This window comes from Centroberyx affinis, unplaced genomic scaffold (assembly GCF_046629955.1).
Source record: "Centroberyx affinis isolate AG114_WGS23_722 - 3 ecotype Tasmania unplaced genomic scaffold, CSIRO-AGI_Caff_v1 ptg002062l_1, whole genome shotgun sequence".
Classification (NCBI taxonomy): domain Eukaryota; kingdom Metazoa; phylum Chordata; class Actinopteri; order Beryciformes; family Berycidae; genus Centroberyx; species Centroberyx affinis.
Genome location: NW_027280393.1, coordinates 22,969 through 159,763, shown reverse-complemented (window position 1 = coordinate 159,763; position 136,795 = coordinate 22,969). Strand labels below are relative to the sequence as shown.

General features: G+C 42.0%; 6 protein-coding genes across 7 annotated transcripts in view; 3 read left to right on the top strand and 3 right to left on the bottom strand.

Moving 5' to 3' along the window:
• The first annotated feature begins 30,656 nt into the window (after positions 1-30,656).
• On the top strand, positions 30,657-41,677 carry adrb3a (adrenoceptor beta 3a). The gene is made up of 2 exons (XM_071531306.1): positions 30,657-32,650; positions 40,677-41,677. Exons 1-2 carry the CDS (start codon positions 31,314-31,316, stop codon positions 40,702-40,704), a joined length of 1,365 nt encoding a protein of 454 aa, XP_071387407.1. The 5' UTR covers positions 30,657-31,313; the 3' UTR covers positions 40,705-41,677.
• Positions 41,678-44,899: 3,222 nt separating this feature from the next.
• got1l1 (glutamic-oxaloacetic transaminase 1 like 1) lies at positions 44,900-52,816 on the top strand. The gene is made up of 8 exons (XM_071531310.1): positions 44,900-45,074; positions 46,524-46,705; positions 46,963-47,086; positions 48,188-48,405; positions 48,526-48,676; positions 51,392-51,557; positions 51,935-52,077; positions 52,677-52,816. Exons 1-8 carry the CDS (start codon positions 44,900-44,902, stop codon positions 52,814-52,816), a joined length of 1,299 nt encoding a protein of 432 aa, XP_071387411.1.
• A 6,749-nt stretch (positions 52,817-59,565) lies between these two features.
• Positions 59,566-70,533, top strand: prlhr2a (prolactin releasing hormone receptor 2a). The gene is made up of 3 exons (XM_071531311.1): positions 59,566-59,637; positions 67,628-68,105; positions 69,897-70,533. The coding sequence occupies exons 2-3, from the start codon at positions 67,648-67,650 to the stop codon at positions 70,531-70,533; spliced, it is 1,095 nt and encodes a 364-aa protein (XP_071387412.1). The 5' UTR covers positions 59,566-59,637; positions 67,628-67,647.
• Positions 70,534-73,573: 3,040 nt separating this feature from the next.
• Positions 73,574-88,432, bottom strand: rab11fip1a (RAB11 family interacting protein 1 (class I) a). 2 transcript variants are annotated; one of them, XM_071531301.1, is made up of 6 exons: positions 87,703-88,432; positions 81,561-81,997; positions 80,426-81,410; positions 76,541-78,472; positions 75,991-76,096; positions 73,574-75,443 (listed from the first exon to the last, which is right to left on the bottom strand). In XM_071531301.1, exons 1-6 carry the CDS (start codon positions 88,050-88,052, stop codon positions 75,240-75,242), a joined length of 4,014 nt encoding a protein of 1,337 aa, XP_071387402.1. In that variant the 5' UTR covers positions 88,053-88,432; the 3' UTR covers positions 73,574-75,239. The 2 variants fall into 2 exon arrangements, with proteins under 2 accessions (XP_071387402.1, XP_071387403.1); XM_071531302.1 differs by lacking the exon at positions 76,541-78,472.
• A 2,159-nt stretch (positions 88,433-90,591) lies between these two features.
• On the bottom strand, positions 90,592-128,054 carry adgra2 (adhesion G protein-coupled receptor A2). Its single transcript, XM_071531298.1, is given in 19 exon segments — positions 90,592-92,733; positions 92,889-92,978; positions 93,774-93,922; positions 94,014-94,137; positions 94,282-94,409; positions 94,510-94,718; positions 95,527-95,716; positions 95,902-96,108; positions 96,386-96,547; positions 96,634-96,783; positions 96,872-97,070; positions 97,147-97,320; positions 97,541-97,754; positions 98,164-98,327; positions 99,036-99,107; positions 99,212-99,283; positions 100,404-100,475; positions 110,578-110,649; positions 127,753-128,054. Coding segments are annotated over 19 exon segments (4,173 nt in total). The 3' UTR covers positions 90,592-91,310.
• Positions 128,055-133,709: 5,655 nt separating this feature from the next.
• The window catches only part of pdlim2 (PDZ and LIM domain 2 (mystique)), a gene marked incomplete at its 5' end in the record, with an annotated part of 24,925 nt that continues 21,839 nt past the window's right edge, over positions 133,710-136,795 (bottom strand). The window contains 2 exons of the mRNA XM_071531300.1: positions 133,710-134,990; positions 135,692-135,803. Coding sequence (XP_071387401.1) covers positions 134,798-134,990; positions 135,692-135,803 — 305 coding nt within the window. The remainder of the gene's footprint in view (positions 134,991-135,691; positions 135,804-136,795) is intronic.

The following is a 136,795-nucleotide window of genomic DNA, read 5'->3' as shown; positions in this document are numbered from 1 at the left end:
GACAGGAACAGTGACAGAATGAAGGAGCTGAGGTAGCCTACCACTATTTACAGGTAAGACCTGATCAGTGTACACTATGTCTTGTCTTTCAGTATTGCATTGTGTAAATACCTACTTCCAGAATATATCAAGGCAAATGAAACCCTGCACATTTTGTATATGTGGATTCAACTGAACCAGAGTCAGAAGACTTTGCACAAACATCATTGGTCATCGAGACACAAGAGATGTGCCAGGGGTGTAATATAACAACGTGTGCTGCAGTATTAGAAAATGATACACTTTCCCACACACCCATCATTGGGCCTTCTTGCCTCCTTGGAGGAACTTTACAGCAATCTCATTCCTGAGAATGAGAGGGAGTTGGCAATGGCCGACTTACCAAATGATGTGGTAGTTTGGGACAATGTCAGCTTTCACCACTCTGCTCCTGTAAGGGAGTGATTTGCTACCCACTGACAATGATTTCAATGGAGTTCCTCCCGCTGTATTCCCCTTCCTCAATCCAATTTTCTTCTCAGCATGGAGGTGGAAGGTTTATGATCATCTGCCTCACAATTAGATGTCTTTCCCACATCTTGCAAGGACGTGACAGCAGATGCATGCAGGGGAGGGTGGAGGCTGGCAAGATGGGGTTTTCCCTCATTGTATTGCAGGGGACAAAATCATTTGTGATGTGGATGAAATGTTGTGGCCAAACAGAGAGGAGAGACTGGGTGGCCAATGAGATGCCAGAGCAAAGTTTCTTTTGAGTATTTTCTTTAGTGTGGATCATCTGCCTTTGACATACTGCATTCACTCATATAGCAACATTGTTATCCCCAATGTTACCTTTGTTTTGCTTTATAAGCTTGCATTTGTTTCATATTCTCCTGAAAGTATTGGGAAACCTGTGAAGAAACATTTTTGTTGAATTTATTTTGCTGATTGCAGTGAGTAGATGTTATTATGGCCAGGCAGGAAAACTTTTAACTAATGGTCACAGTGGCCGGTGAACTCTCATGTTTACCAGCCATTTTCACTATATATTTTATAGCGAAATAGGATTTTAGAATAGATTAGAACCCTCTGAAGGTGGTGGCTGGAACAGTAGATAAATAAATCAGTCAATCTACTATCTTTTCCAATGTTTTTTTCTCTGTGTTCTCTGTTCCTACCCTGTCCTCTGTCCTCTGTCCTAAGACCAGCTGACAAAGTGCCCTTTCAATTCATTCAAATTCTCTCTTGGGACGCTGTGAAAAGAGGTGATCATCTTCATCAAATGAAGTTAAGGCGTTCTCTCTGTCTGACTACAAACTGTCTTTTCTCTTTCCTTTCCTTTCCTTTCCTTTCCTTTCCTCCTTTCCTTTCCTACTACACCAGGTGGCTGTGTCTGACATCATTTCCTAATAATGGATAATAATTATGGATTTTATAAGGTAGGAAGAGGTTAAATTCTTCTCTCTCTTTCCTTCACTCAGACTGACTCATATCGTTGTTTGTGATCACTGCAGACTAAATGAGTTAGGAATATTACATTTTAACTGCGACCTCACTGGAATGCGATATACAACTTTATTTCCACACGAGGTCGCAAATCACTGTTGACCTCAATTGACATTATCACACAAAAACACAGTATAAACACTGAAATACATAAAGGCAGAAGGAATCAAGGCTTTCGTCAAGATGGAAAACTTTCCCGTCACCTTCTTGTTTGAATCATTATATACTCAGGTCTCTTTTCCCAGTTTGTTACAGGTCTCTTCATGGCATCTGTAATAGGTTTCTCCATTTTCTTGCCTGGTTTACTGCTCTAGCCCGCTGACTCTGTTTGTCTCCCAGTTAGGAGGGGAAACCAAAGAAGTCTTGGACGATATAGTGAGAATTTAGGAAGAAAAGTCTGCCAATTTTTTTCTTTTGCTGTTGCACCAATACTCTAACTTTCCAGGAATAATTTGCTTTTATTTATTAGATGAAGCCTTTCATAATTTCTGAGTAAATTACAGTCTGAGAAATGAATCTGAGGTCTAGTTGGCTGCATCTGTATGCTAATGTGAGTTTCTCCTGCAGGGGGCACTGTTTCATCATTAAACCACTGTCCTCATGAGCTGTGTTTGTGCCTTATTTTGCAGAACCCTTTGAAGCTTGATCCAAGGGCAATACTTCCCAGCTTCAATACCTTTTTAGACCAGGGAGATGTACCTATAGGGGGTGTCATGTGTAGAGGTTGTGCCATATTTGACATATGAGTTATATTGCTCTTAATGGATGTGTTGATCTCATACAAATTATTTATCAAGATTGACAGAGTTAGCATTCCACAAGAACTACTTTCCTCATTGATTCACAGTTTCCTGATTGCTGCCCATAGTGATTGCAGTACTCATGATTGATCAGGCAGCAAGCACTTGTAAAGCTTTACTGTTCTAATCCAGACTAAATGGTTTACATACTTATTGCATTATGAAACAGTTAAAGAAACATGGCTGTTGATGGACATTTTAGGCAAAGATAACGCTCTCATTCCTCGCTTTGATGATGTATATGCTGGATTATTTATATAAAGAGCGCAGGACATTTATTCTACCACAGCTAATGCCTCGGAATCTTTGTATCCACACTTTCAAGCATGATGTAACTCGTGCTGATAAAATAATTGAGGCATTAAGCTATTTGAGCTGCGACATTGTTAGTGTTCTGCTGATAAATGACAAAGTTCTAGTGGCATTCTTTCCACTGTGTTTACTATATGCTAGATCTCTGTTGACCCAAAAGTAAGAGGTAAACATACTTTGTTCTCATTTTGTGTGGTCCCCCTGAGAACCAAAACAATTGGTTTCAGGATTTGGACAGTGTGAAAAAGCAGGGTCAAAGAAGCAGACATTAGACAGTCAGATCCTTCACTTTGAAAACTTTGAAACTATTTTCTTATATGAAACATTTTTTGTATATGGCCTTGTGGATTTGTGCCATATTGATAAACCTCTGACATCAAAGAGATCCAAAATATCCCAATAGTGGATTTTTCTTGTGTATGATTCCTTAAATGATTCAACACACAATAACGTTTTCTTGATACCCAGAGATCATACTGACACAGTAATAGTATTCATGTGTTTGCTTTGCCTTATTCCATTACTGTATTTGAAAATAACTGAAACAAAAACATAAGGATTCATTTTACGCCTTTTACCTCATTGCTTCCAGAAACCTCCCTGATGAAATTAATTAAAAGATAGAGAAATTATTCAATGCTATTATACCTTGTGAACAAATATTGGAAAGTTTGGTTGAAATGGATATTTAAGCTCCTGCATACTAAAAAAGGAAACATCTACCACCAGTGACATAGCCTGACCTTTGTGTTTCCTAGATGCTGCATTAGGTAGCAGCTTTCATCAAGATGGCCTTTTTCACACTGAAAGAAATGACCTTTCATTATCTCACTTTTGTTGTTTGGGTAATGTCATATATTGTCTATTGTCTAACTTTCCAACTGTAACAACTGGGTGTCACAGCTAATTGTTATGATGTATTTACTGTAGGATGGGAATTTAATTAAAACCCAAGGGCTCAGGCAATATATACATATATTACATGATTTTATAATAATATAATGATTTTTATATATTATATTTTCACCATTGTGTATAACTGCAGCATTGCATTACACAAGAGAAATGTGGCTGAATGAAGGTGCAGACAATAGTCATGTGTCCATTCTCAGATAATCACAGACATTTCACAGACACTCCAACCAGCATCAAAGTTTTGATTAGATACTACATCAAGCTTGCTGAAAATAGACTGCAGCAGAGTAGTCAAGTAGAGATGTACTGTATATTTCCCCAGTCAAAGCAGCTGGACCAGTCCTGGATGGTAGTTTATTTTTAAAAAGCAAATCTCACACCATCGTTAGAAGGTGGACTGTCAGATTCCTTCCTATCCTGTGGTTTGTTTTGGCGCTCGCTGATATTTTAGAGCAACAGATTATTAGACTTCTGGAGTAAGGGGGAGACAGAGTGTGCCCACTCTGGAGAGCTGGAGTGCCCTCTCCCTCTGCAGTAGCACATCTGGATCTCATCCCCCTGTAAGGCGAAGCCAATCAGCACATACCTGAGCAAACACTCTTGACTTTCTTGGGATTCAGCAACAGAGAGGTTCAAGCCTTAATTATCACAGCCATTTGTCAGAAGCTAATGATTTCCACAGGTACGGTCCAAACTCTGGCATTCCAGTGAAAATAGAAAGATTCTGCACTCTGGAAATGGACCAGGCACATTTTGATAGAAATTTGGCTATCCGAAGCACGCGGACACTGTGCAGTAAAGTGTGTTCTGAGTATCAAAGGGAACATTTCAAAGGGATGAGATGATCACTTGCTTGATACTGTAGCCTGTCCCAGGACATGACTCATATCACAGACTTGTTTTTTGAGCACCCCCACACCCTCTATCCTCCATCCCACCCACACATTTGCCCCAACTACCTATCAATAACGCAAGGGAAGGGGAGGCAGGAGTATTTATTCATGGTAGGGTCCGTCTCCACATCCTCCAGCATCGTGGATCACAGCCAGCATGTGGATGTGGATGCAGATGCCCTTACCTGTGTGTTGGAATCCCTCTGACTGAGATTTCTGCCACCTTTCCTCCTCTGTGGACTTCCCGCCTTTTTTCCACCCTTGTTGCGCTGAACACATTTTAGAGAAGAGAAAACATAGAAAGCAACAGAGCAGAAAATTGAATGCAGATTTCCTTTTTGTATTCTACGATTGGCCATGATGCATAAGCTTCCTGTAATGCCTCATCGCCACCATCGCCAGCCAACACAAGCTCATTCCTCTCTCATTCCCCTCGCTGTTCGAGCGCTAATTCCAAAGAAATGATAAATTTGAACACTGGGGATTTGTGACCAATTTTCAACTGATTTTCTTCGCAAGTATATTTTGGCCCTGATGCAAAGTGACAACAAGGTGCAAAAAATATAGACTATAAATAATACATATGACATCAAGCATATGTTGTGCAATGAGAAAGAACTGACCTGTTCTCCACCACACAATTATGAGCTCTTAATAATTATGGATATGGTTTCAGGTGAAAGTCTAACTTTTGCATGGAGGAATGCGCAAAAATATTTAATATCAAGACCATTTAATATCCCAGAATGTTTTGAGTAGCATTAACATAGCATTAACATAACTCCTGAAAAATGCCCTCTAGGACCCTCTAAGGATGATCTACAACAGGCCGACAATAAGTAAAGCAGAGATAGCAACAGGTTGCACACACTCCATAACCAATACTCTCTCCTACCATAGATCTGGACACTGTAGAGATGTTCCCTCTCAGCCAGTGATGTCCAGTCCTGTGCCATGGAAGAGTCTGCAGGTTTTCATTCCAGCCAAACACCAGGAGATTTCAGTGATTGGCACAACTTCAACCAGAGAAGAGGAACTAATCAGTGAAATCAGCTGCTGTAGTGTTTGGTTGGAAGGAAAACCTGCAGACTCTTCCATGGCACAAGACTGGACACCACTGGCTGAGAGGGAACACTGACACTTAGGGGGAAACCTAGAGTCTCCAATCCATATGTGTACTGTAAAGCGGGGTAACCGCTGAGCTACTGAGTGTGTGTGTGTGTGTGTGCGAGAGTATAAAAGACCATCCCTGCGGCTCAGTATCGAATGTCCCTGTAATGTTTGTGGCAGCGGGACGTGCTGCTTGTCACAGGACTGCGGTGACAGAGAGCTATTCTGTCAGCCACAGACAATGCAGCAGCAGCTTTTGGATTAGGCTGCTGATTGCAGTGGCAGGTGTACTGAGCAGGGGCGGACGGTGCTGACGGCCTCGGTGACAAACAGCAGACCTCCCCGGGACACTATCTGATGGAACTTGTGGCACGGCAGGTGCTGCAACAATATGTCATTTTTTTTAACTTACAATCAAAGCCTTGGCCTTTTGGATGTTCTCCCTGTGTTCATGTGGATTAAGCAGATAATAAATAAACAATTGCTTTATTACGACAGAAACAAATGCCATGATTTTTATCGAATGTCAAAAGTTTGGACATATGCATTTTTCTTTATTTTTACTATTTTTCACATTTTAGAATAATAGTAAAGACATAAAAACTATGACATAACACAAATGGAATTATGCATATATATATATGTGTGCGTATGTCCATATGCCTATATATATATATATATATATATATATATATATATATATGTATATTAATTTAGAAGTAGCCATCCTTTGCCTTGATGGAAAAGCAATGGCTTTGGAAAGAACTTCATACATAGGCATCATTTTCACTATTTTTATTTGTCTAAACAAATTTCAAGCATTTAAGCATAAGCCTTTAGATCAAAATGGCTTTAAGATAATGAAAAACATTTGACTGGTCGTGTAGAATCTGTACATAATATAATAATTACACAGCAGTTATTATTGTCTTGGCTTATCACACATAACTTCTTTCATCTGGCTTTAGGACAGCGTGAAAAGGGTTCACGCCACTAAATGTGTAAGGGTCTCCTCTCCTCATTAGCATCTCTTATCAGCCCACCCAGCCAACACTAATCAGCACAGATCAGTCACGGCAGGAAGAGTGAGGGAAGAAGGGAAGAGGGGAAGGGTAAACTTCCTGTGGAATGTGCCTCTTAAAGGGTGGGGTGCTTCTCATGGACGGAAGAGGGGAGCGTTATACCCTATAGCATTATAAATGACAATATGCAAAGTCAGAATACTGTCCTGTGTCTGTAATGGAAGAGACAATTATTTAATATCATGGCTTCTTCAGGACTGAGAAAATAATCTTGTGATTTCTAAGTCTTACATTGATGGTGAACCAGAATATAGCCAACTCTTTTGAAACACTGACAAAGAGTCACCAGTGGACAGCTGATTCATTTTATTTCAATTTATCATGCATGTAAAACAGCTGATGAAAGTAATCGGGTCATCACTGGACAGGATTTACGGGATAATCCAGATTCACCTGTAACTTTCCACATCAGTCCATCTCCCCTCCACACAATCACAGCTGGCTACCTACTGGAGCTGCCGATCGGTATCAATCCTGGCTCAAACTGCGAAGCCCTTTTTAGTCTTTGTTAGGTCGCAATCACAAATCCAGATAACAAATACTTTCTACTCAGTCAACATCGTGAGGGTTCAAATCTTTGTCCCATTTGAACGCAGCCCCATTAGAAAATGTCCAAATTTGGCGATAGCCACGAGGCTGATGGAGGTGTGCACCTGATTCTGAGTGTCCTGGAATAAGAATGGGGACATTCCTCAATGTGATTTCTTATTTTGTCTTGGTAGAACACTCTATTTTTCAGCATGCATACCTCCACATGTTTTCACTGACACTCAACCTTTACGTAACTGGCCCGGGCATGAAGTCACCATCTGTGTTCTGGTTTTTTTCTGTCTCTCATTAATGATTACAGCAAAGTTACCTCTTCAAATTTGTCACCATGGACCTATTGTACAAAATGAAAAACATGAGCCTGACCTGACCTAAATCCACCACAATAGGTTTCATAAAGATCAACAACAGTGAAAGATTTGGTAAAATACTGGTAAAACCAGCATCATCGCTTTGCAACCTCAAACAAGATTTCAGAAGAAATCCAGAGCAGAAAACAACTGACCAACGTGTGTGCATCTCTGACTTGTTTGTCACTGGTTTGGGTTACATTTGAAATATATTTTGATCAAGGATAATCGCTCAGCATTGATTTTTCTTCTTTGTTTTGTTGTTTGATGTCAGATCAGAGGGGATGATTTGACAAAACACAGTGAAACTTCTGACTATCTGTGTGATAATAGATCTTCTCAAAGCTGCCTGAGATGACCCAGAGATCACGGTCCCTCTGGGATCAGGGTCAGAGCAAAGGCCTTTTCAGTGTGTATTAATACACACACCTGTCAGTCTCTGCATTCATAAGGAATTTACTGCAGTGAAGCTATTGAACGTGGCTTCATGGCATACTTATTAATATTGGGTGTACAGTGTGTGTGTGTGTGTGTGTAGTACTGTTAGGAATTTGAAATGCAAAATGCCATATGCCACATATAAAAAAACAAATTACTGTCGGTTGTGAATGGTTCCGCACTGGTTACGACTTCATTGTTTTTGGGAGTAAAATTAGCACTTTGACAATTCTTTTAGCTATAGTTTGAATTTTCCTGATTAAATTTCCTTGTTTTTGCCCTCAATCCCTGAGGGTGCAGAGCATCTGAGTTTAAATCAGACAAGCAATTCTAAGAATTCCTTACAGAGGATGCCAGTAAATATTTTTCTTATGATGATGACAGAAAACAGAAAAGTCCCACAGCAATGGTAAATAGTTCGGGAGGTGCCTTTGATAGCTTAATGCTCAGATGGAATTGTTTTGGAGAGGAAAGTTCCCACTGTATTTAGACGCCATATAGACGAGAATAAAGCTGCTTGTTCCCCAGAGTGACTGATACAGATACCCCGACTACTTTCATCCCACCTCCTGGCACAACACACTGCATTCATCGAATGTACCCCAGCCCCTGGTGGACTGTAATACTGCACTAATGAGTGGGCAGTGGAGACCTTGGACCTGACCTGAGGCTCCCTCTGGGCCACTGAGCAGTAGTTACAACAGTAATTTGGACATGATGGCCTGACACCGCCACATGGATGGCTTCATTTCTTCCATATGTGACATGCCTGGTATGGGAAATGAGATGTCACACAGAGTCGTCTCTGTAGATTGTTAACTGCAGGAGTGGAAGATATTCTGCAAACTGTTTAAGTTTCTATCAGAATAAATTGCAGCCCAAAAGTAACTGCAGCAGATTTTGGCAGAGATACAAACTAAAATGTTTGTATCATGAGAACTTCTGTAGAGATAATTAAAAATCAGAACCACTCTCCTAAAAGACTCCTTTTGGAATTCAGTGAAAAATGTTATAGGAGTAGTTCCATGACAAATGTAAACCAATTTATATCTATTTTATTTTTGAAGCAGTGCTTTAAGATGCCACTGGACAGTCCATTAGGACTGTAGAGTCCTGTAATATGATTTTGAGTTACATAACTTTTCATACAATCCAAAAAAGACTGTGAAAATCCTGTAGGATATCGCTCTGAATTGTCGAATAGGATCCTCAAAATGAAAACTTAAAGTGAAATTTCACATTTTTTAAGTTACATTTTTAAGGACTGACTGTATGAAAGATTCTAATCGGCCTCTGTAGTTTTTAAGATAAGATAAAATAAGATAAGATAAGATAAGACAAGATAAGATACCACTTTATTAATCCCCGTGGCGAAATTTGGGTGCCACAGCAGCAACTGGCAGAACAGTACCAGGGAAAAATAAGTACAGAAGATAATAAAGAGACGAGGTAATAAGATAAAAAATAAAGGTAATGTACATAATATAAAACTATGGAGACAGTGCAAAATGCAAATCATTTTTGTAGCCCTTTATGCAGGATTTTCTTATAGGAATAGAAAGTCATGAATCTATATGTGACTAAGTCATCTATTGACCTTACATTTACAGAAGGGGCTCAGTCTCATGTAAAGCCAAATTTCTGAAGAGGGTATTGTCCAGGCAAAATAGGCCAGAAACAGTGTAGGCTAATGCACATGTACAGTTTGATGCAAGTTTGATTGCAAAAATTGTACTGATCAGCCATGGCAACCATTTTTCTTCCCTCCATCTGGAAATGGGTTTTCCTCCAGATCTGCTGAACTGACCATGGCTCCAGTGTTCAGGGCATCAAAATGAACATAACAATATTGGTGCTTTTATGCAAATCTGACCAATTTATGTAAATTGAACCTGGACTAGCACAGAGCTTGAATATTTTTCAGCTGCTGCTAAAGCTTGTGAAGGTCGTGGGATGGATGCAACTTTCATCAATGAACCTCGACTGTGTACGTGCGGACTGGAACGCCTGCATTCATGCTTGGCTGCGGGGGAATACATCGACAAACATGAGACAAATAACCAGTCACTGTAAAATGAGATGGGTGGTGTGAATTGAACCAGGCATTAAGGGGGTTGTCATACGCATCAGCAATGTTCCTCCTGCCTGACATCTCATTCACAGCTCCAAAATAACACACAGGCCTCTGGCAGCCAGAGAACTCCGGGTTGAAATAACAAACGGAACAGCAGGAGGATAATGCTTTCTCCCTCTGATTCTGCTTCAGAGGCTGACCTTTTCATACCAGATCATTAGTGATCAAAAAAACCCTTTTTATCTCACCGCACTCTATGGTGGCAGAATTTAAATATAACATTTACATGGTTTAGCTTTCATTTTTAGAGAATGGTTAATTATCTAAAATAACACTGCTTCCAATAGCAATTCGAAAACTATTTTTTCAATGACTTCAAGAAAGGTTTTCATTATTCATTATTCCATAACTAGATGATGAAATTGAATACAATTTCTGTGATAACTTTTGTGTGGTGTGATTTGCTTTATTTCTTTTGTTCTTTTTTTGTTCTTGAAAATGCGTTTTGACTTTTCACTTTGATTCCTTTGTGGCTTTCAACTTTTGATGTTTCTTTTGTTTTCCTTGACCCCAAGAAAAGTTCACCACAGTGAGTTTTAAGTGTTTTTGAATCTTGAATACATATATGTGTTTGATCTAATGGATATGAATTAATATTAGACAAAGTTGGGCCACATGCTGGCTATAAACCTTTCTTCATTTTGCAACTGAAAGGCAGCAGATAAACTATGAAGCATTCAGTGTCCTCCACAAAATGAGTACCTTTAATTTCATTACTACTTAATTTATCAGAAACATTGTCTATCTTACCTCAAAAAAAGTCACAGGCTAATTCAATTGTCCACTTTTTAGAGGAACTGATTCACTGCAATGAAAGTTATTCTTCCAAAGGACCTATGTAACGTACTTCAGCCAACTAATTGTTTGAATTTACAATCTGTTGTTTTGATATTATGAGAGCTGCATTAGCTAAGAACACCTTATAAACCATTCTACTACTCAACAACACAAGTTATAGATCAAACTGAGATTACATGATGTAGTGTTAAAATAGATTCATAAAACTGGCTTGTGATGAATAAGAAACTAGTTTTCATACAGTTGTAATTTCTTGCCCAGTTGGCTGTAGCAGATTATAATCCACTTGATTTGGAAATTATTGTTATGACGACCAAGAATGAATGTGAAAAAAGACATTTGCAATGTTATATTACAGCAGACATGGCTAATGATGTAAACAATGTATTATTACAAAAATATGAATATATTAAGCATGGGGTGGCATGGTGGCTCCACATCCTTTTTTTCCTCTGGGTGATCCAGTTTCCTCCCACAGCCCAAAGACATACAGGTCAGGTGGACTGGAGACTCTAAAATGCCCCTAGGTGTGAATGCAGCCTGAAGCTTTCTACATCCCCATCGCTCTGAATAGGAATAAGTGGGTATGAAAAATCAGTGACATTTGAATTTTACAATACTGTAGCTCATTTTTACACCCTGCAACACCTTCTCACTACAAAACATCACACATGCATCCACTCACTGATTCAACTGATTTCTCACACTCTATCCTTATTCCCTTTGTGTATCAAACTTTTGTTAAATAAATTATTGATTGTGCTCTCTCAGTCGGTGTTTGCCTCCCTTTGTTACCACCTGCTGAGCCAGGGTTGTAACAATATTAATAAAATGTTTATGTGATGTAATGTTTATGGAGTTTGCTCACTGCATCCACAGTAATTGACAAAAATATGTAATACCTGTTAGTCATTCAATCATGGAATTATGTTAAATAGTTTGCATGGGATACTGTAGTACTTGTGTTGATTCATTCACTGAACACGTTGCTGTACGTCATGCTAAAAACAGTATGTTCATTCATTTATTCATTCAAGCTATTCACACTTTGCTCTCAATGAAGATTTCTGGATCTTTGGATCTTGAACCCTATCTCTTAAATCCCATCAGAGAGAGACACATTAAGTGTCCATTAACAAAGATTTTTTTTTCCTCAACCACTTTAGAGGATACACTCACTTAAAAAAAAATAAAAAATCACACTTGGCTAGACCGTAATGCCTCATCATGGTGTCAAAGTTGGCTGTTGAATCAGACTCAATGCTGTTATATTCCTCAGAGGAAACACAGGAGAGGTGGTGACTTGTCTGGAGGTTTGCAGAGCCACTGATTGATCGCTTACTAAAACAAGCAATTGGCTGTGTCCAAATGGCTTTTGTTATTGTGGATATTACTGGGGAAGCTATTATCTCAACCTTTGGCTCCATTGTGAACCTGAGTCTCAGAGCCAGTGTTTGTCTCCGTGTTTTTGAGGCCATTTTCGTCACTGAGCTCTTTATTTCCAGGGGAGAGAGATAAGGCTGATTCGGAGGAAATATAGAAGAGTAGACACTGGCTTTGGCAGAGAGAGGTGAGAAATGACTGGAGGGATTTTATTTGTCTCTACCCAATTCAATAAATCTTTGACTCAAACTATTAACGAATATTTGATGGAGAGATGTGTTTGTTTCCTTTAGAAGTCAACAAACTTCTTCAAACCAAACCGCATGGAAGCAATTTCCTCATGTTTTTCCTCAGCTGTGGTGGATGGTTGCAACCCATGGATTATAAACCATAGCACCAGATAGGGAGGGTGAAGTGGTGACAATTTGAAATAACCCCGCTTCCAATAGATCATTGGGTCTAGACAGCATCAGGCAGGATTTAATGAAGTATGAGATTGGGCTGAGTGCCCAAACCTCTAAGCCCTAGTGGTAGAGGCGCCCAAAAGTTATTCACCTCACCTCAGAAGGAACATCTCACTTCAGCCCACTCTATCTGCTGGCCTCCGACCTGAATGATCACAGCACACATCATCAGATCGTAAATGTTAGTCTCCAGCCTGAAAGGAAACATCTGTTGCATTCAGCTGTTAAAAGTGTGAAGCACATGGTCAGCATCGCATTTTCCAAGCTACTGTGCTTGACAACGGCACCTATGGATGTACGGGACCACAATGTAGCGTCCTCATGGCAACTGCCCCAACGTGGCTTATCATTAACCAGTTCTAAAATGCTTCAAATATGTGACCGCCATTTCCCAACCTAATCAGTAATGTCTAAATGTGTCCTGTAATCATGCCAATTATCATGAGGGAAGTGATGGCTGCTGGGACCGGCTTGCACAGTGGCAGAGTGCCAGTATGCCCTCGCTGATAGCTCTGTGGTGAACTCACATCCATTAATGTGACGTAAGTTCTCAGCTTCTCTGTTGAGATTGGATCACAATAACCTATAATTATAGATCCACCAGGGCAATAAATTCTATGTTTGAATACATTACTCTGATGCATGTAGACACTCAGAATAAAAAGCGCTAATTGGCGCCTTTGGAAGTGAAGCCTTTGAAGAAACCTTAAAAATGAACTGGAATGAAAAATGTCTTTTTTGCCTTTTTAGCTCATTCTAACTATCATCATACCATACACCTGTTTGACAATTTAAGACAAAAAATGACAAAACAGTGATCAAAGTCTCTTGGTGACTTCACTGTGTACCAGGATGCGTAAATAAAAACTCCAAACCAATAAAACCATCACAGATTTTTGAACAATCCCCCCCCTCTGCCCCGCCCATCAAATAAAACTGCCTTTCTCCATAGCTGATATCCCATTGGTTTACACTTTTAAATGATCCTTCCCTGCATTATGTCCTGCCCCAGTATCCTGTTTCAACAGGAAATACATCACATTAAAGGATAAGGCTGGTGTTTTTTAATGCATTGCTTAGCATCAACAAATCCTATGAAAATAACAAAATCAACAATGCGTTTGCTCTACTCCGGTTACTTTCTGACTTCCCACGTACAGTTTTTAAGCCGTCAACCCAGAAGTCATTGGCTCCAATTGTAAGCTAAAAACCTTGAAATACAGCTCACAAAGACATAGTTTCAATTTTAAAAATTGCTAAATGTTACCACGAAAAGTCAAGCTATTGTAGTTATTACCAAATCAAATTCAAATGGGAACAAATTCTTCATTACACCGGGGACTATTTTCGGTGCTATGGAACTACTTTCCTGAGATCGCTAACGTCTTTACAGCCGGCTTATTAAGCTGTTTGAGGAAAAAGTCGGCTGGCCCGGTGCATCATGATGATGAAATATGCTGCCAGAGCAGTGGCATGGCTCTCTGACGTGTTCTTAATTGTTTTTTTAATACAATGGAGTTCTATGGCAGCTGGGACATGGCTTCATTGGGCACCGGCTACATGGACGAGACTTGTTGGCAAAACAAAATCATTGCTGATTTTATTATTTTCATAGGATTTGTTGACGGTAAGCAATGCATTAAAAAACTCCGGCCTTATCCTTTAAGGAAGCAAGAGGCTCAGTGTCTCCTCAGTTTGATGAGCTGTTTCAACAATACATTTTTTTATGATTAGTACTGTAGGTCTCCTATTGCATGATATCCATAACAAAATCTATATGTATACAACATTAAGACCTTTGATGTAATCTCTCAGATAATGAGTAAGCTATTTCAGGACAAAAAGGGAAAACATTTTTTGCAATCTCTTCTCTCCCTCTCAAAAAGGGGGATTTTCAAATGTGAAAAAGGACCGTACTGCCTTTTGATATAAATAGTTTTTATTGCATTGGGTCACCACAACAATTACTTTGGAGAGAGAGAGATAAATGGCTAGATACCTTGGTAGATATATATAATAGATAGATAGATAGATAGATAGATAGATAGATAGAGAGAGAGAGAGAGAGAGAGAGAGAAAGAGAGAGTTGTGCCATGCCAGCTGAAAGCCAGAGAGCTGTCAGAGAGCAGTGTGCCTCAGCTGGAGTCCTGAACACAAACACAGTCTGTAAATGGCTGTTATGGTTTTACAGTCAAGACTGGGATATAAAAGTGGAGAGAAGATTATCCATGACAACACAATTGCTCTCACAGCTACAGTAATGCAAGGCTGTCATAACTCCTCACATTATGGCACGAGCCGAACCTGCTGCGCTGCGTTTCAAATTGTATAACACAGTATTTGAGCATAGTCAATGCATATAGGCTTCTGTACACATGAATAAGTAATAAAAGTAATAACTTGACATAAATCACATCTAGTAGCAGAAGAAATGGGAGATAACTAATTTTATATTATTTATTGCAACATCTTTGAAGAGCCATACTGCAGTACCTGCCTGAACATATATACAGCTGTCATCTAATCTAATGCAGAGAAATGACCCGTTCTGCATTTGCAAGCAGTGCATTAACGCAGAGACCTATTAATTAATTCAACAACTGTCCCATTCCTTAACGCTGATGCGGTAAATAAGTAAATAAGTAGAGTTGAACTGGACTCAACTGTGGCTGTGCTGTGGCATTGGGGCGACCCAGGGGACAGCCATGTAAAGACCAGCTCCGGGGCCTGAGAACAGGACTGGAATGTCACTGCACCGATTCACAAGCAATGCACATTGCCACAGCTGGGATGAAAATAAACCCCAGAGACATCATAAATAAATATATAGGTTTAAGCAAGGATCTCTTGTTTTCCTGTTTAGAAAATATACCTTACGTCTCCAGGGAACGGGTCTTTGAAGAATGCAGCAGTGCTGAGGATTCCCATTGGTCCAAGCTGAGTTCCCACAAACTGCTATTGGCCTCGGCTTCGTATGGGTGGGTGGGTCTGTGTGTGTGTGTGTGTGTGATTAATCATGCTGGCGTAAAGAAACCCAGACCTTTCCAAGTTCACAATGGTCTCATGTACCCCCACCCCTCGCCCCCACCACCTTCACCCCATACCCACCCCAAGTCCTCATTTCCCATTGTCTCCTCCAGTAAAAACAGCCTGCGTTATCTCCTGGATTGCTGATAATGCCGGTGGAATAAATGCGGCACTGTTTGTTCAGCCATTATGGACAAAATTCACCAGAAAAGCCTCTGTACATTACAGGCACTATCTGACTGAAACTTGTTACACAAGTCTAAAAACAGAGCTTGGTCTCCTAGAAGCCATGTAGGCCAGCTGCGGCGATGCTGCCCCCTGCCCTCAAACCACAGTTTGTTGATCACCGACAGCAGCGTTTCATCATATTTTTGAAGTTGCGTAACTCATTGACTGATAAGCATGCAGCCCATGGTAACTAATCAGTGAATAGATTACAAATATTGACTTTGCATTCATTTTTCCCTTCAAACAGACAGCCAGACTGCAGGTGGATGTAGCGTTCAAGGCGAGAAGGTGAGAGGTGAGATGCAGGTATATCTGATTTGGAGTGAAAGCCCAGAGGAATCTGATGATCTGATGCTGTAGTCCTGCTGGGTTTACAGAGGGCGCCTGACTCGAGCAGCATACCATCCCACAGACCCAGGTCACTCCCTAAAGCCCAGGAGAGATGACACTATACAGCAGTTTACTACTGGGGAGGAGCAAGCGGCTTGTTCTCAGACCACACACAAGCAGCTGCTCACTACAGCGGATAAGCAGCGTCTGCCGCCTCGATCAAACACATGCTATTTCTGCTCACTACAACAAGGCTTATAAGACACAGGCTCCTATTACAGTAGCTATAGTTAACATCCCTATCCTGCTTTACACTGGAATTTCATTCATTCATCAATTACGCTGATGTCATCTAACAAGCTGGCTCAATGTATAGAAAGCCACGGGCCTGCGTTCATGTTTTTTTTGTAGAATCAATCACCGTATTGTATGTGTGTCTTGGTATCCTGTCAGCTGTGTGGAGGCTGCTCATTGTTGGACTTAGGGTGTGGGGTTCCTGTTGCAGAGAGGGGAGCAGAGCTATAGGACTGTGTGTTGAGGGACCGCTGGGAAAGAAGACTGGCCGCTAGACAGCTTAGCAGTTGTCTCACGTCAGCCTCACTGACTCACACCCACTCACCTACTCTCTTACCAGGATGGCTGGCCTAGAAAAGTCAAACAAACATGACGAACGCGATACACATAAAAGCAGTCCATCACGTCGCCTTAATGCAGCTTTCATGCATGTTGAAATACAGTTTTTGAGGTGGCTGCGGTGGTAGGCTTTGGGGTCAAAGTGTGGTCAGCTGCAATCGCGCCATCTGGGCTCTACCTGCTGCGGGACTCACAGATGGAAGCCGAGTTTACACAGCACACACGGCCACAGCATTCATTCAACAGGCCGACGTGGAGTGCTGGAAATTTCCTTTGTGCCACGATCGCACTGAGGGTTAAAAAAAGCTCAGTGAGGAAACCTGATTCGCTGTGGTCTGGAGATTCTCAATGACAAGTCTGAGAGTATACACCTGTTATGAATTAACACATAGCTTGATACACTGTGCGTTCGTGTAGCGGTATAATCTTAACGATTAGGAATGCAGAAATAGTGACTTTGTATGAGCTGACTTTGACCATGGAACCTGACAAAGAAACTCTGGACTGAGTATATTATACTTTTTCTACTCTCATTTTGTCCCTTTTGCCTAAAAAAAAAAGAAAAGGGAAAAAAAGACAGCTCTGTTTTGTAACATGGGTGGCATGTGATATGAGATGGAGACAACATGCAATCTACGGTGAGATCAAATGTGTCACACACCTACTGAAGAATGTGAAAAATGCAGCTGTCATCAGACAGTGGGCTGACAGTGAAGTCGGAGGCAGCCTGACTGATGTTCAGCCTTGACCTGATGATGCAGACTCATATGGCTGATTGGCCTGGTGCTGATGTAGATGGGAATCATCTCATCTCTCACAGCCAGCTAGTTAACCAGCCAGAACACACAGCATGTGCCAATCCCACTCCTTGTTACCAAAATGATAAAACACCAAACAGGAGGCGGCTGGCCCCCGCTGTGCTCAGTAACACTCACCCTGCCTCTCCAGCATCATAATGGCTTTGGCCTAAGCCTAGACCTGTCCTACCTGGCAGCAGGATGGATGTGATCCACTCACCATGCAGGGGGAGGATAGGGGAATGCTGGAGGGAACCAAACAAACAGCTTCCCAGGAGACTCTAAACCGAGTAGGAAGCATGATTTTGTTCTCAGATAAAAGAGGAATCCAATTAGAAGACACTCTGTGGGACATCGGGAAAGAGCGATAAAGCAAAGAGCAGAGAGCACCACAATTTGACAAGAATTGAAATAACAAGTGCCAAGTTAAATCTACATTAAAAATAGAAAACTGTCCTTAAACTCATTTGACTTTATAGCTATAAATTACCAGTGAACTTGCAGACTCAACATTGGGAGAAAATAGAATGAGGTAACACTAATCCTATTCAGAGACTCGTGAAAGAAAAGCTCAGTTGGTTTCCCATGGCTTATTGTAGATATGGGCATTAGTTCTCTTCATGGGTGTCCTAAAAAGACATGAGAGATCACTGAAGCGTATCTAATGAACTTTTTATTTGTGGTGTTAACTCCAGCTGTGCTCATCTCTTCACAGTGCACTCTCACAAGACCTTGTATAGATTAGTGTGTAGGCTTTATCATCCATCCTATTAAGGCTAAGTGGCTCATGACAATGGACAGGATAATCAGATAACTTAACTTGATTTAAACTACTGACCCTACCTACCTCTGCCCCTTTCTGGGAAGGACTTCTGTGTGGAATCACACAATCGCAGACCAATATCAAGATTAGTCCCTCAACTCCAGCAGCCTCTCAACCCGCCTCTTCGTCCACATGTCTGGATCCTGACTTGGAAAACTGGCTACCGTTTCAACAAAGCATGGAAAAATGGTCTATGGACAAATATTTGTTTTCACTTTGGCCGCTTGCATCCTTCATTTCTCTGCCCCCACACAGAAATATCACCTTGCACACTGGGGGGCCATCATTGTAAAATGGATTGTGAAGATGACATTTTGCACAACAGGCACTTACACATACAAAGATGGGTGTGAGTATTTGCACGCACGCATGCACACACACACATGCAGAGTTCACAAATATACGTGAACAAAAATTCTGTGCATGGGTGCACACCTAACCATGGCCTGTTGCTCAGCTTAATCTTTGACTAGAGGGTACAGCAGGATGATAGATGAGCCTGCATGCTCAGGACTCAGTGGCAGGAGCTACACTGTGTATGAACAACACCAAACCTACAGTAAAATTCCACATGTTGAACTCTTCATCATTATTCCATGAATGTGCACCGTGAGGCCAAGCTACGGTGAGCGAGACATGGGAAAGCACCAAATTCAATCTCAAGTTTCAGGTAGCAATTCACTTCAACTCCAGTGAGTTGTTCAAACTCTTTTCACATCCCATGAATAGCACTAATTAGGTTCCTGAGCCTTCTCTCCTGTCCCTTGAAGGCCGAGTTTGCAACCAAAACAATTTGCTCATGGCATGCAGGAAAAACAATAACAAAAACAGTAAATCGGCCAAAACAGGACAAGGCTCAAATCACAGGAATGGGAAATTGCTGGAGGCATAAACATGGAAATGAAAGAATTTCATTCTTACCACAGTCCTATTTTTGTAGCACAAGAGAAATAGATCATTTTTAATATAATACTGCTGACCAGCCCGATAAGTATAAGATACACAGAAAGAGTCCGAGAACCAGAAAAAGCAATTGCTCCCATATCTCAGTAAATAACTTCCCCTTGGCTCTAGACCACTCATTTAGCTTGGCTCTGCTATTTGGCATCATTAAAATCTGCATATAAGGGGACAATTCTACTCGTGACCCCAGGTCTAATCTGTCATCTCAGGGCTGCAGCAGCAATGGGAAGCAGAGACATGTGCAGCAGATGGACTGAGGGACAGGGAAACACACACACAAAGGATTTAGCTGTGAGAGGTGAGAGGTGATAAATAGGTGGGCACAAAATTATACCTGCACTCTGTATGAGCACTATGTATCTTATTTAGACACATTATTGTGGCACATGCCTAAAATTCCTTTGGGTTGTCATTTATAAAGATCGCTGCTTGGTGCACATTATAAGTTCACTCAGTATCTCACACTAACAGCTGATCCATTTCTGAGCAGCTGAGAAATACACAAGCCAAGCAAACTGAGGTAATCTTGCCCACCTGACTGTATTGTCTGCTGCTGTAATTAGAGCGGCAATCAAAGTCTCGATGACACGTAATTCCATTACTACTCTGCTACCGTCGCTGTCCTAGACCGTAATCAACACTGTGTAATCCTGGTTCCATTTCCCACTTCTCTAGCCTGTCACTGACCTTGCTGACACTGCCTGCATCAAACCAACTGGACTGAATGGACAGTGAGGCGAATAAATAAGATGAACAAATCCCCCCCACCCCCCGTAAATCTGTGTGGTGGATTTTGAATGAGAAAGGATGTGGATATCAACACAGATGTGAAATATGAAATGCAACCACCTGACTCTCCTCCATATTGTATGTTATTGCTTTATTGAGGTATCTGATGGAGAGGAGAGCTGTTCCATGTTGAGCAGAGAGCCTCTTTATGCCATGCCACTAAAGCATGGCAGCATTTACTGTGACTATTCTGGCTCAGCGGCGAGCCCAGTATACTCTAATGGCTCATGGATAGCAGGACGTGCTTCTCCTGCCCTGTTGTTTTTTTTCCCCACATAATGAGGATTGGTTTCCCCTGTGCAATGAGATGTCCTGTTTGCATTTTTGGGCTGGTACTCTGACTGCTGGCCTCGCTGCAAAGGCAGAACCAAACACAGGGACTGGCTGTTCTATTTTAGAAGTCAGAGGAACAGGTCTAAGCTCGTTGTTGGCCTACATATACCATTAGCAATGTGAGCAATGTTCCAAAGCAAAAGGAAGCCGGCTGCAGAGATGCTATCACGGGCTGCACGCTCATGTTTTCACGCCACTTCTGGCCCTCTCCCGTCTAAACCTGGAGCCTAAACCCTCTTGCCTATCTTCTCCTTGAAGCTTATCCGTCATCCACCCTCCTGACAATTTTGCATTCTGACATTCTCCTCCATTCTCTGTCTCCTTTCTGCTCTCTCTGTCTCCCCAGTGCAACTCAAGCATAAACTGGCCAGGCAAGATTCTTGTGAACATGCAGGTAAACAAGCCATGTTGAATCAGAAAGCAGTGCTGAGGTGTGTCTTTCTGTTCTAATCTTAGTCCGACTGGTATTGAGATGAGCATGTCAAGGGAGTTGCGTGCAGCACAAGTATTTAGGAACAAAGGAAGGCAGATGCCTGCTGCCCCCTTCTCCCGTTATCTCTAAAGCCCCCTGGGATCACCAGCAGGGCAACAGAGACTGACACCAGGCTTTCCCAGCGAGCAACACAGACCTTGGTTTTATTTTATGAAGTATAGTCCAAATATAGTCATAATGCTACAGTATGTTGTTCTTCTGAATGAGGGATCATTCAGTAGTAGGTTACACAATCCAGTTCCCCTTCCTCTACATTTCCTATGCTCAGCTTTATCTCCAATCAGCATGTTAAGCCTTCTTACAATATGCATTGCATGGCGCCAGGGGCTGGGACTTCTCTTTAGACATGCAAAGAGCAGAATCTCTTTGAGAGACACCGGGAGACACTGGAAACAGGGAGAAGTGGTCTATTAGTCTGTTAGTGTGTTTCCCCTCTTTTTGTCTTAGGATAATGCACTACATGGAAACGTTATACATGAATAAATATGATGCTCAAAGAATTTCTGACATACAAAGACGATACACTTTCTTGTTAAAAGATTTCACTCTAGGAGGTACAAAGAACGATATTGTGTGAGCTTTAAAATATATCCAATATCCAAAAACTGCATGAAAACACCCCAACACCTGAGGCCATGTTGACATGGTGCCATGTTGTTAGGTTCTCAGCAAAGCCGGTAATAATGGGATCTGCAGTAAGCTAGTGTTATTTGATGGGGCAGTGATAGACCGAGGGTAAGAGCAATTAGAGTTGAAAAGTACAGGCCATAAAAGGATATGTAAAGGGCCTGCAAATAAAAAAGTAAAGGCAAACAAAAGAAACAACAAACAAAAAAAGGAAAAATGCGCATTATGATAGAATGCTGAGCAAATTCCACGATCTATACTGTAGATTCTGCAGCTGCTTTGGGCTCAATGCAAGGCATCCCACCAGCATGTTCCTACTCTCAGGAGACTAGTCTATAGGGCCCGCTGTGCCACTCCTGTAATATTTCTCCAATTAAACTGTGATGTGCCTGTGCATTTCATGGGTGTTGGAGATGGAATACATCACTGTAAATGCTGGCATCCCCATGATGTCAGGAGAAAGGCATCGACGCACAGCGTTCAGTTGGCTCTTTATCATGACTGAGCCAGAAATGTTGGTGGTGTCTCAGTCCAGGCCTGATAGTTAACCAATACGCAGCCAGAGATAAGAGTCCTCACAGCCCCCGCCGCTCCTCTGGGGACTGCTAATCTAGCATAAGAATATGCTGAACAACATTGACACCTACACATGTACCTAAATATCCCTTTTTCCATGGACACTGAGAAATAGAGAGAGAGAGAGGACATATTTGTCCTCCACCCACCCACCTGGTCCTATCTGCCTCTCCATCTCCAAGCCAGTTCCTTCCTGAATGCCCTCTTGCCCTGCTTCTTTTGTTTTTGTACATGGTCTCATACCACTCCAGGGAGGGGCAATGCATTTGATAATTTCTTGTAAAACTTGCTTAGTGTCAACGGGTTTGCCCTCTGAGTGATGTTTACATGTGTATGGTGTGTGCTACTGTTGGCATGGCATACCTTCAGTGAGTCTGTGTGTGTGTGTGTTTGTAAGATGAATATAAATAATGGAATGCAGCACATAGGTTTCAGGGTTAGCGCAAGTGTTAAGGGGAGTAGGAGTTCAGCGTAGGAGTTCAGGGTTAGAAGTTAAAGAATTAATATAAGTCAGAATAACGTTATCACGATTTGAGCACAACAAGGATGTGTCCTTGTGTGTGTGTATGTGACATCTGGCCCAAGTGTACAATATGTAAAGCTATTTATTGTATCTGTATTATCAGGTGAGTCACCACATAACAATCATAATGAAGAATGTCCAGGTCACTTGAGGCGCCTCACATGATCCTTGGCCTCGCCAGATGAACTGCAGCTTTATGAAAAACAGCATTTTGGAAGAATTATTCAGAAAGCTTTCCTTCTGACCCTAAAATACAATTATTATAAATGACTTGGTCTGTAATTAGGCCACTTAACATGGGTGGTGGGGTGCAAGGCGAGCTACAATGCCCCGCCTTAAAACTCTGTGTCCAGTGCACTGTGCACACAAATACACATGACAAGCCGGTGGAAACATTTGGTTACTGCAGCATGACGACTGCGGACGCAGGCCAGTCAAAAGGGGTTCTGTGAGCCCGAATAAAGGGTGTTTGTGTTCCTGTTGCAAAAAAACATCTTAAGGCTGATTGACGGGCGTCCCACATCTTAATTATTAGAAGATGGAATTAGGCCAGCCAGAGAAAATGGGTGGTACACCTAGTTTATGAAGCTCAGGCCTCGGTCTCAATCCAGTGGACTGTGATGTGCAGCAAGGCCCAAACTGTTCTCTTTTGATGACGCTGGGCTTTGACATTAGTCTGGAAAATTAGTGTCTATATCTTTCCTTCTTTCACTATGACTGTACAACAGATATTTTATGGCGGAGCACGCCAACATGTCACACTAGGTAATGTCTGCGTAGTGTCTAATTCTTCACTAATGTTTAGATGTCAGAGCAGGAGAGTCTGTGGCTGCTGCGGCTACAAAAGCAGTTGCTCGCAACATTATAAACAGCCTTGAATATACAAACCTGGTATAATAAACAGAACAAGGCACAATTTAACTGGTGGCAGTGTATCGCAATATGAAAGCTGTCGTATCTGAAGCTTGCAATCGCTGGATGGATAAGAATGGACAGCAAACAAGGCAATTCCAGAAACTACTTATATCTTGACATCTTGAACATGGTGTTCACAGTGTAGAATCTGTTCAAACCTGTCTTGGATTCACAAACAATTGCTCTGCATGGGTCTTATCATTTTACAGCTAATACCAAGCTATAGCAAGAGCGGTGGTGTTTAAGAGTTTTAAAGACCATTTAATGAACAGGCAATCTAGGCGCTTAATTTTACCCTTATCTATCAGAATCAGTATTTTTTTATGAGGTTCTTTACAGCCCACTATGTCACCAACGTTGATTTTATCACTTTCTAGGTAAGTTAAGATGAAACTGTATTGATCCCCATGGGGGAAATTAGGTGGTTGCAGCAGCAAAAGTAATGGGATTCAACATGGAAAAAGACAAATAGAATATAAGTACACAAATAGAGTACAAAATAAGCAAATAAGCAATAAATCCAGTACAAATACAAAAAAAAAATTAACACATAGAATAGAATGTAAACAACTATGGGGTTCTAGAAGTGTATGCTGGTGTCAATTTAAACACGTTATGTAGACTATAGTGCTTGAAAATATGGGGGAGGAGTATGAATTATTAACATATATGGATTGGATTACAATTACAATTGCTACTGCATACTTAGTTGTTACATACAGACATTAGTAGCAGTCACAACTGCTTAAATAAGGATTACTAAATTATAAATATGCTATATGTATAAATGCAAGATTAATAAATAACAGATTTTCCAAACAAATCAACAACAATCCAAGTTCATAAGATGTCTGTTGTTATTCTGGAGTTTACTCCCCCATATTTGACCAGCATGTATGTGTCATTGTTGTGCCTCTATCTGACCTTTCTATGCTCAATTAACAGTGGCTGCTGTTTTGTCTCACATTCCTCTTTCATACTGACAAGATTGTCATCGCTCCAGTCGTCAAGATTTCCCCCTATGGTAAATCTTTGTTTGTCTGGTATGTTTGCCTGACAGAGTTATTACTGGTGGGTCTCACCTGGATGCACACTGCCATCCATAATCCAGTAGGATCATAGGTGGTATTCAGCCATTACGATGATTAATGTCGACTAAACTCCCACTGACTGCAGAGGGCCAACATGGTGCTGACACCGGCTCTAGTCATCTAACCCAGGGGACCAAACGATGAGCTGAACCAGAACCACCGCTGCCACAAAGTGTCTCCCTTCTCTCTCTGTCTGCCTCTCTCTCTGGCGCCAGCACCCTGCCCTCCTGCCTTCCTCACTGTGACACTGATCTTGAAGATGAGCAGAGGCAAACTGATTCTCTTAAGAAGATCTAGAGCCAGTGTCAACCTTTAACCCTAACTTGCCTCATGCGAAACTCATGACAAAGCTTGTGACTTTATGGATTTTTTTTATTTATGTTGTGTATTCTAACGGCCAAAGCGAACAGGCTTGTAGACTTGTGATCTCCCAGCCACCTGAATATGCTTCAAGTTAAGGGTTAAAGTGAAAGGCAGGTCACATTTAATTGTTTCATTGTTTACCAAATAGAAACACCCACATGCTTGTCCTAAATAGTGTGTGACAATGCTTTGCTTTAGAAACTAGCAGAACGAGATACTCTTTTTTTCTATAAAACCAAAATAACTGGCCCCTTGGCTGTAGTATGTGTACTGTTTTGGGCACAAGGTAACTCTTGTTCATTACAAGCTGTGAACTTATCCTACATGGTTACTCCCAAAGAAAACACCAGCAAGGCTTCCTATGTGTTGAAGAATGGAGATTTAATTAACAGGTTGCCTAAAGGAGAGGTGCTATGGAGGAGGATTTCCCTTAGTTCATTGCAACTTGATTGACAACTTCATAGGTCATCAAGTTGAGCTGTCTGCCCTCACACACACACACGTCTGTAAATTGTAATACGTGCATGCATGCAGAAATCATCACAAACAATACATTTCTGACTGAGCAGCCTATGCAACTGGTTTAGAAAAAGGAACCACACATAAGCATGATCACTTGTCTGGGATCTAGAAAATGTGCCAAATAAAAAAAATGAACAATAGGATATAAGAACATGAGTGAAAACATCTTTAGGGTGTTTTTCAGAATGAAATACTTAAGATAGCCCCATAAATAGCCTGATGATGTTGGAGCCGGACTTCTCCCCTGTGCAGAGGGGGACCGAGGACATTGGTGCGCCCCTGCAGTGTTGCAGCCTCCAGAAACCCCAGCATGTGGTTCCACTCAGAGCGTAATGAGTGTGATTTCCCCACGACATGATAGTTGTGGAACGGCGAACAGCTCGGTCTCCGAAGCAGCCGCCTCTCGCCTCCACACATGATCTCATACCACATCTACTGGCAGAGGAGCTGCTTGTGGGCTTCATCCCCCACAGGATGCACACAGAGGAGAAGACTTTCTCTGCTCATCTGTTTTTAGGTCAGGTGGAATCATTCCCAGGATTCATTTTCTTCAAATTCTTCATATATATTACTATGTATATTCTATTCTGAAATAATCTCAAAAACTGTATATAATTTAACCAACTGATGCAGAAATTGTGTTGTAGATATACAGTACAAATTGCAAGCTCATGTGTAATCTGTTTTTATGACTGTGATATGACATACAGTAGAGCTGTCCTGAGCGCTGCAGGGTCTGAAGTTGTGTTTTGCACTTGCAGACACTCCCTCCCCCTCCCTCCGCTCTTGATTAGCTTCTCCAGCTAATGGAGAGTTTCCTGTGTAAAAGAAAAAATGCCATCAGACAAACTCACAGAAGGCATTTGTAAACCTCGGATGTACAGAAAAGTCACAACAACAAGAATGAAAAGAATGGCTTATATCTTCTATACAATCATTAGATCATGTCAGCTGTATTTTGATCAAAAATCCTTAATGTAGTAGAGCTCCAGTGTGTGTGGGAACATGGATATAAAACTGACTGTGCAGTCGCTGTTGGACCGAAGCTGGAGCCCTTCATAAATGGAATAGCTTGACCCCTTTTGTATTGCTTATTCATATTCATACCTCTGGCTCCTGTTCCACTTTTGTTTGACAGGACGAAGACATTAAACTTCCCTCTAGTCTGCTCCTTGAGAAGCAATGGTAGGCACTTCAGCAGATCCAAACAACATCTTGAAAGGTCACTCAATTCAAAAAATCCACATAATGTGTTAAACAAATGGCCTAAGATCAGTATTGGTGAACATCTGATGTCGCCAAGATTTCTGCCCTAAGGCTTTCTCTATTGGCAATGAGTGGGAGAGTTATTGTGTGGACTTTTCCAAGCATGGGAGTGTTGGCTCTCGCCAGATGGATTGCGTTGTGAATTGAAATGTAAGCTTGTAAACTCCAGATGGCTAACAGAGTTCAGGCCATTGCTATATGCCGTACTCAGACAGAGGAATACCAGTAGTTTTTCGAATACAAGCTGATTGGATCACATCATCGTTGAGGTTTCCATGGCGAGGAAAGGAAACATTCCCAGGGTACATGCAGGGAGTGAGCGTGTAATAAACAGGCCCTCTAAAGCTTGTGACCGCTCCGATGACTTACAGCCTGCCATCCTGAACTGAGCAGGTTCTGCAGCGCTCCGCAGTCTGTAAATCAGGTTTTCTTTCTATGAAGAATGGATGTGCGCTCAAATCTCTCTCCGGAGATATGGCTCACTCCACAAAAGGCTGGTAACAGGTAACAGTGACACAAACATTTCAGTGACGCATTGCGTATTGTTGGTGGGAGCGTAATGAAAGTGTATTGAAAGACCATGTTAGTCTGAAGGATTTGCTCATGATGCTGCTGATGGTTTGGAGGACAGACTTAACACATTCAGCCCTTTTGGCTAAATTACATAATATATAAAACCATAGACTATTGTTCATCAACTACGTAAGTGCAGTAGTCTTGTCAGTCCAGTGCAGTGCATGTAGAAAGTTGTATAAATATGTAATATAAATCATATCTCAATAGGGGTTTGCCTTGCACAGCGCACTAATGTTCCAAACAGTCCTTCCGCTGTAACGGTGAGAAAGCTGCCGAGGCTGATTCCACTATCAACAGCTCAGCTTGTGCCAGTCGCCATGCTTGACTAGACTAGGACCGGCTCCAGATTCACCAATGGCATCTTCTCACGCAAAGACAAATGAGCAGCTGTCAAGCTTGTCAGCTCCACAGTGGCGACCCTCGTCTAACGCCGTCAGATGGGGCCTCTTGGTCATCAAGTCTAAAAAAAATTCAGTGTTTTGCTTTTGTCCACTTTTCCGTCTCTGAATGCTCTCCCAACTTCACCACTTCCTCTCATATGAGCGACAAAAGAGATCCATTAAAACCTAAAAGGGGGGAAAAGGGGAAGAGGGACATCAAAAGGTCCAGTGCATACAAATATATATATCACGATGACAAAGAAAAGTACATGTTCTAAATACAATTTGATTAAACGTCTCTTAGGTTCTCTCTCACAATCATTTGTTTCAGAGGTGACATTTATTGGTAACAAATAAGTACAGATGCAGACAGCCAGCTTTCCACCTACACACAAGAACACCATGTGCTGTTCAGTGAAAAGAAGAAAGAAAGAAAAATAGAGAGACAGTGTCTTGCTGTAATGCTCAGTGTCTCCAAAGTAGATCATCTGTCGTGATGCATTTAATAACCCAGGTATCATGCTACGCTCTGAATACAATCCCCATTGGAAAATCCATAAAGAACTTCATATTACAGATACCACATACCTAGTCATCTTTCTGAGCAATGATGCCACTCAGCTGATCTCATGTTTGATATCATTTGGTAAAGTTTTCCTAAAAGTTTTTGGTGTGATAAAACAATGATGTGCTGGCAAAATACGGGGAAACATAAGTCTACAGTATGTGAACGTGTCAAATGACAAGTAGTGAAATGAAGAAACCACCTCACTTTGTAGCTATCAATCAATCAAAAATCACCATTCAGGATGAATAGTCTGTAAAAACTGCCTCATTACCAACAAATTAATTCTTATCTCTCTATGTATTCATTTGGATATCCTGTAATTAACTCAATGAATGACAAGTGAAAAAAACCAAAACACTTGGTAAGAGCGCTCAGAGCTGCTGTTGTAGAGCTGACCAAAGAAGGAACTCCTCGATGACAAGTCGTACACTCGCAGCGCAGCACTCCTTCAGATGTCTGAAGTGAATAGCATGGAAGGCATTTGCTTGATTGTTCTTCCTCAATGCACTGGCTCGAGTTGCAGCGAGATAGCAATCTATTATTTTCTTTTAGTGCTTTGAGTACTAAGTCACAGGGAGGGCACTGATTTCCTGTTCTCTGCAGTTGGGGGTGTCTCGTCCCTTATGGTCTGCGAAGTTAAAAATAATAATAATAATAATAAAACTTTATTTGTATAGCACCTTTCATACATAAAATGCAGCTCAAAGTGCTTTACATTCGAAGCACTAAAACAAAAATGAATAAATATGGCAAGAACAAATGAATACAACAGCATCAATGAAAATAAATTGAAACCAATTAGTAGAAATAAAATAAATAAAATAAATAAAATAAAAACTTGTGTAGGGGATAAAACACAAGATAAAAATGAGTTAGCTAAAAGCCTCCCAGTAAAGGTAAGTTTTAAGCTCTTTTTTAAAAAATGTCCACAGAGCTTGCCTGTTTGATATACTTGGGCAGGGCGTTCCACAATTTTGATGCATAGTTCAGCTAAAACAGGAGTGATGCTCTCTCTTCTTGGTCTTAGTTAAAAGTCTAGCGGCAGAATTCTGTATGAGTTCCAATTTCTTTATAGACATTTTTGGGAGACTAGTAAATAGTGCATTGCAGTAGTCTAATCTACTAGTGATAAAAGCATGAATTAGTTTCTCAGCATCCTGTTGTGTTAAAAATGGCCATACTTTGGCAACGTTTCTCAGGTGGAAGAAAGCTGTCTGGGTCACTTTACTAATACGGGGTTTAAAACTTAAATCTGAATCTAAAACGACACCTAGACTTTTAACTTGTGATTTGGTCTGGTGAGCCAGGCTCCCGGGCTTACTAAAAAATTGTGACCACAAATTGTGTTACAAATAAACCTTGAGAAACACTTCCAGGACAGGAGACTACTTGCTAAATGTGACAACAATGTGCTTTCCTGGATTACAGTATTAAATTAGAGATAATGAGCTGTAACCAAACTTAACAACTGGAATAGCAACATGGCAATATGAACCATTTTTAAACCTAAATTAAGTTTTATTTTCATTTTGAAATGTAATATAACAAAAGAGCCCATTATTTTTGCTTTTATTGCAAAGGCACAATGCATTCAAATCAATGAAAAAATTATGTCAATCCCTTGGAAGTGTCTGTCTGAGACATTCTGGGCTGTGGTTGCATCATTTTATGACCAGAATAGGAGCCAGTAGGGAAAAAGTCATGGGTCATAGTCTCACAGAGACAAGTCATGGGTTAACAAGCTGCATAGTTCATTGTGTAATAAGACATCAGTGAGACTAAAGAGGGAAGGGCTGACGGTCATCACCTTACAGTAAACTTATTAGTAAACAATGTTCAAAAGTTCAGTGTTAGTGTGTGTGTTGCAAAGATCATTTAGAAGTTTTGCTTTGAGGGATTTTGCACACATGCCTGGGTGGCCTGAGAATAAGCTGAATAGCTCAATTATGTGTATGTATGTGTGTGTGTGTGTGTGTGTTTGCATGTGTGTGGCAGTATTAGGGTACTGATCCCTGTATGGCTTCGGCACACAGGCACACTTCACGGCTCCTCCCCTCTGCCTTCAGCCAGGGTGATTAGAGCCAATACAAGCTGGGGCGACCTGCACTCAGGCTAGAGAGAGAGAGAGAGAGAGGGAGAGAGAGAGAGAGTGAGAGTGAGAGAGAGAGAGCAAAAGAAGGAGTGGGCAGCCACTCTGGTGCACTCTGGTGGTTCTTGCAACAGTGTCACTGTTGCTTGATCTCCAACAGCCCAACAGTGGCATCGCTACCACACAAGATTCAGCGTAAAAACTGCTAACTACTCTAATCCCAGTGGACATATTCTAATGGACCAGGCTGGGTTTTCTTTCCAAAAACTTTTTTCACGCAATCATTTGGACATTTTTCTTGGATTTATGAAACTGACTGCAACTCCATGAGCCAATATTGTTTTTCCAAGCATTTTGGACACTTTTGGATACACATCTTTGGAAACCATGTTGCTGTTGTATACATCAGAAGAGCCTCTCACATGCCTTTCTTGGTCTTTGGGATCAAGGAAAGGGCACCCAATCAACCATTGATGGTATTTGAATGCTGCCAAGCAAGGTGTAAAATGTAAGCAGTACCTGTAACACACAGTGAATGAGAGAGTATTCTACAGAAACTTTTTGAGCTTTTGAGTTTGAGCGAATTTAAGATGCCTGTAAGAAACGTAGATTCTTTTGTTCTGTCAACTTTGCCATGTAAAAACACATCTTTGACTTGAGTTGAACATAGCTGTGTCCTCTGGTGAACATGGACTACAACTTGAGCGCCGCAGCGTCCTACGTGGTCAACACCACCACCATGACCCCGAACAGAACGGGACCCTACCACCCTGCCGCGGGACCCTGGAGTCTCATCATACTGGTCATCATCATTCTGACCATCGTAGTGGGCAACCTGCTTGTCATCATAGCCATAGCGCGCACCTCGCAGCTACAGACAATGACCAACATCTTCATCATGTCTCTGGCCTGTGCAGACCTGATCATGGGGACGCTGGTGGTGCCTCTGGGTGCCACCATAGTGGTGACGGGCAACTGGCAGCTCAGCGACACGTTCTGCGAGCTCTGGACTTCCGTGGACGTCCTCTGCGTGACGGCGAGCATCGAGACGCTCTGCGTGATAGCAGTGGACCGCTACATAGCCATCACAAGGCCGTTCCGACACAAGGTCCTGCTCAACAAGTGGCGTGCCAGGCTAATAGTCTGTTTGGTGTGGATTGTATCTGCCCTGATTTCTTTTGTACCAATTATGAACCAGGACTGGCGCGCAGAGGACGACCCGGGGGCGATGGAGTGCTACAAGGACCCTGCGTGCTGCGACTTTGTGACAAACAGGACCTTTGCCATTATATCTTCCGTAGTGTCTTTTTACATCCCTTTGCTCATAATGATATTCGTTTACGCCAGAGTCTTTCTAATAGCGACGCGGCAGGTACAGCTCATAGATAAGAATCGCATGCGCTTCCAGGGCGAGTGTCCGACGACGCAGGTGCAGCTCGGCCACCACGTCAACAACATCCTGCCGTCGGCATGCGCGGGCTCTAGCAGCTGCAGCAGCGCCGTGCGGAGAAAGAGCGCCAAGCGAAGGCCGTCGCGGCTGATGGTCGTCAAAGAGCACAAGGCCCTGAAGACGTTAGGCATCATCATGGGCACCTTCACTCTGTGCTGGCTGCCGTTCTTCGTCGCCAACATCATCAACGTGTTTAACAGAGACGTTCCCCCAGTGGAGATCTTCCGTCTGTTAAACTGGCTGGGCTACATCAACTCTGGCCTCAATCCCATCATCTATTGCAGGAGTCCCGAGTTTCGCACCGCTTTCAAGAACCTGCTGGGCTGCCCCTGGCTGTCCACCACGGGACTCAACACTTTCTATAAAGAGCTACGGACTCGCTGCTCCTGCTTCCTGTGGCAGGCTGAGTCTGGCACAGCGGGCTCTTTCCAGAAGTCTCCCACCAGCAGGACTGAGGGCAACGAGAGCCTGGCCAGCAGTCAGGGCAGCAACAAAAGTGAGGAGCGTTCCCCAGGCCCTCCCCAGTCCAACGGCAGCACACAGTTCAGTGACTTCTCAGAACCAGAAACCGAATTGTAAGTTCCTTTGCCTTACCTCATTTTTCCATACAGTTTCTTTAATTATTCCTCAACTGATGCTCACTTATCATAATAACTGTTTTGATGAATTTCCAGTCTGGCATTACATTATGTCATTTAGAAGATGCTTTTGTCCAAAGCGACTTACACAAAACACATTTTGTCAATAGTAGTCTATCTGTAGTAGTATATCACAGTCTTCATCAGCTAAGCCTTCAATCGGAATAAGTAGCATTAGTTAAACACCTCTAACTCTATAAAATGTGATTGAAATATTCATTACTTCTATATTCAATATTAAACATTCTATTAGAAAGAAACAACTATTAGAAAGAAACATTGGTAAAATCACAATGCCAAAGACATTTAACTGGTAATCATACAACAGTGGATGTAGTGAACAACAAAAATAGTTGATGTCTATCTACCTGCTAGAATGGCAACATCATGATCCATAGTACAGTATTGATATGCATTGCAGCCATATCACATTATTTCTTTTATTATTCGTTCTTTATTATGAAATATTACAAATCAAATATTACTTTTACTTACTCCTTAAAGAAAAAAAATCTGATTCTACAAATGTTACTTATTCCTATTGAAAAGGCTTAGCTGATGAAGACTGTGATACACAGTTGGTTTCACTACTGTTGGCAAAATGCACTTGTAAGTTGCTTTGGACAAAAGCGTCTGCTAAATGACATTATGTAATGTAATTACTTCATGAAATCTCTGCGCATCTTAGTTTTAAGAAACTCGTAGCCTTTTCACCAAATCACTATGAAAGTTAACAGAGAGTGAGCATGTCTGGGAGTCTGTGTCCAAGGCCTCTGATTTCATTTTATACATATATACCGTATATATATATATACTGTCAAATCAATTATGGGGATGACTTCCTGTGACTGATTATCAAACTAGTGATGCAGGAGAACAAGAGTTCATGCATGTGTGTATCGCTACTGTGTGTGTGTGTGTGTGTGTGATTGTGTGTACGTGCGTGCGCGTTTGTGTGTTATAAAGTATACACTGAACTAGAAAGATCTGAAGGAGGGAAATTTGTATGCTTGCAACTGGTTGAAAAATAATGGTTAAAAACAAAATGATGAGAAAGAATAACGAAAGAGCCGTTACACATGTACGACTTCGGCAAATTGTGCAACAATGTCAATATCTCATAGGGAGCCTCTCATTGTCTGGGCCATAGAAAGTTTCAAAAATGCTTAAAATGCTATCAAGTTGTCTTTAATTATGAGCGCCATAAACTAAACATAAACATAGCAAATCTGCGGGTTAAAGATCGTATCAATTGTCCATTCAATTGATATCAGTCTCCAAAAAGTCAGGTTTTACCCTCAACGCCCAAGTCTATTTTACAAAGCATCATCAATCATCAATCATTATAAAGATTTTATATAAGTGTACAAGATTAATTGGAAATTACATTGAAAATAAAACCAACAACAGAGGGATTTCTGCATGGCTTGGTTGAACAGTGACGGGCTAGTTCAAACAGAATATTTGGAGCAGGTGCAATGGAAAAAATTTATAAATCATGTCAATATAAAATATTTTTAATAGTTATACCAGCATGTGAGTGTTTTAAAGTTAGAATGAAATTACTAGCTCAAGATTTTTGGGGCCCATAGACTCCCATTTTCTGACAGACAAAACTTCCAAAACTAAAAAGTATAGATAAATGAATGAATGAATGAAATATATAGATCAATAAAAATAAAATAACGTTGCATGTTATTTGTAAAATATATAGAGACTACATTGCTAATTGGCACCTTTAAAGATGCCAGTGATAGTTTTTGGAGATACTGGATCACAGATAAAATTTTCAAAATTCCTTGGGTTTGATAGAAAGCTGTTGTTCTGCAGCTTACTCTGCATATGTACACTGAATAAACGAAAGGGATCCATATTTGGATATGTTCTGAATACATCAGTGTGCCGCTGTCCATGATTAAAATAGATTGAGCAGAACAAAGTAGAAAAACAAATAATTTCTGAAACATTGGCTGCTGTTGGAATATTAGAAAATTACAAAGCTATATTTGAAACTTAATCTTTGGATTTCCATGAAATGATTCAATAAACATAAGGTAATTCATTTGAGACTGTACCTATATCTGTTACAAATTACTAACAGATGTGTGTAGATTTCTCATAACCTCAAGAAATGAGGCACAGTCACTGATACTGTGTGTGGAGTGGGCAATATGTGTTTTAGCACACTAAAACTAACAATAATAATAACATTCATCATTTTATTTCAGATCTTGTGGTAAACTGTGGTAAATAAATGTAGCCTTTTTTCTCAATGTGATTATTGGGAATCTGAAAAAGCAGCATCCCACAATGATAATGCAGACTGTAAACATGGCATTGTCAGACCGTTAGCCCTTAACAGGCCGATTCAGAGAACTGCATGGCACTTTTAACAGACCTTTCCAAGTATTAGTGTGGTTTGAGAGGTTTCTGCCCGTCACAGGGCCTCACTACGCCGTATCCAACACCCCCTGCAGCTGATAAATCTTTATCACTTAGGCACAAGACTTTCCCCTGAACTGGAGAGGCTGTTTACAAGACTAACAGCCAATACGAACACCCGTGTTAACACGGTTCAGCTGCAGTCGGACTACTGAACACTTGATTCCTTACTCTTCTAATAGAGATGAACCACAACAAACTGACAGCAGTCCTGCCACAGAAATGCAAGAAGATGTAGTTATGATTATGAGTTACAGCACCGGAACAAAAGGTTGAATAAAAGAGGGTGTAACATCTACTGGTACTAACTACTAACAGGTGGATTTTAGTAAGTCCTTAGGAAACCTATACAGTAAAATTGGCTGACCTTGGCCTTGTCATGTGAATTGTCCCCAGGTGACCCAGCTTTATAGTAAGGATGCGTCATTTAAATATTTACTCTGCATCTTTTATATGATTTTTTCCCCCTCTGCATGCTGTCCTCTCTGTGGAATTTTACAGATGTAATCAAAGGGGCAGTAATGTGGGAGACGTTTAGGAGCAAAAGTCTTCCTTAAAAGGAGCCCGGTGTGTTCTGTAGTCGATCACCCCCGAGGGGCAGGCTCAGCCGACTCACACTGCGCTTTGAGCAGGATTACAAAAATGCGAGGGAGATCAGCGGTTCAAGCAGGACTCCGACGGGGCCGTGGCTCCAAGAGAGGGTCAATGAAGATGTACGACAAAGCGCTGCCCATTAGCTTCCAGACGGAGTGCGACTTGGCTGTGCTGGATGTGACTGGCTGGTGAACCGGTTGATCATCACATAAAAACACCATTATGCCTTTCTAGGTGTCTGCCAGAGACCATGTACGCCTCAGTCATCCCTGTCACCTTTCTATATGTATTCTATTATCTAAAAAGCAATTCAGCTCCATGTCTCTCTTCCCCCAGGGGGAACATGCAGTAGCGGTAACAGAGTTAGGTAAGTCAGGGGGTGACGCCTCCCTGTCCCAGGTTGGTGGTCAGGATCGATTAGAAAGTGAGGTAAGACCATTGAGATGAATGATTACTCGGGGAGAGCGGCTAAGTCAGAGGCGCTGCACAGATTGGCCATTATCAACACATGCTTTGTATTCATGGAAATACATGGAGGCATATCACTGCTGCCCACATCAACATCCACAGCCGCGCTTGGTTTCTGTCACGTATGCACCATGTTATATGAGTAGGATTTTTCGTGGATTTGCCCAGTTTTGCTCATGATCATAGATGGATTCTCTTGATCACAAATTATGACGTTCATAATGAACAAACTGGGAGTAGAGACAAATTAGTTCTGCAGTCCCCAATGTGATTTTTTTCACAGAATTTATAAAACCGCAGCTGTGTTCCTCAGCTTTGTCACGTATGTTGCTGTAAACTGAGACAGGCTGCTACCGCATTAGTTGTAATCAGCGTAATGGAAGTATCAAAGATAAGACTTTCATGTGCATGTTTCATAAGCATATGGTGTGTTTTGTGTTAGGCATGGAGGGAGTTTGTTAAGGAAACTTTATATGTGATTGAGAACACTAACACCAAGCTAATCTTATCTCCACAGACAGCTGAGTGCTTTATGTTCCTGTGTGTTGCTCAATCAAACGGAATGAAGTTTAGGATATTGCTGAGAAATAGATGGTTGAGCTGTACAAGAAAAATAATATTATACTGCATTAATACAGGAAGGTTTTGGCTTTGCCTTTGTTCCTGGTGCTAACAAGTTATGGACCAAACTGCAACCTGAATCCTACTAGAATGTAGAATAGAGGTGTGTTTCATGTGAAGAGTCTCTCTCAATACACTTGACAGCAGGAAACAGAGGAGCAGATATTTCTATAGAGCCAGTACTATATAGGTAGTGTGCCGCATTCTACTATAGCTGGGTTTATGCATTACAATGACAGCATAGATATGATGTTCAGTAGGAGACACACACCCTGAAAAAGTTTACTGTGTTGGAAAAAATGTCCCTTGAAAAGTGGAAAAAACAACAACAAAACCAAAACAAAGAAACAGCATCTTGCCCTAGCCATCAAAAGCATTCTAATATACAGTAACAATAATTTTCCTATTTCTTTGTTTTCATCTTAGAGAAACTAAAGAAGCACAAATATTCAAGGGTTACCACCTGAAACGCAGTCACTTGTGACACAACATTAAGAAATCACAATAAATATTCAGTTCAGATTTAGCTCTCGAGGAAAAACACGTCTGATGTGTCACAACAAGCAACTTAGGCGCTCGCTGTGCTCTAGTGCTGAGGATGGATTAAGAGGTTAATCCCTCTGAACTCGGATAATATCTCACCGATATTTCACAAGAAAATCTGCTCATGGAGAAACATGACATTTTGTTATATTCTCTTGCAGTTTGTTATATTTCTCTTGCAGTGTGGTGTGTTATATGAGAAAGAATAGAGATTCCATTCAGCAGACAGAGCGAGAGAGAGAGAAATGATGGAAAATGTCTACTTGAAACCAATCCTAATACTTACTGACTCACTAAAGTCGCCATAACCGGATCATTACTCCAAATAACTGTGTAAATATTTTAGACACATTAGTTGACAACACCACTGTGCTCAACTAGCAATAGTGATACATGACAACTGAGTAATGCTTCAAAACCAAATACTGTGAAGACCACCAAGGTGAAAGACGTGAAAAAACATAATCCATGGCTCTAGAAAGTCTAACCTGGGCGTATGATTAGTCCTCATTCATTGTTAAATGAATCGAAAAGGACATTGTGTTTATAATGCAAGCAAGTCTGTTTATAATCCAAGCAATTCTGTTTTACAAGAACAGTCAGTCAAATTGTATCATTATGCCATTGCAAAATATATAATCCCATTTCCCACACATGCTGCATTCTCCATTTTATTAGTCACGGCACACTTTGTTATGAAGTGTCAGTGTGGAAATACAGCATATAGTACGAAATACAATGTGAGAAATGTGAACAGAAGGTTTCAACACGCATTTTGCTTGTAATGTCTGAATATAGCGGCCATGTAAGGCCATGTGTGAAACAGGAATCTGAATTGGTGACAGATGATTGCTGCAGAATTCAGCGGCCTGTGATTGACAAGCTTCTTCCTTCAGTGGTCAGCTAGGGTAAATCACCAAGAGGAAACCACACATACTGAAATGTGTGGCAGTTTATAGCTCCATGTGATTCTGAAGCTGCCAAAATACCGGTCTAATAAGTTAAAGCACTGCAGTGAGCATATCATTAGGCACACATTAGGCATCCTGATGTTTTGATGCCATTTTAGAAGGGGCCTTTGTACTAGTTCTCTCTTCCTGTGCTGTGAATCATGTCATCCTCAGCTTTTCTCTGCGGTAGAATGGTGCCAATGACTGAGCTCCGCACAGCAACTTCCAGTGCCTTTACCTAGCTTATAAGGAGATCAGATCTGAGAGGGTATGAAGTGAGAACCAGGATAAAAAGCAGGATGGTAATGACATGTGGGAAATCTCCAACACTCCCTTTCAAAGGCTGGCTGATATCAGATCCAACCGTACAGCACCGAGGTCTTTAAATGGAGGGCTCCGGGAGTTGAGCAAACACTTCAGTGTGGGACAAATCCAAATCGTTAAGATTTCCACAGATAAAAAAGCACTAAACCATAACTTTATTTTCTTTTTTCCGCCTCATTAAAACAGCAGCCAAAATCAATACAGTTTGTGAAAGAAACAGGACTGAAGTTTTCAGTCACTGTACAACACTGTACAACAATAGCAAATGGACAATCTGAAATAATATCATCATGCTAATAGCATCCTTTGATTCATTATAATAATTTTAATGAAAAAGCATTTTCATTTTTGCATCTCAGAGGTATTGGTAACATTTAGCTATTGTATAGAAGTTGTTTATATAATGAAGAAATATCTCTAATTTTCAGCTCCAAATATAGCAATTCATTCTATTAATCTCCATGGTATGAAGTTTCTGTAGGTTTTCTGTAGATGTTCTGCAACAAAGTTGTAGAGCGGTAGATACAGTTTGATTAGGGCCTTTTGATGTCTATGATGGTGTGGCACGGCAACAGCCCTGGGTAAAGTTAAAGCTAGTTTAAATGTTCAAATGGCCTTATACTTTGAAATCCATTCTCATAAGCAAAGTCTTCTAGAACTAAATTTTGTCACTGATTCTATAAAAAGTCCTCATTTCATTTAAAGTTAAAGTTACAGTTCTATTTTGACTTAATCCTTTGCTCTGACCAGACATTCAGTGAACTCTATGTACATTTTATTTATGTTTACCTCAACAACCTGAACAAAAACAAAAAAAGACAAATCACTGAAATTATACTGACTATAATATTTTGTCTTTGCAATCACAGACCTCAGTGCATAGTACCATCACCCTCTGACAGGTATGGAGACAGAAAACACACATGGCTCAGATGATGGATGGATTTTCCTGCCTTTGCAGAGCTTAACTCCATTCACTTGGATGGAGACTTCAAAAAATGTTTAAGCTATGTCTGAGGTTTATGGTTTGATGTAATCCAACTATACTCAAGTGTGCCTGTGAGATTCAAGAGGCAACAAAACGTATAACAGAATACTATTCTGGGGATCATTTTCCCTTTAAATTTGCATGACTGAAATAAATCAAAGGCTCCGCTGGTTCCATCATTCTTCGTTAAAAGGGTTAGAATTGGCTAATTCGTCCAAATAGTGGGAGTTGTGGTGAAGGCACGTTGCAATTTGTTCCCTGCATATTTCTTCCATACGCATCCATATTTCTGTAAAGCTTAACAATGGCTGTGGATAGTTTATGTCTTCCTGTGGCGACACGTACAGTTGAGGTGATAGCATCAGAATTCCTGCCTTCTTGGAAAAAAGAAAAAAAGGAGGACGGATGAGAGAAACCTTGCAGGACAGCATAACTTTCTGTGATTGGTAAGGAAAAAGAGGTGAAGTGAGTCAGCGAAGATATCACTGTATTCCAGCTGGAAACGCACGTACAACTAACCTGTAAATCAACTGACTACGCTTGTTGTCATGAAACACGCTTATCTGATAGAAACTGAAATGCCTCAAAGGGTGTGACCAGGACAGACCAACAACTCATGCAGCAACATAAAAAACACATTCTCGTCCGACAACAGTTTGCCAGGGTCACATCTCACAGGGTCGCATGCCAAGTCTAATGCACCACGAGCTTCCTGATCAGACAGCTAGTTGGCCTCAGTGTGGGATGCTTCACTTATAAAGCAATAAGGCTGGAAAAACACCATATGTTCAGAATTTCATGGAGAAATAGGATGGAAAAAAGCAAATGCCAGTGACATGATCGCATATGATTGCTGAATCATTTCACGGCTATTTTTTTTTTACCCCTTCTAACTTTTAAAATAGAGACAAAATGAACATTATATTCAACATTCCCTCTCTAGATACCACCTCACCTACTCTATTTTCTATTATTACGAAGAGCTTTTATTTCAGCAGGAACCATAAATGCTAACGTGTCCTTTTGTGCTCAGTTTCACACTGCAGGAAAACGACGGATGAGGAAAGTAAAATGTCAACGGTACCGAAGCGAACAACGCACTCCAACAGTCGCTGACATTCCTGCAAAGGCTGCGACCGAACAGCGGGGAGGACAACCGGCAGGAACGTCAGAAACCTGATGAAGGAGGCTGAGCGAGGCCGGCTGCAATGAGCGGGATAACTGGACTGACTGTAGGGAGGAAGCTAGTTTGGGGGAACGCTGTGATTGTGTCGACATCCCATACAGCCATGAAATGGTGGCGTGGGAGATTGCAACTCAGCGCTTGACTGACATCATGTCGACACGAATGCTGAACCTCTCTGTGCCACCGGCATACTGTTCACAGCAGAAATACACTCTCTGTTCCTGAACAAGAAAAAATACTTCTGCAAATTTTGAATGCATTCCAGCAAACCTTTGGGCACAATGTGTGTGCCCTTTGGTTTAAAAATGAGAACCAGAACTAATCATGTATCTAGTAAATTATCTATTTATGATAGACTGAATCTATAATACAATACAAAAGTTGTTAATTTAATACATAATTCTACCAAGGCTGTCTACACTGTCCAGTCGAGGAACTGCAGATATTTAATTAACTTTCATGGCACAAACACTTTCAGTGTAATGTCAATTCAATCAAAGGGCTCTGCATTAAAATGTTCAGGTTCGGCGTCTGTTTTCAGCCTTAATCTCTCTGTTTGGAGCCTGGAATTTGTATCTGTACATTAGCTGTCTCACTTCAACCCCCTAGATTATGTAACGATAACACCATCTGTTGCACTGACAAATAAAATAATCTAAAACTGTGTAAAAACAATCCATGCGTGTTCTGCGTGCAAAGTCGTCATTCCCATTCATTGATGCGTAATTTCTCATAACACTAAGCGATGTACAGCTATTACTGCTGTTATGACACTAATTGTACCTTAATAGGTCAAGGGACATTTCTAAATAAGTTCATTTTTCTAATGTTATTTTAACACACACACACACACACACACCGTACTCCCACTCCCACATCCCACCCTCGCTGCTAGCTTTGCTACTGTTTGAGGAGAAGTTATGTGATGTTGTAAGAGGGATTTACAAGATTAACATGTATTCAAAGTGAATCTGGAAAAAAATCCTTGATAAATAAACTACACGGAGAATGTGATCTATTTGAAAATAAGCTGTGACCAGTGGGTGACCTCTGCCAGGCACGCTGTGTGGCTTTTGAAATATCATGCTGCAGAAAGCCACAACAACTTGGCATGGAAACAATTATCCTGCCTTCAGTTCAGATAGATTATTATCAGGTGATTCTTGTTCCAATTTTCTACAAGCAGTAGAAGAGTAGAGTGGGGGGTAAAACCTTGTCAATCTTGATCAACTTAAAAAATAAAGAGGGAAGAAAAGTCACCCAAGGTAGCACGATGGGGACAGTTTGATAATGTATAAACGCAGGAAACAGAAAAATGCTCCCAAATGAGAAAATGTTTTAATTAATCAAAGAACTTGGCTGGTCATAATGGCTGATCGCATGTGCAAAACACTAGATTGGAAATTTGCAGTATTCTATTAAAGCTGAGTTTGCAGTCGAGTCATGTGCAAACAGCTGGTCGGGAGCCAGTGTCGCAGCACATTTCTCTTCAGTATAACAGTTATGATATTCTCAACAAACACGGGGCACGAGAAAACAAAAAAATATGTCCTTTGGCATAAAACTCAGACTTTGCGGCTGGGCAGTCTCGGATCCCTTAAATCAAGTAGAATCAACAGCTACCTAATTAGATAAAGGATCATGAATTTAACCTGGTAACCTGGTCTCTCTCGCTCACTCTCTCTCTCTCTCTCTCTCTCACTCTCTCTCTCTTGCTCTCTCTCTTGCGCTCTAAGACAGAAATGCCCCCAAAAAAAAAAAAAATGGATCCTTTAATAATTAATCCTTTAACATTAATAATGCCTTCAGGATATGAGGCTTCTCTCTCGATGACCACTGGCCTTGGAATCAACAGCAGCTTGATTACAGGAAAAATCCACCATAAAACAGCTGTTGGTGATGTACCTTGCATTCCTGGGTCCTTTTTGTTTGTTTGGTAGTGTATTTTTCACACAGACGATGTGATGTCATATGGGCATATTTTCAGTGCAGCTTCAATGGAGAAAATATTTCAGCGATCTAAAACATCAACAGTAAACATCAGGTTTTGGTGTCAGTCCCTCAGAATCAAAGAGCGAAGGCTTCTTTCCTGACTCACCATTTTGCACCAACGTCCAACAACCATACAGGGAGAAATCCATCGCACATCAGTCAGAGAGACCAATTTCTCTACCAACAGCAGCATCAATAGACCAGAATGCAATGCAGCCACAAGACATGCTGCGTTTTGAGTAAGGGGCACAATACTTATTCTCAACTGGAAAACCTCTCAATCCGCTTTCACTATCGTTATCACTATTTTTTACTTACACATAAAACCCACAGCCAAAGGTCAGGCACATTCTCTGGCAGGTTGTGGAAAGGCATTTCGGGAAATGTAGGAAATCACAAACTGATTTAGAAATGGACGAGGCAGGTTGAGGGAAAGTGGGAACAACAAAAACGTAAATTACAACACTTCATCACAAAATAACTCTTGGAATGCACTTAACATCACAGATTGATGATACATGACAGAGAATCTGAAGGAGGGGATTTTCCTTTCAGATCAAGTAGGCCTAAACAAAAATAAACAGGGATTCATCAAAGGCTGGCTTCGTGAGCAATAGCTTGTAACTTCCAACATCATGTGTTCAGGTTCAGCTCATAACGGTTGGTGGTCCCAAACACATGATTCATCGCTAATAATGGCACTGAGATAAAACAGTATACAAGAAGGCAGATAGGCCTCCTTCTTAAATTACCCCAGCTAATTGACAAGACTAACTGCCTGAGTTGGCCAGCTACTGCCATCTAGTGCAGCAATTTGTAATTACTGGCTTCATAAAACCTAATATAGAGCGTATATACAGCTGTTCTCTGCCATATAATAGGTTTTAGCTGCAAGGTTTTTCTTTGATTTTGAGGTTCAGTAACAGTCAGCTGCAATGCTACTCATACCCATCCCAATAGATGACAACCCTTCAGTCACCTGCTTCAGAATATTGGGTTGACTGAAGGTGTTTTGTCGGATTTAGCTATAATTTGAAGATCATTACACTGCATACTCTGTACACTGTATATAAAAAAGGATTGTTATTTTTAACACATCTGTTTGTCTTCTTTGGGACAACACATAGCCTATGTGTTACTTTTCAAAACAACATAGTTAATGACAATACATTTTATTTTTTTTTTGAACATGTTGTGTTGAAAAGTAACACAAATGTGTGTTGTCCCAAAGAAGACACACATGTTAAAAATGACACATCCTGTTTAAGAGTGGATTTATCTTCTTCACCAGTATATGACTGAGTTTGTGTGCTTTGGTGTGAAGACACATGTAGTCTATTTTGATGCACTGAATGCATCATCTGAAGCAAATTATAGATGGCTGAGGAATAAGAGCTAATCAAGGCTCATAGTCATATCACTCATATAATTGCATAATTAAGGGGTAAGCTTAAGTTCCACTCTCAAAACGCTGAGGATCTAAGTTTCATGGAAAGGTCTATATTCTCTGTAGAGATGTAGAAGCAGTAGATATTGCAAAAGCAGGCAATCCTCCACCTCTCACCTCTAGCTCGGCTCACGTTTTGATTTTACATTGAGTTCCACCCACCACACTAGCCTTTTAGAAATTAAGTGAAAATGAATCAACCCTTCCTGTAGCCAAACAAGTCTTCCCTGGCTGCTTGTTTCGACCTTAATGACTAATTTAAGGAAGCTAACACAGCAGTAGAAGAACACATTTTCCTCTTTCAGAGAGAGCGTTTTTTGGTACAGTCTCTCGTCACTGTGGATACTCTGTCTGAAGCAATAATACACCAGGGGCTTGGATTGCTATAGGGTGCCTAACACAACTGATAACAACTGATCTTCTTTCATTTCCCAACAGGCTATTTGATTATAGCTCACTGTGATGCCAAAGGTAAACTGATCAGACCCGCAAATTAGGCTGACATTGATAAAGTCATCCATCACAAACTGTTGCCAGGTTACAGTATCCAAATACGTGCTGTAGCTTAGCAACCATCCCCAAACAAAAGCCTTGCAGCTTGCTGGACAGATCTGGCATGATAAGGTTCAAGATGAGCCAACCCGGCGACAACAGTGACGCAGAAGGGGTCAACCAAAGTGTAGACCCAGGAAGTCATCTCTCCGTCTTTATCAATACTCACACTGCGGCGGTGAATGCTGAAACAAAGCTGTTTTCTGCCTACGAGAAAGACGCTCACGCCAGCAAAGTTTACCTGGCGGGGAAAGGTGAGTCAGCTCATCCGCGCGCTGGTCCATGACGTCATTTCTTGGAGCTCCATCCCGGAAACGAGCGGTCAGGAAAGTGTTGGTACCATTCCCCGTCAACTCAGTTTGTTTTCACTTATTTTCAGTTTCAATGAAATGTATAATATGATAAAAGTGTTATGATTGATATAGCATTCTCTGTTGTCAGACAGCCAGCTGCATGACTTGGTCACAACATGCTAACATAATGGAATAGGCAATGTTGCGTAGTTGTGAAGTAAAAGATTATGTGAGTCTCCTTCATGCAGGCAATTTTGAAAATGCCAAGAGTTGCTGTGCACGTTTCTGTACTACAAATACAAAAACTCTCATGAGAAAATATACGGTTAGGCTACATCAATTATGCAACAGCTTCCGTTAGCCGGTTAGCCAGTTAGCAGACAATGTGGATTTTTGTTTTCAAAAATAATAAAATAACAGCACAATATATGACAGAGGACAAGACAAAGATATAATATTTATTGTTGGAATGCAGAAAATGTTATGACAGCTTCAATAGCAAGAGACAGAAAATGTAAAATTTGACTTTGATGTTAAGGGGAGGCTCATATACACTCACTGAGCACTTCATTACCTTACTAATACTGGGTAGGTATCAGCTTTCAGCTCACTGTCAACCGTCTACCAAAATGACATCTGCCTCAAGGTTGGACGTGTTGCATTCTGAGATGCTTTTCTGCTCTCCACAGTTGTAAAGAGGTTATCTGAGTTACTGTCGCCTTTCTGTCAGCTCCAACCAGTCTGGCCATTCTCCTCTGACCTCTCTCATCAACAAGGTGTTTCCGTCCGCAGAACTGCCGCTCACTGGATTTTTTTTTGTTTTTCGCACCATTCTGTGTAAACCTAGAGACTGTTGTGCGTGAAAATCCCAGGAGATCAGCAGTTTCAGAAATCACCATCATCATCATCACCATCATCACACCAGCCCGTCTGGCACCAACAACCACGCCACGGTCAAAGTCACTGAGGTCAAATTTTTTCCCCATTCTGATGTTTGATGTGAACATGAACTGAAGCTGCTGACCTGTACCTGCATGATCTTATGCATTGCACTGCTGCCACATGATTGGCTGAATGGATAATTGCATGAATAAGCAGGTGTAGCCTACAGGTGTTCCTGATACAGTGCTCGGTGAGTGTATAATGCTAGCCGGCGAAATTGGCAAAATTCTGTCTGGAAACCTTGCCCACATGAAGTCAAAGTGCAGTACAGAATGCTTTCAGACCGGCTTTTAATCGAACGACTTGGCTATAATGGGGCTGTTATAACGCCTGCCTACCTCTTCTTTCCAGTCGTGTCCTTTCTCTTTGTCTCTACTTCACCTTAATTTCTTGATAATGGTCTTTCACTGTTCATGTTTTGCTGGATGAACATACTGTGTAATCTCTTGATTTTTCTTTTTTTCATAGAATATCTCAGTGAGCAAGGTCAGACTTTTGTGCTGCCTCTTGTTGGAAAACTCAAGCAACAGATAAGCGCCGATCCTACTCTTTGTCCAGAGTATCCGTCTTCCCTCGGCCTGACAGAATTCACCAGGAGAGCCATGGAGTTTGCTTTGGGGAAGAACTCGCCTGCTATTGTGGAGAACAGGGTAATCTTAACTGAACAGAAGGGTATATAACTGATAAGAGCTGACATATACGTATTTACACCATGGTTTGCACACAGACACTTAAAGATGAAACAGTCTATAGCTAATCTTCCCCAATTGACGCTGTCATTCTCAGAAGCAGTGTGCAGGGAAACCTATAATTGGTCAGTCTTGTGTATACAGCCAGCAACAAACTCATATCAAATCAATAGGAGATCAGTGCTTCTGAACTCTTGGTATTGCCTGCCTTGCTGCAGGTACTGGGTGTCCAGACTGTTGGTTGCACTGGTGCTGTGCGTCTGGGGGCTGAGCTCTTGAGACACTGGTATGATGTCAGTGCTGCTTGGTGTGGGCCGGTCTATCTTTCTTCCCCTTGTGACGGTAAGTCAAACCTCACTGCCTACTGACAGCATTTGAAGATACTGTACAACCAGCAATTTATTTGACTTCAATAATTTGGTGCATAACTTATGTTTATGTGTTCTTGTTTGGCATGTTGATGGAAAAAATGTTTTTGGAACTTTACTAACCCGTTGAAAATAAATTAGATGACATTTTAATGATTCCTGTGGGGCAATTGGACCATTGCAGCAGCAAATAGTACTAGGACGCATCAAAGAAGAACAGGATTTAAAATAATAGTATATACACATATGCCACCAAGTAGAAATGCATGAATAAGAATGTGCAAAAAAGTGTGGATTCCAGCAACAACAGGTGTGCAAAACAGCAGCAGTAGTCTCCGTAGCAGCAGAACTTACTGTGAAATAAACACAATGTGAGATTCATGTGTTATGAAAAAAGAAGAATTATACAAATGATGAAAATATCAACATGTGCGCAGCATATAACAGTGAGAGGAATATGAGAGTATGAGAAGGACAATATGTCAGATTACAGCATATAGACAGGTTGGACAGGTGTGCAAAAATGTGCTGGTATTCGTATGAACAGATCAACAGGGGCATACATACGTACAAGTCAAGGCATGTAAACATGCACTGAGAGAACTTGCAGATATAGTCTCTTCACTTTACAGATAGAGATAATATGTACAGATTTTCATATGGAGGAACTGTATGTACAGGCAAAGCATGTCCAGGAATGTAGAGAATGTACAGAAACCTGACAATGTGCAAGAAACATCTAAGCAAAGTTCTTTACAGACATAAATAATATGTGTAGACCTGCTCATTTAGGAACCCTATGTACAGAAAAGATGACAATGTGCATTGCATGTTGCAAATGCAAACGTATTTTTACTATTTTACAGAATACAGTTTTAAAAACACTTCTAAGTGAAACAATAGTCTTGTAATGAATCATGAATGAATGAATGAAAAGACGGTGGTGGTATGACAGTATTTCAACAGAGGATGTCACACTGCAGTCACAGTTTGGGGCTTACAGTGGTGTTGATGCAGAAGAGTTCATCCTGCTTTAGGTATCTATCGTAATCACTTGGCGTGATCCTTCCTGCAGATTCGCTGGCTCCTATCTTCCAGGCAGCAGGGATCCAAGACATCCGTTCGTATTATTACTGGGATGCCAAGCAGCGAGGCATTTGTTTGGAGAAGCTCCTGGAGGAGCTGGAGACGGCTCCGGAGCAGAGTGTCGTCGTTCTGTCTGCTTCTGCCCACTGTCCAACTGGAGCAGACCTCTCACAGAAGGACTGGGCGCTGATCACACAGCTCATGATGGTAACTGGCATATGCATCTGTGCTCTCTAAGATGAAGAAGAAGGATATCATTTTTATCAGGCTAGTTCTTCACTGCCCTCTGATCGTCATCCTTTCAATTTCTCCCCACTGTTTCAACAGAGGCGCAGGCTGTTCCCTTTCTTCCTGTTGCCTGCACAGGGGCTCTGCTGTGGGGATCTGGAGCGGGACGCCTGGCCCGTGCAGCACTGTGCGTCGCTGGGGATGGAGCTCTTCTGCGCTCAGTCTTTCTCCCACTGCTTTGGATTGTACGGTGAGAATGTGATGTTTAAGGGGGAATACACTCTTAGAAGTCAGGGTTCCAAAAGAGTTCGTTGTGGAGGGGCAAGGATCTACCGAGAACCTTTTCCCGCAAGGGTTCTTTGTTTGACAGATCTTTTGGTTCTTTTGGAGGGTGCAAGAAGACAAGATCGACAGCAAAAAATTAAATCCCAGTGATTTTCTACTCTATGGTCTGTTGACTTGATTTTGAGAGCAACCTTTAAATGTCAACACCAGGCATTTTTCAGTAATCCAAGAACAAGGCAATTACTTAGGGACATTTGCACCTTCTGACACATGTGAATTTCTACCACTTAATGGAAAATATGTGTTTTTATACAAAACAGCAGAAGTTAATTTATTTGCAGCATTTAAAATACTGATCTTCAACAGGTACTGAACTCTGACTCTTAAAGGTGAAAATGCTGTGCTCTTGCCAACTTAGCCGCAGTGACCAACTGAAGGTGGTGTAGTGGGTGCAGTGTTTTGGGCTTCAGCAAGGGCTAGGGGTAGACAGAATACAAAATAATTCCCTAAATAGAAAATCACTGACTTAAACTTGCACACTTACCAAGTGAGATTAGTAGCATTACATTTTCATGTGAAGTTTTATCCATGAAGAAAGTCACATTTTGGATTTGATTCTAGTTTTACATCACGCTGGACTACCACTATGTGCTGCTGTACATATCAATCTAAACTGTTGGCTGAGTTTTAAAGTAACAAAGACGTGTTTATATACATTATACACAATTATACAGGATTCACCTCTAGATAGCTATAAGAGAAACTCCTATAGGATACATCATGCCAGAGGGATCAGGAACACTACAGCTCACAACACGCAGGTTATGATGGTTTAAAAGACATTTGCTTTATCCACTACACTGCCTGCCTGGCTGATGGTTTGAAGCATGTAAGAGCAACATTTTGGTCAACACATTTCCTCTTCCACCAAGTAGGTGTGACCAATTGGAGGAAAATTTTGATCACCTGTTGTATGTTTGAGTAGCATTACAGCCAGAAACTAGATCTCCAAAAGGAGGAAATCACAAGAAGAACAAGGTGAGCTCAATCACACATCCCACTTCAAGCTTGAGTCTAGCAAAATAATTGTGTTGAAAGAACTATTTATTACTGTTTACTTAATATAATTTATATAACCTAATAATTTACTTAAATATGTGTTTCTTGTTTTGTTTTTTTGGTAGAAATTAGCTGTGTCAGGATCTTTGAGTCTATTCTGCTGTTACTGTACACATTATTTTACTTTTCACATTATGTCACTTGGAGGCCTCAATATGCAGCCGCTAATCTTCTTTTTCTCTCCTTCTTTGCCACTACAGCAGACTGTATGAAGTCCCCTGAGGAGAATCTGATGTGACCGTTAGCTTGCTGCTTTAGCTGCTGCTGTGCTTATTTAGTGAGGAGAGTCAGAAGTTTCCAAAAGATCTACAGAGCTGCTCTGATGCAGTTGGCTCATATTCAGAGAATCTCTCCACCTGCTTTGTCATTGCTCAGAGTTCATAATGAAACAGATGTCTCAATAAAACTGATTTTTACTGTATTATCGGTACTTGTTACATAGATTATGTAAAACCAGAAAATATGAAAGGGATAGATAGAACCCCATATAAAGGTCCAAAAGGAATATAGGTAGAACCCCTTGGAAGGGTTCCAAGAGGAACTTTGAGAATATAAAAGGGATCTTGCTGAAATCTCCATGAAAGGTTCCAAACGGAACTTTGGAATAAACGGGTTCTGTGCATAGGTATAACCCCAAAACAGGCAAGGGTTCTGTAACGAACATCGCAGGATGGTTCTTGTTAGAACCTCAAGAGCATGAGAGGGTTCTTTGCTGAACCCTTCTTAGAGGGTTCCAGATGGAACCACCAGCTGTGCATTCTAAGTAGAACCATTTAGTAAGTGTTCTAGAATCCCTCTGAGGGGGTTCACTCAAAAAGCGCTCCACCTAGAGTCAAAACTGGTTTTCCTCTGAGCACAAGTCAAGTGGTTCTAGCTAGCTCTATTGTCTCTAAGAGTGTGTCATTCAGTTAAACGATTCCTGTGTTATGTGACCCTGCATGAAGAGTCACATGTGAAAATGAACGTATTTCTTCAATATAGGAGCCAGAGAACAGATTAGAAAGACTCTATTCTGATAACAATGTACTGGCTCTACCGTTGAAAGAAAATACAGCCAGTGAATCTGAACTCAATTTTCTGTTCTGCACACTCTGTTACTGCCGCATAGAGTAGCCTACAAGAGCAACCTGAAAGCAGAATCAGTCTTTTTTCTTGTTGATTCGATTTGATCTTGTTTTTTATCAATATGAGTGGGCATATTGTTTTTCTCAACTTATTTTTAAACCCAGATGAGGGGTATTCACAGCTGTGACATCCGCTGTGAATAGAAAATGCATGCTTATATCTTCAGACATTCGTCATTGGTAATGTCATAGTCACCTTTTCCATTACATTTCAATTTTATTTTCTCAGGAGTTGTATATTGGCATCATATATTCTCTTATCCAGACTGAACTGAGATTGAATTTGAATTTAATTCTGAAATTCAAAAGTGTTCCCCTTTAACTTACCTTTCACTTTGTCACTTTGACTCTAGATTCATAAGACAAAGTGTAATATTACATCACTATTACTGTAACTGTTCCTTACATTGGCCTCATCTTTTCCTCCCGTCCTGCAGGTGAGGGTGTGGGACACCTGCTGTGTGTCTTAAAGCAGAACTCCGTCCTGTTGGCTGTGCAGTCTCAAGCTGAGAAACTGGTCAGAGCACTGTGGGCCCAGCCATCTGTAAGAGGAGCACGTGTTGTTGCCACAGTGCTCAGTAACCCTGCCCACCTGGTTGAGTGGTGAGTCACACGCAACTTGAAGGTATTCACAGAATGTGGCCTTGGCTGCCACACCAATTTCACATCTCCTTTCTGTGCCAGTCTGTCTCAGTATGTTCAACCTCAGGGCAAAGTCTGACGCCGTGCTTATGACCCAGCCCCCAAAAATGATAAAGCTGAAGAGTTTTCTTGTCAAATTACATATCCACCAGTAGAAAAAAAAATACACCTACTGTCACTAAAGGATTAGTAGCACACAATTAAAACATTTATTTGTACTTTTAAAGGATAATGGGTAGCTAAGTCCTTGGTTGACACAATGACAACTTTGTCAAACGCTTTTGCTGAGTGGATCCTATGGATTTTGGAGGTATTGAATAATCAACTGTATCTCCCAGGCAGGAGGGAGTTAAGCGCATTGTGGAGAGGTGCATGCTGATCAGAGAAAGGTTGAGAGAAAGGTTGAGGCTTCTGGGATCTCCGGGATGCTGGGACCACCTGACTCAGCAAGGTGGATTGTACTGTTGCACAGGTCTGAACGGTGAGGAGCAAACAGATTATACCATGTTCCACTTTCACCATCAAATGACCTCTAGGATGTAGTGAAGTTCACTAATGATCTGGAGCAGGCAAAACAACAAGTGAACAAGCATCTGAAAAGAACAAGACAGAATATGCTTTTATCTTTAATTACAGGATTTTTCAGCCCTTGCTTTCTTTCACTCAATTGCGCAATCCTTTGAAATAGATGATTGGCATTTACATGTGTGGGCACATGTAAATTCGTCATTTTCAATTGAGTCTGCCGTCTTTCAGGCCTTGCATGAATGAGATATGCAATTATTGCAACTCATGCAAAAATTACATAGCACATTATGAGATATGGTCGGCTTTTCATGTCTGTTGTACTCCTCTAGGCTTGTAACTTGGTTGTTCAACTTATCAGTGTTCACAGAGAGAATATTCATTATTGATGTGTCATCAAAAGGATTTTTTTTTTTACAGAACCTTTTCAGAAACATAAATTCACATTCAGCACAAGCAAACAACTGTGACTATTCTATCTTTTCTTTTAAATCTAGAGACGTATTATTTTACCATCTGACAACAATTGCTTTTGTGTTTTTCCTTCTGCTGCAGGTCAGCAGGTAGAGTTTCTGTCAAAGAGGAGACACGTCTATCTGCTTCCTAATGGCTGTCTAAATGTGAGTGCAATCAACAGCCGTAACCTGGACTACGTAGCTGAGTCCATCCATCTGGCTCTGACCGCTCCACTCTGATCCTTGTTGGCTGTAATCAACATGTGAAAGCAGCTCTACAAGGTTTCTTCAGCTTGACTGAACCACATTAAGCAAGGACCCTTCATATGTCACATTAATCCGCTTGTTTGCGCATTTAAAATTTACTGTAATTACTATCGCAATTGAAACTACAGCTAGGGAACATTCTAAAAAAATTCCTACAGAGCAAAAGGTGAGCATGAGTACTAACTGAACTGCCACAGCCTTTTCTATAATCACAGAGGTTTAATCATAACTTATGTGACAGAGACCAGGGAGCTCTCTCTCCTTTGAAACAACAAAGTTTAAGAATATGGAATAAAGAACATTTGAAATAGTGTTAACGTGTTTGGTATACAAAATTGAATATACAGTATATTAATCATGATAGATAAAATATGCATATACACACCAGATGAAATATTAGAAAACCGTTAATCATCATGCTCTTCATTTTCTTCTCCCGTATCTGCTTCTGTCTGGAAATTAAAAGGTGAGATGTTGTTTAGATGCAATTTTAGAGGAGTGAAGGTAAAGAGTAGATGAGCATAAGTCTGATTAATGTTGTGAGTGGGTGTGAGTCATTTGAGATTAAATGGGCTCATAAATATATTGTTCTCTTTCAAACCACTGTCAGCTGCATAAGATATATTTAAAAAAAAAAAAAAAAAAAAAGGTCTGCATGAGGGAGAATATGAAAGACATTGGTCTTTTCATAATGCCAGAATAGCAAGGCCATTACATTATATTACATTATATTACATTTTGTTAGGTTTGTGTTAATGTAGAACTGGACTATTCTTTGGTCTGATCTCTTTATGTCGCTATCTACATTTTTTCACTATATCACTAATCACTACACTCAAATCTTGCTAATCTTTACCTCTTCAGAATGCAAGTTGCTCAGAATTGCACATTTGCATGTCTGAAATACATTTAAATACAGGGAAGAAGCTTATTCAAAAATGCAATATGCCGCATGATTGTAGAAAACCTTGCACCCCATTTTGCCATTGAAATGTTTTCAATTGAATTTCTACATTTCAGTTCTAATGATGACTCCTCAATGGCACTTATTGATTTTGCTTTTGATTTTTCTAGACATGATTGGTTGCGATAGTTCTGTTATAAGCAGTTTTCCTTACACCAGTGTGTCAGCCACAAGACACTAACAAACAAGGAGTACTCCTCTGGGTCTACCAACACTGTTGTGACAATGACTGAGATAGGACCAGTTATTTCCTCTATTATTTCCTCACCTGCTGTATTCACCCCTTCATCATGTGCCGGGTCTCTAGAACATTTCTGCTGTGTTGTCTTTCAGTTTCTTCTCTCTCCTCTATATAGATGTGTATGTAACATGTGAATTTAGTAAAAGCCAAGGAGGAACAGTATCTTTGTACGGCCGTATAATTTGTCTGTTGTTACAGACGACACACAGCTGACATGCAGACACCATCACTCACCACCGCTATCTAGTATGAGGTGAATGAAGAGGTTAAAAACAGCCTGAGGCAAACCTTTAGAAGTGATAAGCCTCAGGCAAGCACACATCTGTTGCTGACCAGAAGCAGAAAGGATGTGCTCCAGCTCCATGAATTCCTCCTAGTCGCCATGAACATCACCCACATGTATAAAGCTCAGATATATGAGCTTGGAGAAGGGTGTTGTGTACACAGCAGATCCCAGCTGCTATTATAAGACAACTGGGTTTACTGAATCAATAACCTTAACTACAGTATTGTTACACCTGCTCATTCATCTTGAAAGTGACTCAGATGCACTCAAACAAGGTCTGCTTATTTAACAAGCTTGACGCACTTGTTTGATAGTTATAGTTCATGCCCTTCTCTTGAGTATCATGGTATCAAATTGATCTTTTGTCTAAAATTAAATTAAAGGAAGACTGGGAGGGGCTCATGGCTGCTATTGAAATCCGAAGTGGCAAAAACTCAGCACCAGAAGCAAAAATCACATCATTTTTAATTTAAATCAAATTCATATCTAACATAATTTCAGATCTCATTATCTGGAGGCTGTATGTTTACGTGTTGCACACACCAATGCTTCCGCTTTGGGGGAACAGGTAGAATTTCATTTGTATTGGTTTCATTGGAGAGTTTTCACATGGTCTAAATAATGTTTTTAGAGGCATTTCACTTCCACTCCAGCAAGAAACATTTCCAGATGATCTGAATTTACTATACAGCCAAATACTGTTTTCCTACAGACGTCAGTGAGTAATACTCGTCCATTCTCCTCTGTCTTGTCTATGTGGCAGTAATGGAGCAATAGGAAAATTAGCATTCTTTTCTAAATTGCTGAATAACATGCCTTTCTGAAGACATAAGGTTTTCGTCCAGCTAACGGGATATCCTTCACACCCCCCCTTTCATGTTCAAGAGTTGCCACTATTGTCACTGTATAATACACCGTTGTTCAATTCTGAGAAACCGGTTGCAAAAAGATATTTAATGGAAGCACTGGGCTCACTCTTTTCATTTCAGTGACACTGGGTGAACAATGAGGATAATCAACATCTACCACCACACAGAGTCTGAGCCATTAGCAAGCTGTCTGGAGCCCTTTGCTTTGCATCACTGAGTGTGTTTACATGCACACTGTCACAGATACTAGCTCATGTTGCGGGTTTCATGTTCTTATTTGGGATAAGTTGTTTATATGCATCTTCATATTCAAAGTGCAGTTATCCCTGCATACACGAATAAACTGAATTTTCTAAATACAAATATTACCATGGAAACAGAACTAACACGGACTGCAAAAACCAACAGTAAATGGGGGGGAAAGGTGTTTACTTGCCTCCAGGCTAGTATCGGCATATCCCAGCAATCATATTCAGGTTTCAATCAACATTGGCCTTCGGCTGAATGAAATAATCGAGTATCCCGAATAATATTTGAATATACTGTAAACCCATAGGAAAGATCTGTTGCTTACCATCATCTTTTCCTTGTCTCTGCGTGGAGAAATATAGTATATATCAATTGTATTAATTTAGGATCAATGATATCTGAACTGTCTTCTCCCAAATCTCCCCAATGAATATATTAGCATTCATTGTAAGAAAGTGCTCAACACAAATAAGAAAAGCATGATGTTTCATTTGCAGATGGCTACACTCACAGATTGCTGATATATTTCGGAGATGTCTCTCCTTACTGACCCATTAGAGACTTAACCGTCATCCTACCAAATGGGGTATCCACAGACCCTAGAGGTATACGTTTTGTCATATCTCACAGGTGGTTTATTCTATCATTCCAATTTTTCATGACTTTGTCAATCAATTTGTTCCTAATGACTTCATATCATTGTTTTCTGTTTCTGTTTTAATTAGTGCTTTTTAAAAAATACCAATGTATTGGGGTCCTGGATCCCAGTCAAAAGCACCCAATTCCACCTATGCAGTTTTAATAGATGGAACTATTTATTGAGTTCATGTTTGCCATGGGTCCTAATTTAAAGTATCACACACTATCAGGGGGGGTAGGGGCACTCTGTCAGTCATTTTGAAGGAGACAGACACAGATGTGCTCTGTTGACGATCCTAAATACTGCTCTTCCTAAGGTAAGATGATGTTCAAAGTCAGAAATACAATACATAATTTAATTAACTGTAACTTTCCTAAAATAATAATAATCTGGGTTTTTTTTCAGATGACATTAAATACATAACTAATAATGTTTTGAGAAGAAATAAGTTAACATTTTGTTTTGATAGTTGTTTCTTACAGTAGTTTATTCTTGGGGTCCCCAGGGACCCCAGTCAGTAGTCCTGGTATGTTAAATATGTTGGTAGGATGAGGGTTAAAAGAGAATGAACGCATGAATGCAAGACATGTGAGAAACAAAATGAAAGAGATTGTTTATCAGGAGCAGAATTTCAGAAGTTTGAGAAAATGGTCAAAATCTCACACTGATTTTAAATGATCTATGTAAAGTAAATTAAAGGAATGGGAGATCTTATTTGGGAGATTGCTTTCCTCTGGGAATGCGCATGTAAACACATTTTAGTGTTTCCAAAAAAAAAGTATATTCTGAAACCGTGTAGATTTATGCATCCTGTCAAAATTAAAACTTAAAGTGGTTTTCTGTTCCAACACCCAGGATTAGGACTTGAAGATCCTTCTTTGAAAATCAGATTGGGTGGTGCATGGGCAGTATGAGCCAATCAGTTATTTCAGCTCCATCTGTCGCTCTATACAACAACAAAAGAACACTGTTTTCTGTGCTGGCCATCTCATCCACTTTGACAGAGTAATCACTTGCCAGATAGCGGCCTAAATAATTGTTCATTGAACTTTGTCGCGTCTAAGCAGATCTCTTGATTGTCACAGCAAGATGCCTATTGAGGCAGTCGATTTAGGCTACATTGGGTACTGCTGAGAGGACACAGAACAGCCTTTCATTACCACAGGAGTAAATTGTCTCACTTGTTTATCAGCTGGCCTGGGTTTCTTGCGCAGTTAGACTCAATATGGGTGGGCTGCAGACAATGATCAATAACTAGCCGTAACTCATTTTGAGGGGACAAACGCTATTACCTCCAACAAAAGGAGCCTACAATATCACCCAAACAATTACTGCTGTGTCTAAATATTCCCTGGCAACATGATAATTCATTTTAAGTGCAGGAGGAATAACAGGGGATTTATTTGACCCCAATCCTACTCTGTAATTATGATAATTAAGGAAGAATAGCACTACACTTGCAGACGTCATTCTACTAAACTATGAATAGCCGTAATTATCAGTGAGACTATTCACTGAGTCACAAGAGTCCCTTGAAATTTATTGATATGACATGACATCACGCTTTGCTAATGAAGCTATATTAAGGTTCTACATTGAATTAAGTTATTTTGTCATGTTACCAAAGCCTTATTAAGTCCATGCAATAAAACATTGCCTTTTGGTAGGTTTGTTATCAGTATCTCGCACATAAGATAGAGAGGCAGAGCTAGATTTGCTTAGATATTTACATACATATTCATCTGTCTAGTGGCCTAAACATAAGTCTGTAGGGCTGCTGGTTTGTGCTGATAACTGTGAACTGGGCAACCAAAGATGTTTTAGCAATTTCACTGACATATTTTTACAGTGTTGCTCTGTAGCAGTTCAAAGGCTAAACACTAGATTGCAAAGCATCAGGGGGTATTCTGTCCTACATTTCATATTCAGTTTTGGTCTTGACCTGCAGAGGCTGACCCCGGAGGTCAGTGGATCTATCAGGGGAAAACAACTGTGCTTGAAAAAGATTTCATAACACTCCAAGCTGCATGTGAGATAACAGGAAAAACACCTTTTCTTGGAAGATATCAAAGCTCGTCTTCCATGGCATACTCACTTATGGTGACACTTCCCGATTCCTATCTGTGTGAGCGTGGAGAAAATAAATTATTTAAGTCAGTGGGGGTACAAGAGTTGCATACAATACAAGTTTTTGAAATTCATGGTTTTATATCAAGGTAGATAGGATAGTGTAATATATCCCCTCTTCATTGATCTTTTTATTACAGCTGCAGGCACATGCAAAACTTTGCTTCAAACAAAGTCATACAGCAGAAGTCATTTGAAGATCAGAATAATCCACCAATGCATAACAACTCACATAAGGAGCACATAAGTTCGGGGAGCTTGATAGTACACAGAACAATATTATGTTCTGTATGGACACACAAAGGAACTTTGATCTGGTCCTTGCTGCAGCTTAGTGGGGATGACAAAAACAAAAAATACCTAACAATATATGAATATCAAATACCTAATAAGGAGCAGGGTCACGCTTGTCTTCAGAACAGCTTCAGTCTGCATGGCGGTCTGAACTGTGTGTAGTGGATATTGGAGCTCTCTTCATGAAGGAAAGTCTCCATTTCTTTGAGAGACAAAGGAGGTGGAAATCTACTTTGCCCTCTGCGCTCCACAACTATAAAGGTTCAATGGTGTTTAGATTTGGTGACTGCAGGGCATGGAAGGCGTTTGGCAGTGTGTATGGGGGCAGGTGACTTGGTCCTGTAAAACGGCCTCATATTCCTTGACCGTTATGTTACAGTGGAGAGCAATTATGAGACCTGATGACTCCCACAAGATGGCTGCCCATACCATCAAAGATCCACCATTTATAACATTTCATAACAGGCATAGTGGGCTGAAGGCATTATTCGTCTCTCTTATATACTAAATAATGTGTTCTGTTTACACCAGGTTATGCCTCTTTGTGCATTGGCCATGCATACAAGTGGTTTCCACATGGCAGTCCTTCTCTCTCAGAAGGTCAGGACATATAGTTTGTGTTGGGTCTGTGTCGCAGATGTGTCCATTCAGTTCTGTGGTCATTTTCTAGGCCATCGCTTTGTGGTGTTTCTGTTAAGTGTCTGTCTGTCGCTATCGGTGAGGTTCGACACAGTTCCTTTCTGTCTGTGCTTGGTATATGTTGTGTCACAATTCTCAGGACTCTTCCCCCTAGAACATTACATCATTTTGCAGTTTTTCTGACCAATGCACTTGTAACCCGCAAACCACGTATTTGGCCTGTTTGGAACTCTGTCATTTGCTTTTCATATAAAAGTGATGATTGTCAGACCTCTTTTAAACCTGGCTCATACTGCTAATTGGCATTCAATTTAATATGACTTGCCCGTGTAGCTGCCTTTGGAATTGTGATTTAGTTACTTCAAAGTTAAAATCCCTTTTCGTGTTGTGTTTCTTTTCTCCACACGCTGTAGATGAAAGTGTTGAGGACCAAGGGGCAATCAGCATCAACATTCCCAGATTCAGTGAAAAGCGCCCAGCTACTGGTAAAGCCAATCTGCAATATTCTAGCATTGAGCCAATAAGGATAAATAGACCCATGCTGGGTTGTCCCTTTTCTGTTTGTTTGATGTACCTTATTTGTCTGTGGTTCTCAGGTGAACTCCAGCCCAAGTAGTTTACTGCATTCCCTTTGAACTACATTATACAACTGGTGGTGATGGTGCACAGAGAACAATGGATGCATTTGGTCTTTGCTCAAATAATTGATCTGTTTGCTTGTAAATCGAGTAAATTAGAGCAATAGAGCAAAAACAAATTTTTTTCAACAGCCGAGTAGTTTGGCAATAGACAAATTAGGCCTATAATGTCAAACATCTAGACTACACACTGCTAGAATTCATGGTCCTATGAATGTGGGAACACACAATACAGAGCCCTTGCATGCCCTGCAATTTGTAAACATTTTATACAGGCAGACCGGAACGGAAGACAGGGAAACAGACGTAATGATGTATATGTTTGTGTCCCTAAAAAAAAAAAAAAAAAAAACTTTAGCTGTTTCTGATCTAAAGCTGATGGTTGAAAGCTTGCTCAGTATTCACACTGATGAATACACAGCAAGTCATCCGATAAAGCTATGAAACGTCAAAACAAATGACCAAAACAGTAATGATAAAAATAGAGCAAAAGGCACAGTTACATTTTAATTGTTACCTCAGGTTTCAGCTTACCAACATAATTCTCCACTGGACTCCTGTTGGCTGAGTCAAGAGAAGAGGATTTTGCTACGCTGTATCTGAGACACATATCACACAGGCCATCTTTGCTGGGGCCTTCTTATTATTTGTTGCTGTAGGCCTTTTGGTTATTATCCTCCCACCTGAGCCAACATCCTGTGTCTAAACTGTTCACAACCAACAGCAAACTATGTTCGACACATCCCAGTGAAGACTCTCCCACTGAACAATCTTACGTTGATTAGACGTTTAAAACACGTCTAAATGGCCCATAGCCGTCTAGGCGACGTTGAAATCATGTCTTTTGCTCAGTGGGCTGAGGCGTATATTTCATGCAATTTTGGCTGTTACACACCAATGTATGCATGCATGTTTCTTAAAGATCCAGTACAAGGATTTCAGCTCAGTCAGGAAAAGTTTGATGTTGATTTCTAGCACAATGAGCATAATTTTTTCAGTTTTTGTTGGTTAGCTGGCACAAAGGTTGTAGGACTGAGTGAGAGCCAAACCTTCCCTATAACTCTAATATTTCTGTCTTTGGGGAACAAATATCCAGTGTTGGCACTTCGGCACCCCGCAACAATAGAGGCACAGAGATTTTGGCTGGTTTGGCAAGTAGCTGGCTGGCTATTGTCACCTCATTAACTATGCATAGGTGACATAATTTACACTGGAATTCTAAATCTGTTTGATTCTGTTGAAAACCAGAGAGAGAGAGAGAGTTTTCCAAAGGGCGTTAGCGAAATTTCCACAATGTTATAATAATTTGGGTAACTTAACATTAACAGGGCCTTTGTTAAATTATCAGTAAAAAGTTGATCCGCACAACAGCATACCACTCCAAGAGATTTATTGACTAAAAGTAAAATGGGACAGTGGCATCTCTGAAATATTTAGGGATAGAGAAGGTGCACCTACCCCGTCAAGAGGGAGACATCCATAACCTCTTATTACTGTGAGAGGCTTATTGGATATTCACTCTCCACACATCCAGGGAGGACTACTAATGAGGACTACGACATAACACCCTTCCTGTGAACTGATCTTTCCTAAACTGCTGATATGATCACTGACTTTGACAGACTTTATTGCACTTCCACACCTTGGGGGGAGGATGTGTTGATGTGATGTGCTGATCACATTAGTTATCTTAATGAAATTATACCATGTGATCCATTCTTGTCCTCCACATTATAATATATCCTGATTGCTATTGCTGTTGTATTGCCTGATTGCTATTGCTATAAGTATTGTCTGATTGCTAATAGTGAATAAATGTCCTGGAGCCGTATGCTGTTGTGCGGATCAACTTTTTACTGATGTATCTCTCTATCCTGCACCAGTACGACGGTGTGCACATAGCCCTTTGTTATTTAGTCCTTTGTTAAGTTATACCATGAAATTGAGAAATGCAATTCTCATTGCACTGGACCTTAAATTATTAAAGATGATTCTCAGATATGCATTTTGACTGTTTAAAATTGTTATGTTGCCTTACAAGACTGGAAATAACTAACAATGGGATATGGTAATTCATAGAGGTGCATATCTAGTCATTGAGTATGCGCATAGCCTCTGGAACATGTTCTTGCCTGTAACTGTCCTAACAGATCCTCCTGACAGGACAGAAACCAGAATCAGCTGCATGTGGGCCTAGAGGTGGGGAGAATTAACCTCTATTGATTACAACCAAACCCTTGCAGCTTTAAATGACTATCCTAAAGCCTCAGACACATAATGAATGCAATTGTCACTGTGAATGCCATACCAGGATCTCCTCACCAGGCCTGGCCTTCTTACATCACAGTAAGCTACTGATTCAGAATCAATAGCAAGAATTGGTTTTGTACAAAGAAGGCATGAACTGCCATGCTAAGAGCTAGATTTGATTGGTTGTGTCACTCAACATCTTGATGTAGCCTACCCAACATTCACAAGTACAAGCCTGTATACTTTATTATCCCTGTGGGGAAATTTGTCCTCTGCATTTGACCCATCCTATACACACGCTAGGAGCAGTGGGCAGCCGCAGTACAGCGCCCGCGGACCAACTCCAGTTCTTTTGCCAGTGCCTTGGTCAGGGCACTGACAGGAGTATTAACCCTACATGTCTTACAGAAATAACTCCCGCTAATTGATTCTTTATGGGTCCCTCTGGATTACGACAGTCTGGAAAACAACCATCATCGACCAATCAGGTACAGGGGAGAGTGGGGTAAGATGAGCCAGTGGGTAAACTGAGCCACCCCCTGTATCCTAGCAATGATAAACACAATGTGTCATATGGCCAGACATTTAGGAAGAGACTTCCATTTCAATATGGCTGCGAAGGAACCAGCCACATAGGACAAGTAATAAGTACATTTATGCTCATAAAACTGTTTTTTGTAACAAAAAGTAAATTAAGCAATGAACTAGTGTGTAGACCAACTTTTTTCAAAAAGGTGGCTATGGGGTAAGTTGAGCCAAAAGCCACAGGGTAAATTCCAAATTCCAACACCTGATTCAATTAAGGTGTCATGAGAATGTGTGGCCCTTAATTGAATCAGTGCAAGTAGAGTTGGATTTTGTATTTCCCTGCAGCCTGAAAAGATGGAATATTGAGTAGGTGTGACTTCACAGCCAGGAGCTGTGCAAGAAATAAGTAGACAGACCTGTAAACATTCCATCACAGTCCCTGTTATATTTTGTTTATGTTCATGAGTCTAGTTTGTGTTGCCTGTGTGATTTTAACATGTTTTATTCCAACAAGTAGCCACTATAGCCGTTATTATTATTTATTCATGTTCAAGAACAAAATCATGGAAAGTCATGGAATATTGAGTAGTTGGGGAATATTGAAATTAATGTTTAATAATGTACACACAGCCTATTTGTTGCTGTTGGATTGCAGTCATATTTGCATTTAATTTGCAGCAAACCATTTTTTTTATTTAGCTTTGAATCTTTTATTTTCAAGACTGTTCAAGTAAAGATATTTTTAAGGTCATGTAATGTAACATTTAACTCAGGTTGGTTTGCAAAATGGCATTCAAGTTGTATTTTCATTTTTTTTTCGTTTAGCTGCATTCTTCCAAGTTCATTTGAAAGTCAACATCGTGAAATATCGGTGGAAGCATTTGTTTTTCGTTGTCAAGATAATGTTTTCAGTAAAAACTGACTCATCTTACCTCGCTCTCCCCTAAAGTACAAATCCTATAATAAATTGCAAAAGGATAAGCTACTATGCAAGTAGGATCACAGTCAAATTTTAAGCCCTGATATTAAAGGGATATTATAGTGATAGGCTACCACAGGAGATAAAAAATACGGTTAAGTAGCCTATGAATTCACTTTTGAGTTTGGCAGACACAAGACCAAAGGACTATTATCGCAGTATTGTATGGCTTTTTCGTTGGGTTAGGCAGGCTAAACAATCCATCACGAGGCTATAGACGCATCAATCGAGTTTTAAGGCAGATATAATGCGAGCCATCCCTATCAGGCGGACTGCACCTGTTGATCGCCGAGCAACACGGCACACCTTTGCTTCACAACAGTAATAGTAGTAGTAATAATAATGGGAATGGTAAAATAATAGTGTCACATGAAATACCACGGGTCCTCAAAGCTTCAAACGGACAGCCTACCTAGAAGCCCATGCATTAATTTGAGTCAGAAGCGCGCATCTCTCCAGAGGCGCACAGACTTTCAGAGGCTGGACTCACTCTTCAGCAAAAGGCTTCTCCTGCACATCTGACGCTCAGGATACTGTTAACCATCAATTGGTGGGCTATTCTGTAACTAAAGACTGAACAATCGAGATACGGTAGGCACGCTCTTTTTCAACCCATTCCTGATGTAGCTACAGTAGGCAATTGCTTTATTCTCGAAATCCACTTAAACCTAAAAAAAAACAAAAAACAAAAAAACACTCTAATACTAGTGTACTACTATAGGGGCTTGCAGTGCGTATATCTGTTACTCAGTAGTGAGTTTAAAGTTATTGTGCTTTATTGGATTGCTTTATGCTATGCTATAAAATTCCTATAATATTCCTATAAGGACTGCTGTGATATTTGTGCAGTTCCCTTTGTACAATTTATCATAGGGTTTTTTTCGTAGCTCTTTCTCGTAGGGGAATATCAAGGAGTGAGATACAGCAAATAGATGTCGTTTCTTGCCTTGCACTGATTGCAGGTAGTTTTCAACTAAATTGCTAAAAATGGGTTTAACATCGGTATGTGTATAGCTGCCATTAGTTTCTGCATCTTTTTTTTATTCTATTTGGCAGAGGAAGAGATGTTCTGTATTCATATCAGCGTGTCAGTTCTCTGGTCTAGAATATTCTTGGACAGAGCAGATGAGTTCTAAGCCAAAAAACAAGTTGTTGACTTATTAGATCAATTTGTTCCTGTGCACATATTGAAAATTGTTGTTCCATTGATATTCATCCACTAGCGAGGATATGAAAAACAGGGCCTATATCTACTAAACTAGATTTGACTCATATGAGTCAAATCTAATTCAGTGGATACATTATATAGCTTTATCAAGTGGACCGCAGTAGCCTATATGCAAATTGTATCATGGATTAATTCACTGAATGCTTTGTGCTTTGTATATCTGATATTGTAGCACCAGTTCAATCCATAAGACTCATCAGCCTCTTACGTATAGTAATTAAGACTTTGCAGTGCCTGATTGATTGCTTGCTTTTATTAACAGGTCATTTCATTGAGGAAATATGTCAGATTTTATTTACAAAGATGAATGCTGTCTTCCACATAGAAAATAGTAGAAAGGCAGGAAACACTAATCTTGTATTCCTACCGTCTCTCTCCTCCTCTCCCATTATCTTAAAGATCACCATTTCATCATTATGTGACCTTGGGTTCAGAGGCAAGTGTGTTATTACCTTGAAGCAGCTGGAGCCTTTTACACAATCCAGCCATGTGTGTTTAAGCCTGTAGGGACAATACAGAGTTGAATTCTCTCTGAATCACATTTCCACCACTCCCACCCTCCCAGTGGGTGCTGCGCTTGTTTGGGTGCACACATCTGATAACATGCCCAAGCATCTAAACAACAGCATTACAGTGGTGACTGAATAGAAAAATGTAAATAATTTGAAAAGAAAGGTCCAGGACTTAAGACAAAAAAAAAACAGTATTGACTTTTTAATTTGTCACTCTTATATCCCTCTCAATTATATTTAAGAGCCACTGTGCTTGTAAATTCTCTAAATCCTAAATGTGTCTGAACGCTTCAATTTGTGCTTTGGCAGTTTTTGCTCACGGAGGTTTCTTTCTCCTGAACAGAGTGAAAGAGGATTAGGTAGATTCAAATGATTTGCTAGAATTACCATGCTCATTCTCTCTAATGGCCATCAGAAAGATCCTGCTATGCTGAATCATGTTTAGGATACAATGCACTACGCACCCCAACAAGCTGGCACAAATCTGTTTATCTGATCATCTGTCCTGTCTTGTCTCTTTTTGTTTTTGTGATATATTTATTCTGTCTCTTGTTTTTCATGTTTGTTTGTACATTTTGATTGCCCCCTTTAAATTGCCACAATTGGGATAAAGTTGAATAGAATTGAATTGAATTGAAACTAATACACCACAGCATGAGCACATTCACTTGTATTTGATGCTGGTGTTGGTGCTGTTTTGATCATCCTCACTATCCAGTATGGATAGTCTATACCAGATCTGAGTCAATCAGCATGCTAATAATTTTAGGTGTTTGGTTTAATCTGATTTGAGTACAAAATATAGAGCTTGCCACAGAGGAGATATGCAATGAATGGCAGAATGTTCTGAAATGAGAGGAAGTATTTGAAAAGCATCTAGCTTAGTATACAGTATATGCAGCCCAACTCCTGGTACAGGCGCTTGTAATATCACGCCTTGACTACTGCAACTCCTTACTGGCAGGGCTCCCGGCATGTACGCTCAAACCTCTGCAGATGATCCAGAACACAGCGGTGCGTCTGGTCTTCAACCAGCCCAAAAGAGCACGTCACTCCGCTGTTCATATCCCTCCACTGGCTCCCAGTTGCTGCCCGCATCAAGTTCAAGTCCTTGATGCTCGCCTACAAAGCAGCAAACAAAAACAGCTCCGACCTACCTGAACTCCCTCATTCAGGTCTACGCTCCCTCCTGCCCACTACGCTCTGCCAAGGAACGGCGCCTGGTGCTGCCACCACAACAAGGCCCTATGTCTCTATCCAGACTCTTCTCTTCTGTGGTTCCTCGGTGGTGGAACGAGTTACCAAACTCCATTCGATCCGCAGAGTCCCTCTCAATTTTTAAGAAAAGGCTAAAGACCCAGCTCTTTAGTGAACACTTTCTCACCTAATGGACTGTGTAACCAAACAAAAAAAAATGCATTGCCTCGTAGCACGGCCTCGTAGCACCTATGTCCTGTTGGACCAGAACTTAGCTTTATGGCACTTACTCTCGTTGTTCTCTCCTGACTAGAACCTTGCTTGTGTTGTATTAAAATCTCATGTGTACGTCGCTTTGGATAAAAGCATCTGCCAAATTTTGGGTTTGTAAACAATCCGAATGGTGTTGTGTATTTCTTTGCTTTGGTGATTGTTGTGTGTTCTTATGTTGTTTATTGCCTTGTCAAATAACAAAAATCAAAAACATAATTTCCCAAAAAAAAAAAAAAAAAAGCATCCACCAAATGGGAAATTGTAATTGTATACAACTGTGATTGACAAGTTACTGACATGCCTAAATTGTACTGCAGTAAATGTCACCTTCTGGGACTCCGAGCTGAATAAAACAAAGAATTATTGATAAATACTAGCTAGACCAAGGCCTGATTATACTATACTACTATACTGTATTACTCTACTGTATACTGTATTTTACACTATACTTGTATTCTAATGAAGTTATGCTGTCGGTCAAGTGATTTTTCCCTTTGAGGCTACACAGCACACATTTAAAAAACTGTTTCATTTGAAGGACATGAATTCAAATGTGAAGGCTTATTTGACAGAAGAGCTTACTCATTAACACATCACTGCACAGCTAATCTGCTGTTGCCCAGGAATGCAATTCAAGGCAAAACTTTAATTGATGACAATTGATTGGATCAATGGACTGTATAAATATGTATAGTTTTAATACAGCAGTAGGACTATTCAATTTATATTTATTAGTCATGTTCAAGGATTATACATTTTTTTCTATGCAATTGCCACTGAGAATAGGCAACATTTGACATTTAACTGTACAGTTTATAGCATCCATACACTACATAGTCTGTAATAGTCATGATTTCTGTCACCTTGTAGGTTGACATCAGCCTTGTGGGATGGAGGGCACGGGCAGCGGCTGGGCGACAGAGCTCGCCCCCTCGTGTACGGGCGATGCGGAAGGGAACGGCACCAGCCAGGTCTTTGAGGTGGCGCTGCAGAACGGCTCCTCCAAGCGCAGCTCCCAGTTTGTGGGGGTGGAGCTGCTGCAGTCCTTCAAGCTGCTCATCATCCCCTGCTACACCCTGGTGGTCCTGGTGGGTGTCTTCGGCAACTACCTGCTCCTCTACGTCATCTGCCGCTCCCGCAAGATGCACAACGTCACCAACTTCTTCATTGGCAACCTGGCCTTCTCCGACATGCTGATGTGTGCTACCTGTGTCCCATTCACACTGGCCTATGCCTTCAATCCCCGAGGTTGGGTGTTTGGCCGCTTCATGTGCTACCTGGTGTATCTCATCCAGCCAGTGACAGTTTACGTGTCTGTCTTCACTCTCACTGCCATTGGTGTAGACAGGTAAGTCATGGGCTGGGCAGACTATTCAAAGAAACTGCTTGGAAATTAATAGAGTGGGTTTTTCAAGGATCTTATTTACATGCATTTGCATCACATGCTTATGCACTGAAATATCCCTTAAAGTATTGTAGGCATGAAATGAGTAGGCTAATGGAATAGAGTGCATTCAAGGTCCTCAGCTGGAGGCATTCCATGAAAAAATAAACCTATTTAGTCAGCCTTTTGCAAGTCTTCTATATAATCTGCATTAATGTAGAACTAATACATAATATCCCACAGAATGATAACAGAATAGTGAATCTTGCTATCCCTTGAAAGGAAAACTGCACAAAATTGCAGTGCACATTTGCAAAGGCAAATGTAAACATCTGCATGTAGCAGGTTTTTAGGCCAGTTCTGAAAAGAACTTCTGAAAAGACGTGCGGCTCGGTTTACATATTCTGTTTCTAGGATTTAATCTGTTTCATCAATCTGTCCTGTCATGTAGTTTACAGTTTCAGTGCGTGTTTTTAGTCTTTTTCATGGCTTGTGATGTTAGAAAAATGTCATAGAAATATAGCGGGTGGACAAAATAATGCAAATACCTAACACTACATGAATATCACAAGAAGCTGGGCCACGCTTTGCCTTCAGAATAGCTACAATCCTCCTTGAATGCTGCCATACAAGTTCTAAACTAAGTGTTGTGGGACATTAGACCATTCTTCAAGAAGTAAAACTTAGTTTTTTGAAGCAGGTGGAAGTTCTGTGCTGCAGAACGTCCCATAAAGGTCCAATGATGTTCAGATCTGTTGATTGGTGAGGCCATGGAACATAGAGATAAAACAGAAAACAAAGATAATGATGTTTTATCTCTATGCCATGGAAGGTGTTTGATATCCTGGTGTTCATGAAACCACTTTTGAATTTCTCATCAAGATGATGACTTAAATGGCTTCATATTCCTTATATGGAATAAGAAGCTTCATATTCCTTATATGGAATAAGAAGCCATTGGTCCTTATGATTCCTACAAGATTGCTGCCCATATTGCAGATCCACCACCTAACAGTTGGCAACAGGCATTGTGGGTTGAAGGCATCCTTGGGCTTTCACCAAATGTACATTTGTCAGGATGTAGGAAAAAGGATGAAAGACTCATCCATTGCTCAGTGGTCCAGATTTTGTTCTCCTCACACCAGGGTTTGCCTCTTTGTGTGTTGGCCTTGGGTTTCCGAATGGCAGCTCATGACATACAGTTTTTGTTGAGACTGTGTCAGAGGTATTGAATTCTGTGATGATTTGTGAGGCCATAAGTTTGTGTTTAGCAACTATACTCTCAAGTGTGTGTCTATCCCTGTGGTGAGCTTCGACTTGCGAACACTGTTCCTCTTTGCCAAAGCAGTTTGTTTGGGCTTAGCATGGTGCCATGATTTTTGAGACTGTTCCTTTTGCCAAAAGAACAAAAAAAAAACAACAATTTGGGCACCAACTATTTGGCTTTTTTGGAGCTCTGTTAATTGCCTCATATTGCTTTGAAAACTCACATATAAAAGCGGTAATTATCAGACCTGTTTTAAAGCTGACACCCTGTTAATTGACCTTCATCTTAATTACTCACCTGTAGCTGCCTTTGTAATGATTTTGTTACTTCAATGTTTAAAGGCCTTTTTCATGTGGTATTTCTGTTGTTTTGTCCACCCTCTGTATTTGTGAGACAAATCTGACAATAAAATCTAATCTAACCTAAATTTAACACAACCTAACCTACCTAACCTATAAATTCAGGCTATCCTCTCCTTTTCTCTTTAGATATTATGCCACAGTACATCCTCTGAAAAAGCGCATCTCGGTCTTGGCCTGCACCTATCTCCTGTCTGGGATTTGGCTTCTGTCCTGCGGTCTGGTGGCGCCAGCTGTGGCCCACACCTACCATGTGGAGTTCAAGAATGAGGGCTTCACCATCTGTGAGGAGTTCTGGATGGGCCAGGAGAAGGAGCGGCTGGCCTACGCGTACAGCACCCTCTTCATCACCTACGTCCTGCCTCTGTCAGCTCTCTGCATCTCGTACCTGTGCATCTCTGTGAAGCTGCGGAACTGCGTCGTGCCCGGCCATCGCACCCAGAGCCAGGCGGAGGCTCAGCGCGTGCGCAAGCGCAAGACCTTCCGCCTGGTGAGCCTGGTGGTGGCGGCCTTCGGTTTCTGCTGGATGCCCATCAGCGTGTTCAATGTTCTGCGCGACATTGACATCGATCTGATTGATAAGCGCTACTTCCTGCTCATTCAGCTGCTCTGTCACCTGTGCGCCATGAGCTCGTCCTGCTGTAACCCCTTCCTCTATGCCTGGCTGCACGACCGCTTCCGCGCAGAGCTCCGCAAAATGTTCACCTGCCGCCGTCGCATCGGCATCCCGGCCAACAACTGCGCCACAGCCAGTGTGGTGCTGTGAAGCTCCGCTCATCACCAGACCTATTTGAGATCATTTGTGGTCGTTCCTGCTTCATTGGACAGTATAGTGGAGATGATGAAAGATGACACAATGAGATGTGTAGGATGACATGCTAGCCTAGGATGAGCCAGCTTTCAACTCATGACATTGATATGCACCATAGTCCACTAACCCACTGTCAAGCAGCGCCCCTTTAACCTACCAAAAAACTCTTCAGCCTGTAACCAGTGGGTTGACAGTCCATCAGCATGTGTATTCATAATAATTGTAATGAAATGGATTACTTTTTGTCTGAATTGTGAAATTTGACATTATTCTCGAAATTGTCCCTTTTCTATTCTTGTGAGGTATTCATTTTTTCCCCATTATCTACATAATAGAAATAAAATAAACCTAACCCAGTTGTACAATAATGATTAAACCTATTTTTGATATTAAGATCATGAAAGCCAATTCTTGCGAACATTCTGTCAGATGAAAATTTGGATTTAATTCACAAAATGATGTACCAGAAATACAATGCATTTTTATCTTCATTCTTTAGAAAAATCCCAATTACACCTCCATACTTCCTTTCAAAGTCATTTCCATTTTGATTGGATTTTAGACTACCCATTAGGTTTTCTTTATTGTGTTATCCAATTATAAAGATATGTAAAAAGCCCTTTATATTTTGATGTAAGATAACCTATGTTGGTTTTTCTCTTGAGTTTAGTAAGAGAGTCAAGGGGGATTTGCTAGCTTATTACCGACACAATGTACCATTACTGGGCTTGAAAGGCAGCTGTAATACACGCAGCTGTGTAAATCTGTGTATGTAAATAGATGGAGACAGACAGGCATAATGACTTACAGTATTTAAAAAAGATAGTACTTCAAAAAGATTGCTATATGTTTCCATGGCTACAGGCGCTTGTTCCTCATCCATGTTGGTCTAAGAAAATATCCTAAATATAATGTGAGGTTAGGCTACTCATTGGTTTATTTAACACAAAATAAACTGCTCTAAGTGAATAAAAAATGGTTTTGGTTTTTGACCAGCTACACCACCAGGTGAAGAAAATCCACAAACATGGGCGTAGGAAGCAGTTTGCCATTGGGGGGGACAGATTTGACTACTGGGGTCCGGGGGCATGCTCCTCAGGAGGAAATTTTTTTCCAAAAAACAGCCCAGCAATACTCATTTCTAGTAACTTTTAAAAAGGCTATCTGAAAATAAAGAAAGAATGACTCAGGTGCTAAGTGACAGATCAGACTTTATGTGTTGGTTACAGCAGACTTTCAGCCAATCTATCTAGTTTTGCCTGTTTCTCATTAATAATAATACAATAACAATAATAATATTTCCGTCTTCGAATTACAGTGTTTTATGTAGTTGTATTTTCCTTCCAACTAACTGCACTGATATTATCTGGTTTCTAGTCATTCATTTTTTGCGGTGCACTGGTCCTTTTTAAGAGCTAAGTGTGTTTTTTCTCCAAGCCCTGCTACAACACTGACTGGCTTTAGCTTGAAACGATGTTAATTATAAAGTACATACAAAAAGCGAGCACAGTACCTTTTCCATTACGGTATAGGATAATGAGCCATGCAAAGAAACGTTTCAGACAAGATGCAAGCCATTCAATATGGTGAAGAATTAAGTTTAAGTTTAGCTGCAAAACAACTAGGCCTAACCTACCTTGCCATTTTAAAAATCAGCACAGACGAAAATATAGTGCTGTAATTATATCAGAGAAAGATTGCATAGGCTACTTACAAGCATAGGCTACAGGACACTGAAGCAAATAGACAAAGTATTGTCTTTTCATAACTGACGGACAGATAGTGGCAACAAAGCTATTGACCTTTTGTTGTTGACAGTCATGAAAACTAGATTTATATAACTTTTTACACATTTATTCCGCCTTGGCGCAATATCATACCTTTCATTTGCTGCACATCCTCTTTTTTCTTTTCTCTCTCTATCGGCACCTGACCAGTAGTGTTGATTGGACATCTTGCCGTTTGATTACCATGAATTTCTTCATTATGATTGACACTTTAACGGCCCTGTGCTCGCTGATTGCTCTGCTCCATCAGATCAAGTGAAGAGGCATCACTCTGCTCACAATATAAATATATTTAGTTTTTTCTACACAGTTAATATCAGTCCATTGTCGTTTTGCCCACAAAGGCCTGCATCAGAATGTAAGCCAATATATTCTTTACAATCTGCCTTTGCGGGCCAAAACGTCAGTGGAATGCTTTTAATAGGCCTATTGCAGAATAGAACACGCAATTACAAGATATTTAATTTAGGGCCAGAGTGACACCTCTTCACATGATCTATGCAGCTTTGTTTTTGGCTGCAGTTTGGAGTGCTGCCTTGGCTGCTGCTCCTCACCGATATGAAGCCCTATCAAGACTATTTCTTGTGGCGCACTTTTTCATAAGGTGACTACTCTCTTCATTCAACTTCATTCCACATTGCACGAAGTCAAAGGCTTTTCAAAAGAAAAGCCCCGCGGTTGATTTTTCAATGCGGAGGCAAAATAACACAATGTCGTGGTTTATTTTTTGAGGGGGACATTTTAATCATCTTTTAATATTGGAGGGAACATGTCCCCCCTGTCCCTCGTGCTTCCTACGCCCATGTCCACAATTACACTCTACATTAAACAAAGTTATAGAAACCACCTAGGAGAATCTGCAGTAGACTTGCAAAAAGTCAGTGCAAGCCCATCTAAAAATTACATAAATCTTGCTAATCTTGCCACAGGTTAGGCAAGATCTCTCAAAAGTTAGCCTACATATAATGATAAATTATATGTATTAGGCTAGATAATTATGCACATAACACTAAAAAAAAAAAACTTTTAAACTAGCAATTAGCTAAATCTGGTACAATGCATCATCTCATTATCATAAGTTTTGTTGTGCACCGCTCATGTCTAAATAAACTTAAATACATTCATCTACTCAAGCTTTTATTTTAGGTATGTGTTACAAAAATATAGCTAGAATAATTGTTAAGTAACAGAAGACAAACAATTTGGTGAAAGAATTAGTGTCTTTTTATTTCAATTAAAACAATATTTTGCACGGCAACACTTCTTTGAGAAGCTGTACATCTACTATTGGTTTCATGTCAGATGAGCACATGATGCATCATCCTGCACATTCAGCACATTTTTTGAGCGCTCACTCCAGTAAAAGAAGAGAGGTAGCCTACAACTGTCCAGCAAATCAGATGTAGTAGTCATGACAAACATTACACTGTGGAATTAAAGGTTTTTGAAGGCACAGTTCAGAACATTCTAAAGATTAGTATTGCTGTAATTATTGCTATGACATGACATTATATAATGTAAAGGCATAGTTGCAGGATCCATTCATTAGTGTAGTAAAATTACATTCAAAGACGCAGCTGGATTTTTCACATATCATAAGGCTATTATTGATGTAAAAACATGTTCCTCTAACAAAGCATTGATTCTCTTACAGCCTTTTTTTGCAATAGAACAAAACCACATTCATAATGCTCAAAACCTCACATTAATATTAGAAGATAATTTGTTTCATGATTCTGTATTACTACTTTAACTTGCATAAATATTTCAAATAAGTATGTGCACTTAGGAGTGGCATGGATATTTTACAATAGAAAAAAAGATTGTGCTCAAAGGGAATAAGAAACAGCAGTGGGCTATGAGACAACCTTGAATGTCTCTCCAAACTACTGTATCACATCTTGAAACTATATACAGTAAATAACCAACTAGCTGGTTGCCTTTATTTATTGCTGGTTTTCTAAATTATGCATCATTAAAGCAGAAATAGGCACAACGTACTTTAAGGACTGGAAGAATAGATTACTTTCTGTTGAGGTAAGTAAAACAGGGGAGGAATGTTGACTGTTGTCTGGTAAAACTACTTTTGGACACATACTCATGAAAAGGCCCAGCAAAGCAAACAAAAAATAAGACTTCAGTGTTGGATGGAAAATGAATATTGGATTGGACATGAACTTTCATCCCAACTATGAACACTTGTACCATGAACAATCTTAATCTTCACTCACTTGATGAGGTTTTTGATGGAATTCATAATTCATGGTCAGCACTCAGAAAAGTAGTCATAAAAAATATCATGCAGGTGAAATAATTAACTGTAAATATATTCCTACAAACTAACTTAAGAGAGAAATGCTACATTTCAGAACTCAAGATGGTGCAAGACTTTGGAATGGTTGTATAAGGTATATGATCAATAGACAGCAATAAATTACAACAAAGCCCAGTGTAGAGTAGCCAAAGGGCAGACAATAATTCCTGCTATTCTCTGCATCATCAGTATATTAAGTAAAGCTCAAATCATCTTTCATTAAGTATGTAAATCAAGATGTTGAACGATATTATTACGAAGCAAGTGATTTGAAAGCAAATTCCAGTACCATAGTGTCAAATTAATTTCAGATGCTCATCTATATAATTATACTTGTTTGTCATAAAGTTACTTACAATTTATTAATGATGTCAGAGACAATTTTCCAGCATTCTCAAACAAACAAATTTGACTCTGACTCCATATGGAAACTGAAAAAGTGCATAATGCTCTAAGGAAATAAGACCTTCATAGAGATTGTGTTTCTCAATACACAGTGACAAAAGCACCCAAGAAACTGGGTGCTTGATTGTAACTTTCTTGTCCCAGCCCCCGTTACCTTACACTGGCTTGCCAGTGCTAAGGGACAGCAGGATACTGGGTTTCTCCTCTATGACACGGACCAGCAGGTTATCTATGTACTCCTCCAGCTCAACGATCTTGGCGTCCTTCTTGGACAGCTCAGTTTGCTGCTTCACCACTAGTGTGATCAACTCTTCCTGCGTCAGCTGAGTGTATGGTCCGCTTTCCACCGAGTCTGCCGCCTAAGGAGAATGAAGAGAAGTGAATGCAAGCACTCCAATTAAAAAGTTTGTTGAGTCGCTGAGGGTTCATTGGCTTGTCCCTGGAAAGAACACATGAGAACACCGTAGTCCCCTTTTCTGAGGTTCTTGGGAGAATTTGCACAATACAAAAATAGGAAATATGTTCTGAGTGGGTTGCCATTTACCACATAGATTTCAGAGCTGAAAAATCATCCACTTTAATTAAAGGTGAAAATTGTAACAAATGACATTAAATATTTTCATGAACCTAGCATTTCAATTCCAGTAAAAGTTTAACTCACTAAAAAGGGCACTATATATATCTTTGTGTATAATGTAGTTATATTATAGGGTGATGAGGGATATTATATAACCCTCACGACCTGTACTTTCTTGCCACCCATTAATGAACCACACATTTCACATCAATAGGCTCTATCCTGCAGGAAAAAGCAATTAAGATACTCAGAAGGGGTCTAATGTCACATTTGAGCAAGAAAGTTTTTTTTATGGCCTAACTGCATCATTCATGTCAACATGGCAGTACCTTCGTCTTCACTGCTGTGCTGTCATGGATCTTTATCTCTCTCACAGCAGGGGTGCTAGTGGGATGTTGGCTCTCAACTGAGCTCAAGGGCTTCACAGGATGAGGCCTGTAAAGAGATTGCATACACAGCTTATTATTATCATGCCCTCAAAGAGATTACATACATTACTGCATGCAAGTACAACACTACAACTGATGGGCACAGAAACTTCACTGAACATAACAAAAAGATTTATTAACATAGTGTAAGACGGAGAAAAAGAGGATGAAACAAATTAATCTGGTGTTTCCAGTTATTTCAGAAGGGCTGTCTTCCTTTTTCCTTCCACACTATGATCCAGATGCAATATTCAGAATCAAACTCAATTTAAAGAGAGGTGCCGAGAAACCACAAGCCTCCCAAAGTAGAACAACCACCCAGGTAAATCCCAACACTCTGTTTGCCTCCCCATACAGACATGATGCAACAGCCATATGCCTATTTAGATAATCAGGGATAACAGTCTCATTCTGCAAATGCATACTTCAAAAGTGGCCTGTTCAATCTCACCTGCGTGGAATTGAGGCCACCCCACCTCCATTGCTATTCTGTGCATTGACAGTCTGAACCTCAGAGGGTGAGACCCAGGCTCGCAAAAGAGGCTTTCCCCCAGACAAACCTCCTGCCTGGGATGCTGACTCCTCCATAACTACCTGGAGGGGCTCTGGAGTAGTCAAAATAGAGGACATAGGGGAAGGGGACGGTGCGATGAAAGGATCAGCTCCAAATGGATCCTCTTTAAACTGAGTTTCCACCCTTTCTCCTCCATTAAAACGTCTTTGTGTTTTCACCTCGGCTTGAGGCTGGAGTGGAAAGGAAGCACTGGTAATAGACTCAGTCACAGCTTCTTTGGGTGAGATGTCTTGATTAGCTTTGGTGGCGGTTGTTTCTACTTTAGGTACGGGTTCTTGTCGAGGTTTGGTTTCTTTGTTATCAGAGTGAACCAGAGACGGAAGCATCTGCTTTCTTCTCTGTGAATTCCTTCTTTGGAAAGCAGGACTGTGTTGATTTGAGTCAGTATCTTTTCTGTGCTCAGGGTGTTTGTCTGAATCACTGCCAGAAAAACTAGAGAAGGGATCTGTTGTATTGTCTGGCGTAAATAGTTTATCAAGATCATCTGCTGTCATTCCTTGATCTTCAAGTTTCTGCTCTTTCTGTACTTTGCCAGTAAAAAGGTCATCTACACCTTGGTTCTGCTCCAGTTGTGCCCATGGATCTTTGGAAATAAGCTCAGCACTAGGGAATGGGTCAGACTCTGCAAACGTCTCATTTGCAACCCTGATGTTCTTGTCCACGTTGTTCACATCTGAATTGGATACTGTTTGGTTGCTGATATTCATATTTTTGGCAGAAACTGATGTTGCATCAACATCTTCTCGCTTCATTGGTTCTTTGCTACCAACCTTTTGTCTGGGTTTGGCTGTGGGTGTTTCTTTGGCCATGGTGACTTGCACTTCTTTTTGGTCATCTGATGGTGTATCCCAACCTGTCTGGCTAGTTGCTCTGGGCGCTTCTGTTGGCAGCATAGATTTGTGATCAGTAGCTGCAGGTGGTGGGTGCAGCACCTTCTTTACTCCATCCCTGGACATCACTGATCGAACTTCTCTGCTTGAAGTGTTGGTGTTTATAGACCCCGGGACTGCAGAGGGATTTGGCCTCTCTACAGATGGAAGAGCCTGTGCAATGCTCTGGCTTTTATTTTGGTTGGAATCTGCTACTGATCTAGGATGTGTAGCAGCTACTGGTTTAGGAGGAGGGGGCGCTGCTAGCTTTTTTAATGAGGCAGGTTTGGCCTCTTGCGGTGTCTGATGATGGCGTATAGCAGACCTCTCCTGTGTGAGTGAGGATCTAGGACTGGGCGCATGTTCCTCTGGGCCATCCACACTCATCTCTTGGCTAAGAAAGTCAGGTGGGTATTCCCTCTGTTTCTGATTCACCTCAGCAATGATATGGTCCCATCGAGTATGCCCTTGTACTCCATGTCTCCTCTGTGGGAACAGGGTCTCATAATCAGGAAGAGGTAGAGCTGGTCTTTTGCCATTCTGTGATCCATCTGCCTCAACATATCCAGGGTTCTCAATCTCTCTGATAGGGACAAGATAACCTCCTGGAGCATAGGTGCTCCTTGAGGCTGGTTCCATCTGTGTGGATACTCCAGTGTGGGCTCCATGTACACTAGGTGGCACGGGGGCTCTTCGCTTCTTCTCAGACATGGCGGGGGAAGATCCCACGGAGGATAAATTCTCAGTGCTGCCACGGGGGGACTCAGAGGAGCTCTGCCTTATTTTGGGGGGAGCCAAGGATGAGTGAAGGTTGGAGAACATATCAGGGGACTCAGATGGGACACTAGAGAGGGTGGATTCAGAGGTGGCTGGGGAGGGAGGACACTGCTGACTATGGGTTTGACAGTCAGTGAGTTCAGGCTTCAGAGATTCGGCCAATCTGCCAAGGAGTGAAAACAAAGGCCCACAGGTCAGTGTGACCAAATCAACTCCAAATTGTGAACTTGACTTCCACCAATGTACAACCCATCACCAAATTAACCAGCATCTCTCAGATCAGCAAGTCAGTCAACAATAGTAGTTAATTCAAATAACAACCAAATATCAGATTAATATATATCTCCTAACTCACCTATGTTAGCCCTGAGACAGTTCAGTATTTAGCTTATTAATACTAACAACTCTCTCCATAGGTTATAGAACAGAGAACTAAGGCTGTGATCTGGGACAAAACCTGAAACAATGAAAAGGGAAAAACAATGAACTGGCATCTGACTTTGTGGACTTCAACTTTAAATTCTTCATTAAAAGTTTCATCTCAATGTAGTTCTCAGTTATGAATCAGAAAACGTGGCCATAAAAATCACCACATTATTTGTCCATAAAATCGGTCTAACATTCATTGCCAACCTCCAGAATTTGTCTCCTGATATTATCAAGTCTTGCTGTTACTGTTTCTATCTTTAGTTGAGACTTAGGCTACTCATATTCAGAAATTTAGACTGTCCAACATCAAAGGAATGTTATTTGCGATTTGGTGGATTTCTCTTTAATATAAAACTGAATTAGCATTGCCTGCATCCTCATTTTAAAACTGCTGATAGGCCTAGTCAAAGAATCCAAGAATTCAGCAGGTATCAATCAACCCACAATAAAAAAACATGTGATATGAATTCTTTGTAAACATAATGATTGGGTAATTAAACCTGATAAAACCTTAATGGAACAAATGGAGTAACATGGTATTTGGAAACATAATAGGTTCTACCTAGGCTACCTGCCTATGCCATAGAAATTTGTCTTCTTACTGCAAACACAACATAACTGAAAACCACTTCCAATCTAATCTGATGTCAGTAACTGCAATATATACCACTTACATACTTGTTAGCTCCAACCCAACACCAGAAATTAACAACATATTACACCAAAATGATCCAAACAACTTTAGTCCTAGCCTAGCAAACACTCTGCAACATAAGGACTATCATAACATCAATAAAAAGAACAAACTACATTTAACAGTGGAAAACATGATCCCCTCACCATTATAATCCAATTATAAAAATTGGTCCAAAATCAACTATAAAAAAAAAAAAAAAAAAATACACCAGCTCCCAAGACATCCAAATACAAAGTCACACTGTGGGTTAGTCACACTTAGTGAGCTCATTCCACAACCTGCTCTACACCATACCATCCTCACAAACATGACACACCCAGACGCTACGACAGAAACCAATCAGCACAGCGACCAAACTGGTTGAGCAGGTCCATGATTTTGGTAATCCAAGATGGTCACAATGTTAAGTCAAGGTGAACAAAGAGACGACAGAAAGTTTCGTAATGCCCATTTCCAGTTGGTTTCAACTCGACAGACATGGTGTAGTGGAAAGAAGCTCAGTTAATCCTAAACCTGTGTTTCCCAATCCTGGTAATCCTAACTAAACATATGCATTTCTAAATGACATTTGCTTCTTACTGTACCCCAGATAACAAAGAAGAGGAAAACGGAAACAATCTGAACTTTATATCAGCACTTTGACTTCACACAGCAAGTTGTAACATTGTTATAAGTGGTAGGCCTATGTTTTGTTGGCAGAACAAAATTACATATAAGACCAAAAGGATTAGAGTATGCAAGGGACTATCATAGGGCTAAATCAAATTTACATTAGGGTACAAGGCTTGCTGACATTGAGGTCACCAATTCAACACACTATTCAAAATCCAATTAGGAGTGTCCAAGAATATGGTGACTACAAGCAGCCAATAGCGCCCCCAGTGTCATAATACTGATATGACATTATAGTATTTGTCCTAAATGAACAATTATTAGGCTAGAGAAAACTTTTAAGACTATATAATACTACCAAATGAAAAGGAGACCCACCTTGGTTTCACTGCAGACACTTTTGCAGTACGGTTGAGGAAGACCATGGCAGAGGGGGTTTGCGGGTTGCGGATGGGTTTCTGGTGATCCAATGGGTTCTCATCAGTAGAGTTTTGGGGATCTGAGCTGAGGGGAATCTCCTCAAATGGGTTGGTGGAATGGTGGGAGTTAGGTACCTCCACATCTCTTGAGACATGGCGAGGGGCTGGTTTGGGTAGCTCCTCTGTAGTGCCACTCTGTTGCTGCACCTCCTCCTTTTTCTCCTCCTTCTTTCTGATCATTCCAAACAGAGAGGACAGCCTGTCGCTCATGGAGGCCTCCTCCTGTCTTTTCTGCTCCTCAGCTCTTTGCGCTTCCTCCTGCTGTCTCTGTTGCTCCTCTATTCTGTGACGCTCCTCTTCAAGCCGCTGATTCTCCGCTGCTTCCAACATCCTGCGTTCTTCCTCTTGTTTTCTTCTCTCTTCCTCCTCTTCCCCAAGTTTCTTCCTCCTTGCTTCATCCTCAAGGAAGCGTCTCTTCCTGTCCTGCTCCTCCTGGTATTTGCGTTGCTCTTCCTCCTGCAGTCTCTTGGCCTCTGCCCTACATTTCTCCTCTTCCTCGAGCCTCTTCGCCTCTGCTCTGCGTTTCTCTTCTGCCTGCCTTCTCTCTTCGTCCTCTTGATGGCGCTGTTGCTCCAGCACAGCTCTGTCAGTAGACTCACGGCTGTAGGAAGGGATAGACAGGCCTTTGAAGGAATCTGCAGAAACATCAGAGTTGTGTCTGCGGACATCCTCCACTGATCCCTGGCCTGAGCTGTTCAGGCTGAGCGTAGACCCACTCTTGGGCTCGGCCTCCTCTGCATACACATGGCTGCCGTTGATGCACAGGTTGTTCACATCACTAGCGCTCTGCTTGGAGCGACCCAGTAGGGAGAAAGGACCTTGCGACACCTTGCTGTCATTGCTGCCTGTTCGCTTGTGGCCCAGGAATTTGAATTTCTTCTTAACTGTGAGAAGAGAGATGGGGAAATATGATGTCATTGTTTACATGTCAAACACCATTATTCACATTGCACTGTTCAGCAGAGGAAAGACAAATGAGTCAACATATAGACAGGTGGCTTCAACATACAGTATAGAAAGGTGGCTCACGTTACCTTCAGGCGAGTCCACATTGAGGCCGGAAGAGCGGCTGCCACTGAGGGATGAATTCTTCTCAGGCAGAGTGCCGAGGGTAGACATGGACTGAGAGATGTTACGCTGCAGGTTTGATTTGGGAGCAAAGAGGGTTTTGAGCTTGGACTTCTTTTTGATCCCTGGAGATTGATTGAGCGACTTTGCATCGGCCTCTCCCTCACTGTCAGTCAGGACCTGGCTGACGGACGGCACGATAGCTGAGGCTGAATCAGAGAAGCCATCCTTTCTTTTCCCACGGACTTTGTCTTTCAGCTTAGAGATGCGGGAGCGTGGTTTCTCCTGCATGGAAAGGTCAAACATGCTAGCTGACATGTTGTTTCTCATGAACTGGATATCTAGCAGCACCTCTCCTCGAGCCTTGTCCTCCTTTCCAGTCTTATCCACCAGCTTGAACCAGCTACAAAATGACAGAGAGAATCCAATGTTAAAATTATAGGAATTTTAGTTGAATCAATTCTAGGCCTTTTTTTTATTCAAACTTAAGATACCTTGGTGTTCAATTAACCAAAATTAGGCTGACATTTTAGGTCAGGTATGCCAAATACTCCAATATTCCCAAATGGAGCCTAAACCTTTTACAGCTTGTGTTGTTAGTCCTTTAACAGTCAATTTTAGAATGAAAACATGCCTCACATCCATGTTTTCGTTTTGACAGGGAGGCTACCCTTTTACAATTTGATTATGGATTGGGCCAATAAAACCCCATGTAAATAATGTCCTGCATGGAAAATGAGGTTAAATGTGAGTTTAATATAACATAAATAACTCTTGATTCCTGGTAGCTTTGACTTTAAATGCTCTGGTGAAGTAAAAACAGGGATAACAAATCTGTTGGTGAAGTGATTGTCTGCAGCGTCTCTGTAGACCTGAGACTGATACGTGTCATTAACTAGTGTACAGCTTGTTCCAGTAAGCTTTGGGAGTAGCATGCCACCAGAGATAAAGCATAACAATTACGCTTTGTTGAGCCTCCCTCTTCATGTCATCTGTCAAACACAATCAGCGTTTATTCTCTACAAGGGAAAGATAGGAGTGTTCTGGACGGCCCTTTCTACAGTTATGTCAGTACAATCAATTAGAGGTGTTACACACATACGCTTTGAGCTTATGTAATTACAGCCTTGCTATAATTAGCCTAGATGTTCTAATACTGTAGCAGACAGGAGTGCCCAGTATGGCAAGCCTGTCCTCTTTTCAACTCTTTTGTTTGTAAGTATGGTCTAGCCTTCCAACTGATCAGCTAAAAGGTCACCGTGCGAATTCCTCTTTGATGATGTCATTTGACTACTATACACTGAAGGTTCAATGGAAGTTTGCAAGTGACAAACCAAGATGTACTGGTAATATCTGTCACTGGACTTGGAGACATTATAACACAGTTGTCTGGTTAATGCCAGGAAAAAACACTGTGTGGTTCATTTGGAGTTCATTACTACAGCATCAACTTTAGTATCATGAGACAAAAATCCAGACAGGATCTAGTGGGGAGAACAGTCAGGAAACATGCATGGGAGTAAACCAACATTCCACGAAGCCTTTCAGACATGTAGGGAGGCGCTTTAAGAGATGTAATGAAAGTTGCACTGAGCCTAATTCAAACATTCCTCATCTCCCACCCAAAATGCAGCATGCCAAGTCAAACAATTGCTAACTTAGGCTAACAGAGAGCACAAATACAAATCAAGAAATTGCTTGTTACTCCTCTAGTTCGTCTACACCGGTTAGGGCATGGACCTCAGTTCACTGCAAGGGGACAATGCATAGTTACAGTGAACAATTGGTTGTCAGGGTGTTCAGGTTATGTTGTGTTTGTATAGAAATACTAAACCGTGCCCCTGATAAATGCTCTAGCTGGTCCTGCTGGACAGGTTCTCTCAGTAAAGGAAAGTGTTAAGGGCATTTCCCTTTGAAGTCTAATGATTAACACCAGAGCCTGCATTCATCCTGCGAGTGGACAACGGTATGGATTCAGTCAATAAAATTAAAAGGTGTCAAAATATTTCATGATGGGGCGCCCTGGTGGCTCACCGAGTAGGGCGCGTACCATTTGGCTCAGGCCTTCCCGTAGCGACCCGGGTTCAAATCCGACCTGTGGTCCTTTGCTGCATGTCCTCCCCTCGCTCTTTCTCCCATACCTTCCTGTCTCTCTCTCACTATATCTCTCAAATAAAGCATAAAATGCCAAAAATAAATCTTTAAAAAAAAAATATTTCATGATATTGTGTAGCCTATGTAGTATGTTGTGTTCAAGAAAGACCAAATAATGTTCCATGAAAAAATACTCTTAATGCCACTGTACATTTTATAAGTTGGTTCGGTTTTATAAGTTGACACTTCGTTTGAATCTAATCTCCATGGTGGGTGAGCATAAATGAGTTAAAAATAATAGGTAGGCTAAAAGATAAGAGATAAAAGGACCTCATCTGACCAATAGAGGCAAACTCTAGAGCTTGCTCGGTGTTGCTACTGGCTTGGTGGGTAGTGGAGGGACGGGAGAGGGGACTAAAGTGTATTCATCTCCCTGTTTTCTTTCAAACATGCAGTACCTACCATGGCTTTAAAAAAAAAAGCTGCTGATTTTTTCCCCTATTAATTTTAACTTAGCCTATTCATAAGTATAATTAATAGCAACATTTCCCTTACGGCTATTATTTTAAGCTTTTGATGTCAAATAAAGAGAAAAATAATGTTAATATTCTCTGCCAGTTGGTTGACCAGGGGATGGGATTAGAGGGCAGGTTCACAAAACTTTTACTTGAAGCCACCCAATATCCGTGCTTACAGGCATTAATGAATAGTTTATCAAAAGAATCTTGAAACTGTGTTGTTTATTGATTAAGATAACAAAAATGTTCTCTGAAAAAACTGAAATGTGTGGTCCAATAACCCAATTTCATGCTGAATATCCCGAGCTCCATTGTATTAGAGAGGACAAAAGAGCTCCCTCAGGAAAAGACTAGTCTTCAGTGTTAGACCCTGTATCAGCACAACAGTGAAGCAGGATAGTAATCTAACACCATGTGCTTCAAGGCGAAAACAGCAACATCCAATACCTGTCTTGTATAATGAGACTAAAAGAGTAGGCCAGGCAAGGTGAGTGAAGGGGACACGATATGGAATGGAAAGTGCAAGGGGGTGAACTTTGTCATGAAAGTGTAAAAACATACTGAGTAAACACGAGATAAGATTTCAGATATGACGGTACAATAACCATGTGGATGAGGTAATTATATTACTGCCCTTGGTTGAGTGATACTGAGAACTCACAACCACCACCGTCTCCTTCTCCCTCAGCCTCGGCCTTTACCAAAGGAGACATCAAAAACAAGACGCCACTTTGGGAAGGGTTTACTGTTGTTTTATACAGTAGCCAAGGCCTAAATTAACACATCATTTATTTTTACATTTTGGCAGCAAGCAGCCTATCTTACATAAGAGGGTGTGTATATCACAATTAAACACTACTATTTTGATTCTTGTCACACCCACATTACACCCATGCTATGTCAACCAGTGGATGTCATCCTGACTCATGTCACCCACTTGCGTGAGTAAAACCTATTATAAGTAGCTCTGGAAAAATGGGTTTAACGCCAGCAATGTGAGAAAATGATCTGCCTCCATCACCCAGCCAGCAAGGGCAGAGATGGGCTTCACACTGACGTATGAAGTGGAATTCAAAACTGTCTAGAGAAGTATCAGCTCAGTGAAAAGTACCAGGCGACAGTTAGGGACGGTCTACAAGAGATACAGAGCAGAGGAAGTAATGGGATTCAGAGTAATCAGATCGTCCCGTGGTTTCTGTTTTTCCTCTCAGGCACTGATAAGGGAAGGGGGGAGGGAGGGAGAGAGAGAGAGAGAGAGAGAGAGAGCGAGAGAGAGGGGAAGAGTTTAGCTGAAACTAATTTAATAAATACTCCTTTGATTACAAAAATTTAGATTTTATAATTTTAGTGGAAAGACAAATATTTTACTAGTTTAAAAAATGGATGCTCTGTAGCAATCTTTCAACACTTGACTGGTTTACGTTGATTATGGCATTATAACCTGTTGCTCTGCTTTCAATATTTAAATAAATCAGTAAATAGGGAAGCCAAATAGGCAGCTAAAATGTGGCAATTTGGCATTCAAATTGATGTATTATGGATGCCAAAATATTCAAAGACGGATCAGTTTTATCTATTATTCATTTGTTTAGCCTATTTATTATGCACAATTTGGTTCTGCCTGGCAATAGCTATGTAAACATCAACAAAACTTTGCCACTGCTAGTGCTAAAGGAATGGGAATCATACAGGCATCTGTGATCTTTCATATTTTGGACAAAAACCACAGCATTGTTAGTGGCTTCTTAGAGGAAACTCTTACAAAAATGTGAAGTAGCCTACATTTAGAGGCAACATGAAATTCTATGTGAAAGTGAGCCCAGGTCTACATAAAAGTGACAAGCATGAAAACATTACTGCAATGAACAGTCACAAGTCACACGTCATGGGGCAAAAGAAACATGATGGAGGACACTGAACAGCATGCATATTGCAAAGGTTATGACTAAGGTTGAACAAAACACAAAAAGCTACATTTTCCAAAGAAAAAACATGTTTCTGTTTCTGTCTGAAAGGTAGAAAGTAATGATGAGAAAACTGGAAACCTTTCAAACATGGTAGAGCTATATTTGACAAGCCAGTCACAATAACATTAGGGCTGGTTTGGTAGTTATTGCTTTGAGGGTTCTGTTCCTTTTAGCCTCCTTAGTGCAGCTCTGCGTGGGCCTAAGCTCTACTCCCTAGCGTCAAACACACAGAGCATCAGGAAAAATGAGTTTCAGTCTTTTCAATACAGTGTGGGCTGCTATGAGATGTGCGAGATCACTCATTGTTCTGTTTTTGTTTGGACTTGCCACAGTCACACAAGTGACTTCACTTCCTTTTGCCTCTTGACTCATACCATAATCCGTTGTTGCTCTCTTTACAGTAATTCCTCTATTATAGCTGTGTCGGCCCAAAACAATATTAGGCTAGGCAAGAATACATTTGCCAAACTAATCGGTCAGATGTAGTGGAGGGCAAACCCACCTGAACATGCAACTGGAGACTCTAAATTGCCCTAGGTGTGAATGTGAGCATGAGTGTGTTTTATGTAGTATAGTAATATGTGTATGGTATATGACATGTAGGCCTATATGATGTAGCATGATGTATATGTAGTATGTATATATTTATGATGTAGTAGTATATAATGATGTAGGTATATTTGAGACATGCTTGTGATAAAGGGCTATATAAATAAACTTGACTTAAACTCAGTATTTCCACCTTTTTATTTGAGGAATAGATTTTACCAGCTATTTTAGGTTGACTAAAACTTGATGATGTAAATTCATAGTATACATCATAGTAAGTGGTATCAAACTGATGTAAGGTGTTAGTCTCTCAAGGAAAAAACATAAATTAGGCCTAACGCTTTTCTGAAAATATAACTGATTTTTGTTTATATTGGTGGATGTTACACCATGCCAAAAGTTTTTCTTGTGTTGAAATCTGTGTTGCTGCTGTGTGACTCAACCCCAAAACCCACTGAATACCAGACTTGAATGAATTAGCAGAATAATCCTTCTAATTCTCCATGCCAGCTGAAGTCAATAGTAGTTCCAGTCTCACCATACCACACAAAAACCTTTAAAAAGTAGATATGCTAAAACAGACTCAACAGAGTTTTACTGGCTTGATAGCCTGTCCATTTTGAAACTTGAATTGATATTGGTGTAGCATTAGGCCAATGGGGCTATCCCATAGACTGTAAATAGGCCGCCATTCATTTTCTGAGACACTTTTCTGTAACACTCTGATACTTGGATTATATTGCACAGTAGGCCTATATTTCAAAAGTTTAAGTTGAATTAAGTTGAAACATTTGAATCAAGCCCTTGGCGTCAGGAACAAGCAAATTATATAAGTTAGTGGTAGAGGTGTGACCCACAGCTTGTGTAATATGTTAGTTATCCAAGGAGCCCATGATAAATTTTACATGTTGCTGAGCCAAGGACACGAACTAATACATGTTTTACACCAAAGGCCAACAAAGGCAAGCAAAGCCACTTACTCTGTCTTTTTGCGAGAGCTGTTGTCGTGAAGATCCAGTAAATTAATTACAGCTTGCCCCAGGAACTTGTCCAGTCCCACTTGGGCTCGATGCATGGCTATGATATGGAGTGTACAGCGCTCAGCATTGCTTGGGTGGAACAGCGGCAGGTCAAACGATGCCTCTTCTTTCCACACTGGAGCGACACACTTCTCGGACACAGAGGTGGAGAACTTGTCTTTGGCCACCTGGATGATCGCATAGGCGTCGTTGGTGCCATTCTTCCCCTTGATGCGCAGATTCCGAGCTTGATGCACCGTTACCTGTACACTTGTAGGAAACCACTGCTGGCTTTGCTGAGCCAGAGACATCGTCAAAAGCTCGTTAAGCTTCACCAAAAGTTAATCCGAATTATCTTACAAAAATAGCTTGCTGTTTGTTAACCTCTTCCTTAACTTTGTTGTCACCTTCGGCGTCCTCGGTGGCTGTACCTAGCTTGATTTCAGATCAGGAAGCGCGGTGGCTAGTAGTACTGCTCAGGTTGGTGTCGTAATACTTCACACCCTCCTTCGTAACGCTATCTCCGAGCCTCAAATAAAGGCACTTAAATAACGTATTTAGCTAGTTATAGCCAATGTAGCGCAATCAAGACATCATTGCGGTGCGATTAACGCCTTTAAGAGGCTTTCTTAGACCACTGTTTTGTTGTTTTCCCACCGCTATGTTGAAGAACAGTCCACTTCCCTGATGTTATGAGTTCCCACCCATACTCTATCTAATGCTGTCTGGTTGGCTAATATTTCTGTCAAGAACTTAAAGTCCGTTCGTGATTGGATGGTGAAGGTGTAGGGCGTTGCGAAATCGGGGACCGTTAACTATCAACATGAGCCACCGATCAGGAATCGGTTTACCTGCGCAGAAGACACAATCAAGTTATAGAGGGGCAGCAAATAACACTGTTCTGAGGCCAATCCAGCCTAAATAGCATCAGGTGGGTATGCAGATCATGTCCAGACATAATTCTTTACACTTTATTTTACATGTGGATTTGTAAGGCACAGTCTGAGTTTCTTGAAAAATATATTAGGCTACTGAACTAAAAAATGTCAAAATATCTCATAGACTGTGTCACCTGCCACAAATTAAAATATAAATAGGCTATAGACATACACATTTCAAAATCTCCCTTTTCATATCAAGATGAGAGTTTGACACTAAAAACTAATGTCTACCAAGGAATCCAACAAGGTGATGATATGAAGCTACAGTGATAGTGGTGTTTGTCTGAGGGAGATGGGGGTTTAAACAGTATGTTCAGGTTATGGCCGATTCAATTATGGCAGATAACTCAGCCATAAGTGAATCCATGAATGCTCTAAGCCATCTGGGCCCAGCTAGGATTATATAATGTTATCTCTCCTTTATGGCTGACTAAGGTCTTTCTATCTAAGGCCCTGGTTCTGGCCACCAAGCCACTCTCTAGGTAAGTGTCATTGGATATCAGGCTATATCTCTTTAATAATTTACCATCACTGGGGCCTAAAATTATCATCTGAATCGCAGATGGCACACTTTTAGAACAATCCAGTCTCTATAAATTCAGATTCATTTTCCCCACCTATAATATTCCATAAATACATTTGGGTCACCTTGCGTACAGCCTTACACAACTTGGGAAATTATTAACAAAATCATAATTAGCCTACTGATCAGAGGAAAAGTCAAAATTAGGCCTGTGTAACTGAACCATGGCCATGACAGAGTGATTGTTGGGAGCAGATAACAGTATCTACCTAACAGTATCTATCTATTTCAGTGCCAGAATATTTATACAAATGTAGAACACGACAACATTAGAAATTCATTAGAAACTGAATCACTACACAAGTGATGATTCACTATTACTCACTGTCACAAGGATAGTTTTACGTCCTGGATACTATTCTACTGGGGGCTGATCAAAAGCTCATACTGCACACAGAATGTAAATGTGTACAACAAGCTGACTATACTATAGAATATTCTGTAGGCAAACGTTTTCAATGTTTTTTTTAAATTCTGCCATGAAATCTTCCTCCCAAATATAAACTCAGTAGTCGGCAGTGACAATGAACAGTTTTTCTTGTTAACTTCCTGAATAGCAACAGTGTCAAGTGTAGATATAAAAACAGAAGTATGACATAGGGGTATTTAGGTCTGCTAAATTTTGGAGAACATATTAGTAATTACAGCATATTATAGTACGATAGTTGTCCTCCCTTACACTACAATAGTATGTGCATATGCTTTTTTTTCCCTCTTCAACTTCTGTTTTTTCTATTCCTTATTTTATCTTTATTTATCTTTGTGAATTATATGTTCCTATTCTTTTCATACTGAGAGGACCCCAGCATACAAGCATTTCATTGCACTGTTTACCCTGTGTATGCTGTGTATATGACAAATAAACACGCTGGAACTTGAACTTGATATTCTGATCAAATGTATTCAAAAAGCTTATGATTTGTACGCGGTGCATTTTTTGGTCAGACCCCTGAATATGTGTTTGAAAGTGGAAGTAAGCCTAACATCCTGGCATTTTCAGAATACTTTTGGAAAATTGTTTTCATCAATAATACCTCTAAAATTCTTTGTAGTGAGAAAGCTTACTGAACACTTTTCCTTAATTCTTAAATACCTATCAGTGGGGGAAAAAAAGTTGCTTTTGCCATTCAGAAGAGGGCAGTCTACACCCATTCATACATAAACCTGAATAAGCATCCTGTTTGAAGTGAAAATTGGTTCAAGGCTGCTACAATTGACTGGGTATAAGAAAGCCAATTAAATTATTTCTTCCTGATTTTAATTTTTTATTCAGTTATCTTTATGAGTTTATTTGATATGGGGAGCTCTGTATCAGTGCTGATGGGAATACATGGAAATAAAAAAAAGAAAGAAACATTTTTATTGTATATTCAAAAGTCTTCTTCTTGCTTTTTTAATTCACTCACAGACATTTTGTACACCCAAACTCATGTATATACTCTCCTGTGCACAAACACACACACACACACGCATGCGCACGCACAGACACATACACACACACACACACACACACACACACACACACACACACACACACACACACATACACACATACACACAGAACATAGTGCATACATGAGCACACACAATTACTTGAAGAAAGCATAAGAGCGAAAGGTTGTCCACGGATTAAATGCATATAGCTGTACTTTGGAAATGGACTTGCATTCCATTTCATGCTATAGTTGATATGCATAGAAAAATCACAACTAAAACAATAAAGCTTTCATTAGACATCCAAAATTAACATCACATGCCAATTTCAGACATAGTTTGTACAATTTTATGTGAAATGAAAAAAATGAGTATCTTAGTTTTGAAAACAACAATCAAAAGACCTGCCTTATTATTTTTTTTTTACCATTTCACAGCAAACTCTTACTATGCTACAGAGGCAAGAGTACCAGTTTATGGTCCTGGATGCCTTTGTGATTTTATATCTTAAATTATATGATTATTATGTTCAAGAGACCATTGAAACATAACCCAATCATATTTAAAATGTCCGTTAGGGTCATGCATAGAAGTTCACGTCGAAGTGAGGGTTACACTGTGGTTTCACTCTTCCACAAACCACTTTTCATTCCCACAGAGCTCTGGGATTGGTCCGTGCCACTCGTGTCCTGCTCCAGCTCTAGCACTGAGTTTTTGAGAGTGCCATTAGGGGCGGCGGCCCCCGGCACAGTGGTGGTGACACTGTTCAAAGGGTAGGAGCAGCGCTTAGCTTCTCGCTCTGCAGCCGCCGCCAGTTTCAAATTGTCTCTGCTGGCGCAACGTCTCTGGGCACCGTGCATGGCCGCTCTGCTGGCCATGGAAGGAAGCAGGGGAAAGGGCTTGCGGCTCCCGCTGCTGCCCCCGTCGCTTCCCTCCGAGGGGCTGGTGGCCACCGACTCTCCAACCCGCCTGCCGTTGGTCAGCGGGCTGGCCTGGCTCTCTGAGAGGCTGTGGTGGATGCTGCCGTTCTCACTAGTGGCCTGTTTGTGAGCTGCATGTGAAGAGTTGAGGTGCTCTAAACCTATGGGTCCCAATGCTCCCAGGCTGCCCCCCCCTCCAGCAGTCCTTAGAGCTTTGAGACGATAGTGACCTCTGCCCTCACCCCGATGGTGATATTGGCTACTCCCTTGTTTAGTTCTGCTACTCACCTTCCTTCTATGGGGATGCACTGGGGCTACAGAGTTTATGGTGGGCAGAAGGTTGTTTGTTGGCTTGGTGATGTTGTCAGTACTGGTGCTGGTGTTGGTGCCTACAGGGGCACGTGAGGTGTTGTTGGGGTTATCTTGTGCCACCTGCAGCAGGTTGGTGAGCTTGCAGGGCCCGGGGCCCACACTGCTGATCCCGCTGGGCGTGGATGATGACCTGGCTGATGAGGAGTTATGATGAGAGTCAGCGGGCGGATGGCAGCTGATGAAGAGCTGGGATCCCTGCTCAGAGGTCTGCACTCCGCTCCCAGTGGTGCAGGTGTGTGTGTAAGTAGACATGGGCTGGGAGCGGCGATAGCCTGGGCAGCATGCCAGCCATGAGGCCTGCACATCCAGACGCCGGAAGCAGTGGTGCACCACCAGAAACACCCCCAGAACTGTGGCGGCCATACCATAGAGACAGCTGAACAACAAACTGGTGTGCCCTGTCAGCCACATGGCCATGGCTCCACAACACCACAGAACCACAAACAGGAAGTGGGTGGCCACCAGCACCAAGAACTGTGTCTTCAGGGAGTACTGGTCCTCTGGAGCCATGACAGGGTTTATAGGTCCTACCACTGAGTCTGTGGACAGGAGACTGGTGCTTCCTGCAAGTGCAGGCTGGCTCTCAGGCACAGGAGAGGACAGGGAGGCTCCTGCACATTCTTTGGCCACACGGTGCCTCAGGCGAAACACAGTGCACAGGAAGTAGATCCAGGTCACCAACACCACCAGGCCAGCAGGGACAAAGAAAGCCCCCAGACTGGGGCGCCACACCAGCCAGCAGCTGCAAGAGCCAGAAAAGAAGTCAGGAGGGTCAGTGCAAAACAAAGACATCTCTGTGTATTCAACATATCTCACAAAATTATTTGGTTCAGCACTAAACAAAACAATATAATGTCAGGGGTCAGATTGCTCAAGGGTAAAAAGAGAAGCACTCACTAAGGACTGTTGTCTCCATAGTTGTTGACATTGACAGCTGCAGTGATCCCGCAAATGATAAGAGGAACTCCACCAGCTATCAAGTAGAACCTAGAAAAATAGAGAAAAACATATCAGACACAAAATTCCAGCTGCAATGTTAGGAGCGGGCAATTTCACTTCTTGTTTATGCCATGCACAGGGTGCCGAAGGACCTTTGGCTGTTATTTTGATTTTAAAAGTATGCCTGTCGGTGTCATTTTCCTTTTTGTGTTTTTATGTCTCTGTGGCTGTCTATAATCTGAACAGAGCTGTCTGTTCCTTCACTCTCCGAGCTGATGGAGTGTTACAAGGGCCAGGAGGCTCCAGGAGTCTGCGATTTACAGCAGGGCCCGGTGTCAATGGAGGCCATGTGGCCGAGTGGGCGACAGAGGGCTGGCTGCGGGGCCAGTGAGGTCAGCGGTACAGTGTATGATCACAGCTCCAGGAGCACAGGGGCAGGCAGAGAAGAAGAGGGGGAGGAGAAAGAGAGGGGAGACTTAAGAGAGACAGTGCACCCCCTGTATCACCCTGCTCAGATTTACGACGAGTCCCTCAGCCTCTGTTATGTTGGCCTCATACATTCCTCCCCTCCCCCGCCTTGAGTTCATAGCGTGCATCTGGACTTGTAGCTTCTTTGTGCCTTACAGCACTATTCTCCTGTTATTTCCCTCCAAGGTTCCCTAAAAACAGAGGGACTTTGGTTGTTGGGCACAATGGCGGTCTTTGATAGGGTAGAGTTTGGGTGGTCGTGCACAAGAACTCCCTTATCTGTATAAAACATAAACCTTATTGACAGCAAATGACAGCCTCCTGGTAGGAAGTGGGTGAAGGTGTGTTGCGTCTTGCTCTGATGTCATCACTGACCTGAGCATGGGTCGCTGAGTAGGCGGAACGGGAGACTCTCCCTCCGGCTGCCGTGGCGTTCTCCACACTGCCTCTTTGTAGATGACCCTGGCACTGACTCCAATCCACAGTAGGGTGGACAGCGAGGAGTAGTGCAGAGCGATGCCCACCTGCCACAAATGACACACAGATCAGACACCGAACCCGCACACCAGCACTGCACCGATCAAAATTATGCGACCGAGTGAAAGAACGCCTTACTGCCTGGCACACCACTGGGTAGCTGGTCAAGCTAATGCCTCCCGCGTAGATGGCTGTTGTCATGGCAATGTGGAAGCAGGTATTCAGTAATGTGTGCCAGCTTTTTCTTGATATGTGAATGGAACTGCAGGGATAGAGAAAGAAATAATGAAGAGATGGAGAAGATTTAAAATAAAATTACAGCGAGTCAATCTGACACGTTTATGCACACACACTCATGCATGCACAGACACACACACACACACACACATACGCACACACAAAGTACCTGTGGTATAGTATGTGTGTGATGATGATGGTGAAGAGGCACAGGAGGAGCATTGCAGTGCAGGCATACACCACAGGGTGGAGCACCCTCACTGAGACAGGTGTAGAGTTTGGGAAGTCAGGCACCTCCTAGCAAAAAAAGCACATTGAAGTAAAATGAAGTGAGAAACCCCCATTCAACCATGATGATCCTGTATGAATGCCAGACTAGAAACCATGGCTGTCCAACCTGCAGCACAGCATAGTTGCTCAGCAAAGAGCAGCGCAGTGTGGAGGTGCTGCTGTCACTGTGGACCAGCTGGCAGCCCTCTTGGCTCCAGCCTCCCTGCCTCTCCAGTGCCTTCAGGCTCCACTGGGCTGCCACAGGGTCAGTACCAGGGGACAAGTGGCGCAGCGACACCCAGATGGCCTCCGAGTGATTCCACATGCTGCAGCCATCTGTGAAAGAGAGGAGGGAAATTACCAATACAAATCCTGTTAAACTGTACTGATCATTCCATGGCTTGGAGACTGACGTTTGAAGGAAAAATCACCCACGGATACTCCTACACTGTTAGATATTATCAATTTGTGATGTTCAATGTATTTCAATGTATTTTTTTGGTGAAGTGTTGTAATTTACTATTTTGGTCATTCAACTTTCCCTCAGACTTCCTCGTCTACTTCTATTTCAGTGAGAGAGAGAGAGATGAGGGCCCTCTGGACTGTATATGCGTAGGTGGGGAGAGCAATAGCAGTAGCAACAGCGTAGTAAGCTGTTTCATTTGAGAAAAAGTGACAGTGGAGAAAGCAATGCTGTGGTTTGCCATGCCCGGGTGTTCAAATGACTAAAACAGGGAGTTGTATTTCACACGCTACCGACGACAGATCTGCATAGATACAAGCTGTGGCTACATTGCATTCTGGTCTATAGAGGCCACTGTCTGTGGAGAAATTGGTATCCCTGCTACTTCTACAATGGATTTCCCCCTGTATGATAGTTCAACATCGGGCAAAATGCGCTGGAAATATCTTGACATGATGTGACATCATCTGCGTTAGGCCAGTTATCCACAGGAATAAGAAAAATACACTACCAACCAACAAAATGGGCACAGAACAGTAGTGTGTTAACATTGTTGAAAGTATTATTATTATGGTGGATTTTTCCTTTAAATGCGGGGCAAACATTCAGCAGAGAGGTGTGTTTCCACACTATCTCTCAATAGACTTCACTTATACTGAATAGTACGAGAAGTTTCCTCACCCAGGCCTACAAAGATGACAGGAGTGTTGACGCTACGTCGGCGAGAGTGTTCCCCGGCAATGCTTGAGTTCCCAGACAGGGGGAAGAAGCGGCCTGTTCGGAAGGCTACAAACTGCAGCTTACAATCTGCAGGAGCATCAGGAGGAAACAGAGAGGCTGGGAGAGTCACAGAGGCCAGGGCTACTGAATTCTGGAGAGAGAGAAAACAAAAGACATGTGCCGATTCAATATTTAATGTTGAAATACACCAGTACACCTTAATGGATTTGAACGCAGATACAGTATGTTGCTAATAGCATAGAGTGTAACAATAGCAATATTCAGTACTTGCCCCAAGGGGAGGCAAGGCAGGGGTTTAGGGATGGGTGATCTCACCTTTTGAGGAAAGTTGTTCAGGGAGGTGTTATGGGAGCCAGTGGTGCAGCGGAAACGCAGCTGCTGTTCATGGGCGGACTCTGCCATTTCTATTCCCAGATTCCCATTGCCCGTCAAGACCTCACGACGCTGATATGCAGTGCAGGTTATGCCAGTGAAGTGGGCGGGTCGAATCAGATGGGCCTCCATCACAATGTTCCTGGACACCTGTACATATCAATTTGATTCAAGTCAGAAATAATGGGTTTAAGATTGTTCCCATGGTGTTATTACAGTGCTGTGGGCATCATTATTGTGAAAATTTAACTTCAAATGAATCTTCACACCTTAGCTGCAAATTTCCACACAACTTACAATCCTCTTCTTGTATTCAGAATGAACTATACATCATCTCCATGCTGTAGGACTGCACAGAATCTGTACTTGTTCTATTTAAAAAGCTTATGAGATTTGGAAAAAACAATGTTAGGTTGCTAGTCCCTACCATGGAGAGGTCTTGGGCATGGCTGTGTAGCTGAGGCCAGGCCAGAGTCTCCAAAGAGTAGACGATGGAGCTGCAGGCTCTCTTCTCTCTCTGGGCATGGGCCAGGATCTGGTCATCCACCTGCATCAGGTTACTGCCCATCTCTACCAGCACCTCTGACAACTGGTGCAAACAAACACAGGGATTTTACAGTAAGTAAACAGCATCAAGCATATAGCATTTTTAATATGCAATTAGATCTTTTTCACCTCTCGCAGCTGCTTCACATATTCCATGAACTTCTCCATCATTTGGGCCACATACAGCACATCCACTGAGTCAGTGAAGCCTGCTGCCTCCAGGGTATATGTGCGCACCTGGTGTGCCACAGTGACAGCATTGGATGCATTGATGGGCCTCTGAAATACAGGAGCAAAAGGATTAGGATACTAAATGAGAACTGAACAGGAACCATGCAGTAAACCTGGCCTTGACAGTAGTACTGACCAGGATGAAGGTGTGCAGGACACGAGTGATGCCGTTGGTGTAGTGACAGTTTGAGTAGTCACCTTCCTGCCATTTCCCAGAACGGTCACAGTAACGTGAGGCTTTCTTCTGCTCCATACCCCCCTCCATAGACAAGGAAGGGTAACGCAGCTGCAGGCAGTACTGGTGGGAGATGATGCCTGCCAGGGTCCTCGGCCACCTGGGGATTCATACCGCAGGAGAATAAGATAGCCATCACAGCAAATGCTGCATCTTTGGGCGCTGTATGTAATAACTGTAACTAACCTGAACTCCCCCGGTTGTTGACAACTTTGTCCTCTGGACAGAAGGAGGCGCTGTTCTCCAGCACCACTATTTCAACACTGCGAGACGTGTTGCCCCGCCCAGTAGTCACCACACACTCCCACTCTCCACTGGCCTCCACATGTACATTGAATAGGATGAGCTCACTGGATAGAGAGGAAACAGACTACACATTATTTACACAGTATCACAACATACACAACTGTGTGTCTGAACCAATTAAACACTCTTCCTTAAAGCATATAAATTCACTCAACACTTTGCACATGAGCATAAGGTTAAAAACATTTGAATGTTGACTTAACCACAATATCATCAGCGCTCAGTGTCAGGACAGCAGGTGTGTCCTAATTGTAGCTACTGTACCTGGTGATGAAGGTGCAGTCATGCACCACGCTGTTCTCCAGTTGGACGCCCATCTCAGGGTCAGAGGTCACCAGCTGACCATTGTGGCGCCAGTGCAAGGTGGTGATTTTGTCCACCAATGCAGCGGTGCAGTGGAAGGGCAGCCGGTCGCCTTTGAAGACCACCTGGCGCTGGGAGGGCAGCAGGGACAGGGTGTGCAGCTCCAGAGGGCCATCTGAGCAACATGGAGGCAAAGAGGCAGATGTGACCGACACAGATCACCCCGGCTTATTTCTGCTGCTCTCTCATTACTCAACCTCAGCTAAATGTTTCCACGGAAGCTATTATGAGTCTGCTGTTTTCAGAGTATATTGGATGCAGACAGCACCAATTCATAAAGGCAAACCACAGGATTAGTTGTCAACACAGCTCACTGATACTTTTGGAAATGTGTCCCTACTGAGCTGCGGGAGGAGATTGCTCGCAACCCTTTTGGTCGAGTAATCCTTAGAAACATTGGGAACATCTTGAGAATAATGTTGCTGTGAGTATACTGTCTTTGTCAGTGACGAGGCCCAAGTTTTCTGAAACCAAGTGGTGAACCGCCTCATTCATATGCACTGAGTCTCTAGCCAGGCTCTCACCACAGCTCAGCTGGCTTTCCCTTAGTCCACGCAGGGGCTTTCCCCGCAGGCTTCTGGGATAGGCGCAGAGTGTTTCATCCCCCAGCCGGGCCGAACTGATGCGAAAGAAGCCCGGCACCCAGCGCAGCCCACAGTCACATGACAGGAAGTCCGAGTTGAAGTTCCTGGTGAGAGAAAGGATGGTCATTTATCATGGAAGATAACAGGGGTTGGATGTGTACTTTCACTCTGATGGGACCATTATAAAAGCTCTTTAGATAGGACACATTACTACCTAGCTCATATACAGTGTATTCTCTAGTTGTCCATTATAGGATCAACATATCATGCATGACAAAAAATGTCCATTGCTTAAAGGCCCAACCATGTTTGTTATGCGGCGCCCAAGGTTGAATTACAGCTGCCCCAACACTGACTTTGTTTACATAGAGATTTATGGAACTGAAGATATTTTTTCCCTCTGAAATGTATTTTCTGACCTCTTTACACCAGGACTGACAGTATGTAAGAGACAAGCAAATTACAAACAAAGGTTCAGTTACACTTGTAATGTTCATAAACACTACAGTAAAACAGACTTGTCTTTTGAGTTATGATGGGCTAAGTTCCCAAAAGCTTGTTTAATCATATACAAATCAAACTCTTCAAGATTGTGAATATATCCAAAAACTGGGTTGTCAAATAGGTTCTGGACTGTATCTAAAGGTTAATGCTTGAAGTCATTGGCATAGTTTGCAAAGAGAGACCATTTACTGTTAGCCCTTGCCAAAATAATATTACATTTTTCTCGAACATTTATTTCTTTTATTCAGACATGGAATGCTACGCTGTGATTGAAACCTTTTTGAGTGCGGTCAGTGTCTGATACTCACACTAGCTTGAGGGCCGGAAGCTCCTGGAACACTCCTGGATCCAAGGTAGATATGATGTTGCCAGAGAGGTTCCTAGCAAATATGCAAATGAGATATCAACAAATTAATTGGAGAGTTTTTCCACAGCACAAACAGCATAATGTTTTTTTTATAGAGTACGTTTATCTATCTCTTACAGTTTAGTGAGATTGGTAAGACCCTGGAGCATGTCTGGAGTCAAGCAGCCGATGCGGTTGTTGGACAGGTCGCTGAAAGATGCGAAAAGACAAAGGGAGGTGGTGGTTATTTTTACACCAAGATGACTCGTCTCAATCACTCAGTCACAGATTGTGATATCTTGACAGTTATCATGTTGTTTTAGTGATTTCAGAACAGACAGAAATACCGTGTATCCAACATACTGCTAAAACTGCACGGGACGTCTTCCTGGGTCTTATTTATAATGGCAACATAATTGATGATAAAGGGTTTGCCCTGCCTCTTATACCATATACTATAGTACCTGTAACATTACTCTCTAACCCTAACCCAAGGCTTAGAAAGTTAATGATCTAAACAAACAAGCCTGTGGTCTCCTGCCACTTTCCCTTATCACCAGTCCATGGGACCCCAGTAAAAGCTTATCACCAGTGGGGTGAAAGCAAGGCCCCCGTTCTGCCATCCAGGTCTGAGTGTGATGTATAGCCGCAGCCAGAGAGGGATTTGCTCTGCTGCACCTCTGACACTACCCAGCAGAGAGCTGTCCAAAGCATGTGTTTATCTCCCCCTGTTTGTTTTGAGAAGCCCCAGACCTTGCAGGGAAAACACAAGTAGGGGGAGGAGGGGGGGAGTCACGCGGCACGGCGCAGAGGACCAGCGCCGACCACGCTGCGCCCAGACCTCGGTGTCCAAAAACACAATGAGCGAGCAGCGAGCGGTTGCAAACTGCTGCCCTGTCACATCCAATGACGTGTGAGGAGCCTCGGCGTGGCCCTGAGGTTTCCATGGTGGTGGAGCAGGGCACCAGAGATGACATCCCAGGCCCCCGCAAAGATCAGCAGAGACCAACAGAAACACTTAGTGAAGGAGTGCAGCCTTTATGGTCACACTAACACCAGGAGCTCAATGTAACGCATGACATCTGCCATGAGTTGCCAGAACAGTATGTGCTTAAGATAGACGTGAGGGGATATGTGTGGCCCGTCTCTTTCAACAACTACTGTTTCGCTAAAGAATGTGGCAGCGTAAAGAAAAACTGCACACACCCACTCATCTGTCTCGTGCCAAACAATTGAATTCTACATTTCCGTGCCTGCGTTTATGATTTCTGTTAATATGTTCGCCACTCTGCGCCCGAATGGAATGTGAATCACGTTAATGTCTACTTACAGTTTCCGAAGCTCAGACAGGCCTTGGAAGGCCCCAGGCATGATGGTGCTGATTAGGTTGTGCTTAAGGTCCCTGTGGAGACAGAAAACATTAGGTCAGTGAGAGAATGTGTGCAGGGATGATGTAGGCACATCTTAACGCTGAGACTTCAACAGAAGGCTTCTTTAAGTGAAAATGATGGGGAGTGGATACATATGCTCCAAACACAGCTCCACCAGTGGGACACAGCAGGATATTTCTGCATACTGATAGGAAATCTTACCCCATCAGCCACCTGGGCTTGAGGCTAGCAAGATGCAAATACTTGACCAAAGAAAATATTGGTGGAATCTAAGACCGCTAGCAAGGGGTTCTACCCTTTTGGTGCTTGTTTGAAAATGACTCTTCCCACGATAAAGTTATCCTGGCTATTGCCAAACCATAAATATTAATTTCTTTAACTGCCTTTGAAGATCTAATTTCATACTATCCGCCGCATTTCACTCCACCCTCTTCCCATGCCGTGCCCACACCCATGTGTTAAACCATTCAGCCAGATGCCCCTCTCCATCAGCTAACCTGCATGAGAGTTCACCTCTCCGAATCCAAGAGGCTTTTTTTATTGGCCAGGTGGGAATAGGGAGGTTAAACGAGGTCAGGAGACAAATGGTTATCGGCAGGACAGGACGGTGTGGGCTGGAATGCGATCTGTGTTCCTACAGCATGAAAAATGCCTGCTCCCATAGGACTGCTCACAGAGGAGGATTTCCTTACAGGAGCTCACAGACATCAGCACCATGGTTTACAGAGGCTGCATTTTTCTCCATTCCACTCCTACCCAGCATGCCACTGCGGTAGGCAGGACCTCGGGGAACTTTCTGGTCCTTTTTTCCACAAAAATTATCTGTCTTTTCAACCATGCTGCCTCACACTGTGTACAACCTCAGGCATCTCTTCCCATAGTCTTGTCCGCTTTCCAAGAGATGAGCTATTTTGATCAAATCGGGGCAGGAGAATCATTTTAGAAAATGGTTTCCAGTAAAAAATTAGACTGTGCGGTATGGCTGGAATACAGTCAAGATCAGGGGTTTTGTTGCTGGTCAGGACCTGTTTTAGCCAAGCTCTCAGGGCCATCAGTCATATCAGGATTATAGATGGGAGACGGGTTATAATGATGGAGCATCAGCTATCTGGCCTTGGACCAACAGGCTGAGGTCTGTTGTGTTTGTCTCAAAGCAGGCAGCCTTGGACTGCACAGCCCAGTCCTTTGAGCACATGCCAGCTTGTCTGACAAAACACTTTGCAACAACTTCACAGCTTTTTAAAGAGGTGAAAGCTTACCCTGACCTACAAGCTAACCCCCTAAAAAATGTGTGCGTGTGTGTCTCTGTTTGTGTGTGTTTGACAGAGAGCAAAAGAACTCTCGGTACGAGTGTGTGTGGCCTAGTGAGCTGATCTCAATGTATGTGGGCATGTGTGTGTGTGCCTATGTGTGCCACTCTGTTTCTGTGTTTCTGTGTGTCAGTAGCTGTATGGTATTTGTTGACCAGGGCGAGGGGAGGCGGGGGAGAACAATGCTGCTGTTTCCAGTCTGTGTGTCCCGGGGCTCATTAGTGCAGCGATGAAAGGCGGGGCGCTGCCCACAATTTCCTTTCTCTGATGACTGTCGTCTCTCTCTCCCTCTCTCTCCCTCTCTCTCTCTCTCTCATACACACACACACACACACACACAACCACACACACACACACACACACACACACAAACACACAAACACATTGACTGTGCAACATAGACCATGTTTATATGCACACAAACATGCAATTGCAATAACGCAAGTAAGGCAGGACTATTATTATTATGGGAGGTGTCACTTTATAGAATCATGTAAATGGCTTAATTGCATTATTTTCATTGGAGTATTGGCAAAAGTCCCATTATTGTGCACATATAATCACACACACACAGTCACAGAGATACTATATCAATGAAACACACATTCAAGGCCACATAGTGACACTGGACGTAGTCAACCGTCCACGCTCTGAAGGTGAACCTGATACCCAGCGTATTAACACCCGTCTTCAAATAGCTTACAGTCCTATATCAAGTAGCATAAATACAGTATACTTCCACACATCTGCATTTCCTACAGTCTACCCTTTCATACACAGCTTGTGCGGTACAGTGCTGTGTGTGCTTTGGCCTGAAGAGTATCAACAGTCCACCACTTCTGATACACTCTCTTATCACCGAGCTGGGGAATGTGGAGGAGCTCACCAGAGTCAACAGAACTTGGAGCGCTAGCCAAGCACTAGCCCTATAGCTCCAACCTGAGTTTCAGCTCCTGCTCCTGTGCACCACCATAATCCAGACTAAATCTCAGCTGCAGCTCTTAGCTCCAGTCTCAGCTCCAGCTATAACTCCAGCCCTAGTTTGTGCCATAGTACAACCTCCAGTTCCAGCAGGCCTCACTCTCAGGTGATGACTTGCCTCTGCCCTCTGGGTCAGACGGCGCCCTCCCTGACATCAACTTCACAGCTCAGTGGCCTTGACACTGATGACAACAGCTGTCACCATGGAGGAGGATAAGAGCAGAGGCAAAGAACACTTCAAAAACACTTCAAACCTGCTGAGCATTATGATGAAAATATCACTGATAAACAGACTAGACATTGCAACTTTGCCTACATGTTCACTGCATATTGTACAGACCTTCACATTATCTTGTGCACACCCAAATAGCAGTTTGTACAACATTCATTACTGTTATGATTTACAAATATGACAGACTTCCTCTTTGATTTTCCTTTGTAACCTTGGGAGTGCAGTGCTTTCTCCCCTGTGCCACATGTGGTCTGTGTGATTGGGCTGTGACAGGCTCAAGCCCACTCCCAGCCCAAAGGAGCCATTGTCTGCTTCCGCTGGGCCTAACACCAGAGGCTGCCATTAAGACTGTCTTTTTTTTTTTTTTTTTTTTTCAAAAACTCCTCCTGATCAATGGGGCTGGCCCGTTCTGAAGAGTCATTTCTATATGGGATGGGGGATGAGCACCTGGGCCCCATGCAGGCAGGAGAGGAGAGTCGTGCTTGTAGGGCAGCAAGAGGGTCATAATGAAGACATGGTCTCTAAAGCGCTCCAGACTTGGAGTGCTCCATTATCAGGAGCACAGTGGCAGGGGCTGGAGTGCTACACTGACATTGTTTAGGCCGTGGCCCTGGGGAGAGCTGGGAAAATGACTGAAGCCAGGGAATGGCCACTCATTATCGCCAGACTGGAATCAAGAATTTCCTGTTCCTGGGATTTTTTTAATGGAAAGAAATAGCATTCCAAGGCCCATTTTCTCTCCTGTAATTCTATTCATCTCCTGAGGCTGACCAGTATAGGGAATTGCCCACAAACAGAAACAAATGTATATTTGGTTACTTTTCTTTGGATGAAAATCTGGTTGGAGAAAGAAAGCAAGGGGCTTCGAGTGGTTAACTGGCACCTTGGTTCCTGACAGAGGTCAGTGGAGACCATTTTTGTGCCGCGTGTCATTTCCTGTCTGGTTGGCGTCTCTAGCACAGAGGCCCTTGCTCGTTTATTTTTACAGTTTCCTTTTTCTCCTTTTTTTACTAGCTGGTTTTCCCCTATAGGGAGGGGCAGGTGGGTTTAGGGGGGTTCAGCACTGAGCAAAATCGTCCCTGTGTATGGCCCCCTAGACCCCACCTCCCTACTCCTCAACACACTTGCTCACAATGGGGGCTCTGTAACTCAGCCCCCAAACGTACTCCTGCCTCCCCCCCAAAACAGGAAACCAGGATCTGCCGAGCTCTTGTTTTTCTACTAATTTCCTGCTTTCCTGCCCCTTCCCCAGATTATTTTCTTTATTTTCTTTTTCTGGTTCCCCTCAGATTGGATCCCTAATCTACTCTTTGTCTGTGTGCATCTGGAAACCAGTTGCTTCAGAAGTAGTGGTTTTCCGAAGCTGCAGCCATGAAGATCTATTGCAAGGGATGTAAAGGTACTTTGATACAAATCTTCTGGTATATGAGTAGAGCTTCCAATACTTGGAATACTACTGGATGAAAACTTAAAGGACTTCCTTTCTAACCTGGGAAAGCGCCATACAACCATGTGCTGCCATCACAGTAACATGGTTCAAATGAATTAGGACTCCAGCCCTGTTCATGACTGACAGTAACATAAACTGAGGGATATACAGAAATAGCAATATACACTTTTATTTGAAGTGTAAAATTTCCTAAGTTGATTATATGTTTCTATAGTCTGCAGCAAGAGGAGCAGGAGATTATTCTGCCAAGGAAAACTGGAACCATGGACTGTTATTGACTCCAAATCTGGCTTTTGGAGTGGCCTGGAGAAGGGGGCGATGCCCGCTTTGGCAGCTCCTTTGATTGCATGAGTGGTGCATGAGATCCACCAGCACGCACAACAGTCAGGAACAATGAACCTCAATTTACATTCATTGCTAATGGGACATACAGTACATCACAACAATTGCCTGTCAGATAACTGGCTCTGTGAAGCCAAAGTATCTCAGGGTCAGAGGTGACAGTATTCTGAATAGACAGAAAGGCTCACAGTACTACCAAATGCTATTTGTTTTTCTTTTTCCTCTCATTGCTCTCACTACAGTACATATCGCTGTTGTGGAGTGAAAACCTCCTAACTCCAGTTTTGGTGATTTTCATATTTTAACTTCAGTTGAAGGATTACATGATCCTCTGTGGGTTAAGAAAAAATTCTACCACCCAAGGTCTGATGGAAGCCTTTCAAAACCCATGGGATAAACAGAAAAATGCACGGTGGTCAAGCTTAAGTTTAACTTAGATCCTGAAAAGTTGACATTTTGGAGATACAAGGTTTTCACTCGACAACAGCATAATACTCATTACTACAATCCTGTCCTTGTGCAAACTAGTCTGTAGAATCAGCTATAAAAGCTATAAAATCTTTTCAAAATGCAGACAAAATAAAGACAGACAGGCCTCTCCAGCAGCACTAACAACGAGTTGATAGACAATAGTTTGGAAATATTCAATTTAGGGTTGAGAGAGGACACACATGGAAACACATGCCTTTCATATAAATTATCAATGAAAAGGGAGATAATCACAGTGAGTGAGTGAATATGCAGCCAGTAGGTGGACTACAGCATGTAGAGAGAGGGAAGGGGGTGGAACAGTGAGAGAGACAGCGAGCTGGGAGAGGGGAGATGCAAAAAATAAAGCAGAAAAGGAGCACAAACGGAAGTGGGGGGAAGTAAGTACGGAGAAAGCGCAAGCTCCTCCAGAGGAAAATGCCATTGAAACCATATCAAGTTTGCCGAATGAGTGCACGAGAGAGTTACTGGCGTATAAAGCATTCGATTTGGTAATGGGCTTATGAGAGGGCTTGCTCGCCGTTTCAATAAACCCCTAGAGCCACGACTGAGCTAAGCTTGCAATACAAACACTCCCCGTTCCTTCAGTTTATCTCAAAGACACATCTGGAGTCTATCAACTCGAGCAGCACCCCCCTTTCTGTTTCCACTCTCCAGCACGCTTAACCCCTTCCTCACCCACTCCATCCCTTAATGTCACGCACTCTCATTAGGTGACCGTTGCTTAACTGGGGCCACTCAATGGTGTGTGCAGGAAAACATACTAACACAAATGCTCATTTGTTTGGTGGGGGAGAAATGAGAGTCCCGAGTGCAACCTCCACAGCTGGCCTAAGCTCTATTCCAGGTTACTCAGAGAGAAGAGTGGGCTGCTACAATCTGAACCTTGTCCTACCCAGACTGGTCTAGACAGAAGGGCTCCTTGCCATGTCCACACATCCACCACTGCATTTACATGCTATAGTGCTGCCCACCTCTGCTTTATTCCCACTCATCAAGGTAATTTGCTTAGCCTCTGTGGAAATAATGTTAATCTCCCACGAAGGAAAACAACCTCAGATTTATATAAGAGAAACTGCAGGAGTGCTCTTTCTCTCTCTCGCTCTCCCTCCCTCTCCCTCTCTCTCTCTCTTCCTCTCTTTCCCTCTCTCTCCAGCCATCATACCATCTTTAGCCATCTCGGCTCTACTTCCCCTGTGTCAGATGGTAAAGTTGTTTAAGTTGGCCTACTTCCTAACCCCAACTGCTCAGAATGGCAGAGGCGATTTCAAGGTCTGTTTCAGCAAGACTCAGGCAAAGCCTGAGAGTGTCCTGTCTTCCCTTAGTAAAACAGATACTATCAAGTCAAATGTGAATGAACGGGTCACAGCATTTTTAACTGTAATAGAAAATCCCCTAACAGAGATACAGATGGTCATAGATATAAATGTATATATATGTAGAGAGAAGTTTTTTTCTATTATACAGACAGTTAGCTGTTTTTGGCTTTCTTCTCCTTAACTCACTAAACATCTGCACATTCTCATGCCCTTTATGACTTATTGGTCACAGGTTTCAGCACAAACATCCCTTAATTCTTGTCGCTCTACAAACATAAATCATAAACAACTGTGTATTTCCTGCTCTTGAATGAAGTGGCTTTAAGAAAACAGGAAGCATTTGAGAAGAGTCTGGGTCTGGGCATGGAATTCCCTGTGCATGCTCTTCTCCACTTCATCTGGCACCAAGAGGAGGAAAAGTACAGGAGTCATGTCAGACAGACACATACTGTAGGTATCATGTCAGATTCTCTCGTTGACAAAGTCTATCACGCTGCCAACACCTCCAGCCTCTTGCCAATCCTGACCGCAAACCTCGCTGCTCCTTTTTAGACCTGTCCAGCGCCGCGCTCCTGCTGCTCCCTCATCCATCATCATCGCTGCCCTCTGCTCTCCCTCTCTCCTCCCTGCTCCCTCTCTCCCCGTAGGGTGAACAGACCTGGTAATGAGGGCCCCTTGTGCCCTGCCTGCCTGTCCTGTGTCCCATGGTGCAGTGGGGCCCAGTTGGACGAGAGCCAGACTGCCCCGGCCCTCTCCGCTCATTATTCTCATTACCTCGCCTCAAATCAGCGCAGGACAGGCTGCTGGGATCTGTCCACAACTCATAAAGGTCCCGGCTCGTTAGTGGGCCTGCCGGCGTCAGCTCCCATCAGAAAGGGTGTGCGCAGAGGTGGAGGTACCCGAATAGGTGCACACGCAAAGTATGTCCGAGAGGAAGGCCTGATGGGATCTGTGTGTGTGTGAGGGGTGTATAGTCTGTTTAATGGAGATGGCCGGACAGACAAACCAGAGAAGTGACCTAACATTTGGCATATAGTGAGCGCCCTCAGCCAGGTATGATTCAATTGGTGTTTCATCCCCAAAAGTTGGAACAAAACGAGGTATTCCAAGATCCAAATGTAGCTGTTGGAGGGCAAGCCTTTCCAAAAGAGCTACAAAAACACAGTAGTCCAGTAAGAGGGCAAAAACAAACAAGGCTAAATTGCTCCTCTGCACTTGGGTGGTTTGGCAGGTTATGAAGGCAATAGTGGCTTTGAGGAGGTTTGTCCCAATGAAAGGGCTAACTGTGTAGATGGCTGCACTGTCTGGGCCGGGCCTGGAGGAGGGTGGCTTGCCCTAGAGCTGCATTCTCCTACTGACAACAGCGGATCAGACTGTATTCAACTCTCAATAGATGTCTGCTGTGAGTGTGACTGTTCATCTGCTGAGAGAGTTACCAGGCCTATTTAAAATGACTGGACAGAATTGAGGATGCCCATACTTGGACACATGCATGCTCGCGCAGTTACTGAAGTTGCAACTGAGAGTGAGAGTGTCTATGGAGTCGGTAAGCAGACTGTGTTTATCCTCGTCACTTAGGGGAAGGGCTGCAGTGTAATTCCCTGATGTGTGTTTACTCAGCCCTAGTGGGCTGGCCTTTGATTACAGCACTGACCACATAATATGAGTAACTGCTCACCACTGCTCCAAATGACAAGCACATGTAGACAACACACTGGAAACAATGAGCAGACCTGAACAGTGACCGTGCAGACTAAAGAGACAAAACAAAACAGGAATCTCACAAAGAAGGGAGCGCACAACTCGAGGTAAACAGAAACCAAAACTGACATCTGCCGCTTTGCCATAACTCACATCTGCATCCATCCCTTCAAACCCGTCCATCATTTCAACGACGAATTTCAATGTGGCATATTTCACATCGGACAGCAATTTCCCATGAGCTCAGATGTAATTTTAAGCTGTGCAGGGCTCAATTAAAGACTGGAGAAGTCAGAATGAGTGAGCAGACCTCCACTGCAGTGTGTCAGAGAGCCAGCAGAGGTTGAGGCAGAGGAGTGAAATGAGGCCGGCATGATTTACAATATGTCCTCTCCTTACACCAGACACCCACAGGTCCTGCTGTGGAGTGTGTGTGTATGTGTGTGTGTGTGTGAGTGTGAGTGTGAGTGTGAGTGTGTGTGTGTGTGTGTGTGTGTGTGTGTGTGTGTGTGTGTGTGTGTGTGTGTGTGTGTGTGTGTGTGTGTGTGTGTGTCTGCTCTCCATCTCTCTCCCAGGTCTTAGTTATAGGTCTCCAGGACAGCTCCACCCCCTTGCTCCCTGCTAGTTTTACCACTGTTCCAGGTACAAGGGCCAGTTAGTGGGCGAGCTCAGGTTACCTGACCCACCAACCCTACGGCACCCCAGGGAGCCTTGTCTGCACTTACAAAAACAAGCAATATCAGCTCATTTTACATCAAACAAACACAGGTCTACTAAGGCTGTACTTCTATCGATCGAATATCTTTTCAAAAGATCACTGCTAGTCATATTGGTCACAGATTCTAGCTGCAGTATCTTCTTGTCAACTTCGTCAGTGTTATTGAGTCATCGCTGCAGGGGCACAGGGAAGTTTGTGGGTGGTGAAAACGGAGAACTGGGCCTTGAAACTGTTCACCCATGGTGATCATATCGCAGACAGACATAAAAACAGCAATTTCAGCAAATTTGGCTTTTGTTCTGAACTGGCATGTCTGGTGTGAGCTCCAGTAGGTTAGTACTAACAAGCTAACAACTGCAGCAAATTACCATATTTTTCTTTCTTCTAACATTTTTGAGAAGCTTGTTAACTTCATGGGTGGCAGCTCTGAGTGGTGGCATGTGGAACCAATATCCCTCGAGCGTACCCATCCCCCTTCTGCAAAAAAAGTAAGTCTCCCAGACATCTACAGTATCCAGACTGGAGCTGCGCCACATGCGTTGTCAGCTACCAGGACGCCGTAAAGCTTTATGTGGATGCTCTGTAGAACAGCACACCTTCAATCAGGAACGTTAGGAATTTCGAGCACTGAATCGCTATATCAGTCAAAGAGTTGTTGATTTGTTACCCTGAATAACCTTCTGAGACACACACACTAGATGTAATTCTCACATGCATCAGAGTACTGAAGGACCCTGTAGCAGCTAGGCTTCAGTGACTCCCTCTAAGACACTTGGACCGTGATGACTGGAGTGTCAACCCATTTTCATAACTGTATCTCTAAACACCAGCACTCCCTGCCACCTGTCTGGATCCACCACTGCTATTTTAGTGTCACTGAGGGAAGGCTACTGCAGTCCTTCAGCATCCTGGTCATTTGAAATCTTCTTGAATCCTAGTAAACAGGAGTGTTAAGGCAGTGATGCACAACTTTTTAGGCAAGCCTCAAGCGTCAAGTCATCAAAGTTTCTTTAATAACATACAACAGGAATATCTATCGCTAGGAAACATTTGAACATATTTCTGACACTATGGTCACTTTGTTGCCTGTTGCCAGCACAGTTGCGCAGTCCATCCTTACCGCCCCAAAAACAACGTCTAGTATATCACCACTTTGTAGAAAGAGATCACGAATGCTAGTAAGGAGGGCCAGACTGTCTGTGAGCCTGAGGCGAAGCTGCCAGCACACACCTCCTCCCAGAGATTCCCTTATCTTGTCCTGTGGAGTGGGGCTTCCCTGATAATGATGGACTGGAGTGTAATTATGCGATCTTTTCAACATAACTCTGCGATAGCCAATCTGAGTGTTTCATCCTCCCTGCTGGACGGCAGCCCACTGGAGAGAAGTGCGCAGAGATGCTCAGATCCCACTGATACCCAGTCTGTCTTTCTCTACGAGGGCCCGAAGCCAGCCAAAATAACGGTTCACATGGATGCCTGCCATATATCACCCTTACACAATTAACATGACATTGAAGCATCTGTAGAAGTGAAATCATGAAGGACGACTGAGCATGATAACCAGTACTCACAGTTTCTCCAGAGCATAAAGTCCAATGAAGGATCCATTTCTCAGAACTCGGATTTTGTTGTGGCTCAGTATCCTGCAAAAAGGAGAAACCAAGGTATCATTAGAAATACTCCACTGACTTTGAATTGATACAAATTACACATATGCTGCTAAACTCAAATTAGTGAAACTACTATCTTAGTCTTCAGCTCCACTGGTGGGGATGAGGAATTCAGGTTGGGATCCATTTAGCCAAACACACACTGAAATGGTCACAAGAAGAGGATAATAGCCGAGTGCATGTCCACTTGGTGCGGTGCAGTCACACATGAGATTAGCCTGGCCAGGGACGTTAGCGTAAGCTGTTTCCAATTAATACTAAAGGCTGAATAGGAGATCAAGATTAGGAAGGGACGGCAGGGAAGCTGTAATCATGATAATCATTTCGGATACATCTTTACATCAAAAGGACACCGCGTCCGCATCAAACGACTGTCGGCACAGGCCGTGTCAATTAACCCTCTCCCTATTGGCAAATCATTTGGCTTATAGGGCTCTTATCAGACAAGAGGGTCGGGGGCTGCAGCAAAGACTGGAAGTGAAGTTGAAATTGCTCTGTCTAATAGGGGATTCTGGGAAATGATATTTACAGTATTCAGCCCGCCCCGAAGGGACTTGCTGTTGTCCAAGTCAGACGGCACAGACCAGGATAGTTGTGTATTCCATAAGCGTTTAGCCCCATTTTCACACACACACACACACACACACACACACACACACACACACACACACACACACACACACACACACACACACACACAAACACACTCACTAGGCCCTCACTGGACCAGTGGTGACATTTCATATCACTGTGACATGTTCAACAGGGCGCCCGTCTCTGTGGCTGGAGCCCAGTGGAACGCTGCCCCGCTCCCTCCGCTGTGTCCGGCCCTGTTCGGCCCTGTACCTGCCAGTGTCTGTAAGATCCCCAGCGTCCCCAGCGGGCCGGGGCACAGTGGGGGCCCCGCTCTGGCGACAGCCCACCGTCATTAACACTCCCTTCAGTTTCCCATCATCTTCGCCCCATACCCCACGGCGCTTAATGGGCTGTTTGTGAGATTAAGTGTGCTCTTAATCGAAAGAGTAGGACTGTGTGTGCGCCTTTAAAAGAGGGAGCTGACTGTGAACAGTCTGTGAGATTTACAGATTCAGCAGCAACAGTCAGCCCCCCTGTTTCCTGCCACATCAATAAAAACACTGCCTTCAGCTCTGCGCCTTCCAACTCACTTAATGACCAGATTTAATCACCCAGCCTTGGTATACAGGGACAAACTGGCCACTAGTTACTTTATTCCCTGTAGTAACTTTAGTGATAATCACAAAATCAGGACTATTCTGAAGAATATAAAAGTTATCCCTTCAAGGATTCATGGCAAAAAATATCTACTCCAGTAAGTTTCATATTCTTTTTCTGTTGCTCTGAATTATACTCTAAACAATTAAAGGGAAAGTCCCCCATGGAAAAGAATTCATAATTTCCTCCAATTATCCTCGACACCTCAGTCAATATTCTCATACAATTATCCACTAAAATTAGAAACCAGAGAAATATTTATTGTGTTGCAATCAAGAGCCTGGAGCCGCTCCATTGATAATGACTGTAAGATTGTTTGACTTGAGGACTCCTAGATTGTTTGAGCTTTTACACCCCAATTATCTTTATGTCATATTAATGGTAACTGTTACGGGTAACCAGAAAAAGGTGGTCATATCCCCAGTATATCAACTGAGGTGCTGTCACAAAGCCCACATAATCATAATCATAATCATTAATTTTGAAAGGAGAAGCTCCAGAAACTGTTTTGACAAAAATCTTTGAGAAAAAAAAATGTTTCAGACTGAACTGTTAAAAACAAATCACAGGAATAATATATCAGTTACTTTTTGGAGTGGATTTTAGTGTGGGGTGATGTAAATGCAGACTCATCAGTGTCCCAGTCCTCACAGGGTGTAGCCTGAATTTGAACCTATGACTCCTGGACCTAAGGTCTCACGCTTGAGTTGGGCACAGTATCTCTGCTATAACTGGATGCAGGCCTCAGATGAAAGCCCCAGAAGATCCGGAACTGCCTGAATAATTCAATACAGATAGGAGAGGAGAAAGTAACGTCTGGCAAAGACACAAGCCATTTAATTCAACACAGACAGTTTAGATACAGATAGTTCCTTTTTGACTAAGCTTATTATGAAGAAAGAAATACTATTAGTCAGAGGAGTGTGTGCACATGCTTGGTTTTCTGTGTCTGTATGTGCGTGTGTGTGCTTGTGTGTTTAAACGTTTAGTTCTGCTGGTATCAATGCATTCCTGTATAGCAACAAAGTACGACCTTTAACACAATTACTGTGTGATTCAGAAAATGTTTTGTTCCTAAAGCAAAGCTAAAGTCAAACTATCTCTATGTGTTTATGTGTGTGTGTACATGTGCACCTGAAAAAGATGAAATTCACATGTGGCATCCAATCTCCATACAATCCTCATTTGCCTCAAGTTAAGGCATTTCAACACACAATATTTCAATTGACTTGCTACTCTGTACAACAGAACTTGAAAGCTGACTTACACAAATAAACAAAGATCACAAAACAAGCTTGTTGAACCCTCCCACAGACAACAAAAGAGGTTGATTTCCAGGAAGGCAAGGGGAGTTGAAGAGGCAGGACACTAGCATGTAATCCCCAAAGCCTCTCTTGTGTATATGTGATGTTTGGAGCGCAGTTGTAGTGAGGACATTGTTCTTTCATAAACAATGCAGAGACTACGACTCTGAGAAAGAGAGAGGCAGAACTCTGTAAACAGACAGAAATAGTCGTCGTTCCCATCAGGCTAAACAGGAAACCCAGCCAATTAGCTGTTTATTCAGAACCCGGTTTAGGAGGTCAGAGGTCACGGAGAGAGCACTTCCTGGACAGCCATCAAACAGACAGAGCAGTGTCCAGATGCAGGTGGATGGCCGAGGCACTGCAGCAGCGAGGGGTAGAGGCGTATGAGAGCGCATCGCTTTGCTACAGTATAGAGTCTAGTGTACAGAGGTTAACAGTGCTTTACAAGCAAAGAAGACGAGTAGCTTCTTAATCCTCAAACTACATGCTACTCGGAGGCCTAACGTCCGCTCCATGCAGAACTGCTGCTGACGCCTCGATCACCTGAGTGGCTTCTGTCTGCACCACAGAAGTGACAGATCAGATGGCAGATCCAGTTAATCTGCTTCCAAATGCAATCAGCTGCGTGGTACACGGCATGATAGTGTGCTAACTTGGTCCAGACTATCTAAGGTATCTCACAGATGCATTTAGCATCTCTTATTCACTTAGTCCTTTCAGACCACAAAGGCCCATCATAAATCAGAGCAACTAATTGAATCCATCTAATCTATGTAAAAACCAGGGCCACATGTCAGGCTCCAGGACTGCATTGAAACATTTCATCTAATGCATTTACATGAAGATCAAAAAGGAGGAAGTCAGACAGAAGGTCAAACAGAAGCAAAGACAGCAGCTTCCTTTGTGCAGTGTAGTATATTGTCACAGCAGAGGAACTAAATAGGAGGAATAAAACTACAGTGGACCTCAAATGTGTCAAATATTCTACTGTAGTTTTTATTGCATCCCATGAAATCATTTTTTTTTTCATTTTCATTTGAATATATAGTGGTTGACAGAAAAATCAAGGTAAAAAAAAAAAAAACTACAAATTTCTGGGTTAGGGTTATGAAACATGGGGAAACTAAAACACCTTGATTGCACAAGTAATCTAATCTAATTTAACTAATCACATGGCAAAACAGGCACAAAGCTAATTTGCCTTTACCTGAAATCAACTGAAGTGATTCTAATTAAATTTATCGAAAACAGGATTTCACTGACGGTTTCTTTATTTTCTAGTGTGTGTCACTGTACAGAGAGAAGCATGGGCAGCAAGGACCTGTCACAATCTTCAAGATCCCATTGTTGAAAGTTATGGAGCCCAGGAGTGACCCACAAGGGAAACAAATATGTACTGAAGGCATGAGATGCTACAGTCTGCACACAGGATAGAGTTTTCGTTTTCATTTTCATTAATTCAGGAACACAAAATGCAGATTGTTTCCTCATTTTGGTTAATTTGTGCACTCATTTTCATTATTTTCAGCAAACAACTTCATAAATTGTGCAAATAAATTAAAAAAATTTTTAAAGCATGTGATTAATCTAGCTAATTATGGCACTCACTTGCCATAATTAGTTGAATTTAGTTGATTGCGTTGATTTGTTTAATTTAATTCACCAGATGCACTGTGGCTTTTTATACAGTTTAATGCAAACAGATTTGTTACTTTCATAGTTCAGGTAAAAAACAGGATGAGCTATCAAATCATTGCCTGCTGACAATGTTTGCGATGCAAAGCATCACTGAGAAACAGTTGACAAGGGTAGTGAGAGTTAATGGTCTCTACTGTGGTCAGAATTTGAATCTGTCAAAACTTAGAGCTACATAGGTGGTGGCAGCATCATGCTGCAGTATGGGGCTGTTTCCCATCAGAGGGGACAGGGTTCTGGTCAGGATAGAGGGGAAAATGAATAGCTTCAGATACCAAGATATTTTTGGGGGAAAATCTGCAGCACTCTGCAAAAAAACGCTCAAGTTAAAGAAGAATTTCATCTTTTGACATGACAAACATCCGAAGCACACAGCCAAATCAACCAAGGAACGGCTGAAAAGAGGAAGATCAGTGTCCTGGAATGGCTCAGACAAACCCCGGACCTCCATCCTATAGAAAATTTGTAGACTAAAAGAAAAGAGGAGTGTGCACAGGAGGCCCCCCTGCAATTTGAACAAGCTTTAACTCTTCTGCAAAAAAGAATGGGAGAAAATTCCGAAATCCAGATGTGCTAAGTTGGTAGAGACTTCTCCAAACAGACTTACTGCTGTTAGTAAAGCAAAAGGTACTTTGACTAAGTATTAATTGAAGGGTGTGTGAATTTAAGCATGTTAAACATGTTTTAGTTTTACATATTTAATACATTGTCAGAAATGCATAGCCTTTTATGTTAATTTGTTGGTTCTAAAATAAAAAGAAGTACGCCTGCTTCGATAGTATTTTTGACGCTCCAGTATAAAGTGCCACAGCCTCAGTGTTACCTCCGGGTTTCCTTGGTGTGTGACGGAGTGTGAGAAAGTAACTGCCATACAAAGAGCCTTGTCCCTGCAGTAGCAAACCACAGCAACCCCTCCCTGGGCCGTGCCACTCACTTTGTTGGTTTGCGCAATTTGCTTCCTAAACCCACAAAGCCTTTGAGGGACACGCAGGGGCAAGACAGCATGTCGCAAATTGTATTCTTTCACTGATTTATTTCCGCTCTTCCCCTGACTCTTAGCTGGATGGCGGCCTCACCGCAGCACACTGCCACAGGTCTGGGGGACGCACAGCCTGATGTGTCTGGGACTCGTCGCTGTGTACCTGTGTGAGACCTACTGTCTGTCAAAAGCAGCTCGCCTGCCGAAGCTGCTCTTGGTTTTGGGACATTGTCTACCAATCATTTTACTGAGGAATCATCTCTGTGGTGGAGCTATGAAGTCTCTGCTGTGTTGTGTTCAGTACTGTGAACACAGTGAGCAGCTGAACACAATCCTCTCACAGATCACAACTGGGTGCAGAGGAACAGGCTGGGAAAACACATCCTTCTATCTCCTGTCCTGACCACAACCAGCATGCTATAAACTCTTCCGCAAACACAACAGGATATCCTGTTTGCTGTCGGTTCCCACTCAAGGTTTGGTGTCAAAATCTTTGCACCTCTCATCCAGTCTCTCTCCTAGAAACACTTGTGAAAGCATGTTTTGTTTGTAAATGGAAGACATACATAGCTGAGATCCAGGAGATACTCGATCCCGGTTTGGCCTTTCTCATTTCTTCTGGGATACGACTGAGATGTATTTGAATGAAAAGTGCCGATTCCACTTGGCCCCTGTTGCCCTCCAAATGTTTAGGCATGCTGGAGCCTCTTGCTCCCTGTCTCCACTGCAGGCGGAGGACTTAGTGTGTAGCTGCGGGCTGCTACAGCGGACCACAAGCAGGATAACAGTCTTAAGGAGGGATTTATATTTAATAAGAATCCATCTGCAGGCTAAGCCGCCTGCTCTCATTACCCATGTATTGCTTCTCTATCTCGTCCAATCAAGCGCCTCATTATAATCTTAGCAATAACAACATGTTTTCTTTCTGTCAAAACAGAGCCTATCTACAGCATCACCCTCAAAACACCTAGGACTGCTGCAGTGTGATTGTATGTAGATCAGATGGAACAACATGAGGATATGAGTGGCGATTAGACACTCCACCCCCTGTCCCACCCTGACCATTGATCTAGCACTCCAAGGCCAACAGAGAGAGAGAAAGAGAGAGAGAGAGAGACAGAGAGAGAGAGAGAGAGAGAGAGAGAGAGGCGCAGGTTCAATGTAATAAAGAGAGTCAAAACAACCCAATGAGCCACTGTGTAAACATCATTTAACGTTGGATAGATCTCTTACCCTTAAGGACCACACGCGAGGTGAAAGACAAGAACCCTTGAAAGAGATTGGTAACGTGCCACAAATCCAGTCCTAATGCCGAGACCAATAGGAGCCAGATAATGAGAGTGCTTTTCAATGAGACTTTCAGAGCTTCATTATTGAATTAAGCCCGGTCTAATCAGCATACTGACTTGATAATGCATGCACTGGTCTATGTCAGAGTAGTGCTTAAATTCATCAAAATTAAAAAAAACCCAAAACATTAAATATAGCCGTGAGGGAATTATCCTTAGAGGGAATTAAACTCTGCTGAAAGCAATAAGAATATCCACTTTGAAAATACAAGTAGACCATTGTGTGAGCACAAAAAACGTTAGCATTTTTGCTGCATTTTCTTTCTTTGCTATACATTTGAGTAAATTTTGCTTACAGCTCTATAATTGTATTTCAACTATATTGGCAGTTCATGGAGGATAACTAAGTGGACATGGCAACATTTCTCTTTATATAGACATCACACGCATTGCACTTGGAGTAATGAGGACAGACGTGGTGGATCAGCAAAATATTGTGGTTGAACCCAGAGGTTCATTAAAAACTCCATTACTTAACTTGGCTGTTACCAGGCTTTCCAAGGCTGCTTACTCTTTCCAAATGCCACGTCTAATAGATCAAAAGCCATTACGAAACTACATTACACGGCATTGCAATCTCACCTCATACTGTAGACAAGGAGCTGGCCTGAATCTCTGTCTCACTAAAAAGTCGGTTAGTTGGTGAACTGAGAGCACTTTACTCAGTGAAGAGGGATAATATGATCATACCTGGGTTAAATAATATGTGGAAAAAAATATCATCTGTTTTAACGTTCTTGGAGAACTAGATGGGTAGGATTTGCTGCATCATGATAATTCAGATAGTGGTAAGTAAGTTATCAATCTCAGAAAAGCACAGTATTGTCCTATGTGGCAACCAAACTGATACTCCAATTAGGATAGAGCAAATGCTAATAATTCTTTGCAAAACTTATATTTGGCATTTAATACTATTTGATCCAGGTCTGAAAATAATCTGAATCCAGAACAAACATTCATGTCTGGGGTCTGAAAGATAAAATGGGGTACAATATGATGTGCTTTGAGGTGAGAGATTAACTGTACATGAGAGTTTTTAGCAAAAGGGAAATATTCTTAGAAGCTGAGAAAATTGGAAATGTGTCAATGTTAGAAAATAGAAACAAAGTCTGTCACAGTAGCAATTTAGCTTGAGGGACATTCATCTTTTTACATGGTTAAGATGTTTGTCCGCTTTTAGCTGCCTGCTAAGGTCACATTCACACACACACACACACACACACACACTCACACACACACACACACACTCACACTCACTCACTCGCTCCTGCTGAGATGGGCTCCTGTGGCTAGGAACTTGCGGCAGTAATTGGTGTGGACCTTCATTAGTGGCACAGAATTCAAGGTTGTGACATGTCACAGTGTGTGTGCGTGTGTGTGTGTGTGTGTGTGTGTGTGTGTGTGTGTGTGCGCATGCGTGCATGCAAGCATGTGTGCTTAGGTTAGACTGATATGTTGTTTTTCCTCATATATCGGGCTCATATTTGCACAGTTTAGTAAAGAAAGACTCTTTCAACAAACATATCTGCATTATTCACCTGTTTTCACACAAACTGTAGATTAGTTGAAACCTTTTTACAAAACCCTACACACAAGCACATAAAGCATTGACATTCAATATACAAAACTGCTGTCATTGCAACTACACACAGTTAACACAGTCCTCAAAGGCCAAACACCGACAAGCTGAACTGCTCAATCAGCAATCAGAACTTCTGGATACATTTTTTTTAGAGCAACAGATGCCAATAATGAGTGTATATCCCTGATTTTAGTTGAATACTTTAGAATTATGTTTATTTAGATTTTTGCTTAAATTCTACTGTATCTTTATTTGTTCCCCCACCTTTTCTTGTCTCCTGGCAAATTCAGTTGAAATTCAGATGATAAAATTAGAATTTTGATGTGTGTTGTTTTCACATTTGCACAATTATGTAGATTACAGTAGCATGATGCAAAGTGTAAAATGTATAGATGTTGGTTGTGCTGAAAAAGCATATGGTTCCTGATTCATAACTCATTCATGAACTTTTATAGTCGTATTTTTCATTTATCTTAACAGTGTGTAATGGATACTTCTCGTGTTTATGTATTTGACGACTTTTTGTGTGTCTTCTGAAGGCAAAGTTTAATTTAGATGGAAGATAACATGTTTTGACTAGAGTGTTTCATTTTGTCATAGACGTCTGAGGTTTGGCAGAGCAAGTGTTTTTTTGTGTTTATAGTTGAACAAATGAACATTTCAGGAAAAGTGTGTAAGCAGTTGTGAAAAACTTTTTTAAAAAACTGCATATCGACCAATCAGTGTCGTCCACCTCCAATATGCTGAATAATGCGGTTTGATTACATATTCAATGTATTATTGATCAATTCTACACTGGTTATCCATGGGAGGCCCTTTATCTGAAATAATAATAATAATAATGATAATGATAATAATAATAATAACAATAATTCTTATAATTATAATTATAATTATCATTATTATTATCCTGGGTTTCAGTGGAGAATTTTTGTGTCCTGTGGTCTAAATAAGAATACAATTCTGAAGGGAAACACTAAATACTTGTAATTTAAAAAAAAATGTACGCCATGAAAATGGCCAAATTTAAAGATATTGAATATCTACAAAAAATATCGGCTATTGGCAGTTTCAACCCTAAAATATCAGTGTCGGGCTTCAAAAAACCCCATTACCAGTTGAACCGTAGTGCGGGTCTCTCTGTGTGTGGAGAGTATGTGCTTACATAAGTTTGTGTGCGCCTGTAATGTAAGTGTCCATTAGTAAGATACAGAGAGAGTGAGACAGAGAGAGAGAGAAGAGAAGAGAGAGACAGAGAGAGAGAAAAGAGAAGAGAAAGGTGGAGGGAGGAGGGAAGAAAGAGAGCATAAGCAGAGCGATCTCTCAGACTGGGAGGTGGCCGTGTCATCTTTGTTACAATAAGTACTTTATGAGAGGCCTCCAGACTGCGCTGACTACTCAGCGCCTGGGTCCGTCCAAATAGCTTAACCCTTGCGTTGGGAAGAGAGGGAGAGCCACCTAAGCCAGCGGTCCTGAGAGCCCCTCAGAACCGGAGCCATGTCCTCAGAGGGTCACGGCGCTGAATGTGACAGAGACACTGGAGGCCCTTGAGCACAACAGGCACTTTAGCAGCAAATGCATGTCAAGATGTGAATGTGCCCATTGTCCCTGACCCACCAGAGTGGTCGTCGCAGGGAGCGGGGGAACGCTGCCAAGCTACAAGCCCCATTTATTGCCTGTCATGGAAAGGAGCATCCATGTAATTGTGTGCAAAATATTTTGTGTGAAATCATATTGCGAACGCTGATTGTGTAATTCAATAATCAAACAGAGAGGAGAGAGAGAGAGAGAGAGAGAGAAGCTACATTAAGGAGTGGAACGGATTCTCGTCATGCATGTTAAAGCGATGATAAGCAAAATATACGAGTTGGATGATTTATAGAAGGTAGAGTGTCTAGCATTACTTTGTTATACTATCATACTTTCCTGCCCTGAGGCTCGATAGGGGGACTGAGCTCCTGCATTTGATATGTGGAACCACTTATTATAGCGTATACTGCATTGTGCTTGGGTAACCAGGCTGGGCCAGGGAGTAAGTCTTTGTGGTCTGTGGTTATGTGTGTATGTGTGTGTGTGTGTGTGTGTGTGTGTGGATATGTGTGTGTATGTGTGCACGCGCAGATTTGCATGCATATGTGTGACTTATCATCAGATTTATTTATATGCAAAGTGCATATGTTTGAGTCAGTGTGTGTGTGTGTGTGTGTGTGTGTGTGTGTGTGTGTGTGTGTGTGTACATAAGTGGTCCAAAAGCTACTAGTCTAAAATTAAAATCTGGGTTTTTGAAACAGTCTCTAATTAGAGAGGGGAGGACCGAAGCCTATTTTGAGAGCTGTGGCCATGCACGCCCTTCCCATATGTGTGCACACACAGACACAGACACACACACACACACACACACACACACACTGTGGAAAGGAGGGTCTCCCAAATGGAATCAGTCCTATTAGGCATGAGTATTGCTAGAAGGAAGCATCCATGATGTTTGTTCCTTCTGCCATCTATAGTTGCACAACACACAGTTTCCTAAAGCTGGACAACCACCAACCAATAAAAGAAGTAAACAAGTAGCTGCTATGAATATTAATGGTCAGTGAGCAAAAGTTGAAATATTGCTACCATACTGTAATACTGTTCCAGTAAATGATGGTAATATTTATAGTCAACGCCTTCAAGACTAACCAAATTAGAAAGTTTATGACTGTGGAACAGCAACACAATAGTCAGTTTAATCACTGTCTAAAGTGTTTTTACACTTTTAATGAGGCAATTTAGTGAATCTAGGCTTTTGAGACAAGTGGAATGCGGTGTATGCCTGGCTAACATTGTCTCATTGTTCTGTCTCATAACCAGCCTCTGTTTTCTACTCCTAAGCAAAGACTGCTGGGAAATGTGTCTGCTTTTACAAAGGCTAGGCTACAATCTTTCTGCCCCAAATACCCTAACAGTCCTTTTAGATCATTTGTGAGAGAGGCTTACTTTTTTTCTCTGTGCGACTGTAATCGTTTGAGATTCCCAGTCAGTGTTTTCACTTTCCCCCTCAAAGTTACTTCACATCAACCAGTCTTGACACATTACACACTATTTTGTTAAGAATTAGAAGAATGTATTAAGCAATCAAAATGGCACATATTGTAAAAACAATGTGAGGTCACAAGGTTTCCAATGATATTTGATTCTGAATGGTTTTAGCTGAAGGGAAAAAAAACATTTAAAATCTATAACAATGATTTACTCCCTTAACAAACAGTTTAATAAAGGCTTATTGCTTAATTTCACAATCGGCCCTGTCGCTTTGATTAGGGAGGGTAACCACACTCATATTACAGTAGGAGCAATGGATAAAAGAATTCAAGTTTAATATTTTGAGGCTCTATGTAATATAAAATTATTTTGAGTGACTATAGAAAAGTGCAGGAGATCATGAACATGATTGGGGAGAAATGGAAACTGCAATCTATTATACTAAATGATAACAAAAAAAATAGATTACAGATACATTTGATACTTTTTCTACACAGTCACACAGTGTTACTCAAATTACAGCCTGTGAATTGGCATAAATCTGTTTAACCTAGCAAAGTAATCCAAAAGTAACTGAGAGTAATCAGATTACAATAGTGAGTTGTTGTAACCCTGTGGATGACAGTGCTATTGTAGATTGTTTTTCAAGAGTAAGCATGTCACACACACACACACACACACACACACACACACACACACACACACTGAAGCCACAGGCATTCCCACTATAGACACCCATTACCTCCATCTGTATCCATGTGCTGCAGTCCCAAAGCAGGAACTTTGGGGGCCAGTGTGGTCAGACACAGGGAGAGGGAAGCGAGTTAGAGCTGGCAAAGAAAGGCCAGAGTCAGGCATTTTTGGAGTAAGATAAGAAGAGCTGCACGAAAGGAAAAACTAAAATAACAAAAAGTCACTTGGGGGGATGAGATTACTGTGACAACACATCGCTCTGTTTTTGCCAAGTTTGAAAAATCGCAGCCTTTTAATCAACAAACAGTACAAGGTGATAAGTGAAATATTCATTCATTCGTCATGCAGAGGGAGGGGCAAGACGATGGCTACAGCACAGCGCAGTAGGTGCGTCGGGACGTCCCGGGGGGGGGGCGCGTTACCTTGACCCGCCTGTGTGGCACTGACAGGTGCTGTGGTCGAATATAAAGCCCCGAGTATCCAGTGTCAGGCCTTTGTTTGCTTTTTTGATTTATTGCTGACACCACTGCCCCACCTAACATGTGCGGAGGAGAGCCCGCTCCCCCTCCTCTCAACACCTTTCCCCACATAAATAAACCCTATCGCTGCAGGAATACCTGGGGTCCCGCGCTCTCCCAGCTATTGGAATTCTCCCCGCTGATAAGACGACTGTTTGGGACACTTCATCGACATACTCCCGTCTCAACACATACTGACTCACAGACTCAACGTAAACCACTAACACATCTGCTGGCCCTTTGGTATCCACACATGGCCCACAAATAAGAGCCCGACAGTGTGACTCAGAAGATAAAAGGCACACAGATTCCCACTGTAGCCAATCCAAGATACTGTGAAGGTGAGTTGTCTTCCAGTGAACAGAGACAGAAAAGACTCATAGATTGGGGTGGCAGTAGCCTAATGGTAAGAGAAGCTAAATAAACTGGAAAAAATGTGGAGGGAAAGTGAATAAAGAATGTTCTCCCCTCCCTCAGAAACTCAGAGTGCCTTTAAGCAAAGCACTCAAACCCTAACCTTTCCAGTGGAACTGCTCAGTGGACAACAGTAGAAAATAACAAGCAAGAATGTGTTTAACTACACTGAATATACAAAATATTAGGGACACTTACACAGATGAGGCAAATCCAAGTAAAAGCCATTATGCTTTATTGATTCCCCTTATTAAATCTACACCAATCATAAAGGAGGAGATGTAGATAAAGAGAAGGAGATGAGTTTTTAATGCTTTGAGACAAGTGAGATGTGGATTGTGCACAAGGGGCTGCAACTCAATACCAGGAAGATGTCCCTACTATTTTGTACATTCAGTGTGGATGAATGTGAAGCAGGGTGTGACTGCAAAAGAGCATGCATGCACTGCTCAGCAAAAAGCCTCTCTGGATAAGCTGGAACTTCTACAACTGTCTGAAGGCATCTACACTCAGTGACACACTGTATTCCAGCCCCAGTTGGAATATTTTTATCTTAAACACCTGACGGCCGGCGAGTTGCACGGACAGTGCGGGGCTCAAGTGCAGCCACGCAGGAAGCAACTGTCTCGCACTGCAGCTGTCTTTGGGTGAGGGGGCGTCGGGGCCCGGGACGGGCATGATGACCCCCCGCCCCGTGCATCTGCGCCCACTCTTTAGCCACTTTAGGCTGGCACCCGCTGAGCCAGAGTCATCAGTCATTGGCGGTGATGAAAACAAATGGCAGAGGGAGGAGTATGATTTTGACTTGGGTAAAAGCCACAAGCCATAAGCACTAGCACATTCACAGATAGACAGCTCTCCGCTGTACCTTCTACAGTGTCTTAGTGTATTATTATGGCCTTTTCTCACTCTGTCTGCACAGCAACAGCTCTGTTATCCATTAACACAAAACAAAACCCCCCATCACGCAGCGCTGAGAAAGGAATCAAACTCTCCGTCTCTACGTGTGTGTTTGTTTATTACATGTGATGTGTATGTGCATCCACAGGCACGGACGCATTTCTTCTTTACCGAGAATCACCAAATGTGCTTCCGTTGGAACAGGAAACACTATAATAGAGACATGGAGGAAAGCGGTGGAAGCGAGGCCATACTGCTACACTGAAGGGCCATGCCTCCTCCTCCCTCTCACCCCAGTGTCGAAGATCTGTTAGTCAGGGGCTGGGGAGTTTTCAGTCTCCAGGGGCACATCCCTCTGAACAGCCTGCCAAGCTTCTCCTCTCCCTCTTCCATCCTCTCTCTCTCTCTCTCTCTCTCTCTGCTCTCTTTCTTTGTTTCCCTCTCTGTTCCCTCTCCCGAATTCTATCCCCTACGTTCAACTTTCTCCTTTTGCTTCAGCCCTCCCTCCCTCTCTTTCTCTCTCTCTCTTCTGTAGCCACCGCTTCCTTCATTTATTTTTACTGTCTTCCCAACAACAGCGTGCGTGTAGCCTACTTTCTGCTTTCACACTCTTATCGTTTTCTTCCCCTCTACCCTTCCGCTCCTCTTCCTCTCGCAGTGATCCAGCTCCTTCGCAGCCGTGCATAATTAGGCCTAAACACAAGCCTGCACAGGCCCACATCTGGAAGGAGTTTGGACATGGCAGTTTCCTACCAAGACGACTAAATATTTAGGTTGAGAGTTACTGCGTGTGGATGAACTCATGATAGAGGGGTGGGAAGGGGAGAGAAATGGGGAGCGGGAACGGGAGATAAAGAAAAAGAGGAAGAGGGGGGACAGATGATGGCTGTAACTCACGGCGGAAGGCTGAGAATAGCATTATGCAACATTAAACCAGTGATAAGTGTGAGTTTACAGAAAAGGCTACGGATGTGAAACAGCAGTTATATCAACACCGAGGAGGTCCGGTGAGATCTGACAGCAATATTGTAATCAAAGTCATCAGCGGTGGCATTCACCGGAATTCACCGCTCCACGTTACGATGAGCCAAAAGAGGAGGTGACAATGTCGGGGTCACTTTATGGCTGGCAGGAACAACAAACAGCCAACTAATAGTTTTAATAAACAAATCCCCGTCGGGATTTCCCATGAGGCTGAGGGGCCTCAGCTGGAATGTTCACGGGGGCCAGCTGTTGTGCATTACATGTAGCGGCCGGCCCCGGAAGCCCCGGGCCTGGTGTCCTCCAGCCCTCGCCTGTACCGCACCGCTCAGCATGGAGGAGAGCATTCCTCCCAGCTGCCCCAGGAGAGAGAGGGCAGTGGGGCTAGCTGTCAGGCCGCAGGATCAGGGGAGCGACCGAGGCAGCGGAGGGCAACGCGCAGCGCCCCTGCCGCACCTGGGATACTGTCTGCCGTCTCCGGACAGACTGAGGAATGTCAGGAATAACACGAATATCAACACAACTTCTCACATTCCACATCTGGAGCTAATGTCATGAGCGACGCTGAGAGCGCTGATGCTTGAGCAACTCATTGTAACTTCAGGAACATTTACTTACTAGTCACCCCCAGTGTTCCCAGAAAAGGTAGAAGGGAAAATGGCCGATGTTCAGACGGATTACGCGTGGAATTGTTTGCTCCTCGTACACAGCCTCGTAAAAGTGTCACAGAATGCTAAACATGTGTAGGAAAACAAATAAACCAAAATTAGTAGGTGCGGGGATGGGAGATTATCTTCAATCACCTCCACCGCTGCCACCCAAAGCCATTTTTTATTTTTTCCTCTGGTTTTCGGCAATGTGTTCCCCAGATGTTTATCCTGCCTTTATTAAGCAAGAAACATAAGGCCCTATAAATGGACCGCTGGCTGGTTTCAGCTCTCCCGGGGCATAAATCCTTTTACTGTGCCTGCTCCAGTGGGGCAGTTGGACTGTTTTTTTGTTTGTTTTTTACTGTGCCCATGTGCAGCTAGCACCGCTCCCACTGGGTCAAAGCAGAGAGACAGCAAGGTACTGTGGGAATGTGGAGGAGCAACGTCTTTGAAGAGGCTGTTCACTCAGTTAGCATGAGAGAGCCTGGGAGCAGCTGAGAAGAAAGTGCAGCATTACAATAGAATTCCTTGAAAATGTGCAGCACACCATCCAAAAATGTGCCGCTGATAGATTGGTAGCTCATCCATCATAAGAGATAGTTTGTTTTGGCCCGAGATTTGGACCTTTTTAACTTCTCTCCAAACAGACATCTACACAAATGACTGATAATGTAAACTGCTTCATAATGAAGAATTATCAGACTAAATTGGCCCAGAATGATTGCAGAGCCGTCCACTGCTACAGTTCTCACCCTGGGTTGCAGAGCGGTCACTTTTCCTTCCTGAACAGAAGGCGATTGTGAGGCAGCGGCCTAAGACTGAAGGGATGTTATGGTATTAAAGGAAGGAGCCAACCCGCCATTAAAGCACACAGAGAGTCGGATAAAAAGGGTAGAAATGTGTTTCTGTTTATTCTCGTTTTGCAAGGCCAAGTCAGCTGGACCATGTGTAAAGGGTGGTGGAGGGGAGGGGGGGGGCTGAACTCAGAGCGCCTGCCTGGGTCAAAGTCAAATTTAAAGTGACAGAGTTGTGACAAAGAGGCAGGGCCAGATGACGGCTACAGTCGGCCTGCCCTCTCACTGATCTTCTTAAACTAGATCAAGATGTAAACTTCTGACCTAACAAGCCTTATTACCTCAGCAAGTCTTCAATACAGTAAAAACTAAGGCCACGGGGTCACAGTTGAGGGTGTGTGGGCCAGATCTGAACACTTAACCAGTTAATATGAAGCTGTTTGGATTTTCATATGCATCTATTTTATATTATACATAGCCCATGAGACATATCAACCATCATCAAAACTAAAAGTTCCCCAATAGAAACCTATAATATACCTTCAGCCTATCATAGATCACACTTAAACTATAGCAAAACCTACAGTAGATGGCAGCTGTGGAGTATATAGGATGCTAGTGAAAGGCCCAAGTAGAGGCATCATGGTCTAAGTTCATAAAATCCCTCATAAAAAGAACTACAGTGATCTGAATGATAGGTTTTAGAAGGACAATAAACAAATATCACAGCGAAACAAAAAAACTCTAGGAATATTGTAGGAATATTATAGTGATCCATATAAAAAACACCATCAAGTATGGTAAGGTCATTATGAACTCACTGCTGAGGGCCACAGACACATATAGGTCCCAGTACGAATATTATAGGAATATTACAGCGCTTTCTCGTTGGGGCAGAGGTTATAGCGACCAGTCTCGTCCAGTTCATAAAGCTGTCAGAAGACTGTTACAACTTACAGAGTGACGGTCTTGTTGGGGAGCAGGCTGGCATCCGGAGCCTCAGACAGCTCCTCCTTGCTGCAGCTGACCCTTCCCCCGACAGCCAGGGCGCCGTGCGCCTTGGACCGCTCATCCGTGCAGCTGCAGCCGCTGCTGGAGGCGAGGAGCCCGGGACAAGCCTGGGACAGCCTCGGCTCGGAGGCGGACAGCAGGAGCAGCATCAGTACCAGACGCCCCGGCAGCAGCGGGATGCCAACGCCGGGCGCAATCATTGTCCTTCTGCTGGATCTCACCTCAGCTGCACCCCCTCCTCCAGTCATCCCATATCTCCACCATGAAGCTCTCAGGGGCTGGAGGGGGGGGGAGAGGAAGGAGGGTGAAATACTTGAGGTCTGGAATGAATGGCAAAGTTGAGGAACTTCTGTTTGAAACACTCCACTCAGCAATGAACACGCATCACCGTCCGGCCGTTCCCAAAAATATTCAGCACCCTTGACTTTTTCCCCGTGGCCCGTTATGTCATGGCAGCCCGGGCGCACAACTCCCTTAGGTCCATATGGTTCATAAATCCTTGGGATGTGTTTGTCTATTCAAGTCTCCTTAACGGATACAAACAGGCGGGGAATTCTAGCTTTAAAAAAAAGTTGGTGATTGTAGATTGATTACCTTATGAGCCTTACATCACTTAAACGCGCTTGGGAGTGTCCTAATTACCGTTATCTACCCCAGCAAAGTTATTCCAGGGGTTTGACAAGGTCCACGACTCAGCAGTCACAGCCGCGGGACGACACTGTCATCTGAAGCTAGTAAAAAAGAAAGTACGCTATAATTCACAAACTTTTGTCATTTGTTTCGCTGCTCTACAAGTATTCAACAAGTATTTTTCCCCCGCTCCCGGAGATCTCCGCAGACTTGGGTCCAGCGCGAATGGAAGTAAATTTAAACAGGGGGAAAAAACTATTGATTCGGACAAGAGTTGAGCTGGTCTTGATCGGCTCCTGTGTAATTCCCAAAATCTAGCGGTTTTGCCTGCTTGCCTCTGTCACACTCAAACTCCGTTACTACCCCAAGTGCGCCCGTTCCGTCTCCGTCTGCGTTCTGGTCCCCGCGGTCCTAGCGCATACAGATCAACACAGAGGAGCTTTCACATGTGACCAGGGGGGTAGTGGAGGGTAAAATCCACCTAGACTCACTTCACACACCTTTTTGGTCTGTCACAAAACTTCATGACAGAATCCATGCTATGCATCAGAGTAAATGGTATCAAATTGAATATACAAAATATTCCTGATGTGTAGTTGCAGCCCCTTTGGCACAATCCACACCTCAATTGTCCCAAAGCTTAAAAATCCTCCTCCTGCTTCTCTTTATCTACACCTTATCTCCTCTGTGATTGGTTTATATTTAATATAAGGGAAATCAAAATCAAATTTTTTAGCATCCCTAATGATTTTGTACATTCAGTGTTTATGAGGATATTGTATTGTAAGAGAATAAATAGACATTCATGCTTTTCTGAAAATATAATTGATTTTTGTTAATACTGGTGGTTGTTTTGCCTTACTGACAGGAAGTTATACTTTGCCCATTTTGTTAAATTACCACTTCATGTGACATCACCTTATTGATCACCTGAACGACAATAAACAACAAGGAAAGAAGAAGGGAAAAGCTTTATGGTTTGATCATGGAGAAGAAGGAGAAAAAGATGAAGATGATGATGATGATGATAATGATGATGAGGATGTGGATGAGGATGAGGATGTTATTTGGACAGATTATTAGGATATGTTGGAAGGTTAATGGCCAACTCTCTATTGTCTTGCTGTGTTATTGTACTCTGGGCACTACAACACATTTGTCAGCTTCCATCCAGGTTCATGCATCAGACCAGGCTCTAAAAGACAGGAAGGTCTTGGTTCAATGTGTGCATGCACTGGCAAAGCAAAATAAAGTCATGAATGAATGCTGAAGGTCTCTGGTGTATTGTGTGGTGCGCTCGGTCTTCACAACATCAAAGGATTTTCATTGAATCAGTGGAAGGGAAGTGAAGAGATTTATACATATACTTCAGTAAATTCTGTATTGTTACTGCACAAAGAGTTATGGCAGTACAGGACAGTTTGATGTTGAAACTGTATGAGTTTGAGCTGTCAGACTGTAGTTGACAACTTTACAACATGGCTTACTACCATATATTTGCAACCCAGAAGCCATTTTTTTCCAAGTCCACTTCAAGGCTTAATATGAGATAGTAAGCCACAGTGTATTACTCACAAGACACTTCAATACATAGGTAGACTTACTTTTACTTCAAGTGATTAGGTGAAGTTGTAGTTTTTGTAATTGTAGTTGTAGATCTGTAAAACAATGATATCATAGCGTAGTGGCTATCATAATGAAAGTGAGCTGCCTGCTCAGGCTCAATATGCAGATTAGTTATTGCACTGCCAATAGGCTTAACCACCCAAACCAACCTACTAAACTTTAACAAGCACTAGTAAAGCCCAATCCAAAGTCAAGAGACTGCAGCATTGTTGTTCTGTGCATACTGCATACCATATGTTTTTGGGTTTTTTTGTTGTCAAAGTAATTATATCTTACAATAATAGGTCTACTGTATGTTGATTTAACCAACACAAACCAAATGTTTCAATCGAGAGATGAGCTTCAATAGCAAAAAGGATGACAGAGGAAGAAAATATTCCACAAACTCTTGAAAGAATCCATTTTTTGTTGAAAGAATAAAATTAGATACAGCAGAGTACAAAGTTTCGCCTCCCAAAAGAATCACACGCAATCCAAAAAATACACAAGATCATAAACTTCCTCAAGGCCTCCCTTTCACTTTTCTGCCTATGTGTATGGAAAGTTCCCAAAATATTGCACTCCACAGATTTCTGTTTTAAAAATACTTTTTGATATATGAGAGGCCCGGGGAGGACGGAAACCGTAGCGATTCAAATCTGGAGAGCATTTTGAAATATGAAAAGGTGAACCAGGAAAGGGTTTGAAAAGGGACTTCATGCAATTAGGCTTGACATGTATTCACTGACATATCCAAAAGGCAGGCACCTCAGTCATGCGAGCATGCCCGGCCGTACAATGGTGCACTGTGCTCTGACCCGCACAGCGGACCCCGGTTTGTTATTCCTGTATATGATACTGTACACTGGAGCAGGCTCAGAAAGCCAGCGTGATTATTGAAAGAAAGCACAAGGAGTGGATGGGCGCCTGCTCAGCGATGAAACAGAGGGCTGTTTATCCAAGCTGTTAAATAAGGCTTCAAGTACAACACCCCCCTCCATCTCCACAAGGCCCAAATCTCTCTCATCTGGAGAGCACAGTTTCCATTTAAAATGTCACGTCCCAAACTGCACATTACATCAAATTGTACTTAATGGCATCCAGACAAACTTTTATGTCGTTCCAACATTCTCTCTATGCACCCCACAGCCCCCTCACTCCTTAAAGCCAAGCAAGCAATCTCTCCTTCTCCCTGTTCCACATCTGGACTCCATTCCAGGTGGGGTATGGGGAAAGGGGAGAACGTTGGGAAGGAAAGGTGGAATGCCGAGGAGCTCGGAGGCTCGGAAAGTAGAACTGCGATAATGTCTTGAGAGAGGTTGGGTGGAAGTGACGCAAGCTTTGGGTTATGACAGACGATATGAGACACGGTTATTTGATGATCCCTCGTGGGCATTTCACTGTTGTCTTCCAAATCCCACGCTACAACAAAATTATCTAAAAACAAGCGGGTTTTCAGCACAATCAGAGATCTGAACCAGACCAACTGGCTGCTGTGCTTGAGGCAGTTTAGACTGTGGTGTTGCTGCCAATGGATAAACAAAAGAAAAATTCCAGCAGGGAAAGAAACACCAGGCCCTCTAAGGCCCTCATGTACCGTTGAGCCCAAACAGTGTGTTTCTCAAGGAGCCCATGACATCTAGTGGCGGGATCAACAGCATGCAAAAGCCACGCCCCATTAACGGCCACCAATCCACCAGTAAGTCCTGCAGTTATAGAGGAGTTATGGGCATTTACTGGATGCATGGTTTTAGTTAAGGGCACACAGGGTCATTAAACCCACTGCTTATGGTGGTAGCACATTTTTCAGCACATAATAACTTTGTAGTTGATTTACAATTATTATTATGAGTTGGAGTAGAAGTAGTAGTAGCGGTGGTAATACAAATGGTTCCAGCATTTCATCCTGAATAAATACTGATATTTGTATATTGTTATATTTTTTTTATCATTATGTTTATAACATCTCATATCTACATATAGCACATTTTTCATATTTAAGTAGGCAATCAATAATTCAGTATGTTTCAACACTAGGCATACAATATTTAATAATAATACTAAAAAACAGCTGCATAATTTTGGTGATTTTTTTAAAGAAAATAATTCAACAGTCAATAGTCTGTAAATAACAGGAGTACCTAGAAAGAGGAAGAATATTCAATAATACATTTAGTATTGATAATGTATACAAAAATACATGCCTACTTTTGAAACACCCGGTATAAAACTGTAAATCCATACGAAGTCCATACATTTTCCTATACTTCCCACTCATACAACGTACTCAACATGTGCTGAATTAGTTAGTTGCATTTGTTTATTTAGTCTCAAATGCTTATGTTCAATTTTTATGTTTATATTCTATTTTTCTTTATCACATTTCTCCACATAAAGTTTCTCCTTATCTTAGCAGTATAGTATGGAAATACAGGCCTGAGTCTAATCACACAGGATTTGTCATGATAAGTGTTCAGTGGTTCAAAAAAAGAAAAAGAAAAACAACCATGGTTTTGAAATGTAACAGAAAAGATGACATAATATGACATCATTGCCGGATTTTTCTACTCATATTTCACTTACTTTGTGAAACACAAGCTGACTATAGCTACAAAACAACTATGATGTTGCCCTCTTCTGGTCAATGCACTGAATTAAAATGACACTGCTTTTTTCTTTTCTTGCTGGTGACTGTCTATTAAAAAGCAAATGGAATTGAACATGACAGGGTTACCTGCTGTGTATTTTAGGACAGACTGGGCACCTGGGATGATTTTAACTTTGTTTTGTAAAGCCTGGATATCCTAGGCTGCTGTCTGTTAACTTCATCACATTTAAACATTTCACATTTAACATCATCATCCCAGAACTCCTCAAAGTCAGTCCAAACTCACCCTCTCAATATGCTGATGGTGCTGACAGATGGAACGATGGACAGTTTGTGTGGCTGGGACCCTACCCATCCGCTCAGTCTGTTAGTACAGGGATGTGTGAACTCCGCTCTCCTCTGCTGCCTGTAAACCATTGACTGCCACCAGCCACTAGCCTTTCAAAGGGCTTAAGTCTGCAGCAGACATCACCCAGGGCCTGACTGAGCTAAAGAGTTCATGGAAAGGATGGACTGGGAACCAGGAACTGAACAGGAAAGGAACCAACCTGCTCATAAAGCCCTGGACATCAGTGACTGTGAACGCAGCTGGGTTGTTCATCTTTCTGTGGACGACCATCACCAGTGGGATTAGAACATCTGCTTAATCAAAAAGGGACCTGTATAGTCTGCTGTCTATATACCTTAAACTGTATCTGAGGTCTGACTGTCCTTGTGTCATGTGTCTAAATGCATGGTGAAATTGAAGTTGTTTATTTGTCTGCACCAGCGTTGCCAAGACAAATTCCTCTTTGACACTTGGCAAATAAACAGTTACTGATGTTGAATTTGGCTCCCCACCTTGGTGGAGTCAGGAAAGTACCTCACATTACTGACATGGCTTAGGCTGCATGGCTTTTTTTATGTCAAATGGAGAATGCAGATTATATAGTCATGTTTTTAGATGAATCAGCAATACAGTATATGAGTGAGAGAAAACACCCAAGCATCGTTGCAGCCTTTTACATTCTAACCTGCTATTCCAACATACTGCAGATTTTAAATGACAAAAACAGGCATCTTCTTTGAACAAGCTTCATGTTGTGCAATTTTATTAAGTGCGATATGAAATGAGAACATTATAGTGTATCTTGCTCTGAGTACTGCTATAACTGGACAGGCGTAGCATCATTGGCAATTCTTTTCACACTAGAAGTCCTGTGCATACATTATGCATTTAAATGGTCTCTAATATAGTATACAGTTCTATCAAAGAAACATCAAAAATATCATTTGTATATTGTATGAATCTATATTCCCTCATAAGCAAAAACAAACCCACAACAAAAATAAGTTGGCAAATAAGTAATGTTTCATTATTATTTCAACTGATAAATTCTGCTTACAAAAGAAAATGTAGAAAAACCAAAAGGCTTTTGGCTTGACACTCTAGCGCAAAATTCACAAAGTCCTTTGTGATCTAGGGAACAGAAAATGTTAACAATGCGGGCACTTCAAAGGAATGACACCCTACCCCCCTGCCCCCACATCACACGCACACGCACGCACACACACACACTCACAGATGCAAGGAAGGCATGCACAAACCACTGCACTTGTGCATGTGAATGTGTGCACTCACACCCACACCCACACCCACACACACACACACAGCAATGTCTGTGTACAGTACATTTTCCAAATGGCATGCAGTTCAGATGAGATTTTGGTCCCTTTCTCCAAAAAAAAAGCATCAGCAGGGGATTCAAAAGGCCTCATTTTGTCATTATTATCCAGATCCTCACAGAATCAGGAAGCCAGTCCTGCTCTGTTTGTCTAATACGTTGGTGTTATGTAAATCTGGCTTCAGCACAATGTGATGTGGTTTGAATCCAATACAGCTGTACATCATTAGAGCTAAGAATATCCTAAAGAGACCGTTGGGGCTCGGGTCATATGAAAAACAAAGCCCCCCAATTCTCATACAATTTACAAGAAAGGCAAGAAAAGTGAATCATAACATTGCGGAGCATGGTTAAATGCAGTCAGAATGGTACATCCTCTGACATGATAGTTGAACCCTGGCCCGCCTCCACGGCCCATCCCAAGGTCTATAACTGAGAGTCAGATGAGGTGTCAGGCGGGCAAAGCAGCCCTCTGTTTCCAGCCTCAGTGGCGAGGGGAGACTGCGGCCAGAGGGGACGTGCCCGGGCCTTGGTACCTCTCCCGGGCGTGCTTCTCGCAGAACATCTCCTCCCCGACCCAAAAGTGACCTCTCATCTTCAGGTTAAGGCCGCAATCTGTGCAAGTGTAGCACTCCGGGTGGCGGAAGCGGTCGTCCATGATGCGCACGGCCTGTGTGCTGCGGAGACACGAGCAGAGTCAGACGCTAGACAAACACGTTGTGGTATCTACCAATGATTTCTCTCGTTTCCAATGCAAATCAACTTGCGAGCTGCAAAGTCGGCACAGAAAAGATGGTGAACATCACAGATAAAAAATGAGCAACAAAAAGAAAATCATAAGTTTACAACACACTACAAAAAAAAAAAATCTACATCTTAAAATGTCATCTAGCTTAATATTGAGGCCTAAAATCTTATTTTCTTTAAAACAAATAAAAGAATCTGCCAATGGGGTGATAGATTTTAACTTTTCGTTTCCAATGCAGTTTCATCCGTTTGGAGAATTTTCATTAAACCAGTGACAATATCTTGAAATAAGCTGAATCACTCCTCTAGTTCCTGGAAACAAGTGAAATTACCTCACCCAATTTGTTTGTCAATGGATATAAAAAAAATAAATAAAAAATTAAGACTCAAGATTGAACTAAATGACGGATATTATTTGCATTCAGTAATTATAACCGTCAGTTCAACCAATTGACCTATTCTTACTCTAGACACATTATAAGCACACACCCGCAAACACACACCCACATTATTAATATTATACTCTTCATGCGGAACATCATTTACCACAGGGCAAGTTCTCATTGTGATGACTCACACACCCACAGTGTGTTATCCCAGTGAACATGTGACAAGTTTAACAGACTCTTACACAATGCTGGTGCCACACTTCTCACAGGTGTGGTATTTGTTGACTCCTCCCACTGATGCGGTGGGTTTGGGGGGGTTGGGCGACAGCTTCCCTGGGAACCGCAAAGCTGCCTCTGGATAGTCAAGCAAACACAAACACACACACACACACACACACACACACAACAAAGGGAGTTAGAATCAACACAGCTAGAAGCGGCCTCATTCACAGCTGCTCATTAGAAGTCATGACAGGTTTGTACCTCTCTCTCTCACAACCTGTATCACATCAACACTTCATCGCCCTCTGTCAATGCTAATCTCAATCTCAATCTCTATCCTCCTCCTCCTCCTCTAGAGCTTGTTTGTGTTCCCCACCAGTCATCACTAGTTCATCACCCAGGGGACTCGCTTCATGAAACGGGTGTCCTCACATCGGTCGTTATCACGTCATGAAAAACTGTTATTACCAGTTGGATTTATTCCCTCTGCCATTTGTCAAAGCAAAGGAAGAGAAAAAAAGAGCACAACTGCATTCCACAGTGGGCTGTTCACAATAAGAGCTGCACACAGGAGTGCTTTTCTCTCCATCCAGCACAGGTGACGGCCATATGCAAGTCTTACCATCACCATTCAAGCACTCACTGTCTCTTGTTCTGCGTGACACACATTTGACAGGAATGGGTTCAAGATGGAGATGCTGCATGCGAAACAACCGCCTGAGCTGTTGTAAATTATGTTGAGTTTGACATAATAGCTGTAATCTGAGAAGAACCCCTGAAAGGCATAAAATATACCACCAGCCCATCAAAAATATATATGAAAATCTAAAAGATGCAGCACGATTGCTTTTTGCTTCTCCGTGCAAAGCTGTATATTTCATGTTGTATGATGTTATATGTGTCGCCATTAACACAGGCTCATTTAATTCTTTCAGTACACTCATTTTACATTAGAAAACGTTTGATCAAAATGATCTTTTTTGATTCAGTGAAGTACATGATTGTGTCTGTCACAGCGGATGAAACAGGCATTTTTTCCTTTTATTCATACTAGTGCAGTGCCCGTTCAAAATAGGCGTAGGCTATCGGTCTCTTGCTTTGAGCCCCGCTGCTGCACAGAGAGC

What these genes read in the sequence shown, in the direction of transcription:
- prlhr2a (XM_071531311.1), top strand. Translation starts at nt 67,648, where the DNA reads ATGGAGGGCACGGGCAGCGGCTGGGCGACAGAGCTCGCCCCCTCGTGT. An exon ending in ACTGCCATTGGTGTAGACAG is followed by an intron (nt 68,106 to 69,896) that starts GTAAGTCATGGG and finishes TTTTCTCTTTAG; the next exon opens with ATATTATGCCACAGTACATC.
- adrb3a (XM_071531306.1), top strand. Translation starts at nt 31,314, where the DNA reads ATGGACTACAACTTGAGCGCCGCAGCGTCCTACGTGGTCAACACCACC. An exon ending in TCAGAACCAGAAACCGAATT is followed by an intron (nt 32,651 to 40,676) that starts GTAAGTTCCTTT and finishes TTTTGTGCTCAG; the next exon opens with TTTCACACTGCAGGAAAACG.
- got1l1 (XM_071531310.1), top strand. Translation starts at nt 44,900, where the DNA reads ATGAGCCAACCCGGCGACAACAGTGACGCAGAAGGGGTCAACCAAAGT. An exon ending in TGATCACACAGCTCATGATG is followed by an intron (nt 48,406 to 48,525) that starts GTAACTGGCATA and finishes CTGTTTCAACAG; the next exon opens with AGGCGCAGGCTGTTCCCTTT. An exon ending in CCACTGCTTTGGATTGTACG is followed by an intron (nt 48,677 to 51,391) that starts GTGAGAATGTGA and finishes CCCGTCCTGCAG; the next exon opens with GTGAGGGTGTGGGACACCTG.
- rab11fip1a (XM_071531301.1), bottom strand. Translation starts at nt 88,052, where the DNA reads ATGTCTCTGGCTCAGCAAAGCCAGCAGTGGTTTCCTACAAGTGTACAG. An exon ending in AGCTCTCGCAAAAAGACAGA is followed by an intron (nt 81,998 to 87,702) that starts GTAAGTGGCTTT and finishes GTCATTTTGTAG; the next exon opens with CTGGTTCAAGCTGGTGGATA. An exon ending in GTGTCTGCAGTGAAACCAAG is followed by an intron (nt 78,473 to 80,425) that starts GTGGGTCTCCTT and finishes ACTCCTTGGCAG; the next exon opens with ATTGGCCGAATCTCTGAAGC.